The following is a 128,712-nucleotide window of genomic DNA, read 5'->3' on the forward strand; positions in this document are numbered from 1 at the left end:
TAGCCTATTTGTAGGGCTGAAAAAGTAGTTAGGTCAGTGAATCACTTTGAATTACTTGAATCTCCCTATTCCTCAAATTTCCTTTTGTGTAAAATGAAATGGATGAAATTCCATGTGCAAATCTCCTATTATACTTTAGTGATTAGAGCATATGTGCCTGTCTGTAATTCACATTTGAGTAAAGCCGTGAGGGTTTCAAATGTTTTAAATGCATGTGTCTTATTTGAACCTCTTAAAGATTCTGAGGGATAGATACTTTTAGCCTCGTTTTACCTAGGAAAGAATAGACTTGTCCATCATGGTCAAACTACTAATAAGTGTCAGAATTGCACTCATTCTACTCCTTAACATTCATTTTCTTTTTTGATAGATTTTTGAAGACTATGAAAAGTTGCTTCTGTCTGAGAATTATGTGACTAAGAGACAATCTTTAAAGGTAAAAACATTTTTTCACATGTCTCTGTATTTTGAGATTTTTCTACATTACTACTGTGTTTGGTATGTAGTTCAACAAAGAGGTCAAAGAAAATAACCTTGTCAAGTCTGTTCCTTTCATGAAAGTGTTAGGTATTGATCGGATTACATACAGGTACCATAAAGGTCAGATATACTGTGTTTTTAGTTTTTAAGGTAGCATATCTCCTGAATTTTTATGAAGTGCTTATCAGATCTTACCAGCTATCCAATCTCTAATTCAGATTCATACAAAATTCAAAAGTTTTTCCAGAAAATGGCTGTGGAATAATGGGCAAATACTTGAAAAGGTCCTTCACATGGTCATCACTTAGTCATTAAAAACCTGACAGTTGCCAAATGAAGAAAGGTAGCAGCCAGCTTTGAACTGACCAAGTTTGGTTTAAAATGCAGACCGATTTGCAAAATCTTAGAGAGAATGATGGTGGAAGATTATGGACAGTATTTTGTTCCATAAGACAGAGAAGCAGTGGAGGGAAACAAGAGTTTCAGGAAAGTTGATAAGAGACTCAGATGAGCAAAATCATCCCACAAGGATGGGGAGGAGAACAGAAGAGGTAATAAAAAAGGTCTAGAAAGGTTTGTATAGCAAACCTTCTTCACCGACGAGGAAAATGGAGCCAGTACACTTAAAGGATGATCTGTCTAGAGCTGAAAGGGACTCCATTGAGTCCTGCCCCCTCATCTTAGAGATTTAGAGAGAGAGGTTGCCATAGGTAGCAAGCATCAGGCAAGACTATATATAGAGTCCTCTCCAGTCAGCATTCTTAACCTGCCTTCCCTTGCAGTCTACCGTCACATGTCCAGTGGACATAGTGAAAAGCCATAAGGCACTAAAGAGAACACAGATGAGGACAGCAGACAAATCAGATGAAATTTACCTAGAGGAGATGGAGGTTGCAGGTGAGACAATTGTAAGAGCACTGAGAAGTCACTTCGTGAGCTATTTGGAGGAGAGAAAGATTTGAAAAGTGTGGGGAGGAATCTTGGACTTGACTGATACCCCCCAGAGAAGCAACCTGAGCAAGCACGAATGATTATTGACCTATGTGCTTGCTGTCCATCTGTATAAACTTTTATGAGAAGTATCTGCACAGACATTGGAGACATTAGCAAGAAACAATAGACTTTTATAAGCAATATTACATGGTGGACATCTTTAATAGCATACAACTGAATGAATGATGTAGAGCATGCAGTGTCCTACTGATAGTTTTCTGAATTTTTCCTGATTATAAAGTGTTTGATGCCTAAATCTAAAGCAGAAGGCCACCTTAAAATCTCTCTTCCAAAACATTGTCTCACATATATACATCAAAATGATGTAAGATTCTTTAAAAGACATTTTAGCAGAGACAGCCTTAAAGGGTAACCCTCTCATCATTAATATCAAGTGAGACACAGGACAGGGAGATACATTCTCACCAGAAGTGTTTGCTGTTCTCATGGAGGAAAGCCAGTGCAGAATTGAAAACATTTCCTATAGATGGTGAAGCCCTCCAGCTGCTTCTGTTGGCCAGTGATATTACGCTGGTTGCATTAAATGTTGGAACACTACAGAGCCACTTGGATGAGATTCATGACCTCTCAAAAACAGTTTGGCCTAACCCAGGAAAAGCGGAGTGAAGAATGCCTTTTGTCCAGATTATGATATTCATCTAAAAAGATGGCTTGTAAAACTGATCATTGTGTGCAAGCATACGTGAGTGCATTGTGAACATATGTGTGTGTGTATCATACATTGAAAATCAACAGCAAGTTGTCCCATAAATAGGAAGAAGAGAAGTTTTGGATTACATTTTGGAAATTGAAAAGTTCCTTCAATAACCACAAACCTCCCAGAAACAAAGACCCATATTTTCAGTACTAATATTTTACCAGTGTTGCTGTATGGCTATAAGTCAAGGAACCAACAGTCTCTGAAAAGTTTTAAATGAGTATCATTCACAGTTCACGGGTGCACATGGTGACCATGAGCAGACTACCTCTCAGAAAAGTCAGGAATTGAGAAAAGGTCCTAGAGTAGAGGCTATCATCAGAGAAATATATGAATGAAAAAGAAGATGGTTTAGTTATATGGAGAGAGTGAGGGTTACCCAGTGCCTCACCCATTGACATCCTCAAAAGGTCAGAAAAACTCAAGAAAAGAGTCTAACAACACATTGGGTAAATCCTTTGAAGTTTACTTGTGGGAGGGCGTGGACAAGAGCCACAGAGGGTGGGTAGGCATGGATGGATTGGGATCTATATCATTGTAGGACACATTCACACAGATGAGACCACAGATCCATTTGAAATATTTGAAAATAAAGATTATGTTTATTGTTAAAATTACTTTAATTTTGAAGTGAGAATTGATGAAATTTTTCTATAATGCTACTGTGTTCATTCAAGGTGTCTTGGAACAGAACTGACAAAAGGAAATAATTTTCAATATGTACCTTTTTATTTCCATATTTTATCATTCAGTATTTTATTTCAATTATGCACTCCTTTGTTGATCTCAAAAACAAATTTTTACTATCAGTAAATCAGACCTGTGGAGGAGAAGGACTTTTTGGGAGGGGTGGAGTCTGACAAAATTTGATTTATAAGGTACTAGAAATCCTGTCTTAGGGTTATAAATTCAGACATCTCTATAATTCTCACCTTTCTTATTTTCAACTAAAGGAAAAAATAAAACGCTACTTGGGAAAGGCATATGGAGTAAAAACAGTGTGTAGATCTCATTTTTTAACTTGAAAAGTTCATGTTAGCAAATGAGAGATTTATAGGACATTGTTTCTAAAGATCATTTTTCATTGTGTTCAGTAACTATAAACTTTTCAGTTAACCAGATAATTTTAGTAGCCAGAACATTACATTCCCTGAATATTGTACTTGAGCAAATGTCTTTTAACACCATCTCCATTCTGACATCGTTTATTAGGATTAGTAGAAGCCATATGTTGGATATCCTGAAGAAACGTCAGGCTTTTGAGTGGGCAAAGTACTGCCTCGGTGCACCCTAAGTCTGTAATTATGGTTAAGTGTTAAGGGAATGAGGATCTGAAGATCTTCCCTGCCCCTTGGCCCTTTGAGAGGCTTAAGTGACTCTGAGAACCTTCCCAGATTTGAAAATATACTCTGTCCCCTGATAGGCTGAATGTGGTCACATGGAGTCTGTGGTGGGAGGCTTGTTTTTCTGGAATGCCCACACCTTGTTACTTTGTGATAGGGCAGTGGGTCAAGAGGGTTGTGACATTCTCTGAGCCAGGAGAAAGCTATGTAATCCCTGATGTGAGATTTTGCTTTGGGGCTCACTTTGAGAAGAGTTGTGTGATTTGCCCAGATGAGACTCTAGGCAGCCGTTGAGCCCCTGGCTTTGAAAACCCGGATGTTGGTGCTTCCCTCTCTGGTAACTGACTAGGTATGGATGTAATGGTCAGATAGCTGGAAGCCCTATCTGCTATGTTTCTCTGTCTGTATTTGTTGTCTACTTGTAACCTCAGTTTGTGTTCTCTGAAGTTCAGGTGCTGACCTTTTTTCCCCTGAACTAGGTAAATGACATATGTTTGATTAAAGCAAGATTGTTAATCCATTTTGGGTTGCTTTCCTTTAGAAAAGCAGATCTAGGAACCTGTACAAGCAGCCATCCTGGGTATGCTAGGGTGCTCGCTGCTACAGCAAGCCACATATCTTTACAGGGTCCCAGATTACAGACAAAAATGTGGTCTTCTACTTCTAATAGTTCACATTCTAATGGGAGGAGATGATAGGCAAATAATAATATACAAAAAAGACATAGATAGCATAAAATGTGCCAGTCAAAAAGAGAAGGCATGAAGGTTAAGGAGAAATGTGAAAAAGGCTTCCTGTGCAGAAGGTGTGCCTTAGCTGAAACTTGAAGGAAGCCAGGGAATCTTAGAAGGTGGATATAAGGAGTTAAAGAGTTTAAGCATAGGAGACAGCCAGTGAAGATGCTTGGAGTTAGGAGATGGAATATTGTGTCTTCCTGTACCTGGAAAGGATTACTTTTGTTTGGGAGGGCAAAGAAAGAGAGGTGGGAGTTTGTACCCTAGAGTGGAAAGTTCATAGAACAAGGAACCTCCCTCTGGGAAGCTATTAACCATTGAAAGAAGGGTATCTGTATATTTGGGAGTAATCCCATTACAAGCGGGCTGTGCCTAGCAACATGGAAGATAGATTTTGATAGCTTACATAAAGAAATTCTATGAATAGAGAACCGTTTGGGAGTGGAAAATGTGGTGCTATTGGAACTTTATTAAGAGATTGCAAACAAAAATAAAGAATAAAAGAAAGAAAAAGGAAGGAAGGAGGGAGGGAGGAAGGAAGGAAGGAAGGAAGGAACGTTGTTTCTGAAACATGATCAGTCCTTAAGTGTTAAAGAGCTCCTTATCTGGAAAATGAAGAAAGTTAGACTGCAGGTGCTTGTTATGGAATCAGAGGTCCTGGGTTCAAATCCCATCTCTTATGCTTATCATTATGGCCTCAGGGAAGTCCCCTAACCTCTTTGGGCCTCTGTTCCCTCATGTGTAAAATGAGGAGGCTATACTAGATAGCCTCTGAGGTCTCTTGCACACGTAAACCTATGATCCTTTCTCTAGATAACCTGACCTCAAAGATTTCAGCCCAGAGTCAGGAGGACCTGAGTTCAAATCTGGCCTCAGACACTTAACACTTACTAGCTGTCTGATCTTGGGCAAGTCACTTAACCCCAATTGCCCTGTCTTCCCCCCTCCAAGAAGACCAAAAAAAAAAAGCAAACAAACCAATTTCAGCGCTAAAGTTCTGTGAATTCTATGAATTCTGAGTAACTTTCCTAGAAAATTAGCTCTGCCTTGTAAACAGATCTGTAAAAATACCTGGTAACCCCCCCCCCCAAAAAAAACTATTTTTCAGTGACCCAAATAAAACTAGGCTCTTTCCTCTTTGCCTCACCAGTGCCATGTACCTAACAGACACTTAGCGAATAGTCAGTTGGATTGAATTTCAGGACACACAGAAAGAGACCACGAGACAAAGTAAGGAGGTTAGAGCCAACAGGAGAACAAGCCTTGTTTCTCAGTCAGTCATTCAGCAACATTTATTGAACTCCCTTATGTGCTGGGCACAATAAAGGGCTATAATTGGTTCCCTGTGTCATAAAGAATGTGAAAGGTAGAACTACATAGAGAAACAGTCTTCCTACAGAGCGCGTGGGAGAATTTGGCCCGGTGGCATAGTCACTGTGGTTGAGAACAGGTGATTGAGCTGCTTGGCTCTTGTTGCCCTAGGGAATAAACTCTCAGGCCTTCCGGTACTACCACTATTCTCTACCACTGTCTCCAAAATGGGGAATTAATGTAACCATGAAGATAATAGCTGTTTACCAAAGGAAAAGTCATTCTCCAAACTTGTTGAATAAGAGATGACTTGTTAAAGGCCAAAGAGTAATTAATTAGGATGATGACAATTTACATCCATAGCACTTTCATTTAGCGCTTTAAAAAAGGCTTCCAGAACAGATTCTTACCAACAATCCTGTGAGGCAGGTAGTATAAATATAATTACCCCCATTTTACAGATGAGGAAATTAAGGCTTTGGGTTGTTAAGTGACTTGCCCACGGTCCATATGATCAGGCATAGGAGCAAGGATTCAAACCCACATCACCCCGACTCAGAGTTCAGTGCTCTTCCCGCTATACCACAGTACCAAAGATCATCACAATACTCTTGCCACTCACAAAGGATGTGTTCTCTATGTAACCCCCATCCCAAAGCCCTCATCAAGCTCCAGCCTTCTCTGGGGCTCCTCAAGTATGGAGTCACCTCAGGTTCTCCTGGCTTCCAGCTTCGAGAGAGAAGGTGAAAGAGGTCAGCCCCTCTTCAGGCTCCATCCTGTCCTTTCCAGAGCCTTTCCCTTCAGCGCACCAAACTGGGGCTGGCCTCTTCCATCTTCTCTCTTGAGCTGGAAGCCAGGACCTCCGGAAGCAGCTCTACACTTGGAGACCTGAAGTTTGATGAGTCCTGAAGGGAGAATGGTGCTCCAAGAGTCCAGAGGAGGCTGAAGGAGGCTGGAGCTGTTCCATTCTCACCAGCTTGGCTCAGCCCCTCACACAGGGCAAGTCATTCAGATCTACCAATGAGGAGAGAGTCCCGTGCTAATGGACTTTGGGGCAAGGTTGACATATAGGTCAGACTGGCAATTAACTTTCCCCAATATCACTTTTTCCTGGTAGATGAGGAGACAGGGAATGAGGTAGACTTATCTCAGCAGACTAAGGAGATTGGGCTAAATGGGAACTGGGGAAAGTTTAAAATTTCAGTCCTACAAACTCCTCCTGATGTCTTAACTCAGATGGTGGTCACCTCTAGCCTTGATTTTCATTAGCATGCTGACTGCTCCCAGGGTCTTAATTTTTTTTAAAAGAAGTCAAAGTCTGTTTTTGTGATTTCCCCCCCCCCCCAGTTCCCATCCTGACACTTCATATATGGGGCAGAACTAAGCACGTAGGTCTCTTACAATTTTAGGATTAGGTGGAGAGAGGGAGAAACAGAGTCAGAGTATCATGATTCCTTGATTCCTTCTGCATTATCCTTATTCCCTCTCTTGAAAACCTAGCTTTGATTCCTTACCTCTTAATATTCCCAGTGACAAATTCCTAGTCAAACCTTTAATTATAACAGAATTTTTCCTTTTTAAATCTTTCTTCTAAGGCTTTCACAAATGTCCGTAGCTCCAAAATTATCTTTACTTTTGTATACCTTGATGGTACTTACTCCTTACTGGATATATTTGCTTCGTTAAGGATATTTAACCCATAGCTAGAGACTAATTAGGGTTAAGACATCAGGAAGAGTCTGTAAGGCTGTGAAGTTTTAAATTTTCCCCAATTCTGATTTAGCTCAGTTTCTTTGGTCCAGTGAGATAAGTCCACCCAATCACCTGTCTCCTCATCCACCAAGCAGAAGTGATATTGGGGAAATCCTTTCAGTGTTAACTATTGATTAGAACTATATGTAACTCTGTATATTAGAATAGGTAACAAGGAAAGGAAATCTAAGAATTCAGAATTTTTTAACCTAAAAGGTTTTAAAAAAAAATAACCCTTATTCATGCCAGATCATATTGTAAGCCATTCAAAATTATTTTATTTCCAGCAGAGATTTCTACTGCCACTATATTTAATTAGTTAAAAGAAAAATGAATGTATGCATTTATAAAAATAGAATCTACTCATTCACTAAGTTCTTTTGAGTAAAAAATTCTTTTGGGGAGCTTTCCTTTTTAAAATGAGGGCTAATCATATCTGTTTTGATAAGATGACTGATTTTATATTTGGTTTCCATGGTATCCTACTTTACATGAAGATATTCCAAAGTTTTAGGAAATAAGAAAGATTAGCCTGTTAAAGCTGTGAAAATGTCCACAATTGCGTGTAAATTACATATTACCTTAAGAGTGGGGTAGTTTTCTTTTTCTTTTTTTTTTTTATTCATTTTTGTCTCTTTTTGGAGGAGGGAAGGCAGGGCAATTGAGGTTAAGTGACTTGCCCAAGGTCACACGGCTAGTTAAGGTGTCTGAGGCCAGAACTCAGGTCCTCCTGACTCCAGGGCTAGTGCTCTGTTCACTGCACCACCTAACCGCCCCCATATCTTGTCCTTTCTGTAACGCATCTCTTCAACTTGTCCCCTACTCGCTACTCACCCAGCTATCACCTCCATTCAGACCCTCATCACCCTTCACCTGGACTTTTTCAATAGCCTCCAGTAGTCCTCCCATGTTCTGCCTCTCCTTCTAATCTCTACATAGTTGACATACTGGTATTCCTTTTAAAGCCCAGGTCTGACCATTTTACTCCCTCCTATAAAAGCTTCAGGGACTCCCCCATTGTCTCTAAAATAAAATACAAACTCCTCTGTTTGGCATTGAAAGTCCTTTACCATCTGGTTCCAGCCAGTCTTTCTAGTCAGACTGATTACACATTATTCCTTCCCATATACTCTGTATTCCAGTCAAAATGGCTTACTTATGGATGTCTTTCCCTAACCTTCCATTCCTACCTGTGTACACACACTGTCCTCCATGCTTGGATGATGCTCCGTTTTTACCTCCATTTCCTGTAACCCCTATGTCCCTTCAGAGCCCTGAGCAAATGCCATCTCTTTGGGGAGTTTTTTTCACGATTGACTTAGTTGTTAATACAAATCCTCCCACACTTGCCTCCTCACATCACTTTGTACTTATATTGTACATAGTCTGTATTTACTTACCTGTGAACTCATTGTGTCCCCCTGTAGAAAGTAAGCTGCTTTTGGTCAGGAACTTCCTTGTTCCCTAATTCCCCAGCACCTGGCATAGTGCCTAGAGTAACATCAGAAATGAAAAGAAGAAACAAAGCCTATAGAGTAAATGCTTTTTTTTAAATGCCCACGAAACAAAATCTGAAAAAATAAACTGAAAATATTGCTATAACTTCAAAATTACAAGAGGATTAAAGATGAAGGCTTTTGAATGAACAAACCTGCAAGGGGAGCTTCTACATGGAAAGCAAACTCCAAGGTGCTAAAGATACAAAAGTAGAAAACTCAGTCCTTGCCTTGGAGGTTCTGGTAATCTAAAGGAGGGACAATAAGACATATTGATATCTGAGAGATGGAGGGAACTCACACACACACACACACACATATATATGTATATAATTTTTATATCTGCAGATTTGCAGACTATCAACAACCACATCAAAGATTGCTCCAAATCATTTATAAGGCCAGTCATTACAGTTCTGAGGTATCACCTCTGGACTACTCAAATGGATCTGTGATTTCTTTTATTTGGGAGCTTGTGCCAACAGTACAGATTTTAGGCTTTTCACTCCTACTCATTCTCTCCTTTCCTCCCTTCCATTCACTATAAAGCAGTATACCCAGCGTGCTGGAGACCTACCCCAATGTGGCTGACATCATGAGTGTACCGTTGGAGCATTCTAGCTACTTATTTGTCATCCCTCTCTCTGAACCCAATCAGTCCACTTTCACTTTCTAGTAGTTTCTATTACTGTTCTTTCTTAAAATTCCTTATCGATTGTGTAGCCTGTTCACACCAACTGTGTACCTCTCCACTGTCCTCTATGTGGTATTCATTTCCCAGTTCTTTGGAGACTTGTATTCCATGTCTTGCTGTCATACAGCAACATCAGTAGAATTTGTATATGAAAATTATTAGCCTTTGCTTCCTTAGGAAACCTGGGATCGTTAAAGGAGCTTTGCAATTTTGTGAAGGTAATCAGATTTACTCTCTTCCTCTTATTCAACTCTAAGTTCATTTCATTGTTATTCTGTTAACTGTCCCAAATTTGCTTACTGATAGACGGATTCTACAGATTATTCATTCAAATGCATGTTATAATCTGGAAAATAGACATTCTTTATCTACTTAATCTTTCTTGTGTGGATAGTCAGGCCAAACATTTGAGTGGTTGCAGGTACCTTCCAGGAGACTCTAAATGATTACAAAGCTTAATGCAACCGTCACAGTGCCATCCACAAGCAGGAGCATCTGGAAGACCTCATCATACACGGAGAAATTGTCTTTGACTTGGACCTCCATCACAGTGACGAATACCTTGACAAGCATATATCTTTCTCATTTATTCCTCACCTGATGTTTGTGATCAGTGAATCACTGAACAAAGTTATTTCTATTGTTAAGTCTTTGAAGGATTATTGAATGATTTTGCTATGTGAATGGGAGATATCTTGTTGGAAAAGAGCCTTTAAAGGGATATTTTGTTTTACCAAATCAATTGGAGTATATGTTTTCTCCCTCAAGGAGCCTTATTTATCTGTAACAATTAAGTCTCAAATATGATTTCATTTCCTTTTTAGGGACAAACTATCCTAGTTTATGTGAAGTAGATGTCACTGCTACCACATGAGAGAAATAACATATACATGTATATACAAAGTAATTTTGAGGTAGAAATACTGGTAATTGGACAGATTAAGAAAGGCCCCGTGTAGGAGGTTGTACTTGAGCAGGGCTCCGAAGAATGCTGGGGACTTTTAAGGGGCATAGATAATAAGGGAGTACATTCCAGGGATGAGTAATGTCAAGTAAAAGGGACTGCAAGTAGACCAATTTGACTAGAATATAGGATGTGTGAATGGGAGTAATGTATAAATATGGAAAGATAGGCAGCCTACCAGGTGTGGTGGTACAGGCCTGTAATCTCAGCTGAGGGGTCTGAAGCTAGTGGTTCACTTAAGCTCAGGAATTCCAAGTGGCAATAGGGCTAGAACTGATTGGGTGTCCAAACTAGGTCCAGAACCAACATGGTGGGCCACTGGAAGCAAGGGGCCACCAGCTGCTACCTCAAAAGGGGTCAGAACTGTGCCAATCAGCAGGAGGATCGAACCATGAATGGATGCTGCATTTCTAGCCCAGAAGAGATAGGGAGATCCATTCTCAAAAAAAGAAAAATGGCCTGGAAAAAGAATGTCAAGGACATTGGTAGCCAAATGAGTTTGCATTTTCTCCTTGAGTCCGGAGAGGGCCACTGGAGTGAGTGCAGCAGTGTTTTAGAAATTACAGTTGAGTAGCTGTGTAGAGAGTGGAATGGAGAAGGGAGAGATTGGATGAACGGAAAAAAAAATTAGGATTTTGCAGTAGTCCCAGTGAGAAAGTACAATGATTCGAACTAATGTGGTGTCTGTGTCAAAAGGAACAATGGGATGGATGCTAGAGATGTTAAGGAAGTACAGTCAACAAGACATGTAAACTGATTGGATGTTCCAGCTTGAGGGAAAGGGAAGAGTCACATGTAACTCCTCAGTTATGAAACTGGGTAACTAGAAAGTTAGTGGTACTCTGGACAAGACTTGGGAAGTTAGGAAGAGGGGTGAAGTTGAGGAGAAAGCTAATCTCCCTTTGGGACATGTCAAGTTCAGGATGCCTTTGAGACATTCAGATGGAAACATCCATTGAATAGTTGTTGATGCAGGGCTGCAACTCAGGAGAGAAGCTGAGGCTGCTCTATTGATCTGGGCATTATCTACATGGGGACCATAATCTAAACCTTAGGGCACAGAAGAAATGACCCAGAAAGAATAGAGAGAAAAGAAGGCCTAGGGCAGAGCCTTGGGGCAATATCCATAGTTAGGGGACAGAAGATATGGCTAATGATCCAGGAAGGAAACTTAGAAGGAGTGACAGCAATGTTGATGGCCTGAAAGAAAGTGAAATAAAAAAAAATTATAGCCAAATTGTGGAAGGACTTCAAACAACTACGGAGTTTGCATTTTATCCTTTGAAGGTTTTTCAGCAGAAGGGACATGTTTAGACCTCTGTTCAAAGAAATATATTTTGATTGTGGTATGAAGGATGGACCAGAGAGGGGTGAGACTGGAGACAGGGAAAAACCAGTTAACATGCTGTTGCAATACTGCAGATTGTGAGAGCCTGAAGGAGGAGGCAAAAATGTGAGTGGAGGGGGCAACATAGATGTGAGAGATGCAGAAGAAATGTGTGCTGATGGCATACCACAGAAACTCTGAGAATTGCTTAAAAAAACAACTAGGATGCCTAATAGATATTCAGAAAAAAATTGAAAGAAGACACAAACTCTTCTGTCGCCATCATACATCCCCCCCAAATATTGGAGACTACTGGAGAAGATTAAGAAACATATATAACACTGATGAGCAACAGGGAAGAAATAAAATCATTTTTGGAAACAATAAAGAACAGAAGATAATTGACAATGAGTGTAACATTTCATTATCAGACTATAATAAATCAAGCAAACAAAGCCCACTTAAGAAATTACAAGCCTGAACAATTTGGAGTTAGATAACTGGGGAAGATTAAATGGAATAAACAGGGAATATCCATTTTCTTAAGTGCATATGAATTATTCAGAAATATCTTTAACATATCAGGAAGAAATAACAATTAGGAAGATAAAATAATAGAAATTTTACATGTATTGTAGAACTATGATGAAATGGAAGCATAATTTAAAAGTATCTATCTGCACAGACACTAAAAATTCTCTCTTTAAAAAACAATTGAGTGAGAGTGGAAATCAGAAAAATAACATACTGTTCAAAACATGACAAAATTAACCCATGTCAGAATACTAAGGAAACAGCCAAAGCTCTTCTCAGAGGTCATTTGATACCACTAACAGCAAAGAAGAGAATGAAGTGAATTAAATTTGTATCTAAAGATATTATAAAAGGAATAAGGTAATAGTATAGAGGGGGAAAGAAGTTATCAAAATAAGAGGAGAAACTTGAAAAATTGAAAATGAAAAAATTGAACTTTAAGATTTTGACTAGAGTCAAGATGGCAGGACCTCCCCGCAGCTCTGGCTTCCACCTTCCCCAATCAATGTAAAAAGGGGACTCTGAACAAACTTTGGAGCTGCAGAACCCACAAAATGACCACAGAAAAGCTAACCTCCCACTGTGGACAGTCCAGCAGGCCGGCAGCAAGCGTCCAGCACAGCATTCTGGGAGCCAAGCCCAGGCCCGCAGTGAGCCAAAGGTCTTAGCTCCAGGGTGGGTCTGACCAGCCACCGACTGGAGGGACTCGAGATCACCAGCAGCTGTGGCCATTTCCAGAATTATCAACACAGAGATGCAAAGGAAAAAGTGATAGGTCAGTGCAGTCTGGACTTTGGGACCCAGTAAGTGGGAGTACCTCGGCTTATGCCCCCAAGGTGATGGCCAGCACAGCCAGCCAGCGCTGCATGGCAGCTTCAGCTCCTGGCCTATAGAGTGTAGGGGGACCAAGTGACCAGTCTGAGGGGTAATCGCTTTGCTTTAACCTGCTTGGATCTGGATTGCAGTCTGTGGTGGAGGTCCTGGGGTGTGTGTCCAGCTTGCCAGAGTGTGTGGAGACCTCAGAGAGGGCACCCATCTAATACCTCTGTCAGCTGAGAAAACCCCAGCATTTGGAACGAAAGCTCCCCTGTCTGGTGGCAAAGTCCTACTGTGGCAAAAAGCCCAGGGGTCAAGTGACTGAGGGGTGACATGACCAGGCAAAGGAAACAAAGCAGACAGAAGATTCCAACATTAGACTCCTATTTTGGGGACAAAAAGGAGCAAAGCATGGAACAGGAGGAACACAGTGAAGTCAGAACTCCTGCACCAAAGCTTCAAAGGAAAATATGAGCTGGTTACAGGCCGTAGAGGATCTTAAGAAGCAGATAAGAGAAGTGGAGGAAAAATTGGGAAGAGAAAGAGAACGATGCAAGAAAATTACAAAATGAGAGTCAACAGCCTGACTGAGGAAAATCACAGCTTAAAAACCAGACTAACTCAAATGGCAAAGGAGACTCAAAAAGGCAATGAGGAGAAGAATGCCTTAAAAAGTCGAATTTGCCAGATGGAAAAAGAATCCCAAAAGCTCACTGAGGAGAATCATTGCTTCAGAATTAGATTGAAGCAAATGGAAGCTAATGACTTTATGAGAAATCAAGATGCTGTTAAACAGATCCAAACAAATGAAAGAATAGAAGGCAATGTGAAATATCTCATGGGAAAAACCTGGAAAATAGATCCAGGAGAGATAATTTAAAAATTATTGGACTACCTGAAAGCCATGATCAAAGTAAGAACTTAGAAATCATCCTCCAGGAACTTCTCAAAGAAAACTGCCCTGATGTTTTAGAACCAGAGGGCCAAATAGAGGTTGAAAGAATCCACCGATCACCTCCTGAAAAAGATCCCAAAAAGAAAACTCCTAGGAATATTATAGCCAGGCTCTGGAATTCCCCGATTAAGGAGAAAATATTAGAAGCAGCAAGGAAGAAACAATTTGAATATTGTGGAAACACAATCAGGATAACCCAGGATCTGGCAGCTTCTACACTGAGAGATTGAAGGGCTTGGAATATTATTCCAGAGGTCAAAGGAGCTGGGATTAAAACCAAGAATCACCTACCCAGTAAAAATGAGTATCATGTTTCAGGGGAAAATATGGTTATTCAGTGGAATAGAGGACTTTCAAACATTCTTGATGAAAAAACCAGAGTTGAATAGAAAATTTGACATTCAGATACAAGAAGCAAAAGAAGCATGAGAAGGTAAACAGGGAAAAGAAATCATAAGGAAATTATCAAAGTTGAACTATTAACATTCCTACATGGAAAAACAATAATTGTAACTGATGAAACTTTTCTCAGTATGAAAATAGTTGAAGGGAATAGAAATATATATATATATATATATATATATATATATATATATATAAGCGTATATGGGCATCTGAATACATATGTGAATGTGTGTATATATGTTTACAGGTATACATAGAGGGCACATGACCAATTTAACAGGAAGGGATGATACTTAAGAGGTGAGAGAGGAATATAATGAGAGGAGAAGGGGAGAGAGAGAATGGGGTAAACTATCTCATATAGAAGAGGCAAGGGAAAATGGTTACAATGGAGGGGAAGAATAGGAAGGCAAAAGGGAATGGGTCAACCTTATTCCCATTGAATTTGGCTTGAGGGGGGAATGAAATACACACTAAATAGGGTATCTCACCCCACAGGAGAGTAGGGGGAAGGGAATGAGAGGGGGGATGATGGAAGGGAGGGCAGGCTGGGAGGAGAGGGAAGTTGGAAGCACCCACTTTTGAAAAGGGAAGGGATCAAAGTAGAGAATAGAGTAAGTGGGAGGTGGGATAGGAGGGAAGGAAATATAGTCAGTCTTTTACAATATATCTACTATGTTATTGTTTTGCATTAGCCACATATGTACAATCTATACTGAACTGCTTATCTTCCCAGTAAGTGTGGGTGACAAGGGAGGAAGGGAATGAATATGGAATTCAAAGTTTTAAAATCAAATGTTTAAATATATATATATATATATATATATATATATATATATATACTATTATTAATACTATTTTACAAGTAATTGGGAAATAAGATATACAGGCACTGGGGCATAGAGGTCCACCATGCCCTACTGGAAAAGTCGAAAGGGGTATGGGAGAAAATAGGGGAGAGAGCAGATTGGAGGAGGGAATATCTTGTGGGACTGCTATTTTGGGGCGGTGGGTAGGGAAAAAACAGGGAGAAAATTTGTAACTCAAAATCTGGCAGAAATGAATGATATAAATCAGAAGTTAATAAAGCATTTGAAGATGAAAAGAAAAAAAAAGATTTTAACTATACTAAACTTGATAAACCATTGAGATCTAATTTTGAAAAGGAGATGAACAAGTTAATGAAAATTATAAAAGAGAATTAAGAAAACAAATGCAAAATAAAATAATTTAAATTTGGGAAAATTAATTTGTGTTTCCACTATTTTAGTGGAAGAAATAAGGCTAATAATGAATTTTAAAATTATTAGTAAAGCAGTGAGAAAAAATATCTCTTAAAGGAAGCATAAAAGTCATTGATAAATTTAAATTGATTAAAAATAAAATTAAAAATAAAAACTATGAAAAGAAGAATTTTCCCTGACTATGGGAGGAAAAAAGATCTACTTAAAATTCAGAACTAACATTGAATACAATAGAGAAACATTAGAAATGTTGCCCTTAAAAAAGAAGCAAAACAAGCATGGTTGACCATTAGCCACTTTTATTTGATTGCTATAGTTTAGCAGTGTTAGCAACTGAAAGACATTAAACAGAAATTTGAAGGGTGACCTGAGATTATAAACAGAAATTAAAATATTTATACATGTTTTGCCAAGAGAATAGAAGACATTTGATAGGAAATTTAGTAGAAATGAGTTAGCAAAGAAGCATAGCCTATATTGGGGCATTTCCTTCCAAGCCACACATAAGATCTTTATTGAATACATCTTGCAGATTTACATTATTTGCAAAAATAAAGGAAGGCCTACATAACTGGAGAGAATGTTTCATGCCATGCCTTCGAGAAGCCAAGAACATTCTGATGATAACATTTAATTTAGGAACTCTAAATAGAGGAGGCTCTAGGCCTTACAAGTGAAGTATAAGGTTTGGAATCTACTGGGTGAATGTAATTCCTTGTTGTTTAGGGTGTAGATTCTTTGTGATATTAATTTTTCATCAAAAAGGTTTTGTTTTCCTTTAAGTGTATACTTTTGAAAGACTTGCAGAATTATTAGGTATATTAGGTATGATTTTATTATATCCAGGGCCAATTTTTTTTTGGCAGCTCCATACATTTCTGATTTTATAATGAAAATCATCAGGGAAGTAGGATTCATTTAATTTGAATTAATTTCATAGCAAATGTTGATGGAGAATGTTTGTTCTAGTTGATGAGGCATGCTTCTTGTTATCATTACCCAGTCTGAAAGGCCAGACTAGATAAATGTATTTGGGAAAGCAGCAAAGAAATAAAATAATTAAGATAAAGGATAAAGGCATTAATTCATTACTGGATGCCATCATGCCTCTTGGCAAGCTACAGGGAGAACAAAAACTAGTCAGTGCATTGAAATTACACACAAAGATACTCTCCACAGCCTAACTCTGTGTTTTATTTGAGTCAATATATCACTATTAGTTCTTCACCTTCAAGAATACTAATGTTACATTCAATTTTAAAGTGTCTTTTTTTTTTCAAGAAAAAAGATAAGAGTAAGTACCTCTGATACATTTTTGTTTTTGTTTTTAATGCAGCTGTTAGGTGAACTGATTCTAGATCGACACAATTTTGCTATTATGACAAAGTACATCAGCAAGCCAGAGAATCTAAAGTTAATGATGAATCTTCTCCGAGATAAAAGTCCAAACATTCAGTTTGAGGCATTTCACGTCTTTAAGGTAAAGTACAGTGCAGAGAAATATTCCATTTGGGGGGCAGGTGGAAAATGGGAATGTTTTGTTGAATGGTTTAAAGGAAGTCTTGAAACGGAACCAGATCTTCTTCGGGTCTTTTCTGTTTCTATGATTTCATTTCATTCTGTGATTTAACATTTAATAAATGCATAATATTTTCTAAATGCTCTATGTGTACTAATTAGCTTATTTTCACAGCATCTTCAGCAGATTGGTTTCTGCTTTTCTAGTCAAGAAAATAAGTTGGGTCATGTATAACAGTGTCTGGTATTTAAGAATTACTTACATTTTAAAATTAAATTCCGTTATTTTCCCCCAAATTACAAAGTCATTCATTTGTCAATGGAGCTAGGACCAAAATTCTGAGCTCCTTTTTATTATTCTTATCCTTTGCTTTCTGCTAGGTCACGTTTGAGGTTTAAACACAACACACACTGGATGCTCACAGTCTACATTTGAGAACTGGCCTTTAAAAAAAATTTATTTAGAAACATTGTTTTTGAGAAGTTACTCTTCTGTGATGGCAACTTTTCCCTGACCCTTTTGTCCGCATCTTTCTAACTTGAGTGGGTGGTATTATAATTTATGAAGAACATGACTGTGTCCTTGTTAGCCAAAAAAGATTTTTCCTAGCAGGCCTTTTAACTGCCTTATCCTTATTGTCCAGAAAACCTTTCAAATATTTGAAGTCTTGAGTCTGTGGCACAAAACCTGTTTTCATCCATCAGTAACAGTAATACATAATAAGCAAAGTGCTACATTGCCTGATGTTGACAATTATGGCTTAGGTTGTCTCTTTTTGTCATATTATTGTGATATGAATACACCCAAGTAGATTTTCTTTGTTATGCTGTAATACTTTTAGCTGCCCGCCTATAGATTTATTAAAGAAATACTTGAGAATTTTTCATTTTTTTCTTCCATCTTTCAGATTGGCCTCTTTTAGTTTCTGGTTTGTTTTCTTGGTTAAGGCAAGACTTGGTTTCTATTATTTTATAAACTTTAATTTGAATAGCATATGATGCTTTTCAAAGTACTTGTCCATCCATCCCCTCTGTGATTCTTACAGTATTCCTTTACCTCAGTAGTAGTAATGACAACTGCCTTTTCTGGTCTATCTAAAACCCTTCCCTGATTCCTCCCCATGACATGAGGGAGGCCCTGGGCCATTCAAGGCTACATGAACAGAGCACAAATTATGGCAACCTTTCCGACTAAAACAGTGTTGAGAACATGCCTGGTGGTGAACTGTGTATTCTCTCACCTGAAGACTTTTTTCTTCCTGCCTTTGGGAAGGATCATTACCAGGCCACATCCTGAAGAATTTTTCAGTTCATAGCAACTCTTTATTCTGATTGGTTAAAAGTTATAGAAGGGTTGTTATCTGTCTCAGTAGAGAGAACGTGGACACCAATGAAATTATAGCTCCTTGAAGTAACCCATCAATCACTTCTACTTGCACCATATAAGCATTCAACAGAATTGGGAGAATCTGCTTCTCAAAGATTGTTTCAAGAGGTAATGATGAGATCAGAAAGCACACATTCCATTGCCAAATGGGACAGACTTACCTGTATTTTCTGGTCAATAAAGGATCCATAGTATATCCCTTACCATCCAGCTTATAGAGGATTTTAGCTCTCCACAAAATTCTGCTCTGATCTCTCATGACATGACTCTGGGTTCTCCCTAATATAAGGATGATAGGTCTGGCAGTTTATCCCATCTGGGAAAGGCTTTGCACATAGTCCCAATCAGTCTACAAGCATTTATTAAGTAAGCACTATGTGCTATGCCAGATACTGTGCTAGGGTCCAAGAAAGAAATAAAACAATCCCTACTCTTAAGGAGCTTCATTAAGATAGGGAGACATGTATGTGAGTGTGTGTATTCATAAATTTATACAGAAAAAATGTAATGAGAACAAATACAAATAAATGCAAGGTAGTTTGGGAGGGAGGGTGATAGCAATTAAGGGGATCAGGAAAGGCTTCATGCAGAAGATGGTACTTGAGCTGTGTCTTAAAGGAAGAAAGAGGGTCTCCATGAGGCTGAGGTAGGGAGAAAGTGTATTCCTGGTGTGGGGAACAGCCAGTGCAAAGGCCTGGAGACAGGAAATGGGGTGTGTGAAGAACAGAGGAATAGATGCAGTTTGACTGGATCACAGAGAGGGTAGGAAGGAAAGTAATTTTCAGTGGCTGTGTGGATATTTTGGGGCCAGGTTGGGTAGAGTTTTCAATATTAAATGAAGGAGTTTATATTTTATCCTAGAGCAAATAAGAAGTCCCTGGAGTTGATTAATTAAAGAAGACACTGTCATATCTGTGCTTAAGAAATATTACTTTAGTAGCAGTGCATAGATTAATTAGGGTGGGGAGAGACTTGAGGCAGGAAGACCAAATAGGAGGATGTTGCAATAATCTAGGCAAGGGGTGAGGAGTGCCTGGACTGAGGAGGGGTTGGATGTAAAAGATTTTGTAGATTTAAAAATGCCAGATTAGGCAACTGATTGAGTATTTTAAATGAGGGAGAGTGAGGAGACTAAGACAAATGCCAAGATGACAATTCTAATGATAATCTGCTATCTGAGAAACAACCCAAGGACAGAGAATTTCTTTACTGATAAGATTGGCCATGAGGGGTTGAATTCTTTGGCCATCGTAACATAAGAAACAGAATAGAATGATCTTCAGTCCCAGATGGCACCCTTCCACTTTTATAGTGACAGTGATATCATATCAGGAAAAGGTGCAAAAGGATGTTAAAAATCACAACAGCAACAATAACAAAAAGAATCACAACATTTATAGATGGTCTAAAATATTCAGCATTAGTATTCTAAATGTGAGATCTTTGTCCAGCAGTCCAGCAAATTGTCATCACAAAAAAAACTGAACTTTATCAATATTGACATTCACACTGTAAATTAAAGCAGAAGACAAAGGGAAGTCACAACTAAATGGAAAGGTGGCTCGGAGCTTCTCCTTACAGACACAAACAAAGGAGTCGGCATTGCTAGCTTCATCATAAGACCAAACGTTGTGAGAATGGACAAGTTGTAATCTGTACCAGTGGATGAAATACCTACATTGATGAAATCGTGAATCCTTTGAAGCATTGAAACAATAGCGGTACTAATAATAGCTCATATTTATTTATTCATTCATCTACCCACCCATTCATTTATTTATTTTGAAATTGTTTTAATTTCCAAGACTGAGTCTCCCTTTCTTGCTCAGACTAGAAGTGCAGTTGGCTACTCATGGCCAAGTCCCACTGCTGATCAGCACAGAAGCTTTGGCCTATTCTGTGTTTCCAATCTGGGCCAGTTCCCCTCCTCCTTAGGCAGCCCTGTTGGCCTTCCTGTCCTGGCACCTCACCATGTTGGCACATTGGTGTTTGATTGAGTACAGTCAACTTTAGCCCTATTGCAGCTCAGAACTCCAAAACTCAAGTGATCTGCTGGCTTCAGCCTTCCCAAGAGCAGGAAATACAATGTGCAACCCCACCCCACACCTCCCTAGCAATAGCTCGTATTTATACACTTTAGGATTTACAAAATGCTTTCCTCATAATAAACCCACAAAGTAAGCAATATCAGCATTCCTATTCCCATTTTACAGATTAGGAAATGGAGGCTGGGAGATTGCTTGCTCAGAGTCACGTAACTATTTGGTGTCAGAGTTGGGAGTTAAACTCTTTCTCTTGACTTCAATGTTCCTTCCACTAAGCAGTATCCAAATGCTAAATGTCCTTTTGGTGAAGCAATGCAAAATTACAGACTGATTTGATGAGTGGCTAAATATGGACTCCCCACTTCCTATGTCTTGAGAAGATCTGGGTTTAGGTGTATAGTTGACCATTTGTTTACTGTTATGGCTTTGTAAATTTGGCCTTACCTGAACCCGAAATATTAGTTACTGAAGTATATAATAAATGGTTTTCACCTCTCGATATAGTATTTGGTTATTTAGGAATGGCCAGACCTAGAGGTACAGAATTTTCACCTACTTTTAATATCTTTGTTGTTATCTCCCTCATCAATGCTCTCCCCCACAAATGCACCTCCCATAAGCTACAGATGCAAAGCCAACGTCCCTAGCCCAGGTCACTGAATACACAGTTGGCAGCTTGTTGGTGTTATCTATATTTTTCATCCTGGTTTACATGATGGAGCTAGGAATTCATTCCTATGCGTAATACTGTGTGGGAACCATATGATGGAATGAAAAATATAATGGCCCAAGAGTCAGGAGGCTGTGAGAGCTGGCAGACAGCACCTCATCCAACTCCAGCCTCTGTATTCTAGAGACAGGAAACTTCACAGGTAGCTCTGTGACATCATGTGGCCGAGGTCCCAGAGCTGGGCTTCAGGTACAGGCCTTCTGACTCCCAGTTCAGTGCTTCCCAGTGATATCACACAGACTCCTCTACTTCAGGGGCATTTCTCTCCCTTCTAGAAACTTCTGAGATGATAGTGCTTGACAGAAAGTATTTGAAAAACCCCATTTCCATTCTATCCTATTGACGGGGTAAGCTGTTGATATGAGGCTGTGGTGAGGCTAGAGAAAATTGCTTGGAAGAGATTCCAAGATACTAGGTACTAGGTAAGAGTTGTCTGAAGCAGGGGTGTCCAACTCAAACAGAAGCAGGTACCTGCAGGCTACATAGTGACTTGGAAAACCGCAAATTAACATGACTTGTGGTGTGTTGTATTTTTATTTATTTTGCTAAATATTTGTCAATTACATTTTAATCTCCTTCCTGCCTTACCTGGAGAGTTTTGCTGGAAGTTTGACACCTCTGGAAAGGATTTCTAAATGACTACCACCTACCTTTAGTATCAATAACTATTTATGAATTTGTAAATTCGAAATATTTATCAAAATTTGTCAAAAAGGTTTGTAAATTCAAACTTTTTTTAAAAAATTCTGCAACAACTCCATCTACCTACAGAGAAAAGTTGTCTAGATTCTTCTCCAAAGCTAGTTTGACAGTATAGGCTAAAAAAAAATGTAGAAAAAAAATTAGTCTAAAGTGAGAATTCCAACTGACCAATTACCCATTCTCTGACAGGTCTAAGACTCCAACTGTTTTCTTTCTAGTTTATCAACTTCAAGCCTCCTGAGGGTAAGAATGAGAAAAAGACACACATTTGTTGAGTATTTTATTAAGAAATGAGTAGAATGATTGTCCCTTTCCCTTCTTTTTCACTCTTCTTAGTAATTTTCCCAAAAAAATTTCTTTAGAAATATAACAAGAAATATTTCTATCAACTAACCTGAATATGAGTCTTCAAGTGTGTGACTGTTCTATTTTAGTATGTCCTTGGTTGATCCTTCCATAATCCTTATGTATCATTTAAACATAGAAGTCAGGCAGAAAATGTGAAAAGCTATAATTAGGACCTCTGCTCTCATTTCTATTTTTTAAAGAACTTTAATTTTTTTCTAAAAGAATTCATTTGTTTATAAGGCAGTTTATTTGTACATAAGGAGATTTGCAGTGGGTGTTTCCAACCCACTTTTTTAATAGCAGCAGACAAGAATGCAAGTAAAACCCACTTTCTGGAGCTCAGTTTGGTATTCCTTTTAGATTTTTTTCTTCTTCTGAACTTAAACACACAGAAAATGAACATTTCTACACACACATAGCAAAACACAGAGAAGATGAGATTTGAAACTATGAATTTTATCTTATACCATTTGTCTTTTGAAAGAAAAAAAGTAATAAATTCCACATATTACTTTCAAAATTGTCCTCCTTGTCTCTTTCCTTCCGATTCTGTTACGTCTTCAAAAAGATCTCAATGCCTTCTTTTCTTAAGCATCATTATTGCTTCTCCCCAAACTAAGAAACTGAGAGGAAAAGCAATTAACCTTCCTTTTAACAAATAAACATAATCAAGAAAACAATTCCACACAATTGCCATGCCCAGAATGTCTGTCTCCTCTGTCTTTTTCCTCCCCTTGAGCTCATTACCTCTCAGGTAGGAGATGAGTAACACACTTCATCCTGGGCCGGTTGATCCACGGCTAGCCATTGCATTGGTGAGTGTTTCTAAGGCTTTTAAAGTTGTTTTCCTTTCTAGTATTTCTGTTCTTGTATAACTGGTTCTCCTGGTTCTGCTCATTTCATTCTGCATTAATTCACAGTACCCAGTACTCTCTGAAATCATCTCTTCAATCATTTCTTAGGGCACCATAATACTTCATTACATTCATATAACACAGGCTGTTCAGTCATTCCCTGGTCTATGAGGACTTCCTTAGTTTCCGATTCTTTTCTTTTTTGTTCCTTTTTAATCTCCCTTGCAGGATCAAGAAGTTTGGTTTGCTTGCAACTGTCCCCTGACTTTGTATTTAACTACTCTCACTTGTTATTCTGATATCTTTCTAGTAATGTACTTGAAAGGTAAAAGGTTGAATATTCCTGAAAATTCCTGCCTACTTCACATCTTATTTTCAAATGAAAAATGAGTAGTACCCTTTAGCATGAATTTAAAAGCTGTTTTTCTGTAAGACTGTGTAATGGAAGTTAACAGTTAATTTCATTGACATCTATCATTAAATGAAATCTTCAGGCCCTATTGTCTTAGATTCCAAGTTACTGGAATAATTGGCCCTACTCACTGTAAGGCTGCTACCAACCTTTTTTAGTTCTTGTGGAGAGTAGAACCTTGGAATTAGTAATGGCTCTGTGTGCCTAGCCTTTATTTTTGTTCTGTTTTTAAAGAATTTGGGAGTGAGAGGGTGAGGAAGATAAGCCTGTAAGTTTAACTTGTATATCCGGGAAAATACTGATAAATTTTTTCACTAAATCAATTCACAGATACCTGGAAGAGAACAGAGTACAAGGTAATAATTAATCAGAATGACTAATCAGAATAAATGTGATCTTTTACATTATCTAATTTGTTATAACTTGACAAATGAAGAAGACCATGTAAATTATCAATTACCTTCAATTTAGGGTAGAATTTAATTCTTTCCTATATGGCCTACTCATCAGTAAACTAGGAAATTCTGGTTTAACCTACCCAGCAATTTCTGTGTGAGAAGAACTAGCTGTTATCTTATTTGGGAATCATTTTTAGATTGTTTTTAAGAAATCAGTCACAGACATAATGCTGCTTAGCATTTTCATTGTTGTTCAATCATTTCAGTGTTGGCAAAGATACTGGAGGGATTTGCTGTTTCTTTCTCCAACTCATTTAACAGATGAGGAAATGGAGGCACACAGGGTTAAGTGACTTGCCCAGGGTCACACAGCTATATCTGAATCCATATTTGAACTCAGGAAGATGAGTCTTACTAACTTCAGGCCTGGCACTCCATCCATTTCGCCACCTAGCTGCCCTCAGCATTTTCATTAGCAACCTACATAATGAAGCAAATAGTATACACATTAAATGTGCTGATCAGATGTACTCTGTGGAGAGAAGAAAATACCAAAGTCTATCACTATAGAGGCTCCAGCTAGATGGCATAATGAATAGAGCTCTAGGCCTGCAGTAAGGAAGATCCATCTGCATGAGTTCAAATCTGGCCTCAGACACTTATTAGTTGTGTGACCCTGGGCAAGTCACTTAACCCTGTTTACCTCAGTTTCTTCATGTATAAAATGGACTGGAGAAGAAAACAGTAAACCACTCCAGTTATCTTTGCCAAGAAAACTCCAAATGGGGTCATGAAGAGTTGGACATGATTGAAACGACCAAACAACAACAACAAAACTAGAAAAAATGGTGGAATTAGCTGGATGAAGTTTGTTCAGAACAAATATAAGGTCATTGCTCCTAGGGAGGAAAAATATACTGTGCTGTATAAGATGAAGAAAACATTGCTAGAATAACAATGATAAGAATGACTGGAATGGATGGTGAGGATAGTAAAATTAATGCTGTTAAACATAACACATTTTTTTAAATTAGTTTATTTTTAGTTTTCAACATTCACTTCTGTAAGTTTTAAATTTTCCCCCTCCCTCCCCAATATGGCATACAATCTGATATAGGCTCTACACATACATTCCTATTAAATCTATTTTCATATTAGTCAAAACATAACACATTTTTTAAAAGCCAGTGAGATATTAATTAGTATGTGTAAATGTTATGGCATGATATTTAGCCTTAGTTGGATTTTTACTAAACTCAAATCAAAGAAGTATAGAGTTGGGAGGGACCTTGAGAGATCACCTTAATCAAAAATCTGCTTTCTAACATGTATATGACTACGTCACCTTGAACAGGTCATTTATTTCATCTTTTCTCACGTCTCCCAGAAAAGAAACTCTAGGACTTTTTAAAAAGAATTTGATAGTCTCTATGAACATGATGGAGAGATGTGAGTTAGACAATATTTCTAGGTAAGTGAATTCAGAGTGAGTTAAATGGCCAGGCCCAAAGTTATCATTAATGTACCAGGTCTATAGTGGAGTACTGCAAGGATCTGTCTTTGGCCCTCCTCTGTTCACTATTTTTGCTAAAGATTTGAATAAAGGAATAAACATTAAGCTTATCAGATATATAGGTGGGGTGGCTAGGTGACGCAGTGAATAGAGGACCGGCCCAGGAGTCAGGAGGACTTGAGTTCAAATTCAGCTTCAGACACTTGACACACACTTACTAGCTGTGTGACCTTGGGAAAGTCACTTAACCCCAATTGCCCTGCCCTTTCCCCTCCAAAAAGCAAAAAAAAAAAAAGATTTATAGGTGAAATAAAGTCATTGGGATGATAGAGGATTAAAAAGAAAACCTTGACAAACTAAAATAATGGGTAAGATCTCAAAAGATGAAATTTAATAGAGGTAATAAGTAAATTCTTAAACCTGTAAAATACTTGTTGTACCTACCTCATAAAATTATTGTAAGAGCCAAATGAAATAATATATACAAAACACTTTAGAAATCCTAATGTTGTTATTTAGATAAATTCAATTCTGTGACCCCATGCACCATAGGATGCCAACACTGTCCATGGAGTTTTGTTAGTAAAAATACTAGAGCATTTGTTATTTCCTTCTCCAGTGAATTAAGGCAATCACAGGTTAAGTAACTTGCCCAGGGTCACACAGCTAGTATCTGATGTAGGATTTTAACCGAGGTCTTTCTGACTCCAGGCCTGACACTCTAGCCACTGAACTGAACCACCCAACTCCCCTGTTAGAAATCCCAAAGTACTGTATAAAGTCTGCTATCATCATAGTCAGTATTATTATCTCTACTCTAGACTAAAAGAATGAGGCCTTAATTTGTAGGATTTAGGTTAGAGATGAGGAGGAGTTTTTAAAGAATGGGATGGATAGTTCATTCCAGTTAATCTAATGAGAAGAATTCTTTTCAGTTAAGGTGAAAGGATAGGTAAATAGCCTCCAAAGATTCCTCTCAACCTTGAGGACCTTCTTTCTTTCTCTGATTGCTTTTGGAAAACAGACTTACAATATGACTTGATTTTCTCAACAAATCTACTCCATAACGCTAGCAATACCACCCTTTCTCCAGCAGGATTTAAATAATTCACTGTTATATTTTATTTGTTCACATTGTCTAAGGTGGAACCAGTTTCTCTAGCATAGAAGAATTGTAATAGAAGAGTAATTATTTTCCTGAAAGAATAGTACGTCAAATTATAGTTGACAGGTAAAAAATGCTTTTGAAGCAGAGTAGTTTCAGAATTTAAGTGAGCTAGTGAATTTAAACCATCATCATAACAATCTGACCCTATGTGGGCAGCAAGCTTAGGTTGGGAAAGAAATTAAATGTTATATGTAGTCATGAGTGATATAGCATTTCTCATTAGGGATACCAGGTCCGTCTTAGAAAATTTGTGAAATGTTTTTAAAATTAGTGTATACTGCCATATTGAAAGGAATTTCTCAAAGTACCTTGTCATTGAGAAGGACAGTATATAAAGGTGAATAAAGTTACAGACAAAAGAAAATGGTGCCCATTCCTTTTATCCTTCTGGGTTATTCAAAATAATGATTTTAAACCAGGTTAGTATGACCATCCCTCATTCCTGATCCCCTTCCATACTCTTCCAAATGTTTATCCTGTCTTACTGTTAGACTAGCAATAAAATAATGTTTTGGGCTAAACAGTGGAATACTTCTATGCTTAATTTACATAGAAGTGGCCTTAGATTTGTATCTGAAGGAAAAAAAAGAGTGCTCAGAATTGGTGATCTTTTTAATTCTCTTTCATATACGTCATAAAGTGACTGCCTGCTGTGTTTTTATGGTAGAAATAGTTCAGTATAATTAGACTCTAATAACAGTTTCCAAGAGTATGCTGGTAAATGTTAACAACCAGCTGGGAGGAGGGGAGGATGAGGGTGCAGGGAAGGAGGAAGAAGACATAGATATACATGTGGCAGTCATTTAATGTTCATCTGCATCATGAAGATTTTCTCCATCGCTTTCTCAAGTCTAGACAACCAACAAAACAACCAAGCAAGTCCCAGTTTCACAGCATTTGCTGATTTCCAAGATGTAAGTGCTCACCATGAAAACGCCACAATCTCTGAGCTCTCCTGATCAGGTTTGAGCTGGCTCCAGCAAACCCAGGCAGCTGAGCATGGCTCTGAGAATTTAACCTCTACTGTATTTTTAACCTTAATCATCAGGAACCCCTAAGTGATGTTATTTGTGGGTCCCCAAATAGTTAGATTCTCCTGAATTTTTAAGCCCTAAAAAACAAAATCTCCTATATAATGGAAACATTGAGATGCGAGTTAAAAGAGATAATCGTGACATGTAGTGATTGGAACCATCATTCCAAGAAAGCAAGAAAATTAGAATTTAAAAATGTCTAATACGATTCAAGTCAACCGTCATTTATTAACTATCTACTATGCCCAAAACATTGTGCTAGGTGCCAGGAATACCAATACAAAAATGAAACAGTCCCTTCTTTCAGGGAACTTATGTTCTACTGAGGAGGAAAAGAAAATATATGCAATATATTATTTATATGAATATTATTATATTTCTATGAAAAATAATTTTATAAAGGAAAGAGCACAATTTGGGGACATCAGAAAAGCCCCTGTGTAAAGGATAGAAGCTGGGCTGTGCTCTGAAGGAGGTTGGTTGAGCTGCTGCCGGTGGAGTTAAGAAGAAAGCTCACTCTAGGCATGGGGGCTGGAGGGAAGAAGTAGGATACTGCACACAGAAAACAGCTTTCGAGATGGTTTGACCAGGATAGAGAGTGTGTGAGGGCAGTGAAGTGAGAAAAGCCTGGGAAGGTAGGGAGGAGTCAGATTGTAGAGGCCCCTAAAGGTCAGACTGAGAATTAGTATGTTAACCTAGTAACCCCTGATGGCTTTGGCTCAGATCTGTGTTTTAGAAATGCCTTGTACGTGCTAGGCACTGTATAAATGATTCCTCCCTTCCCTCCTTGTACACAAGATGGACTGTAGAAGGGACAGGCTGGGTTTAGGGAGATCAATTTGGAGGTGACTCCAATAATCCTGGCAGGAAGTGATGAGGCCCTGAACTTTGGTGAGGGCTGCACACACAAGTGGGGAGAAAGGGACAGCTGCTACAGATACAGAAGGAGAGTAGGCAAGTCATGCCAACCGATAGGATGAGAGAAAGTAGAGTCAGTGATGACTCCTCAGTTACAGACTTGGATGACTAAAAGAATAGGGGAGCCCTCAACAGAAATGGGGAAGTGTAGATGAGAAATGGACTTGGGAGGAAATATAATGAGTTCCAGTTTTGGATGTGTTAGAGATGACTAGCTAGTACTTGGATCTGGAGTCCAGGAGAGAGATTGGGACTGGCTTTGTAGATCTGGGAGTCATCTCCACATAGAGGTGATCATTTAACCAATAGTAACTGACAAGATCACTGGAGGGAGATTGTGGAAAGAAAAGAAAGCCTGAGCCAGAGCTTTGGGGGATTCTCACACTTAGTGAACAGGAGGAAGAGGAAAGGAAGAAGAAGGAGCAAGCATTTAGGAGGCAAAGAAACAGAGAAGGGAAAAGAGAATGTTCAGGAGGAGATGCAGAACTACCAAGAGGCCAAGTAAAATCAGAACTGAGAGAAGACCACTGGATTTAGCAGTTAAGAAATCATCATTAAGGGGGCGGCTAGGAGTCAGGACAACCTGAGTTCAAATCTGGCCTCAGATACTTAATACAAAAACTAGCTGTGTGACCTTGGGCAAGTCACTTAACCCCAATTGCCCTCCAAAAAGCAAAAAAAACCAAAAACAAAAGAAATCATCATTAATCTTGTAGAGAACCGGTTCAGCCACACAGTGAGCTCAGAAGCCAAGCTGAAAATGTTAGAGAAGAGAATGGGAGGCAGGATGCTGGGGGGCAATGAACATCAATGTCTTTTTCTCAGATTCTATTAAATAATGAAAGAATTGAAAGAAATTGAAAGAATTATTTCACAGCTTTCAGAAATTTCTCTTTGTTAAGGTTTCAGAGAAGTCTTGAGGGAGAAAGAGAGGATGATAAGCTTTTGGGAATAAAATGAAATAAAACCAGATTTTTCCAGTTTTCCTCTAGTAGTTAACAAAGGGGAAATGAATTTTGCTTTTAGCAAACCCCACTTACCCAGAGCAGACTCTCAATTCAAAGTTGAGCTTGAAGCATTCTCTACTCTTCTGACAAATGCAACATTCAATTTAAGGGATTCAAATGATTTCTTGATGGCACCTCTTTTATAACTAATTGCTCTTGGTGAGACCAATAAGACCACAGTCTTAAATGGAGAGATCACAAACCATTTATTTTCAAATTAATATAGCAAAAAATAAGTGTGTTTAATGAAATTGGGGTAGTTTGATTTATTTTTTTTTAATGGGAACATTCATGACTGAACAAGGTAACTTTCTGTCCTGCACATGATGTCCAGCATCAAAAATATCTCCTAATAATAAATATGGCATTTCAGGTACTTGACATGGCACTAAGGACTATTCAGAGTAATTGCTGCCTCAAGCATGTCTTCACGGCTCTGAATCACTTGCCTCTAGTCAGTTACTATATTTAAGGAGATCCCAGGGTTAAGGAACCATTTAAAAAAACGTTTCAAAACATAAAGACAAACTTAACAGTTACCTCAGCTTTATGGTAGGGTGTGTTGATGTTCCGGAGTGGGTCCAATGGAATGTGTGTGTGTGTGTGTGTGTGTGTGTGTGTGTGTGTGTGTGTGTGTATTCAACTGTGTTTGACATTTATTTTGGATTAGGACATAGAAGCTGAACTTTTTCCAATTTTATTTAACCTTCTTTTTTTCCATTAGAAAGACTGGTTCCATGAGTTATTTATGTAGTTGCCACAAAATACCAGCCAATATTTAGCTAAAACTCCCCAGCAACCCCATTGTAAACAGTGGTAACTAGATGTGGTAATTTACCTTCACACCAGCATGGGATTTCCAGGCATCCTTGGAGATGCTACTTGAGTTTCAGGGAGTTTCTCTGAGAATTTAAAAATTAAGGCTATTTCATGAGTGACCGTGGTGCTTTCAAGCTAGACATCTTTGAAATGTGTAAATCTCTTCACAGCACTATCTTGCCTGCCCTCAAGTTTCATTTCACCAAAACCAGTGCAGGCTGATGTGTTTCTAAGAACTCTATTAAATTGACAGAGGCAGGGAAGGTGAGATGTTAACTGGATTTCATTTACTCAAGAACCAAATGTGACTTCAGTAAAGTAAATCCTCTCTGAAGGATAAATGAATGACTGGGATGTCTTAGTTTCCTTATCTGTGAAATAAGGACAATAATAGCCCCTAAATCCTAGGGTTCTTGTGAGGAACAAATGAGATAGTAATTGTAAAGCACTTAGCACAGTGTCTGGTACATCAAAAGCACTATATAAATATTAGCTATTATTATGACATAGATGTGAGTGGGGAAGAGGAAGAGGATGGTGAGGTGCCAGGGAAGCTTGTGGAAAGAGAACTGAACCAGAATTAAGAAGGTCTGGGCTGTGCCAGCTTGCCCATTCTAGTCATATCTGTGGACCTTGGACTAGTGTGAGCCTCAGTTTCCTTCATAAAAATGAAAATAATAGCTGCCCTATATACCTTAAGGGGTTGGAGTAAAGATCAGATAGAATCAGGGGTGGGAAGTGGTATTACTATAATTGATGCAAATAACAAAAACACGAAACAAATGGGCTCTGATAGTAATAAGAAATGCAGTATGATTTAATTGATATGAAAAAGGACTTTTGTGAGTTTTAGTCCCTAATTTTGTGACTAACAATATGACTTTAGATAAAAAAAATTATATGCAATCACCAATAATAATGAATGACCTCTATTTTTTTTGGAGGGCAATTGGGGTTAAGTGACTTGCCCAAGGTCACACAGCTAGTTTTCTTGTTAAGTGTCTGAGGCCAGATTTGAACTCAGGTACTCCTGACTCCAGGCCAGTGCTCTATTCACTGTGCCACCTAGCCACCCATGAATGACCTCTCTTGAGCAAGAAATTACCCGGACCAGGCACAATTCAGATAATCTAGAAAGGTGTCTTAAACATCCCCCTCTTTTGATGGGCTGTTTTTCTATGTCATGGCACACTGGGACATCACCAGCATGGATACAGTTTCAGAATGACCAAAGATATGAATTAAAATAATAATAATAATAATAAATAATAATAATCCCCTCAAGATTTCTCTACAAAAGAGAGATCCTTTTAGAGGCTTGGAGAGACCTTGCAGAAATTTTGCCCAGAAAAATAAACTAGAGATGTACCAAGTAGAGATCAGATAAGTAAGATCCTGCTGTTATAAAATACTCAAGGGGCAACTAGGTGGCACAGGGAATAGAGCACCAGCCCTGGAATCAGGAGGACCTGAGTTCAAATCCAGTCTCAGACACTTAACACTTAAGTAGCCGTATAACTTTGGGCAAGTCACTTAACCCCAATTGCCCCTCCAAAAAAGCAAAAAAAAAAAAAAATTCTATGTTAAGAATTGTACAACTTTACCCAATACTTGCTTCTTTGACCCTTTTGTCATTCTTGTTCTTCCCCTTCCTCTCCATCTTTTAGCTGTGACCTTGCTTTTTATATGTTGCATTTGGGGACTAAAAAGTGCAGACATTTGCCATGAGGTCACTCTGAGCTTCTAAAAGGATCTCTCTTTTGGAGAGAGATCTAGAAGGGAACATAGATCCTTCGATGTCCCAGTGTGCCATGACATATAGAAAAATAGCCCATCTCCTCAGAAGGGGATGATTAATACATCTTTCTGGATTATCCGAATTGTGCCTGGTCCTGGTCATTTCTTGTTCAAGAAAGGTAATTGATTCTATCTTTAGAAACCTTACCACTTTTGGCATATTGATCTCAAAGCTCATATATTTCAAATTTTTGTTATCTGTATCAGTAATAATACCACCTTACATTTGTATAGTATCTGGTTTCCAAGGACTTTTGACATCCATTATTTCATCTGAAATCCTATCTACTAGTTTTCAGAAGTCTTTTTAAAGATATCTGGTAGACAGCACTAGTGTCAAACCCAAGTATAAACAGGGGCCATTAATGGAACATAAGGATCCCTGGGAACCATATATTGACTTAGTTTTAAAATGCAATGTTATCAGATACAGTGTGTATGCTTTATTGTATTTTTATTTATTTTGTTAACTATTTCCCAATTACATTTTAATCTGGTTCAGGCTGCATTTGGCTGTGTTGCAGGCCACATAATTAACACCTAAGGTATCCTGTATCTGTGTGTCACACTCTATAATTCCGTCAGCCTCAATTTCCCAAATACCCTTTCTTTGCTTAAGAATGTTGTTTTTTTCTGGCTCCTTGGCTTCTCCTTGACTACGGGTGTCAGAATAAATGAGTATCAGAATTATGGTTTTGTGAAGTGCTCTCCACTATATTGTGAATTTGCGTATTTATGTAATCGTGTCCATTGATGAACCATATGGATGGTGTCTGCAGACCAGCCTACCTAGATCTGGAAAGGATCAGCACCCGGCTGACTGAAGGGTGATGGCCCCTCCCAAATTCCCTCTGAGCTGCATCAGGGGAGGGAGCACTTAGCCAACAAAACACTGAATCCTGGAAGTACTGAAGCCATCTGCACGGCCACAAAACACAGTCTTCCGGGTCTTATTTTATTTAGGACATAAACATAAATTGTGGCCACCACAAAATGTACTACCTCCTCCACTGTTCTCTTGCCAAGAGTTTATGGGCTGTTGCATTGTTGGTCTGATGCTCTTTTTTTTTTTTAAGTAGATCTCAGCTGTTGTTATCTAAGAAATAGGATATTAAAGTTGAGTTTGGATTTCCATCTATGTGAAAGAAGAGCCAGAAGCTTTCCTGGGGAGCAGGCACACAAATGGGGCCCAGCAGTTTGAAGCACTGCTTAGTAAATGGCCCTGGGGGAGGACCAGAACCTCACTTTCTGACCTCTATGTTTCTTTGTCTTTTAGGTATTTGTGGCTAGCCCTCACAAAACCCAGCCAATTGTGGAGATTCTGCTAAAAAATCAACCAAAGCTAATTGAGTTTCTGAGCACCTTCCAAAAAGAAAGAACAGATGATGAACAATTCACCGATGAGAAGAATTATTTGATTAAACAAATCCGAGACTTGAAAAAAACGGCCCCTTGAAGATTTTACCTAATTTTCTGCCATAGGCATTAATCCTGTTTGTTCAGTTTATATGTGTCATTTAAAAAAAAAAATAGTGCTAGGGAAGGCATGCACAGGTGCCTATTTTAATTCATTGTTTCAGATAAATGGAATATAAAACTTTTAAAATGGGAAAGTTTAAAAAACCTAGAATAATATATTATTTTTAATCAAGTCTGTGATTATTTATGTCAAATTAGCAAACCTTTGCATTAGAAACTGACCAGTTTTTATCCACGTATTTGCATCAACTTGTTCTTGCCTTTCCTCCCCACGGCCTTGAGCTGTCGTTTACTGTAACTGCACCAAGTAGGAGCTTGGATGATTGCCATCATCTTTTTCTTTGTACTTCTAGACCTGACTGATTGAGTGCTGTGCACATGGACACTGTGAAAGGGCCGGGTTTGCTTAGGTCAAAAGAATTTCTCAAGTCACTAGAGGGCAAATTCAAAAAGATGATCACCTTAAGTATTTTTGTTATTCATATTTTGTTTCTTTCCTGGTGTCCTTTGGTTGATTTTAAATAAGTTGCTCCTAACCTTTTAGGGAAATTAATATTCTTTTGGCTTAGTTGAGGCTTTGTTCAGGACTCTCTTTTAACCTCCAGCACTAGGTTGAACTGCTTCTGACTCTAGTCTAATGATTGCCAGAGCAACCCAACCTCTACTGGGGAGTCTGATGGGACCAACCACAGAGAAAGGTGGGCTTCCACCTTTTGTGGTCCAGATGAACCGCCAGGGAAGCCTGAAATCTAAGGCGTTATGTCTTGGCTGGTACATCAAGCAGATGCTTGAGCAATGAATCTAGAGTCAGAAGAGGTATCAGTGCTGCTCTATCCCATTGACTTATGCTGGGGACACGTTTTTTGTATGTCATGTTTTGTGGCTGCTGTTCTCATGGGCCTTGGAAATAGGAGTCATTGCCCAGTGGCACCAGATGCAAAGGCTTGGGGCCAGAGGTTGTATGGGTGTTTTGGTCACTCGTTTTCATAGAGAAATGTAAAGGTAGAAAGGGGGAAAATAAAAGATATGAAAAGATATATGGCAGGTGGCTATAGGCAATCTTTCCCCAGTACAACAGAAAGCCGTTACTCTATAACTCTACAGCAAATTCTTTAGCAAAAGGCTAGAAAACCTGTGAGATTCTGTGGTCCAATATATTGTTGCATATTAGAGTTATTAAGGATTTAATTTATGCTCTTAGAAAAGGCATGGACCCTAACAGGTCATGGTTTATTTTCAGATGTCAGTTGTATAAAAATTATGTATATCTTAGCACTCTTGAATTTTAAAGCTCTATTTACAAGCTATTAAAGGCATGGTTACTACTCTGCATTGTTTTTCCTGATTTCATTTCTAAAACGTGTTACTCCTCCCTGAGAACGTACATATTTTATAGTTGCTGGGTTGTGTGTTCTTTGCCTCCCTCCCAACAATCACCATCCCTCTGGATTAGAAAGGGACCGATGAACTTGTTCGTTCTCAAGGACCCTTGGGCCTTTGGAGACATCATCCTGAAGCCCAGTCAGGCAAGACTTGTCACTTGCTGCCGGAGACCTGGGTTTTTGTTTGGGCCACATCCAGCATGGAGCTGCAAGGTTGTCCATGCCAACCCTTGCTTGGGGGACGCCTCATGCTGCAGCAGCTTCGGTAAGTGCCATCATAGAAAAGTCCAGATACTGGTCAGTAGAACTGACAGCTTGCACCCTTTCATTCTTCCATCAACAAAGGCTGGATTCTTTTCTGGCCCTTCTATACCTGCTCAGAATTCTGATGCACAGGTTTTACTTCTTTAATATCAGGGATAAGTAAATGCTAAAACACATGAAGGCCAAGCAAGTTTTGTGGAAGCCCATTGGACTGCTTCTGGCTGTTCCATGGCATCAGAGGACACCGAGTTCCAATTAATTAGAAAGCAAGACCTTGTTATCATTCTTTGGGTAAAGATAGATTTTTCGATTTCCTGTGGCCTAGAATCAGACCTCCTGTAGCCAGCTTAGCACCAGCTACAACAGGAAATCAACCTCTGAGATGCAGTAAATGAGTAGCTGGAACTTCATTATGTTCTGAAGACATGAATTATCAATGTGTAAGTAGATCAGAAAGCACAACCTTGACACAGGTTTGTGCGGACATAATCCCACTAAATTTGTTCAGAGTTTTCAATTTATAGAAAGGTCAGACTTAAGAAGCTACTTTTTTTTTTCATTTTTCAAATGCTTTATTAACTTCTGATGTACATCATTCATTTCTGTCAGATTTTGAGTAAAAAAATTTTTCCCTGTTTTTCCCCTACCCACCGCCCCAAAATACTAGTCCCACAGGATATCCCCTCCTCCAATCTGCTCTCTCCCATATCTTCTCCCACTCCCATACCCCCTTTGACTTTTCCAGTAGGGCATGGTGGATCTCTGTGCTCCAGTGCCTGTATATCTTATTTCCCAATTACATGTAAAATAGTACTAATAATAGTATATATACATATTTTTAAACATTTGATTTTAAAACTTTGAATTCCAGATTCATTCCCTTCCTCCCTTGTCACCCACCCTTACTGGGAAGATAAGCAGTTCAGTATAGGTTGTATATGTGTGGCTAATGGAAAACAATAACGTAGTAGATATATTGTAAAAGATTGACTATATTTCCCTCCCTCCTATCCCACCTCCCACTTGTTCTGTTCTCTACTTTGATCCCTTCCCTTTTCAAAAGTGGGTGCTTCCAACTTTCCTCCCCCCCCAGCCTGCCCTCCCTTCCATCATCCCCCCTCTCATCCCCTTCCCCTCTACTTCTTCCCCTCCATTGAACCATTTTCCCTTGTCTCTTCTATGAGATAGTTTACCCCATTCTGTCTCTCCCCATCTCCTCTCATTATATTCCTCTCTCGCCTCTTAATTTCACCTTTTAAGTATCATCCCTTCCTATTGGTCCTGTGCCCTCTATCTATGTATACCTGTAAACATATATACACACATTCACATATGTATTCGTACGTCCATATATCCTCCAATATAGACATACATATATATATATATTTATATTCCCTTCAACTATTTTCATACTGAGAAAAGTTTCATCAGTTACAATTATTGTTTTTCCATGTAGTAATATTAATAGCTCAACTTGGATAAGTTCCTTATGATTTCTTTTCCCTGTTTACCTTCTCTTGCTTCTTGTATCTGAATGTCAAATTTTCTATTCAACTCTGGTTTTTTCATTAAGAATGCTTGAAAGTCCTCTATTCCACTGAATGACCATATGTTCCCTTGAAACATGATACTCAGTTTTGCTGGGTAGGTGATTCTTGGTTTTAATCCCAGCTCCTTTGATCTCTGGAATATCATATTCCAAGCCCTTCAATCCCTCAGTATAAAAGCTGCCAGATCCTGGGTTATCCCGATTGTGTTTCCACAATATTCAAATTGTTTCTTCCTGGCTGCTTGTAATATTCTCTCCCTAATCTGGGAATTCTGGAACCTGGCTATAATGTTCCTAGGAGTTTTCTTTTTGGGATCTTTTTCAGCAGGTGATCAGTGGATTCTTTCAACCTCTATTTTGCCCTCTGGTTCTAAAACATTAGGGAAGTTTTCCTTGAGAATTCCTTGGAGGATGATTTCTAGGTTCTTTCTTTGATCATGGCTTTCAAATAATTTTTGAATTATCTCTCCTGGATCTATTTTCCAGGTCAATGGTTTTTCCCATGAGATATTTCACATTGCCTTCTATTCTTTCATTTGTTTGGATCTGTTTAACAGCATCTTGATTTCTCATAAAGTCATTAGCTTCCATTTGCTCCAATCTAATTCTGAAGCAATGATTCTCCTCACTGAGCTTTTGAGATTCTTTTTTCCATCTGGCAAATTCGGCTTTTTAAGGCATTCTTCTCCTCATTGCCTTTTTGAGCCTCTTTTGCCATTTGAGTTAGTCTATTTTTTAAGGTGTTATTTTCCTCAGTCAGGCTGTTGACTCTCATTTCGTAATCTTGCATCATTCTCATTTCTCTTCCCAATTTTTCCTCCACTTCTCTTATCTGCTTCTTAAGGTCCTCTATGGCCTGTAACCAGCTTGTATTTTCCTTTGAAGCTTTTGGTGCAGGAGTTCTGACTTCATTGTGTTCCTCCTGTTCCATGTTTTGATCCTTTTTGTCCCCAAAATAGCAGTCTAATGTTGGATTCTTCTGTTTGCTTTGTTTCCTTTGCCTGGTCATGTTGCCACTCAATTACTTGACTTTTGGGCTTTTTGCTACAGTAGGACTCTGCCACCAGACAGGGGAGCTTCTGGGGTTTTCTCAGCTCCTGGAGGTATTAGTTGGGTGCCATCTCTGAAGCCTCCACATGCTCTAGCAAGCTGGACACACACCCCAGGACCTCCACCGCAGACTGCAATCCAGATCCAAGCAGGTTTAAGCAAGAGTGATTACCCCTCAGACTGGTTGCTTAGTCCCCCTACACTCTGCATGCCGGGAGCTGAAGCTGCCACGTGGGGGCAGCTGCACAGCCCTGGCTTCTCACCCTGGGGGCAAAAGCCTACACACTCTCAAACTACTGGGTCCCAAAGTCCATACTGCACTGACCTCTCGCTTTGTCCTTAGCATCTATGTGTTGATAATTCTGGAAACGGACACAGCTGCTGCTGATCTAAAGTCCCTCCAGCCAGCACCTCTGGCTCACACGGGCCTGGGTTCTGGCCAGCCTGCCAGGCTGTCCTCAGTGGGGGGTTAGCCTCTCTGTGTCATTTTGTGGGTTCTGTAGCTCCAAAGTTTGTTCAGAGACCCCTTTTACATGAATTGGGGAAGGTGGAAGCTAGAGCCATGGGGAGGTCCTATTTCTACTCTGCCCTTAAAGAGCTATTTCAAAAGCTCACATTTAAGTAAAAACTGGCTAAATAAAAGGCATCATACATTCTTTGGCCATCTTCATTCCTCTGTTGTCTTCAGGTTATATGGCCATATTATTGTTACAGCTTCAAATGAGGGCAAAACTGAATGCTCTTATGGTAGCAGTCTTCTTAAGAGTAACTAAATTATAGATGTTAGATTGATCACACCATTGGGCACTCAAGTCAGTGTCTATGTCTATCACTCTCTAAACAAACTTGTTAATTAACAAGATTGAAGACTTTAAAAAAAAATTATCACTAGGGGTGGCTAGATGGTGCAGTGAATAGAGCACTGGTCCTGGAATCAGGAGGACCTGAATTCAAATCCAGCCTCAGACACTTAACATGTACTAGCCATGTGACCTTGGGCAAGTCACTTAACCCCAATTGTCCTACCTTCCCCCCTCCAAAAAAAAAGCAAAAAAACATTTATCACTTATTGAAGGTTTATTTGGGGGAAAAAAAGAAAGTACTGCTTAACTAAACTTGAACTAACTTGATAAGGGAAAATAACTTTCAAAACTCTCATATATGCATCTATTTTAAAACCCTCTAGCCTCTCTCTGAAAGCTTTAGCCTGATGTAATGTAATGCCAAAAGAAAGGCAACTTCCCAGGTTCAAAATACCAGCATAGGTGCTCTCTATTTTATTCAGTGACCAACCAAGAACAGAGAAGATTAAAACATGACATCATTCCAAATACAGCATTTACTAAGTGTGATTAAATAATCTCCAAGGACTACCCCACCCCAGGATCTTCCAATCATTCAATCAATTACAAAGTCCCTGTTCTAAATACTACTCCACCCCTAGGCTATACCTTCATTAAGTCCACCACAAAAGCCCTCTTCTCAAATGGAGATTAGTTTCCAAACATAGGTAAAGTACCTTCATTTGTCAATCACAGAGCACAATAAGGTCAAAAGTTCCCCACCCCTGGATCACAATTGAATCTACCCCAGAGTTACATCAAGTTTAAACACAGCACTTAATACCCAAATGGAGGTCTTTTCTTCATCTTGACACGAGGCAAGTTCTCAGCAATCTTAGTTCCTGGGGAGACAAGGCTTAGCAAGGCCATAAGATACATTGCCAGTCCCTTCATGAATTTATCCTCTGTCTGTAGAACAGTCCTAGAACCCCTGAACACATTAGCAAAGCCCTCTCCCAGGATTTCTGTAAACATACAACAAGAAAATCCTTCTTCAGGGCTTCTGAACCAACAGAAAGGCTCCCAGACCCCTGCAACAACAGCACTGTCCTTCACCAGTGGACAGTATTCACTCTGTCTGCAGGACAGTCTCCAGACCCCTGCAACAACAGCACTGTCCCTCACCAGTGGACAGTATTCACTCTCTGTCTGCAGGACAGTCTCAGGGCTTCTTAACCAAATGCCAGGTTCCAGGACTTCTTCAACAGGACAGTCTTTCACCAGTGGACAAATCTGGCAAAACAACATCAAAACAGACAGACAAAGTACCAGCAAAACAGCCATGTCTCCTCAGTCCTTGGCAGCTCAGGGGGCAGGTCTCAAAAGTCCAGGGCAATTCAAAGCGGCCACCAGCAATTCTCTTAGCCCCTCTCTCTCCACGAGGTGCTGCTTCCAAAAAGATCTTCCGCCTCTCTCTAGTGTCTCTCCAAATCTACCTCACCAGCTCCTCCCAGTTCAGGACTTTCTTTTCACATCAACAAGCCCATCCCACAGGTGGGATTAACAAACTCTGGGTTTTAACACAATCAATTTGAAAACCAAGCCAATACAGGGGAATCTTTAATTGCCATTACTATCACACCTGAAAATGAGTAAAATTACACAAAATCTTATTGCAATTATACAAAGGGTAGGTCAGATCAAATACAACAAATAGTGTGATGCAATTTTCTTTTATTAAAACTAGAGTTTGAAGCATAAATGCAGTGATTTCAAATACACCTAAACAAAGTCACATTGGTCTCCTACTGACATTTAAAGTAGCTGAGCCTTCTCTCTTGATTATCTATCATTGTTGAGAATGGGGTATGGAAGACCCAATGATCTCAGAATCTTTTTCTAACTCATCCCATAGCTTTAAAATGAAATTGGCAAGGATTGTTTTTAACTGACCAAAGCATAATAGCTACCAAGGAGAGGTGGGGGAAATCATAAACTGAAAGGAAAAAAATAATTTGAGAGATAGATGGAGGAAAATATAAACCCAATTCTTACAGCTTTAAATGTGAATGAATTCTCTAAAATGAAAAAATATCAGTTTGGTTAAGAAAACAAAACCCTCAGTCTCTTGCTTATATAAAAAAAAACTCATTTGAAAAAAACAAAGAGAAACTAGAAATAAATAAATACATTTTGAAAAAGAAAAAAGGAAGGAAAAAAAACCAAAGACAAAGTGTTACCACTGCTACCAGAGCTCTGCCTAAAATCTGATTGATAGAAATTACAGTAAACTTGTCTCTTAGTGCAAGGACTCTATCAATCCTCGCCCTTGCCATCCTTCCAAATGTTATTGTAATTCTTCATTCTAAGGTCTTTCCAAAAAAAAAAAAAGATCTACCAAAAAAATAGCATCCTTCACTAATGTAAGTTGTTAACCTTATAAGTTGTATCTATATAGTCACCAACAACAACATTCTTCATCAAGTTAAGCTGCTCTGAGACACATTGTAGTTTGGAAATCTGGATTAGGCTCCAAAAGCACTTTGATGAATTAAAGGAATTTTCAGTCAGGGGTGGGGGAACCTGCAGCCTAGGCTACATGTGACTCTCTAGGTCCTCAAGAGTGGTCCTTTGACTGAATCCAAACTTCACAAATTGTTCTGTGTTTGGATTCTGTGTTCTGAAGTTTGGATTCAGTCAAAGGGCCACCCTTGGGCACCTAGAGGGCAGCATGTGGCCTCGAGGCCATAGGTTCCCCAACCTTATCTAAATGCTAGAAATTTTAAACCAGGGAAAAATAAAGATCACAATCTACTACCAAAAATATCCTCAGCATGGAATTTTTTTAAAACTTGGTTTTCATGTTTATCCAAAGGAATGTTTTATTTATGGTATACAAAATATATTTATTTTTCTACTTGTTCCTTCAAAAAAGATTTTGATATTAAGAGGGCTTGAGACCAAAATCACATAAGAGTAGCCACTGATTTGCTCATGCTAAGCAGGCTGGAGGTATGCATGGATGAGGGGACAACTTTATTATAGAAAGATGGTAGAGGCGTTAAAGAAAAATAATGACTCTTATTCATCACAGTAATTCAGGAAAGAATGACTAGAAGATTCCAAAACCAAGACTGGCTTTTCATTTCAAGAATTACGTCAAAAGAATTACAAAAGTCATATAAATTTAATATGGAAAAAATTGACTTGAGATTGTAAAATCTTAAGAGCTTTACAGGAACAGGGAGTACTCAACTGAAAAGAATTTGCTCCGTAGATAGAAGGCTGGCAAAAAGATAAACCCCTTCCTAATTTTTGGTATTTTGTAATTCAAGTTCAGTGATTCTTCCTCTTTTTTGTGTCATGGACCCTTTTGGTGATCTGTTAAAATAACATTTTTAAATGCATTAAATAAGACATAAAATTATAAAGGAAAGCAATTATATTGAATAGTTATCAAATATATATATATATATATTTTTTTTTAATTTGCTGTTTTTGCTTTTTTTGGAGGGGGGAGGGCAGGGCAATTGGGGTTAAGTGACTTGCCCAAGGTCACACAGCTAATAAGTGTCAAGTGCCTGAGGCTGCATTTGAACTCAGGTCCTCCTGACTCCAGGGCCAGTGCTCTATTCACTGCACCACCTAGCCACCCCTCAAATATAAGTTTTTAAAGACACAAGTTCACTGACCCAGGTATATATTTTAAATCCATATGTATATATACTTGTTCTAGAGGAGACTTCACTTTGCTAACTCTGAAATTCTGTACTGTTTTCTTTATGGCTTCTTTTTATTAGATGTGATTAATCCTCATTTTCTAACACCAATGTAGCTGGCAGCCCCTCCATTTTCACATTGAAAACACCCTGAAATCTTTGGTGGCAACTTTTTCATCATAGATAAACCAATGAGCTAATATTGACATGTTAAAAGGTCCAACCCCTTTACACATTTGTCAGTAAATATACTGCCATAAAGTCAATACATAATTTGTTGGGGGGCATTTAAGGGAAGGGGCAGGCCCTCTGTAGGAAAATACTGCCGTGGTGCTATTAGTAATTATTACTATCTTTCCTTCACAATAGAAGTTATGAGACATTTTTGGTGAGTTTTTCCTCTTTTTGAACTTGAAAGGCCTGAGACTTGGCAGAGTGGATTGAATTAGGAAGAGAGTCAGGAAGACTCTCCTGTGTGAATTCTTCCTCCAGCACTTCCTAGCTGTGTGACCACAGGGAAATCGTTTAACTTCTCTGACCTTCAGATTCTGTGTGAAATGGGGATGATGGTAGTTGATATTTCAGAGGTTGGTTATGAAATTCAGATAAGTTATGTGTAAAGTGTTATGCAAATATCAGATAATAATAACTAGCATTTATATGGCATCTATATAAGGATCAAATGTGGAATACAGTTATCCTTTCCACATTGTGGGTGAGGGCAAAGGGTGTGGCACTCCCACGATCTGGAAAATCCACATAAAATTTTATTTCCTCCCTTTGTACCAGAAAAGAAGGCTGGATTTTTTTCTTTTTCTTTTATGGGGTGTTTACAGTACCTTATTGTAAAATTTGGATTAAGTATTTTTCTATGTCACGTGCTGGGCCTTTGCATGTTGCCTGCAGCTTCTGCCAAACTCTTGAAAAATTTCCATTTAATTGCTTATGCAGACCCACAACATATCAAAACTGTGATGGATAGGGGCAGCTAGGTGATACAAATGAATTAGAGCACTGGCCCTGGAGTCAGAAGAACCTGAGTTCAAATACGGCCTCAGACACTTAACACAAAAACCTAGCTGTGTGACCTTGGGCAAGTCACTTAACTCCTGCCTTCACCCCTCCAAAAAGCAAAAAACCCAAAAAACTGATGGGTAGAGTCACAATGTGGAAAGGGATAGCCATGTCACATTTGTGAGTATCTAATGTAAAACACTTAGCACAGGCTGGGTATCTGTAAAGCACTGTGGGACATAGAAGGCTCTTAATAAATACTTATGCATTCTTTTCCCCTGCCTTATGTGTATCAGGCACTGTGCTAAGTGCTTTACAAACATTACCTCATTTGATCCTCATAGTAACACTGGGAGGTAGGTGCTACTATTATACCCATTTTACAGATAAGGAAACTGAGGCAGACAGAGGTTAATGACTCACCCAGGGTCACACAGGTAGTAAGTGTCTGAGGCTGAATCTGAAATCAGGTCTTCCTGACTCCAGACCCAGCTCTCCATCCATGTGGCCATCTAGCTGCCTTTATTACTATTACTGTTATTAGCTGCTAAACAAGTCTATTCCTTTCTCTACCTCCAAGAAAAGCTCAAGCTCTTAACTATTTTGCACTTTGTCAGTTTTATGCATTTATCTTTCCATATCATTCCTACTTTGATCACACTTGCAAATTTTTCTTCCCACCTTTGATGAGTTCACCAGTTATCCACCTATCACAATATGCATCCCTTGTTTTTCTCCCTCCCAGTGGCTTTGATGATAAAATCAAATGCTTATGTGTTTCTTGTTAAAGGAAATAGGAGAGAAGATTTGTGATCAACTGATGGGGAGCCAATCACACAATGGAGAGTCATAGGTCTGCTATGCAGAGCAGTGGAGATATATGTATGTGTGCACGTATGTATATGTGTGTATATATGCATATATATATGTAAATCTGCCTATTTTTCTCTCCACTCCCAAATTATTCAATTCCACCAACATTTATTAAGTACCCACTGAGTGCAACCACTGTTGGGTACAGAGGGCAGTCTAATGTTTCTAAATGACAGATGATCACAAATACCCAAGAACACAGGATAAGTGAGTTACAGAAGTATTATGTGAGCCCAAGCTGGGGAACTGTTTACCAACAAGAGGCATCAGGAAAATCTCAGTGAAGGAGTTTCTGAGTTGGGCTTTAAAGGATGGGAGGGGGGAGGCTAGGTGGAGCAGTGAATAGAGCTCCGGCCCTGGAATCAGGAGGACCTGAGTTCAAATCCAGCCTCAGACACTTAATACAAAACTAGCTGTGTGACCTTGGGCTTAACAACAATTGCCATACCTTCCCCTCTCCAAAAAAAAAGGAAGCAAAAAAAAAAAAAAAAAGATGGGAGGTGAGGGGGATGATTCAGTCGGCAAAATGATTGACTGTTCTACCCAATAAAAAGCTGAAGTCCTATGGACTAGTTTTCTATCTCACCAAAATCTCACCACTGGGCTTCTGACATTTTATTTTTTTCTTATTGTCTGTAAAACCATGATAGTTTGTTCATCAACAATTATGAAAACGACTGCGTTGACACTGACAGTCCTATTAGATTGCTCTCGGGAAAAGGCAAAGGGTTAACTCCCTGCCAGCCTTATTGGATTCACACCAATGGCATTTCCCACAGCAGCCCTGGCCATGGTGAGTAGGTCTCTTGGGCGGGCATAGAATAGAATGGAGGCTCTGTAATCTAAGGAGGCCTTGGGGGAAGGAGGCAAGGCAAGGACTGTATACTGTTCTATTGGGGGAAAAAAAACTACACTTTTCTGGGCATGGAGTGTGACTTTCACATGGCAATGACCTTCCTCAGCTTTTATGAATGAGACTCTGTCCTGTCAAAGGGGCGTGGAAAGGGAGGGGCGAACCTCATCTGTGGCTTTGTCCTTCACCTCCCACAGAATCCCATTTGCTCTCAGCTAAGATTCACTTTATTCTTCTTTCATATTGGTCAAATTGCTATGTCAGTTCGAATCCCTGCTTGGAAGTTACCTACAAAATCAGAAAGCTGACACCCAAAGGGACACAGGGACATGTGATGGCCAAGAGACCCATCCAAGAGCCCTAAAAACTCCCGATTCCATTACTAGAAAAATTCAAGATCCCGATCGTCATCTAGTGGTCACCTAGTCAGTCTCTTGGCCAAGTAATTTGTGAAGACATGTCGATGGGTTAGGTTTGATCTCATCTGGAAATAGTTCAATCGATATTCGCAGGACTGTTACCTGTTAGAGTCATAAATTCTTTGTTGTTGTTGCAAGGCAATGGGGTTAAGTGACTTGCCCAAGGTCACACAGCTATTAAGTGTCTAGTGTCTGAGGCTGGATACTCTAGGGCTGGTGTGCTATCTACTGTGCTGCCTAGCTGCCCCAGAGTCATAGACTCTTAAGAGTTGGAAGACACCTTAGAGGTCATTCTAGCCCAAATCCTATCTGAAATATGAATCTTTTATACAAACAGGTGTTTAGCCTCCCCTTTCCTAGACATAGGAAACTCACTTCTCTAGGGGGCAACCCATTCCATTTTTGAACAACTCTGACTTTTAGGGAAGTTTTCATCCTGGCAAGCCAAAGTCATCCTCCTTTACTTCCATCCACTGGTTCTAATTCTTGCTTTCTGCACAAATTAAAGAAAAACGAATGCCTCTTCATGTGTATGAACACTTTGGGAAGCTAGGCTGACTTGGTTTAAATATTTTTATTTGATATAAGGAAAGGTTCAGTGGTGCGGGTAAAAGAGATAAAGGGGAAAAAACTGTAGGGTAAAAGCATAAAGCAGCAATAACTTTGGGGGGGGGGCAGCTAGGTGGCCCAGTGAATAGAGCACTGGCCCTGGAGTCAAGAGGACCTGAGTTCAAATCCGACCTCAGACACTGGACACAATTACTAGCCGTGTGACTTTGGGCAAGTCACTTAACCCCAATTTTCCTCCAAAAAGCAAAAGAAAGAAGAAAGAAAGAAACCAATAGAAAAATTTAATTCTTTCAACATGACAATCCTTTAAATAGCAGAAGATGGCCTCCTACTCTACTGTGGAAATCAGTGAACAGGCACAAGCTTCCTTACTTCCTCTCCTCTCCCCCTCAACATATGTGCCCCTTCACCTGGGCTCCTAGTGCCAGGAGGTCCCCATTCACTTTACCAAGTATTGGAGAGCCCCTTACCTTGTATCTATCTGTTAATAAAACTACTTTATAACAAAGACTCATCTTATCTTCCTTTCTTCAATCTTTCATGTTCCAGGTCAACCTATTTCTGTCCCCTGACTTCATTTCCAAGTTCCTCTTCATCAGCTAATGGCCTCTTCAATTATCACTTCCTACTCCATCTTTTGTCTTTGTCCCAGGAAGCTCACCTGTTTACTGCCAAACATGAACAGCTCTTTCATATCTTGAAAAAAAAGTCACTTTGTCCTTCTATCTTGCCTGGATAATTACCACTCTATTTCTCTCTTTTTCCCAGAGAAATTTTTTTTTCAACAAGTTGCCTATACCAATTGTATAATCTTCATAAGCATCCGTTATCTCCAGAGCTTGTCATTTGACTTCTGCTTCCACGCCACCATTAAAACAGTGCCCTGGATTTCAGAAAAAACTGGAAATACTTACATGAACTGATGCAAAGTGAAATTAGGAAAACCAGAACATTGCACAAGTAACAGTAACATTGTAAAATGATTAACTATGCATGATTTAGCTGTTCTCAGGAATACAATCATCCAAGATAATTCCAAAGGACTCATGATGAAAAAATGCCACCCACCTCCAGAGAAAGAACTGATGGAGTCTGAATGCAGATTGAGGCATACTTTTTTTCACTTTATTTTTTCCATGTTTTTTTTCTTTTGGTCTGTGTCTTCTTTCACACCATGATTAATACGGAAATATGTTTTACATGATTGCACATCTATAACCTACATCAATTGCTTACTGTCTCAGGGAAGGGGAGATTGAAGAGGGAGGGAGAAAATTTGAAACTCAAAACTTTTTTTTAAATGAATGTTAAAATTTGCTTTTACATGTGATTGGACAAAAATGACATTTTAAAAATAGTCTTGGAGAGGGTACAAATGACATCCAAATCGCTGAATTTAATAGCATTTTCCCAGGCCTCATTCTCTGACTTTCTTTTGATATTTAACATTATTAGACTCTCTTGCCTTTTTTGAAACTAACTTACTTCTCCCTTGACTACCATGACATGTAGTCTCTTGGGTCTTTTCCTACCTTTCTGACGATTCTTCCTCCAACTCATATGTGGGTGACTTTTGCTTGTTATGCTCCTGGGTCTGGCTATTTCGACAGTGTTCTTTCCTTTAGCCCTTTTTCCTTCACTTCCTACATCCTCTCCACTAGGGGTGTCTTTCGCCAATGAAATGTGTGACACCAATCATGTGTCAAGCAAATCTATGTTCAAAGCCTCCCTTATATACTTACTAATTGTGTGACCCTGAGCAAGTCACTTAACTTCTTTCTGCCTCAGTTTCCTTACCTGCAAAATGAAGATGATAATAGTGCCTACCTTCCAGGATTGTGGTGAGAATCAGATAAGATAATATTTATAAAGCACTTTGCAAAACTTAAAGCTCTACATAAGTGGTAGTTACTGTTATGATAATAATGATGGCGGTGGTAATCACCGTGATGATGATTGATGTGTTATCAGTCATGGTCATTTTTGTTAAAATATTGTCACTTTAAGAAGATATGTATATTTTTACACATAGAGAACTATCCATATATCTAGTTAGCTGATAGTGGAGAGGTAAGAATGCCCGTGTCCAAAGGGGCAATCATAGTTTGTGCAAAATCATGGTTTGAAGAAGCCAAAGAAGAGGCAAATTGTCTAGACCAGCAACTTTATCCATTTAGGAATGATGCTGCCCTCTAGTGACTAAAATAAATATGGCCCTACGTTATTTGCTGTCTGTCAAACTTTTTTAAATTTATTTTTTTAATCACATTTATTTTATTTTTGCCAATCATATGTAAAGACAACTTTTAACATTCATTTTAAAAAATTTTTTCGAGTTACAAATTTTTTCCCTCCGTTCTTCCTGTCCTCCCTCCCAGAGATGGTAAGCAATTGGATATAAAGTATACATGTGCAATACAAAACATATTTCCATCCTATTCATAAGATCCAACACTTTAAACCAATAAATTGTCCCTAAATTTTGCCATGGTGCATTCCAATCTTAGGCTGGATCAAAGCAGATCATATTTTCCAACAGAATAAGAGTTATATCCCTAGCCAAGAAATGAATGATTCACCATCTTACCTATCCATAATCTTGTAAATCCACTATATCTAAAGGAAGCCTGTGTAAAATCACAGGGCATTCGTATATATATGCTGTTCTATTGCTTTTATGATACTATCATCCAGACTGAAATGCCATGGGACAGATAGCTCACACAGAACAGATCCATTGGCACATATTTCTTGAACACAGGCCGCATACAGACAATGAACTGGGTTGCTCTTGGGAAATTGTGCTGCACTCACCATGGCCCCAGGCTTCTCTCTGAAATAAATCTTTTGAATACAAGTGTTCTCCAGTGATATCATAAGGATGCAAAGCATGGAATACCACAGCCTCTTGATAATTAAAATTCCAGGTCACCTACAGGGCAGTGCACAGTGGGTAGAATCAGACTGCAGTACATTGTGCGGGAGAAGCCATGTAAAAAATACGAACCAGAGAAGGAGGTAATCATGGGCCAGCCAAGTAGCCAGAGGAAAAGATAACTGAACGGAGGATATGTGTGTTCATTTTGTGGCCAAGCAATGGAAATATATCGAGAGGAAGGCCCTCAGATTGTTGGGTGGGCTCCCTGTAGAGGACTGAAAGAATGAATTAGAGTCACACAGAATGGAAAGGTTCTCCATCAGCACCTACATCTACATCATTGTAGAGGGTGCCCACCTCGGTGAGATTACCAGCAGGCTGAAGAATGATGCAATTATGTAGGTTCACAGAGGAAGTAGTGGTAGGCAGATTGCCAGGGGGTAAGAGATAATGAGCAAGTGGGACTGGAGACTTCTTCAAAAAGTTTCGCAGTTAAAGGGAGTAGAAAAATGAAAGTGTAATTGGGTATATAGGACGAGAGAAGATCTTATAGGTATTTGGAAAAGCTTAAACATGGCTTTAGGTAAATGGAAAAAGAGTCCTTTTGGAGGAAGAAACTGAAGAAATTGAAAATTCACTCATAAGGTCTTCCTCTTGATGTGGTATTGAAAGTTCTTATGAATGGGGGGCTGAATTATAGGTAGTGTTAAAGATGCAAAAGAGAGTATCAATAAAAACACTTTTTAAAATGCAAAAAAATTTTCAAAAGGAGACACAAAAAGGTGATTTTTTTTACTACCATGTAAAATGTTAATAAACCAAACTATATATAATTAAAATTCATAGTTTCATATATAATTCACTCTTTTGGTCTTTGTATAGTGAAAAGTTTATGTATGATAATATCAAGTTCATGAAAAAAATTTAAAAGGAAAATTCATCGAGGGATGATGGTAGAGGAATGGCCTGGAGGTAGTATTGAAAGACAAGGAGTACTGCTTGTGGAAGTGGAGTGTTTTCAGCTCAGTCCTTTTGCACTGATGTCTTAGCTTTGAGTTCTCAAATCCAATGGATTCTGCCCAGTAGCCCAGAAGGACCACCTTGTAAAAAGAAAAAAAAAATACAAAAAAAAAAAAGTACTGCTTGTCAATTGGTTTTTTTGGCCTCTGAGAATTGAGGTGACTTGGCAGTGGGCCTCTAGGAGATGGTTATAAGGAATGTGCTCTACTGACAGATGGCCTAGGACAGCATTTATTAAATGCCTACTATGTAACAGTCACTGTTTTGGAAATACAAAGAAATGCAAAAACAAAACAAACAAAAAGATCAGTCCCAGTTCTCAAGGAGCTTGCATTCTAATGGGAGTATCAATTGATTAAGAAATATAGAATGAGGGGGCGGCTAGGTGGTGCAGTGAGTAAAGTGCCAGCCCGGGAGTCAGGAGGACCCAAGTTCGGTTCAGGACTCAGACACTTAATACCCACACAAAGAAACTAGCCGTGTAACCTTGGGCAAGTTACTTAACCCCAATTGCCCTCCAAAAGGCAAAGAAAAAAAAAGACATATAGAATGAATATTATTAAAGTCTTTTAAATATAATTAAAATAAAGGGCTATTATGAATCTGTTAATAACTTTTACAAAGCACTTAAAGAAAATAATAATGATAGTTAGCATTTATAGAGAACCTACTATGCATTAGCCATTATTCAAGTGTTCACAAATACTATTTCATTTATTCCTCAGGACAACTCTGGGAGGGAGGTGCTATTATTATCCTTATTTTACATATGAGGAAACAGAGGCAGACACGTTAAATGACTTGCCCAGGGTCACACAGCTAGTGAGTATCTGATGACAGATTTGAACTTAGATGTGCAAGTACTTTTCTTGTAATAACTCTGTAAGGTAGGTGAGATGTGGATTTTCCTTCTAATTGGGTATGTCTATCATGTTGTAGATGAGAAAACAGAGACTCCACTAAGTTACTCATGATCAGGACAAGTCACATGTTCATGATCTCATACCTAGTAAGTATCTAGGTTGGGTATTAAACTATATCTCCCCTCTCCAAGACCAATGCTCTATATACTCTTCCACTGCATTGATCACAACTGCATTTACTTACATTTGAAAAATATATCCTCCACCCACACTATTCATTCCATCTTTAGGTCTAGTTGCTTATTTGTGGATTTGTGAATCCCTTGCAAAAACTCCTTGACTTCAGGGCTCTGTGTCTTGGGAATAGAGCTCTGTCTGGGAGACAGGACACCTGTGTCTGTTTTTTTTAATCCACTCTGGCATTGACTTTTGTCCCTGAGGGATTAGTCCCCTCAACCCTCAGATTCTGTTTTGGTTTCTGTAACACAAAGATATTTCTTTCTTCTTAATACCCCAGTAGGTATTTTGAGCCTTCATGATATCTTTTAAAAGCACACTGAATTCAGCAGAAGCCAAAAATCAGGGTGCCAAATGCCACTCTAGTTGGACCTGTATTCATCCTATTCCCCATGGGCCTCAATTTTCACCTCAGCAGTAGTGTCCCATTGGGTGGAAATGAAAGGAAAAGAACCGTCATTTACTTGCTTCCAAGGTTATCACTTGAGAAATTATTTTTCAGCCCCCAGCTGAAAATGATATCTCCTGCCTTGAATTTCTTACAGCACTTTGTCTAAATCCCTTCTTAATTCTTGTCATATCCTACCTCAAACCATACTTATCTGTGTAGATATATTAAGCACCTTCTCACTGTCACAAAATACAAAGCAGTCCCTTAACATTTACCAATAAACCATAAATAAAAACAACTTTCAATGACAACAAAATTCAGTTCACATATAATGGACGGTAGTGGTAATAACTTCTTAGAGATCTTATAAAGTTTGAGAGGGTCTGGTGTACCCTCAATGCCAACCACTTTATAAAGTTCTATTCATGTTCAACTATTTGGGGAGACTGAGCTTGGGTTTGGAACGAAGCTTGAATTTGTTGGTACCTGTCTCTTTCTAAGAGGAATCAATTTTTTAAAAATGGGAAAGCAGAACAGGAAAAACATGCATTTCTATTTGCTAAAAGCTCAGTTCTAGTTTGGAAAAGCTTTCTCTGTGGCTTGCATGGTGGATTCTGGGAACATGGCATCAGCAACAGGAAAACTGTAGCCCATTGTCCTTATCCAAACAGAAAATTTGCCAGCAGCTAAAATATGAATAGTAACCACCTCACCACCTGGGTAAACGATGAAATCGTGTTAAGGGCCAATGTGGTCTTGGCTCTGCAGCCCCTGTGCGTTATAATGAGGCGCATGCTCCCAGGTCTCCTCAGGTATAGCTTTGTTTCTTGAGTTAGGGGGTTGGGCAGCTGCTCCATCCATTCAGTCTGAGAAAAAAAAAAAAGGTCATCAGGCAGTTCCTGGTTCCCCTCTAATCAAGCCAGTTTGGTGTTCTTGTGTCCTTGAAGTACTCATTGATGCCAGCCTTTCATGGGTAGTAGGGTATGTAGTGTGAAAATAACCGGCTAGCCAACTTTTCTTTGGTTTCACCCAATGCGGTCGGGGATAGACGCCAGTTGCTCGAGCAGGCTTATGTCCTTCTGGAAAGAACTGTGTTTTCCCTAGCAAATGGTTTAATGTTATTCCCTTCAGGCTTCCAAAACTTTCCTCTCCTTTCCAGGGCTCCCTTTTTCCCCCCTCAACATCCAGTGGATTTTGGGGATAAACATATTGACAACTGAGAAACACTATTATTAACTCACCAAATATATTAGCTATGTCAGTATACTTTTCCTGGGTCTGTAATGGTTCAATAGCTCAAAACAGAAGAACATTTCTGGTTCTGCTGGACATGGTGAGTTACCATTCACAAAGACAATGGGCTTCTGGAGGAAGTCGATCACTGCCAAGGCCACCTTATTTGGGATTTGTGGCTCACTGGTTAACTCAGAGGGAAACTTAAAACAGATGAGATTCTGTGAGCAAGTGCCTGACACAGACATGCACTAATGGTTTTAACATTAGTTTGTTGGGTCAAAAAGAAAACATAATGAGAAAAAGAGCTTTGGGAAAGCCAAGGATGATCTGGGGGAATCATATTCTTGACTGGTAATGTTAAGTAGGGCAGAGTGGATAGTATTGGACTTGGAATCAGAAACACCATTCTGTGACCCTGGACAAGTCAATTAGCCTGAGTCTTAGTTGACTCATTTGTAAAATGGAGATTATGGTACATAGCATCTATATATCTGAGAGTTGGGAGGATATAATGAGCTAATGCGCATAAGCTTTGCAGACCTTGAAGTGTAATACAAATGTGGAATTTTAACAGCAGTGAGAAAAGTGCTAGATTGGAGGAGAGTGCTACCTCTTGGGATCTCAGCTCTTCCCTTTACTATCCTAGTACAAGCATTTCTCTGAACTTGTTTCCTCACTAGTAAAATGAGAAAGGTAGATGGTGACCTCTAAAGTCCCTTCCAGAACTAAATCTATGATTCCATTATTGGTTTATACTTTGGGGAAAGAATTTTCATCATGAAAGAAAAGGCACAATGACTTGAGACCTCAAACTGTCATAAATGATCATTTATTAGCAGAAAATTGCAACTCTCAACCTTTTACTAACCACCATTATCACAAGACAGACAAGATGGATATCAATTTAAATACAGATAGAAGCTGAAATTCTTTTTCCTTACATGAACATTATGTGACCATGTTTTTATATAAACACTGAAGTTTGTTATTTCCCTTCAGAATTAAAATTATACTAGATTGAACCTTCAGAAAAGATAAAACAATTCCATCTCCCATACATGATGAGATTCAATGTAAAAGCAAAGTTTGCTATTTGTCTCTTAGCATTTTATGATCTAGTTAAAAATACCTGTAAGGAAAGCAACCTCGACATGAGCTGTTTTTCAGCCAAGGCTAGAGAACAGCCAATGTCAACACTTTGGAATGTTGCTAAAGAATTAAACTAATTCTAGTGGCAATGGTCACACAACACACACACACACACACACACACACACACACACAGGAACAGCAGGGAAACACATGAATTTTAAAGCCCTTTAAAAAAAAAAGCCACAATTGTAAAGAGTCAGAATTAGGAATAGTCACTTTGGTGTAAATTTATTCCAAATAGTCATTTTTTAAAAAGGACGCATCAGCTATAATTTAACAAGTGTTCATAATTTCATCCTCATCCCATTTGGAAGACATATGTGCACCTCTATAACATTATATGCTCCCCAGGGAGCACACAAATATTATAGCAGAATGGTTGCCTAGTCAAAAATATGGTAGTTTGCTTCAAAAAAAAAGAAAAAGAAATTATGATGGTGATAGAAAATAATCCCCACTTTAGATAAAATTTACATAAGAACTAAAAAATAGGTCTTTAATATATCTAATATTACCAAAAAGCGTTTATTGAGTGTCCATTGTGTGCAAGGGATAGAGTAAGAGCAACCTGAAGGCTGGGGCTGATTCACTTTCAATGGGATTTCTGCAAAAACCTCAGACAACCTTGGTGACCAGCAACTGAAGTGTGACTGAATACATTTATCTCTATTTAATGATACTATTGTTCCACAAACAATGGGACACCATTGTCCCATTAAAAAAAAGCCTGAGGAGTATAAAAAAAAAAGAAGACATACAAAGTGTGGAAAGTAGAAATAGTAGTCACATGAATTCTGGCTGAATAGAAAAAAAACAAGGGCAAGTAACTTTTTTTAAGTTCACATATGGAAAAGAAATCTCAGGTCAGATCAAAGTATTATTTTGTTTAAATTCATATGAAGAATTTTTCAATTTTTCAACCAAAGTATTTGGATTTCATGATTTTATTCTTTCTGCTTCTAGTTTATGTTGTTGAGAGTCCTAAGTTTGTAATAAAGTTATTTTAGAAAAAAAAAAGGATATAAGAAATTCTTTATCAGGAACTCAGCACCAGCTCTCTATTCCCCAGAGATTTCTGTGCATAAGTTAGATACTTAGTTTTGATTTTAAAAATACTCTTTCATTGGATGGACATTTGAAAAGTTGATTGATTTAGAAAAAAATCTGAAAATGGTTTATAAAAATGTTCATAAAAAACTAGGTTTGAATGGAGAGTGAGGTATTGGTTTGCAAGTGTGCAAATCAAGTAAGTGTCTGGCAGCATTAATTTTGCCCCCTTTCAAAAATGATAATATGACTAGCCCATTAAAAATGTTAGTGATTCCCTCCATTTTGAAAAGTTGAAGCACAACCACATGTTGCTTTTTTGGTCCCCTTCACCAAAATAGGCAGGGAGATGACCATCATCCTCACATAAAATTCTTTTTTTTTTCTCCAAAGGCATTTTAAAAGGAAAAAAAAATTACAGGAATTATTTTAGGATGATACTTTATTTTGGCCCTTTTACTTTCTGGGACTGAACAAGATGTTACCCCAAAATGTAGCCCTTAACGCTAACATCTTTTCTTTTTCAGAAAATAGAGCAGCTATGAACAACCAAAGTGTGTATACATTATGAGGGAACACTATGTATTTGACATGGAAGTATTACCTGAACATGATGACAATCATTTTATGAAACTGGATATTGAAATTCCAGTTTAAAGCAGACCCCTTTAAACCTGAACTTGCTGGTGATGCTTAAATGGGACACAATGGGGGAAAAAGTACATAGGAACAATGCCACAATTCCAAAGAATTTCAACATATCAAGAGTATGCATTCCCCTCAAAGTTTACATCAGGACTTTAAAAAGAAAACACCTGCCAGAGATCCATGTGTACATAAGCAAATCCAAGGCTTACACCAAGTAAGCTGCTGGACAGTGGTCATTCTGAAGGATAGAATCTCTCTGTGCTTCTGGCAAACTGAAGTTTGTCTGGCACCGAAAGTTTAATAACACTCATTTTCATGTTTTAAGCACCTTATTACAGCTTAATAGAGTAGGAACAGCTACCATATGTATACTGGTTAGGTAGGATGTCTGCCCATAGGGCCCAGGAACTATTTATTCAGGAGACAGCAGGAAAGGTTAGTCATCTTAGTAGTAAAAATGTTTGCTCTAAGATGCAAGGCAGATTCTTGCACTTACCAACATTTCTACATACCTCCTGAGGTTAGAAATGTGACTTCAAAACAGTGTCTAATTGTGACCCCAACCCAATCTGAATACACTAATAGGTATAAAATACTGTGGCTCTAGACATCACCAGCCTCAAAGCTAGTTTTTAAAAGTTCATTGCCTAAAAATTCTTTAGTAGTCCTTCCTATGGTTAATGGATATGTTAAAGTGTCAGTAGCCTAAAGAATTTACTGCAACTGTGGGATTGAATTTCCATGTTGATTAAAATATGTATTTGCTTGTACCTAGATTTCTTTTAGGCCCATACCCTTTAAGGATGATGTCCTGGAAATCATTTACTGTGCTCTGTCTGCAAGACTGAGCTGGACTGATTAATGCACAATTATTCCTGATAGCCTTATATGCCTTTGGTCTGGGAGTCTTGAGCTGATTTCCCTGGCATTTATAATCCAAAATTAAAACTGATGTAAATCAAGTGCAACCACCCTAGGACAAGAATGACTGGACTTCTGATGCCACATCCAGATGGAATTTTGAGCAGTTCTTAGCTTAAAACTCATGCTCATTTTACAATATATAGGCAACTCTGAACACAGACTAAATTCTACCTACTAGGATTCTATTTCTCAATATGAAACAAGGAAAGATAACAGACATCCTATATTCTCCAGTGAAAAAAAATCATCTGAGAAAGAAAGCCTCCCAACTGAGGCAGAAGTTCCAGAAGGCCTACAATTGGGGGTGGGAGGGGTGGGGTGGGAGGGGGGCGGAGTCAAGATGGCAGAGTAGAAGCAGGACCTCCCCGAGGCTCTGCCTTCCACCTTCCCCAATCCATGTAAAAAGGGGACTCTAAACAAACTTTGGAGGTGCAGAACCCACAAAATGACACAGAGAAGCTAACCTCTTGCCGAGGACAGAGAATCGGCCAGCTCAGCGCTCTGGGAGCTGAGCCCAGCCCCAGGCTGAGGCTTTAGCCCCAGGGTGGGCCTGACCAGCCACCGGCCAGAGGGACTCCAGATCAGCAGCAGCTGTGGCCGTTTCCAGATTTATCAACACATAGATGTGAAGGACAAAGTGAGAGGTCAATGCAGTCTGGACTTTAGGGCCCAGAAAGTGGGAGCGTGTAGGCTTTTGCCCCCAGGGTGAGAAGCCACTGAGCCACTCACACAGCCAGCCAGCACCACGTGGCAGCTTTAGCTCCTGGCCTGCAGAGTGTAGGGGGACCAAGCACCAGTCTGAAGGGTAATCGCTCTTGCTTTAACCTGCTTGGATGTGGATTGTAGTCTAGGGTGGAGGTCCTGGGGTGTATGTCCAGTTTGCCAGAGCATGTGGAGACCTCAGAGAGGGCACCCATCTAATACCTCCGGCAGCTGACAAAACCCCAGCATTTGGGACAAAAGCTCCCCTGTCTGGTGGCAGAGTACTGCTGTGGCAAAAAGCCCAGAGGTCAGGTGACTGAGGGGCGACATGACCAGGCAAAGGAAACAAAGCAGACAGAAGAACCCAACATTAGATTGCTATTTTGGGGACAAAAAGGAGCAAAGCATGGAACAGGAGGAAGACAGTGAAGTCAGAACTCTTGCACTAAAAGCTTCAAACGAAAATATGAGCTGATTACAGGCCACAGAGGACCTTAAGAGGCAGATAAGAGAAGTGGAGGAAAAATTGGAAAGGCAAATGAGAACGATGCAAGAAAATTATGAAATGAGAGTCAACAGCCTGACTGAGGAAAATAACACCTGGAAAAACAGACTAACTCAGAGGCTCAAAAAGGCAATGAGGAGAAGAATGCCTTAAAAAGCTGAATTTGCCAGATGGAAAAAGAATCCCAAAAGCTCACTGAGGAGAATCATTGCTTCAGACTTAGACTGGAGCAAATGGAAGCTAATGACTTTACGAGAAATCAAGATGCTGTTAAACAGATCCAAACAAATGAAAGAATAGAAAGCAATGTGAAACATCTCATGGGAAAAACCACTGACCTGGAAAATAGATCCAGGAGAGATAATTTAAAAATTATTGGACTACCTGAAAGCCATGATCAAAGTAAGAACTTAGAAATCATCCTCCAGGAAATTCTCAAAGAAAACTGCCCTGATGTTTTAGAACCAGAGGGCCAAACAGAGGTTGAAAGAATCCACTGATCACCTCCTGAAGAAGATCCCAAAAAGAAAACTTCTAGGAATATTATAGCCATGTTCCAGAATTCCCAGATTAAGGAGGGAATATTACAAGCAGCCAGGAAGAAACAATTTGAATATTGTGGAAACACAATCAGGATAACCCAGGATCTGGCAGCTTCTACACTGAGGGATCGAAGGGCTTGGAATATGATATTCCGGAGGGCAAAAGAGCTGGGATTAAAACCAAGAGTCACCTACCCAGCAAAACTTAATATCATGTTTCAGGGGAAAATATGGTCATTTAGTGGAATGGAGGACTTTCAAGCATTCTTGCTGAGAAAAACAGAATTGAATAGAAAATTTGACATTCAGATAAAAGAAGCAAGAGAAGCATGAGAAGGTAAACAGGGAAAAGAAACCATAAGGAACTTATCAAAGTTGAACTATTAACATTCCTACATGGAAAAACAATAATTGTAACTGATGAAACTTCTGAGTAGTTGAAGGGAATAGAAATATATATATGGGCTTATGAATACATATGTGAATGTGTGTATATATATGTTTACAGGTATACATAGATAGAGGGCACAGGACCAACTTAACAGGAAGGGATGATACTTAAAAGGTGAAATTAATAGGTGAGAGAGTGATATAATGAGAGGAGATTAGGAGAGACAGAATCGGGTAAACTATCTTACATAGAAGAGGCAAGGGAAAATGGTTACAATGGAGGGGAAGAATAGGAAGGCAAAAGGGAATGGGTCAAACTTATTCCCATTGAATTTGGCTTGAGGAGGGAATGAAATACACACTAAATAGGGTTCTCACCCTCCAGGAGAGTAGGGGGCGGGGAAGGGGACGAGAGGGGGGATAATGGAAGGGAGGGCAGCCTGGGGGGGAGGAAAATTGGAAGCACCCACTTTTGAAAAGGGACAGGATCAAAGTAGAGAATAGAACAAGTGGGAGGTGGGATAGGAGGGAGAGAAATATAGTCAGTCTTTTACAATATATCTACTATGTTATTGTTTTGCATTAGCCACACATGTACAACCTATACTGAACTGCTTATCTTCCCAGTAAGGGTGGGTGTCAAGGGAGGAAGGGAATGAATTTAGAATTCAAAGTTTTAAAATAAAATATTCAAATATAGATAGATATACACACACACACACATATATATATATATACTATTATTAATACTATTTTATATGTAATTGGGAAATAAGATATACAGGCACTAGGGCATAGAGATCTACTGGAAAAGTCGAAAGGGGTATGGGAGAGAACAGACTGGAGGAGGGGATATCCTGTGGGACTGCTATATTGGGGAGGTGGGTAGGGGAAAAAACGGGGAGAAAATCTGTAACAGAAGGCCTACAATGAAATTATGTATATAATCCAATTTACTCAACAGTGTCAAGGTGGTAGGAAAAAACCATGGAACCTGGGTCTTTGGCATTTGGCTGAAGGGGGGTGAGGAGCAAACAGGAAAAAGATTCCTCAAGTATTATGTGTCCTCATTTTAGTCATTACAGACAACAGTGGATTTAAAAGAATAAAATCAAAATTCTCATCTCCTACTATGTTGCAGAGAAGAAAATCTCCAGCCAAGTCTGTTGGCTAAATAAATCTCCACTGCTGCTAGTACACAAAGCTGCTGTTTCCATTTCTATCACCAATTAGAACATAGCTTAGTTCTGTCTCATTCATTTTCTAAAAGTCTGCTTAAAGCTTCAATGAAATTAATTTACCAAATAATTTATTTCCTATGTAAGCCTTTTTTTCCTGGATAAAACAACTTTCAAGAAAGTAATATTGAACCTGAAAGCCTACCAGATAGGGAAAGCAAAAGAGAAACCTTTTAAGCCATCTTTCACCGGCAACTACCTCTTTAAACTGTAAGTTAAACTTAATAATGGTGACAGCAAACACCATTTAGGTGCTATGGCAATCAATTAGCCCTTTCTAATTAAGGCTCCAAGGAAATTTCACATAGAACTTTTACCACTTTAGCCTAAGTTTTTGCATCTGAAGCAAATCTGCCCCTTGCAGGGTCTGGGACAAAGCTGGGCATACAAATACATATTCAACCCATAAATGCTGGCTGATAAAATATTCTTGTTGGAAGATTCAATGGTACAAAATAACTCAAGTCCAGTCCCACATGGATGCATATGAAAAATAGAGACTGAACAAGTTCAAGCGACTTTTGTGTATACTGAACATTTTAGCAAGTATGAATCTCGCTCAGAAAAGAGCTTAGTTTAAAAAAAAAATCCCTCTTGAAAGACTGGATAATTAGTGTAATGTTTCATGTGTGTGTGCTGTTTCGTCCACTATATCCTCTTTCTTCTCCATCTCTGTATTTGCCTGAATATATTAGCTCCAACCAAATAGCAGAGGTTAAGTGGAAAACTGGGCAGGCAGAAGGGCAAGCCTAGGAAAGTCATGTGCTAGTGTGGAAAGAAAGTGGACAGAGCTGGAGGTGAACAACTCTGATGGCAAAAGGCAGCAGGCAGCCCTTCAGAATATCAGTTATGTGCCCTCCTCACTCCTGGGAAAATACAGAAAAGGGACCAGGTAGTTCCACCATTATTCATAAGTGTGGGTCAGCACTAAGGCTGATCATTCTTTCTCTCAAAAGGAAATTTTCCAGAAATTCTTCAATAAACAAAAATGGGAAGGAGAGCAGTCAGACATGGAACTTAAATCCCATGTAGTGTTTGCTGTTAAGATTGTTCTAGCAAGCTCAATGTCAGTGAATGTTTCTTTTCTAATGTCTTCTTTTTTCACTTCAAAGCCATGAGATACTCAACATCATTTATAAGGAACAATAAAGGACAGGATAAGTAATTCTAAAGTGCTCATTAGAATTTACCACACTAAAATATTTTATTGTTAAAATTATCCTCAAATTTGAGGAACATTTTCCATTGAGTGTTCTTTTAAGAGATAATGTCAATGAACAAGAATGTTGTTATGGAATAATATTTTCTTCCTGCTGCCATCATAATTCAGTGATAATTCATTTGAGTCAATCTGACTTGTATTTAATTCAAAGGATTTGGGGATAATTAATGGCCATTTTAGAAACTTTCAAAATGGAGATCATGGTCTATCAGAAATTACCTTACTTTCTAAGAATCAATTAAAATGGAGCAGATACTATTGATTAGTAAACCTGGCCTTTAGGGACTCTTAGAGGTCATGAGGTTGCCAGTTATTTCTTTATGGCAGTTAACTACAAAACAATCTCATGCCTGAACAAAAATAGCTACCCTTCAAATGGGTAGCTTACTCACTTACAGGATCTGGCCCAGGATAACTAGCTGACCTAAACTCCACATCAACAGAAATCTGCCACCCAACAGTCTTATTCATTGTGATACCTCATTTAGTGTAATAAAAAAAAGTATTGTACTCTAGAAAACACACAAGGAAATCTAAAATGAAAATGTGCTCATTGACATTATTCATATCCCAGTAATAAATTAACTTCCTTAAAAATACTTGTCAATTATTCCCTAAATCCCATCCTTATTTGCAGAGGCAACAAGGATGAATTTTAAAAGTGCAATAAAAATCCTCTCGGCCTCCTCTGATTCAGGCAGGACTTTCTTTTCTTTTAGTGGTTTCCAAGACATAACTTCTTGTTTTGGTGACGTTCTTCATCCATTAATTTAGGCTTCAAGACACCATCTGAAGCACAGGGAGAAAAGTTTTATAAACACAGCAATTGGATTAAAACAGTAATATTGGAAGACCAAGGTATTGTTGAGTAAAAATACATCTAAAAAAATTCTGTTTACACTTTGAGCTATTGAAGTAGAAATCCCAGTGACCAGTCAGTTTGTATGGCAGCAGGAGTAAGCTTGTTAAAACAAACCCACTTTGACCTTTCTACATCAGGATTAACATTCAGACTTAATAGATGGCCAAACCTTCAAGCACGAGTCAGTGAAAAATGCAACTGATCTCAGGGAACCTGAACTTGCAACTTTGTGAGTTATGGTTTCTATTTTAACTAAAACATGTATTTATCTAAAACTTGATAAATATTCAAAGGCTAGAATGCCATTTTTAGTCAAGTTTACTCTTTATATAAAGTAGATTTTACCTAATTCCTCTCAAATGCATTATCAATGGCAGGATGAGTTTGATTTATAGTTACTAATTACCAAATAAACATTGCTTTGTTGCAACATAAGCTTATACTTAATTACATCAAAGGTTTTTAACCCCTTTTGACAGTTTGGGGGATCCTACCTCTAGAGCCCTTCTCACAATAATGGTTTCCAATTCTTAATTGAAGGAAATGTTAAATTTCAATGAAGAGTTTAGTGAAAGCAAAGACATAATTTTTTCCCCATTCAAGTATAGAGATCCCCTCAAATCTATCCACTGACCCTGAGGGTTAAGAATCCTTGATCTAGAATGTGGCCAACCGAAAGGCTCACATAACTCAAATTCTTGTAGAATTATATAATAAAGGCTCTCATTAGGAGCTCAGAAAGCGACAGAATGTCAGAACTGTAAGGGACTGTGGAGATTCTCTTTCTCACTGTATAGATGAGTAAATGGTCTAGTAAGTTTGGGTGAATTGACCAAAGTCACATGGGCATCCACTTGGGGTGTGAACTCAAGTTTTTAAACTCTTTTTTAAATTATTCTTTTCCCACTATATAAGGATGTCTTCTTAAGCCCTGACGTACCTTTTGAATCCAAGATTAAATTAATTTCAGTATAGCTATAGTGTTAGTTGTACTGAATCATATTTGAATTCTTTGAAAATTGCAAACCTAGGTATGAGACACAGAATAACTCTCAGTTAATCAGAATCTTTCTCTCCCTCCCCCCATTATTCTGGATAAATGAAACTTATTCTGTTAACAATGCATATATTTCCATCATCTGGTTTGATGAAGTAACTTTCTTATCCTCCTTGTTAACTTAAAAAGCTGATTTTGCTACTGGATACTACTTTGTTTGTGTTATAATAATTGATTGGACCTAAAAGTATAGATTTGACTCATAAATCTGGATCACCTAATTCCACACACAAAACTTTCTCCATCAAATCAATCATTTATATGGCAAATATCTACTTAGTAAAGAGAAAATATTCTATAATATCCCTAAGATAATTTGGCTCCCAAATTTATGCATAATTGAACTTAACGACAGGGTATTTGCCAGTACGACACTTATACTTACTCTCTATGGTTTCAGACTCATTTAGTCCCAGAATATGAGTTTCTGTGGGATTCTGTTGCCACTGTAAAAGGCACAAACATTTCGCTGATATAAAAAAATACAAAAGTACTGCAAACTCCATATTTTCAAAACGGTGAAAAAACAAGAAAAGAGTGCTTTATTATTGTCTCCTAGGAACAACTAAAAGGGCCCCTAGAGATCATCTAATAAGCTTGCTTATTTTACAGGTAAGGAAACAGGCCCAGAGAAGTGAAAGGACTTGCCCAGAGAAAAGAAAAAGGGCTCTGAGTAGTTCCTGGGCAGAGCAGGAGGCTGGACAAAGGGGAAAGGAGACAACTCCCTTTCCAAGAAATAGCTGTACCCACTAGGCTGTCTCAGAACTGGCCTCCCCTCCTACCTGGCTGGAAATTTCCATCTTTAGAGTCACTAAGGGGCCAGATAAAGACCCAAGAACCAAATTTAGAAAACGACAGTTCAAATGCACATTTCCTGGGAGTCTGTCTCCATGGGCACATACTCATTAGTTTATCACATAAGCTAGCTTGGTATCTTGGGCCCTGAGGGGACAAGACACAAGGTAGATCAATTTCAATGAAGGGCACAGCACGGCACAGGGGAGCAATAAGCCCAGAGTGGAGGGCAGGCTTGGGGGATCAGGTGCCTGGGGGGAACAGCAGGGAGAACAGGGACGTCTCCAAGGCCAAGGGAAAGGTCAAATAGAAACTTCACCTACTTTATAATTTGTGCCCAGGGCTTGCACTGGGGCAGAACTTTTTCTTGGTGGGAAAAGGCACCATCTCGTCTCACCTCCCTGACTCTTTCACTACTCAAAACAAAGAAAGCCATCAAGTTTTCAGGGATCCCACATAAAAAAATACAGCAATGCCCAGGAAGAGAATCCCCTCAGGGCAAAGTGAGAGGCAGTCCACTGACCTCTCAGCGTCTTCTGAAAACATTTACAGGGGGATGTTCCTTCACTGCTTTCCCATTTTATAGTAATTTAATAAACAAACAACAGACTCCTTATCTAATTTAGTTTCAGAGTCAATCTTAACTTCCAGTTCTTTAATGAAAAGGGAAGGGAACAAACATTTATATAAGTGCCTATTATGTACCAGGAGCTTTCTTACAATTATTATTTCATTGGATCCTCACAACAGCCCTGGGAGGTAAGTGCTATTATGCCTATTTTGTAGATGAGAAAAATGGAGTAAAGGTGAAGTGACTTGCCCAAAGTCAGACAACTAGTCAATGTCTAAGGCTGGATTTGAACTCAGGTCTTCCTGATTCCAGGCTCAGCTCTTCGTGCCCTTTAGTTTTGTGCTTTAGTTTTCTAATGACAATGGAATTAGTTAAGATGAAAATCTGTTGATGTGGGTCACTTAAAAGCAGTCTGGGAAATGGCCACCAATTTACTTTATAAAATCAATGTTTAAGACAGTGCTTCCCAATCCTTAGTTTGGCAATATTCCAGAGCAGAACCAATTATCTCCTAATGATATGGTGAAAAATAATCAAAATACAAGTAATGTCAATTCATTTTAATGTTTAAAAGCATTCAACTATCATGTATCTTTGTAATAAGTTTTTGCTGAACGGAATTCAAACAAAGAGCCCTAGCATGACTGCTCCACGGATATGTGGCCTCTCTGAGGACTGGCACACAGTACCTGGCCAGAGTCCTGGAAAGCACAGGCTGGGCAGATGGGAACGCAAGAGGGTGAGCTAAACATGTACACCCATAAATCCACTGAGAAGGGCTCACTATAGGCCAGCAAACCAAATGATTTGACACAAATTACCACTAGAGATAAAAAGGTAAACAATGACAAACTTTGAAGGAGTATAAGATGGTCACTTTTGGCCCACAGAGGTTCTGAACTCTGCTCCTGACAACAGCTGTCAATGAAATGACATCACACAGTCTGTACTGGCCCAAGGAGCCTGAGTCAAATTCTGGGAGTGGAAGTTAAGTGGAAGTTCACTAGCAGCAGCAGCTACAGCTGCCCTTGGTGTCTAAGGATACTGAGTAGGTACTGAGTGAAAGGCCAAGAGGCTGCCTGTGGCTGTCAGGCATTTGGCCTAGCCAAGTTTACAGGTGCTGGCAAGTGGAAGCTCTGTTATATTCCCCAAAAGGGCAGAGGAAAAGTTGAGGCCAGTATCTGTTTAGAGGAGGAGGGAGAACGTTAACCAAAGTTCTAGTTCCAGTCATTTGACCCTCCTACATTTTTATGATCATTGTTCTGCCATAGGAACAAGGATTTTTAGGCACCCAGACAATCTTAAATAAATCTATCTGACCCATAATGATGCTGAAAAATCGTTACAATTAAAACAGAAAAACATTTAATAAGAAAGTTGGCTTTTCAGGGAAGCAGTTTTATGAGGCAGATGATACGGTAAATGAGAATTCTCAAGAAGAATTTTTGGAGCTTTTGATATAACTGCATTGATTCTTTGCTGGAATTTTTTATTAAAACAACAACAAAACCCCCAAACCTCAAGGTGTCTAGATAACTACATTTTCTTTTTGCCTTTTTTTTTTGCTTTTTTGGAGGGGGGAGGGTAGGGCAATTGGGGTTAAGTGACTTGCCTAAGGTCACACAGTTAGTTTGTGTGTGTGTATGTGTGTGTGTGTGTGTGTGTGTGTGTGTGTGTGTGTGAAGTGTCTGAGGCCAGATCCAAACCCAGGTTCTCCTGACTGCAGGGCCGGTGATCTACTCAATGTGCCACCTAGCCACCCTGATAACTACATTTTCTTAAAGTAAATTTCCTTTTTTAGCATTTGAGAAAGAAATGAAATGTTTCTGAAATACTTAGTTTAGAGTTTGGAAGAAAAAAAGAATAAAGGATTAAAAACAATGATGTCTGTGCATACACAAGAAAGAAATTTGCTTGAAGTAGAATTATCCCCAGACAAAAGGTCTAATTGAGGCACAGGGAATGTGTCTGGGGGGGAAGGGGGGAGCGGGAATGAATAAGGCAGCACAGTACATTCTATATGGACAGATAGGGTCTCTATAGGAAATCAAACCAATCACTATAGTTTCCATAAATGCTAAAATAGGTGGGAAGTCATGTTTTAAAATACGCAGGGGATATCTTAACCACACAAAGGGAAAGACACTGCTGAAAAAACACTTTCATCTACTTACTGTAAATTTGCTAACACCCTCAAGTTCCTCAAACCTCATGTAAGAGATGTCTGCCTTCTTTTTTCCAACATCTACATCTCCTGCATAGATCTGTTTGATGCCTGCACCTTTAATTAAAGGCACACACTCATCACATGGGCACTTAGTCACAAAAATCATGCTTCTTTCTTCTGGTTTTATTTCTTGACACCTAGAAATAATAAGAAAAACTTAGGGAGGTGTTAAGCTACTGTTTTTAAAGAAAACTAAAGCTTACTACTGGTGAAAAAGCACATTTGATTTAAGCACATTCACAAAAATTAGTTTTTAAGAGGCAGTAAGGTTTGGTACAAATTCTGATTATGCTAGACAAAAAAAAATGGCAGATGTAAAAAGAAATGAAAAGGGAAAAGAGTGAATCATAAGCACAGTGGGGTTATCATTTTACAATAACACTGATCTGGGAGTTCAATTCCAACATTTATTTAGTACCTATACTATATAAAGAGTACTATGCTAGGTTTTATGGAAGAAACATAGATTAAGATTTCATCTGTGCCTTTGTGGAGTTTAGAGAGTTTATAGTCTAACAAAGGACTCCTACCCTCTTGAAAAGCTAAGTAAGTACCTTTAATCATGCTTTTTACATTTATATTTTGAGCTGCATTTACTATAATCTGATTCTAACATATTATCCTTGTCCTAACAATTTACTTCACAAAAATTAAATATGACAAAACAATGCTCCCACCAAATGCAGCAAATGTCACAGTAATGAAATGTAAGCAAAAGAACAGATTTCACAGGTCAAGTTCTTACAAATTTTTGCACATAAACTATGGATTAGGAAGTAAGAACACTGAAAGGAGGCCACTCACACCTTGTTCTCCCGGAAGCATCACTGAAGATGATAAGGATTTCAGCTCCAAATCCTCTTTGTTTTAAGCTACACTATTAGTACTGACAAGGAATGACAAGCCTTAGCACACTGTCCTGAAATTATTGAAAAGTATCTTATCCAGTATTGTACCTGTTAATGGTGTTAACACCATCATACCAGATTTCAGTATGTCTGTCAGTCAGTCAGTCAGTGGATAAGCACTTATTAAAGACCTAATATGTGGCAGGCACTGTGCTAGGCCTTGAAGAGCTCACCATCTGATGGTACATGCCTAGTTTTCTGAACAAGACAACAGAAAACAAGATCAGCTGGTTCAATTTTAAGCACTAAAGCAACAAGCCCTCTGCTGCCTGTGCACCAGCCTTGATACATCTGGAAAGGTAATGAATCACCAGGTAATGAGACCTTCAGCCAAAGCCACTAGTGGAGACCAAATACTAAGCTGCAGGGGATCTGTGATCTGCACTGGTGGAGAGAGTACCCATGATGGAAGGGATCCTTTAAGGATTAAAACAAACTCTTTCATTTTGTGAAATAGCCTGCTACAGATATAGGAAACAAAGGAGATTCAATATTTAGAGACAGTGTAGAGTGAACTAAAAGCAAAACTTTAAGTACTTCCAGGGTAGAGGGAAAGGGAAGGAAAGAATATTCATTTGGGCAAGGGGAGGAGATGGGAAACAGGAAATGGGAGAAATATGGCTCAGATTCATCATACTTCGCATTGCCAGGAGAAAAAAAATCAGAAAACCTCTGGAAAACAAAATGCCTTAGCCAAGGAGCCCAAGATGCAGGTCATTCATGAACAGCCAACTTTAGCAAAAATAATTCTAACTTTTTCCTGAAATAATGATTGTCCAGTATTTAAAAAATAAAAGCTATTCAAAAATGTTTGAAAGCCACCCTCTACACCAGACTCCCACTCTTATTAAGAAATATACCCACATGCAAAAACATCCCCATACCTAAATGTCAAAGCATTCTGTTCAGCATGGACAATGTATCTAAACTTTCTTATCTCTCGGTCTTTCTGTTTGTCATCCATGTGTGGGAAGTCAGCATATTCAGATCCAACAGGAAAGGCATTATAACCACATCCTATGAAATACATGGCCCCTGTTCCATCACAGGTTTTCTGCAAATATAAGCAAACAACTAATATGTTTAAACTCATTAAGGTGTTCCAAAATAATTCAACATGCATACATTACACTCTCCAAGCCATCATGTACTTCACTTGAAAATCTAGTACAATGCTTTGCATATACTGGGTCTGCATACATTTCCTCTGACTAAATCACTAAGAAATAAATATGAAGCCCAATTCTTTTTGTTGAAATGCGGCCCTGCCAAAGTTATGTTCTATGGGGAAAAAAAAAATCACCACCCAATAATCTCATATAGTTGGTGGATTTTACAATTCATTATCTTATGTTTGGGATTGTTCCCTGTTTAAGGTGTTAGTGTTGTTTATCTAAATAGATCTGTAAACTCTTGAAGTTCATAAACTACCTATTATACTTCTTGGTTACTCCCATATCTAGTAGTATTTGCAATAAAAAGAAGGAACTCTAAAAAATGTCTTTTTTTTTTGCTTTTTTGGAGGGCAGTTGGGGTTAAGTGACTTGCCCAGGGTCACACAGCTGGTTTTGGGGTTTTTTTGGTGTGTTAAGTTTCTGAGGCTGGATCCGAACTCAGGTCCTCCTGACTCCAGGGCCAGTGCTCTATTCACTGCACCACCTAGCCTCCCTTCTAAAAATGTCTTGATTGAATGATATGCTGCAAGAGATATTTTATGCCAGTATTAATTAGTAGGCTAACAAGTTAAAAAATAACTTGAACAAGAGCCCCTGTCATGAGATGTGGAAAGAGGAGTGGTGGCAAGGCACCTTTGTTTAAAACAGTAAGCACATCATTGTGATTTGGAGATGCTGGCCTCAGAAAGAATGACTAGAGAAAATGGGCCACATGGACGGGAGTCTTTACTGAGCACCTACTACATATTTGCAAAGCTTTTCCTTTCCACGAGCTTCTGTTTGCTTCTTCAGGGTTCTAGTAGTCACTACAGGAAATTATCTACCAGTTGTCAAAGCTGGTGCTTTAGTACTAGCTTATTAAGGTTTAGAAACAGGCTACTATATTCACAAATATAATGCAGAGACAGCAATAATTCATTATGCAAAAGTCCAATCAAATGCCATCCATTCAGCAAACATCTACTAAAAGCTCAATGAGAAGACGGCTCTATGCTAGAATGCTAGACAACATACAGAGCTTAGATAGGATGTACAGCTGGACAGTGCAGCAGACCCAGTGTTGGGCCTGATTTCAGCTCTGGCTTCAGACACTTAATAGCTGTGTGATCCTGGGCAGGTCACTGTTTGCCTCAGTTTCTTCATCTGTAAAATAAGGTGGAGAAGGGAATGGCAAACCGCTCCAGTATCTCTGCCAAGACCCCAAAGGGGTCACAAAGATTCGGACACAACTGACAAACAACTAAACAACAGCGCTTACTCTGTGCCAAGCATTGTGCTGAGCACCGTATAATTATTACCTCATTTGATCCTCACAAAAACCCTAGGAAGTGGGTGTTATTATTATCCCCAACTTACAGATGAGGGAACTGAGGCAAACAGAGGTTAAGTGACTTGCCCAGGGTCACTCAGTTAATAAAGGTCTCAGGCCAGATTTGAACTCTGGTTTTCGTGACTCCAGGCCCAGTGCTCTAATCACTGCATCATCTCAAATCTGACTACAACAGAGAAGCATAAAACAAGCTACTACTTTGAGGTCTGGAATAGGAAGTTAATTTTGGTAGATATACAAGGAAAGCTTCATGGTTTAAGTAATATTTGAGTTAAGCTTTAAAAATTTTAACAGATAAAGAGGAAGGCAACATCTCCGACATGGGGAACAGCAGGAGCAAAGTCATGGTGGCAATAAAGGGCAGGGTATGTTTAGAAGTTACTGAGAAAGCCAGTCTGGATGAGGCAAGTATGTAGAGGAGAGTAATATTCCCTAAGGCCTTGAATGACAGGGCTTTAAGGAGTTTGCTCCTTACTCAGAGGACCACAGGGGAGTGGCAAGATTGTAAGTGTCTGTTGAAATAGTTTTTCTGGCAGAAGCATGAAAGAAGTGGGGAGAGACTGGAGGAAGAAAAACATGGTAGGAGGCTATTACTATTCAATAGTTAGAGGGAAAGGGGCAGTAATAAGAGCCTGTGGTGATGTAACTGGCAAAAGAAGGTCAGACACTGGGATATGACATTTGAGACTGGGTAAGGCCAATTAAATTTAGTAAGCATTTATTAATCAGTTAATGCAATATATGCAGGGCACTAACCTGTTAGGGAGACAAAAGACCAAAATGAAAAACGAAAAATGTTACATCATCAAGGAATGTACATTCTACTAAGGGATATCAAATAAAACCAAGAAATAAAAGAGCATTTGATGAAGGAGAGGAGCCTAACAACAAGGAAGATCAAGAAAGGCCCCATAGGCCGAGTCTTTAAAGAAACTGATGATCTTAAGGCTCAGAGATGAAGAGGGAATGTATTCTAGGCATGAGGCACAGTCTATGCATAAGCAGGGAACTCAGAGACATAGCTAAGTTTGGAAAACGGTGAGTTGAAATACTGTGTTCGTAAAGGGGAGTAGTGGGTTATATCTCTGGAGCAGGTGACAATCCTACATTTTTAGAAATGAGGGAGCTGGGGCCTAAATCCTGGCCTTCCACTTCTCACTTCCTTGCCTTTGCACGGGCTACCTGGGCCTCCACGCCTGGAAGGTATTCCCTTTCCTCCCCTCCTTCTCTTAGAATCTCGAGTTTCTTTCAAGGTTCAGTGTGTATAACATTTCCTTTGTGAAACCTTTCTAGAGCCCCCAAGTTGTTGGTACTTTCTCCCTCCTCAAATTATCATGTACTATAGACACTTATCCATTTATACGTCTCCCCCCACTCCCTCCAAGTAAAAGGCAAGTTCTTGAGGTCATGACCTCAAGTACCCCTACCTAATGCCTAATTAGTATCCCTAATGCCTAGCTCCCTACCTGGTATAAAGTAGATACTCAATGTCAGCTGGATGGGAAATTAGAGGCTAAATAATCTGCCTTACATGTGATGGGGAGAAGGACAGTGGTTGGGGACCTCAGGACATATGGAAAATGTTGAGACCAATCATTAGGGAAAATGAGACAGCGAGTTAATGAGAGCTGAATATAAACATGAGTTGACCAATGGGAGCATCTGACACACATTATTAACACTTCATTTACGTAATGACTACTTTACCTGACAATTTTAACTCTCCAGAACATAGTCACAGCCCAGAAAGGCAAGAAGGGTTTCTGAGCAACCAAGATAAATGTGACCCCAAGTCTCTGCCCAGAAGTCCATGCTCTTAACTCAAAGGAGTTCACTTCAGGCCCTGATGTACTGTGTGCATCTACTCTGTTCTAGACCCAATCCTCTTAAAGGTGGTTATCTACTTTCTTAGTTCAATGTAGTCCGGAAGGGACTGCTAACTTAACAAAGGGAAAGAAAGAAAAGAAGTAACAAGTTTTCTCAAAAAGCCTGACAGCCGAGAACCATTGGTGTAGGGAAACCAATCCCTTTATACCTCAAAAGCTCCTCATTATATGACAATTATCACAGCACAACAGAATACTGATGCCCATAATGATGCCCCTGTGTCATCAAGAAAAAGTCAAATTATGCCCTGTAAGAAGTAAATACACAATCCATTTCATACAGTTAAAAAAATTTTTTTTCTTCAACAAGACCAAATAAATACATTCTGAGTATAATCTGCTTTAGAAAGAGATGTTTCCATAGAATAATGGCCAAAATAAAAGTCTTTGGCACATAAAAGGGTAAGGATTAGTTCAGGATAGCTATACCCAATGATACTAAGGTATTTCTCTAGAAGGGAGGTCAATGACTCCCTTGCCAAGATAACAAAGATCAGAAGCAAACCAACCTACCACAGTGAACTGAAGACTCAATTAAATTTAATAAACACCTTTTGTTGTGTGCAAGACATATGCTAGATGTTAGAGATAAAATAGGGAAATAAGAGCCTTGACTCTTAAGGACTATAAAATATAGCAGGGCCCAAACTGATACCAGCCCAGTAATCGTAGTGCAGTTCAACCTGTCATGCCTAAATGGCTGACATGCCAGATGGACAACAATACTGAGATGGGACTGAGACAAGTTCAGGGACCTACTAGATCCCTACTTACTAAGCCCACCCCTAAACAATCGAACACACCAAAATTCCAAATCAGCGCAAGCTCTACCCACAGTGTATTAAGATTAGAATGAGGCAACAAAATAGAGTAAATGGAAACAGAATTGCTAAGAGTTCTTTCATACTTACAGATTTCCCTTCTGCCCAAATCACGGCTCCAACTCCTGTTTTATGATCCTCTGGAAAAAAATCAACCAAAAAAAAAAAAAAAGTAGGTTTAATTTAGTAAGAAATTTGAGCCACCTAGTGTTTGGAGGAAAAAGTGCTTCCTTATCAGAAAAAACTAAAATCATAATATAGCTCACACATAGTGCTTTAAGTAAGAAGAACAAGTGTTATGCCCACTTTACAGATGAGGGAACTGACTTGGAAATATTAAATTACTTTCCCATCAACATATAGCTAAGAAATGTCAGATCTATGAATATTTTTTACAAAGGCTTTTTTTTCTTTTACTTCAATGGGGGTGGGGCAGAAATATTTATGTTAATTGAACTAAAACATAATTTAAAGCAATTCCAAAGCCAGGATTTGGTCATAGGTTTTCTAACTCCTAAGTCCAGGGCTCTTCCCCCAAAATGCTGTATGGTTGCTTTGGCCACAGATCCCTTCATTGTTCCCAGAAAGGTACTGAATTGGAACTGGAAAGCTTCCAGTATAGAAAGTCAGGCGCTGCATGCCAGTGCTTGGCTGGGATGGCTGAGCAGACCATAAATGCCATCTCCGTGACCCACGCCCTGCTGCTGCCAGAGTGAATCTGCCTGACAGCCAGAGACTAGTTAGGCCACTGAGTTAGAAGAGTCTGCTTTCAAGGTCCAGCTCTGCCACTTACTAGCTCTGAAACCTTAAGCCTTAATTTCTGCAGCTTTAAAATCAGGGCATGTTTGCTCACAGGATTGCTGTGAGGAACTTTAAAGGGCTCTATAACTGTGAAGGGCAGCTAGATGCTACAGTGGAAAAATGATTTAGAATCAGAGACTCCTCTTCCTAAGTTCAAATCTGGCCTCTGACACTCACTAGCTATGTGACCCTGGGCAAGTCACTTAACCATGTTTGCCTCAGTTTCCTTATCTGTAAAATGAACTGGAGAAAGGAATGGCAAACCACTCTAGTATCTCTGACAAGAAAACCCCAAATGGAGTCAAAGGGCTAAAATGACACAACAACTACATAACTATCATTGCTATGAACTATTTAAGATGAGTGAGATGAGCTCAGTAGTGGTTGCAGGTAGACCATTTCATAAGCACAACCAGGGCTAAGTGGTAAGTGTAACTTTTCAAATCTTTCTCTAAACTAACATGTCACAGTTGCTAATCTTTTCCCCCAAAGTGAGAGGATTAAATTACGTAAAAGTTTCTAAAATAGTGGGTTTAAGATTCTCATTGCTCACAAAAATATTCAGGTTTCACCTCCTGTCATTTTGGCATAGCGTAGTCATAGAAAAGACATAAAAATCTTACAGGAATAGTCTTGTGGGAAAAGCACAAGCATGTGAGAAACAAATACATTTTAAAAGTGATTTAAACAGTTGCTACAAGATTTATCAAGATTTTGTTTAAAACACATTTTGCTCCTTCCCTGCCTTTCTCAGCTTACCTCAAGAAGGAACAAAAAGTTCAATTTGTGACCCCATGTTCATTTCTGAAGCAAGTGACAGAAGTCATAAACATAAAATATACTAAGATTTAAACCTCTGTTCTAAGAAATGTTGCATTATGTAATAAACAAAAATCTGAAATAAAAAAATTCAAGTCCAAGTTTTATGAGTCTGCTTCTCCTCCCACTAATATAAAGGTTAGTTTATAAAGGTTAGTTTTAAGATAGGCAAGTTTAACTGTTACTTATAACAAAAAATCATTTAATATTTATGTCAGTCATTAGTGTAAGACTATTAATGAAGCTTAAAAGCTTGAAAAACATAGGCCCACTCAAAAGTTCCCACAGCTGTGCAACCATCCTGAGGTCTTTTTCAGCAGAATTTGGGGTTCTCCTCTCCCAGTGGATTAAATAAATAGCATGTTGAAAGATCAATTTCTTCAGTATAAATACAAAGAAACCTCAGGTCATTGAGATTTAACCATGGGAGTAGCTGATAATAGAACTAATTCTTTAGATCTAAGAGAAAAAAATCACTGTAAGGACTCAATCTATAGTTTACATATCCATCCCATAGCACACAAAGCAAGCCAATTATCAACATATAGCAGTGAAAACATCTGCCTAATACTTCACTTTCATCAAAGTAACATTTTTCACTCAAATTAAGAAATTTAGGCTAGTAGAGCTGTCATGCAATATTTGTTTCTTTTTTGCTTTCAAAAGCAATTGTCAACTTACATTTTACTTTTCCTCTCAAATTCCTTGTGATGCAGATTTCATCATCTAAATACTAGCTAACTAGCATTTATATATAGCTCTTTATGTTCTGCAAAATGTCTTACAACATCATCTCATTTTAGCCTCAAGACAACCTTGTGTTGTATTACTATCCCCATTGTACACATGAGGACACAGAGGGAGACAGAGGTTATGTGAAATGCCCAAGGTCATGTAGCTACATTTTGAGTCTAATTGGAAATCAAGTCTTCCTGACTTCCAGACTCAGAGCTTGGTGCACTTTGGTGCCACCTTGCTGTTACAGATCAACAAAATGGGTACAGAAAAGCTGTGGCTAGAACTCAGCTCTAGACTTCCAGCTTACAGGCACAAAGTACTGAGTTATTCATAACCAAGATTTCCCAAACAAGATCATACTGATATGTGGTGTCCTGGGCTTAAGCAAGCAATATAATTACCGATTTCTCATTTGGGGATCAACCCCTTTAATTTCAATCTGATAATTGTCAGAAAGAATAAGAAAAATGTCTGTCAGTTCTGGTTAAGAAGAGAATGAATTACAAAAATCTGCATTACAGGTTTTTAATAGGTATGGTGTCTATAACCAGTATATGGAATTTCCAGGGTCAGGAAACTCTTCATCTTCTCTGCAAGGTCAATGCAGAAATAAATTCTCATTTACCCAAAATTTAGTGCCTGTTTTGGAAGCCTCAAAGCTATGGAAGAAATGTCTAAATAAACTTTCATCTAATTCTATAATTTTATTGAAACTGTTCCTGCTATTTTCGTCATTCTCATTATTTTCTCAGCTGACAACAGTGAGAAGTTCAAATTTATAGCAACTGAGGAAAATTCTGAGGTTGCTCCAATAGGATTCTGAAGCATACTCTCACAGAAGCTAGAAGAAACCTTAAAGATTATTCAGTCCAACCCCTTTGTTTTTCAGACTGTTTCTCTTAAGATCACAGAATGTTGGCAGGGATATTTTATACTATGATTGTGGTTTCAAACAATTTATAGAAGTCTCATCATATAAGTTTCTGACATTAAAAAGAGTAAGCAGAAAGCACCTTGAATATAAGCTTAATATATGGTAGAAATAAAGGAACTAACAGATAGCAAATCAACAATTTCTAATCAAAAACAACAGATCAAATTTGCTTTAAAATGGAGTAATTTTTGCTTGAGTAACATGAGGCAAAAAAAGCCCAAAGAAAATGACACACATTTTGTTTTTACTTTCTCTAACCAAAATTGGGATAAATTATATCATCTGTATCACTCACAATCAATTTGAAATAAACTGGTCATACTGACATTTTGGAAAATAATATTCAAATTTATTTTTAAATCTGTGTTTTCAATAACAACTCACATATATAGATGCATACATATGTATGAAGAGAGGAGAGAGTGCTTTAAGGTTTGCAAAGTGCCTTTCTCCTACCCACTCTAAAAGACAGGTAACACAAGTATTACTATTTCCATTTTTTTTTTAGGGCAATTGGGGTTAAATGACTTGCCCAAAGTCATATGACTAGTAAGTGTGTCAAGTGTCTGAGGTCGAATTTGAACTCAGGTCCTCCTGACTCCAAGACCGGTGCTCTATTCACTGCGCCACCTAGCTACCCCTGCTATTTCCATTTTACAAATGGCGAAACTGAGGGTCTGACAGATGAAGTCTGGTCCATGACCACACAACTATAGTATCTAAGGGAGAATTTGCAAGTCTAGCACACTTTCCACCAGGTAGACCAGGCTGATCTTCAGAGTCTACCTTTATGTGTTACGAAAGTAGTTGTTAGATACACCATCTTCAACCAGCACTTTCATGAACTAAACACATGTTTTTGTGAAGCTCAGAAAAGGACAAATGACTCTGATATTATCCTATAACTTGTTATCTTTGGACTTTCAAAGGAAGATTATTTTGATATGTACTAATTAGAATGGCATTCAACTAATTAGGTAAAGGGAAATCTATGTGGATCACAGGCACCTTTCCATGACCTATATACAGTTCAAAGATGGAGGGGGAGGGGGAATAACAGCAATGGATAGTTAAGTAAGTTTAACACAAAACTCTCATCCTACCTGATCATCAGTTTCCTCACCTATAAAATGACAAGGTTGGACTAGATAGCTTTCAAGGTCCCTTTTAGCTCTAGTCCCACAATTCTTCCCTAATGGAACCTTTCTCCAGAGCTGCTAAAATACCAAAACGAACCACTGAATTTTGCTAATTTCTCTTTTCTGCCTTCCCTCTGGTGGAGGGGCTCATAAGCAATGAGAGGGATCACAGACAGACAAAAGAAAGAAATCACACCCTAAGTAATCACAACTTGACTACAAAAATGTGGCAAATTGACCACAAGGAATAGTAACACTATCCTAATACTACTGCTGCCTAGCCAAGTGTCCTACTCATCTACGCTGTAATGAGGCAACTATGAATGCTTAAAAGCAGATGAAATGCTAACATGAATTAGCTGAATTGTAGCGAAGTTTGATACAAATATACTACCAGCAAGCCCCAATTTACAAACTAAGAGCAACTCACCGGTCCGGTAGGCCAATAACCTGGCCTGTACCATGCAGTGCCTTGCAATTTCTTGTGGTAAGCTTTGATTGTGAATTTCATTAATCTGCTCTGGATTGCTACAATAAAATCCGAAGTGTTTAAAGTTGGGCACACTGGAAGCTACTGTGGCCAAAAGCAGAATAAGGTCTTTCATGTTTTGCCTTAGATTGCTAAAGTATGGATTTTCACATAGGTTTTCCAAGCCTATAGTCATCAATATTTGCTTATGCATTTCTTCATTTGAAACCAGAAATAACATTTCATATTCCTTTATTCTTTCTTGTTTACATTCAAAATAAAAGTCAGAGTTAAAGCCAGGCTGTGTTTTTGCAATTCTTTGAATAAAATCACATTTGTAGGAGGTTTCCTCTACAAACTGCACCATATAACACACCAAAGGTTGAAGCAAGACACACACATGGGCCCGACTGTTTGACTTCAATCTTTCCACCGCTTTGGCATCTAGTTTTGCATCTCCAGTACTCAGTGGATTGGAAGTTTCATTAAGCAAGCTCATTTCTGGATCAGCAGGCCAATAGGAAATTCGGTTTACTCCAGCTGGAACACAAGACGTAAGAGATCTGAAACATCTTGAACAAATCTGAACATCATCTGAAACACCCTGATACATGGGATGTATGTGATAAGCCCACCATCAACAAGGGCTGGATAGCTTGAGATGATAGAGGTCCATCAGTGATCTGCCAGTGATGCAGACTCAGAGAAAGGAGCTACTAGAAGTGGGGGTTTTCAAAGCATGATCCCAGGACTACTGGTGGGAAGAGAGAGAGCTCTGAAGTCCATGAGTTGTAGTACTGTTTACAGGACAGAAATTTCTGAAATTTGGTTTCTGGAATAGTTTACAAGATAGTTAATAAAACTCTTTGTCATCTCATTAACCTTTTGGTTATCTCATGAATAGTAATATCTTCTAATCTTGGATGGGGAGGAATCCTACAACTAAGAAGATGTGGGTGGGCTCAGTAATCTCCAATGTATTTTGCCCCACCAAAATAACTTATTTACTCAAACATTTATTAAACACTGTATGGAAAACACTATACGGGGGATAGGAGGATGGGGAAGACAAATTTTAGAAGAGTCAGATCATAGATTTAGTGCTGACAACAGATTATAGTGCCTGACCTTATGGAGGTTAAAGTCTACAAGACTCAAAAAGCTGGCTAAGAGGCAGTGTTCTGCCTATCTCTGCTTCTTCTTACTCTTGACTTCTTGAACTGCAAAGGAATTATGGTGGTTTCTTCAAAGCCACTAAGGGAAATCATTCCTTTGCCTTTTACAGTAACAGCCCCATTCCCAAATCAGTTCTGCTGGTAAAACCTCCAAATTAGTACCACTGCTGATGAAAACTTATGCCCATGTATTTCTTGCAACAATTACTCAAGAAAAGAAAGAAGGAAAAATCCTTATAAAAGGCTCTTGTGCCAGTGCCAGATGCTGCAAAAATGTTTACTTCATTATCTTAACAATAGCTAAAGATAGGGAAGCACAATAAAACCTGTAGAAACCCAATTCATTATTTAAGGATTTGACCAGCTGAGAGGATCAAACCATATCTCCCAACAGACAGAGTAAACATGATTATATATAATATGTAAAAGTATGTACACAGCTTTCTTATATCAGGATATATATGTCTTTCCCCGCCAACAACATTCTAAAAGAGTTTGACTGAAGACTGCTTCTAGCTTCCTCCATTTCATTATCTCACTTAACAAAATCCAGACATCTTTTAATTGAAGGAAAATTGAGCATACCTTTATTTTCCCCTCCATATAAGATTATTTTTCATTCCTAATTTCTAACACAATAAACCTTAATTCTTAACAAGTCTAAGGAGACTTTCAGTGTGTTCTCCTATTAGAAGCAACACTGTCTATGTACAATATTTGGGCCTACCCATAAATATTTATTGAGCTCAAGAGTGCAATCTTCACATGTAACTTTCTGATGAATAACAAAATAAGGATGGATAAAACTAGAAGAAATGAAGATGTAAACAGGAAAACTTTTCTAGATACCAGTGGTACCAAACTCCCCTATTCATATCTCTAAGGTCCAACTTCTGAAGTACTTATAGTGCTTCTAAATTCTGAGCTGGCAAACATGCTAGCATTTGAAGTTAACCAATTAGAGAAATTCTTCAAAGCACTTTTCATCTGTAGTCCACTGCTTCTCTTTGACTAATTGATATTTTAATTTTGCCCCCATTCCTAAGCTATTATCAAGTGCTCTAAATTCTTCTTTTATGGTCTGCATTTATATCTTGCTTTCTATTACCACCCTATTCCAGGCACTTATCTCACACCTAGATCACTGTAATAGTATCCATTTGGAGAACATAAACAACCCCTCGCCTTCCCTCATCTAGTAACCATCTTGTACAATACCATCAGATCAATCTTTCTTAAAACATTGCTCTCATCAATTTCAATGGCTCCCAATTACCAAAAGCATGAATCCCTTTTCCCTCCAAGTGGTAGACCACAAGTAGTGAATCAATTACAGAAACTAACCATGCAGACGGAAAGGCATTAGCTGTCACCTTGTTAGAACCATAACTAGGAATTCTGGAACTCAGAACAAGTAACATTTAAGATGCCCTAAGATAGGACACAAGATCCCATGAGAGAAGAATTACCAGGGACTTTGCTCTATGGGGGATGTAGGAGGAAGAACACAGCCAGGTCACAGACCAGAGAGGAGTTAACCCAGGAAGTAAGGAGTAGTTATAATTATTTTTATTAATTAGATATTAAACTTAGTTGTTTCCACCAGCTCAAAGTGAGCAAGTATTGTCAGCATTCTCAAAATTGCCATACTCTGGTCAACCTGCCCTAGTACAGCTCTGTACTTTACCTCCCTTCTCTGCCAGCATTTTCAGTGGGAAAGGAAATTGGGCCAAAATTCATTATCATAGTTTTCCCCCTCAGTAGAAATACACCTGAAAGTATCAAGGAGGAAGCCCTGTCCATGGCTTCTCACCATATACTCCTCCACCCTGGAAATGCCCCATGGTTTTCAATCACTGGTTCTTCCACCACTCCCAACCTCCTTCCCATGGGCCAAAATATAACTGCTCCCCACAAAAAGGGGACTTCTAAGATGGAGAATAAAAATCCAAATGTGACTGGCATTCAAGCCCCTCAACAATTTGTCCTTTTTAATCTAATTCTTAATATTCAACAACACAAACACTCTAGGTCTACTCACTGACCCTTGAACACTACTTGGTTCTTACTACCTCTATGACTTTCCTCATGATATTCTGTCCTACCAAATAGTATCTATCCTTCAAGATCTACTCCCTCCATGAAGCTCTGTCCAACCATATCAACTTACAATGACCTTTCTCTCCCTTGAAATCCTTTATTTACTATATTACTCATCTGATTTTTGTAAATACTGCCTTGAACTTTTGCTTTACGTGTCACGTATGTTTTATCTGCCTGCTAAAGTCTTCTTGAGAACAAGAACAATTGTGTAACTCCCCAGAATCTACATATATGGTAGTCTTCTTAGTTATCGATTTTTAGAAGAGATTCAGATTTTTTTCAGAGATTAGGACTGCATAGTATATTTCCTTCAATTTAATGCTTCAGAGGTTAAAGTGGCCTACCCAAGTTAAGACTACTAGTCAATCAGTGGCATACTAGCACACAGGTTTTAACATGCCGTCTCCTCTGTAGCTAATTACTACAGACTGTTCTCAGCTAAACTTTAGTTAATCTACAGTGACACCTGTTTCCAAAATGCATTTCTACACTTACCATTTACAATCATTTTCAAACAAGCTGAACATGGTTTTCTGGAAAAATAAAGATCACAGTTTTTCATCTTTGACCCATGTCTAATAAGAGCGATTTGCCCAGCATGTAAATCTTCACTAGAACAGTGGAGACCAACAATTTTCATGTTTTTCACCACCACAAGACCAGTTTTCTTCACCTGTATCAAAATACAAAATATTATTTCATTAGAGATGACACCTTTAGCAAGCATACCATAGATAACACTTGGCTTACTCTAATAAAAGGATTTGCTTCCTCATCTGAAAATGAAATGAGCAGAAACATCTTAAGGGCAAATACTATATCATATTTATTTTTGAAACCCCAAGGCCTTGCATAGTCCCTTGCACACAGTAGGCATTCAATAAATGTTAAACTGAGTTTGGTGAATTTATTCTAAATAAACACTGTAAAAGTTTAATGCTCACTTGACCATGTTGAAGAGTTCCCACCCTATATTCTATTATCTAAATTATTCACAAAGTTTGTAGATGTCCTTAGTTTGTTCTGATGATATGTAGTAATATAATGTACAAATAAGCTAATTGATTTTTAGTTCTGAAAACGATAACAACCATGTTTTACAGAGTACCCTGCGCAGGATCACAAAGTAATAGTATTTCAGAGGGATGACAGCTATTATTATTTTTAAAAAGAGAGAGAGAGAGGGACACTGCCTAAATTATTACTAAAAAGTTGGAGTACCAATCAGGGGATGACAAAAAAAATAGGATTACTAAGCATATTCAATAAATTTATCAAATATACATCAATCTCTGACCTACCATCTACTAAAAAGATTAAAGTATAAAACTGTCAGTGATGGGTTCAATGTTTTTGCTAACTAGGGGAGAGGGAATCTTCTGGGGTAATAAATTTTTACTACCTTTTTTTACATGCTAACTGCTGTTACATTGACATGTTTTTATTCATTCCTGACTGAAAATTTACCTATCAATATCTCATGAGATACAGCTAGACATATGCCACTTAGAGTTTTTAGAAGGCTGGAAGTGTCAAGGGTAATGAATAAAACAGAGCAGTAAAATGGAAAAGGGCTCAGGTTTGGGAGTCATAATTCCAATCCTGGGCCTGTGTCTTCCCTTTTCTGGGCCTCAGTTCCCTCACCTGCCTGTACAATGAAGGGGTTGAACTATGCTGAGATTTAAGGTTCTCTTCCATTTCCGCAGTCTATGACAGTAATGTCATAATAAGTTTAGTTTCATAACACAATACTGAAGCAGAGAAGGAAAATCTCAAGTTAATGAATCAGCTATCACATAGACACCAACTATTATAAGAGAGACTAAGATCTTAAAGAAACACAAAATTAGAATAAAAACAAATCATTCTTTAGGGAATAATCTATCACAATCCCAAGCATTGATCTATTAATGATAATGATGTTATTGGAACTCAAAAGTTTTAAAAACAAACATTAAAAATCGTTTTTACATGCAACTGGGAAATAAGACATACAGGCAATGGGGAACAAAGGGATAATCAGAATGCATGCCGTCTTGGGGTGGAGGGCGGGGAGAAATGGGAAGAAAATTTGGAACTCAAAATCTTGTGGAAGTGAATGTTGAAAATCAAAAACAAATTCATAAAAAAAAATATTAGAAAAAAAGATAATGATGTTAGACATTGCACCAAACAATTAAGCAAACACGGTTCTTACAACCCCACCCCCCTTTCCCCGGCCCCATCCAATAAACTTCGTGGTTCCCTATTACCTATAAACTCCTCTGTTTGGCTTTTAAAACCCTTCATAACCTGCCCCCCTCTTTCCTTTCCAGGCTTCTTACATCTTACTCTGTGATCCAGTGACACTGGCCTCTTTGCTGTTCCTTGGACACATCACTACATCTCCCAACTCCAAGCATTATCACTGGCTGTACACCATGCCTGGAATGCTCTCCTCCCTCATTTCCACCTCTCTCCTGGCTCCCCTAGCTGCCTTTAGTTCTCAGGTAATGACTCTTCTTCAAGAAGCCTATCCCAGACCTCCTTAATCTTAGTGCCTGCCCTCTGGATTTGCATACTGTCCCTCCTTTAGACTGAGCTCTTTGAGAGTAAGGACTGTTTGGGTTTTTTTTTACCTCTCTTCCTATTACCAGAGCTCAGTACACAGCAGGCACTTAAATGCTAGATAACTGACAATAATGAGGATAAAAGATGCACAGGACACAGGAAGTGTGATTATAAAGCATTAACCTGACTTTCCTTTGTGGTAGTGGAACCTGTCTTTAACTTCACTCCTTATATATCACTTTATAACTTTAGCATTATACCTTATGTATTAATTATGCAGTAAATTAGGAAAATTAGGATTTGACAATAAGCAGAACCCAAAGTGAAAAGGAGAAATACAGCAGGGTACAGATCACCAGTTTTGTCATCAGGCAAAAGCTACTTGGATGACATGGAGTTTAAGAAGTTATTTAAATTCCAAGAGACAGAGATAATGAGGCAAGTACAAGGTGTAAAACAAATAATGTCTTGGAGGGAGAAGTAAGATGGATGAAGGGAGACGGGTAAATCTGTCTACATTAGACGAGACAGAGGGGGACAAAAGCAGCAGTCAAAATGCCACACTTAAGGATTTATAAGGCTACAGGTTCGCCACCCCTGGACAAAAGGAAAAAGCAAGAGAATAAATTATTTTAAGGGGAGGTAAAGGTGCCTTGTTGTCTGTCTCAATCCTTAGGTGTGAAAGTTACTGTCAGGGTCAGATATGCATGTATGGCTACTGTGGGCTTAGAATATGCTCTTTAGTTAAAGGGGAAAAAAAGGATTTCACTGTAAAGTCACAGTCTTTACTTTAAAGTTCCCTTAAGATAAAAAAAATGACATAAAATTAATTTCTTCCCTAAACATACAGTTCTAAGTTTTTTAAATTGCTTTCAATTTTATGATCAGTATATAGATTGCTTTTACACAAAATGCGCTAACTTTTGTATAAATCTAAACCCCACTTTAAGGTTTCCTTAAAACAAAACCAAAAAACCTTTTGAGAAAGTTCCACATACAGAGAACTCTACTGTTTTAAAAATATGAACTGCATCCCAATTGTGGGCATGCATACTTGATTTGAGAACAAAGCCTGTTTTGGGGAGTTGTTTTTGGCTTTTCTTTGTATTCCTATTGCTTAATACAGCATCAGCTACATGGTAGGCACTTAATAAATGCCAGCCGAGTTACTCACTGAAACATGATACTCTTTGGAATGCCTCAAGGTAATTTCTAGATGGAACAGTTTGATAGAAAGTTTATTCCTTGAGTCAACGAACTAAAAAATAGGGAAAGTCACTAATTACTTTATTTAAAATAAAATCAGGAAACTTAAATATATACAAAGTACAAAGGGTTGTTGCCAAATTGCAATCTTGCATGGTCCAAGCACATGGATAGCACCCTTTAAAAAAAATCTATTCTGTGTAATGGAGATGATGAGGAGGCAGGCTTTAGAAAAACCTGGGAAGGCCAAGATGGCGGAATAGAAGCAGGACCTCCCAGCTGCTCCGGCTTCCACCTTCCCCAATCCAGGTAAAAGGGGACTCTAAACAAACTTTAGAGCTACAGAACCCACAAAATGACACAGAGAAGCTAACCTCCCGCTGAGGACGGCCTGGTAGGCCTGCAGGAATCGGCCAGCACCGAGCTCTGGGAGCTGAGCCCAGCCCCCCACTCCCCCAACCCAAGGCTTTAGCCCCAGGGCAGGCCTGACCAGTCACCAGCCAAAGGGACTCCAGATCAGCAGGAGCTGTGGCCATTTCCAGATTTATCAACACATAGATGCAAACAATAAAGTGAGAGGTCAGTGCAGTCTGGACTTTGGGACCAGTAAGTGGGAGTGCATGCAGAAGCCACTGAGCCACTCACACAGCCAGCCAGGCACCACGTGGCAGCTTCAGCTCCTGGCCTGCAGAGTGTAGGGGGACCAAGTACCAGTCTGAGGGATAATTGCTCTTGCTTTAACCTGCTTGGATCTGGATTGCAGTCTAGGGTGGAGGTCCTGGGGTGTATGTCCAGTTTGCCAGAGAGTGAGGAGGCTTCAGAGAAGGCACCCATCTAATACCTCCAGCAACGAAAGCTCCCCTGTCTGGCAGCAGAGTCCTACTGTGGCAAAAAGCCCAGGGGTCAAGTGACTGAGGGGCGACATGACCAGGCAAAGGAAACAAAGCAGACAGAAGATTCCAACATTAGACTTCTATTTTAGGGACAAAAAGGAGCAAAGCATGGAACAGGAGGAAGACAGTGAAGTCAGAACTCTTGCACCAAAAGCTTCAAAGGAAAATACAAGCTGGTTACAGGCCATAGAGGACCTTAAGAAGCAGATAAGAGAAGTGGAGGAAAAACTGGGAAGAGAAATGAGAACGATGCAAGAAAATTATGAAATGAGAGTCAACAGACTGACTGAGGAAAATAACACTTTAAAAAACAGACTGACTCAAATGGCAAAAGAGGCTCAAAAAGGCAATGAGGAGAATGCCTTAAAAAGCTGAATTTTCCAGATGGAAAAAGAATCTCAAAAGCTCAATGAGGAGAATCATTGCTTCAGAATTAGACTGGAGCAAATGGAAGCTAATGACTTTATGAGAAATCAAGATGCTGTTAAACAGATCCAAACAAATGAAAGAATAGAAGGCAATATAAAATATCTCATGGGAAAAACCACTGACCTGGAAAATAGATACAGGAGAGATAATTTAAAAATTATTGGACTACCTGAAAGCCATGATCAAAGTAAGAACCTAGAAATCATCCTCCAGGAAGTTCTCAAAGAAAACTGCCCTGATGTTTTAGAACCAGAGGGCCAAACAGAGGTTGAAAGAATCCACTGATCACCTCCTGAAAAAGATCCCAAAAAGAAAACTCCTAGGAATATTATAGCCAGGTTCTAGAAATCCCAGATCAAGGAGAGAATATTACAAGCAGCCAGGAAGAAACAATTTGAATGTTGTGGAAACACAACCATGATAACCCAGGATCTGGTAGCTTCTACACTGAGGGATCAAAGGGCTTGGAATATGATATTCTGGAGGGCAAAGGAGCTGGGATTAAAACCAAGAGTCACCTACCCAGCAAAACTGAGTATCATGTTTCAGGGGACAATATGGTCATTCAGTGGAATAGAGGACTTTCAAGCATTCTTGATGAAAAAAACCAGAGTTGAACAGAAAATTTGACATTCAGATTCAAGAAGCAAGAGAAGCATGAGAAGGTAAACAGGGAAAAGAAATCATAAGGAACTTATCAAAGTTGAATTATTAACCTTCCTACATGGAAAAACAATAATGGCAACTTATGTAACTTTTCTTGGTAGTTGAAGGGAATAGAAATACACACACACACACACACACATACACACACACATATGTGTCTATATATGAGGGTATATGGGCATATGAATACACATGTGAATGTGTGTATATATACTTACAGGTCTACATAGATAGAGGGCACAAGACCAATTTAACAGGAAGGGATGATACTTAAAAGGTGAAACTGAGAGATGACAAAGGAATATAATGAGAGGAGATGGGGAGAGACAGAATGGGGTAAACTATCTCATACAGAAGAGGCAAAGGAAAATGGTTACAATGGAGGGGAAGAATAGGAAGGTAAAAGGGAATGGGTCAACCTTATTCCCGTTGAATTTTGCTTGGGGAGGGAATGAAATACACACTAAATAGGGTATCTCACCTTCCAGGAGAGTAGGGGGGAAGGGGATGAGAGGGGGGATGATAGAAGGGAGGGCAGGCTGGGGGGGGGAGGGAAGTTGGAAGCACCCACTTTTGAAAAGGGACAGGATCAAAGTAGAGAATAGAACAAGTGGGAGGTGGGATAGGAGGGAAGGAAATATAGTCAGTCTTTTACACTATATCTACTATGTTATTGTTTTGCATTAGCCACACATGTACAACCTATACTGAACTGCTTATCTTCCCAGTAAGTGTGGGTGACAAGGGAGGAAGGGAATGAATCTGGAATTCAAAGTTTTAAAATCAAATATTCAAATATATACATATTATTATTAATACAATTTTACATGTAATTGGGAAATAAGATCTACAGGCACTGGGGCACAGAGATCCACTGGAAATGTCGAAAGGGGTATGGGAGAAAATACGGGAGAGAGCAGATTGGAGGAGGAGATATCCTGTGGGACTGCTGTTTTGGGTCGGTGGGTAGGGGAAAAACGGGGAGAAAATTTGTAACTCAAAATCTGGCGGAAATGAATGATGTAAATCAGAAGTTAATAAAGCATATATATAAAAAAAAAAAGAAAAACCTGGGAAGACTTATATGAACTTATGCTGAGTGAGAGGAGAAGATCCAGGAGAACACTGTACACAGTTACAGCCACACTTTGTGATGACTAATTTTGATAAACTTGGCTCTTCTCAGCAATGCAAGGTTCTAAAACAACTCCAAAAGGCTCATGATGGAAAATGTTATCCACATCCAGAGAAAGAATTAGAGTCTGAATGCAGATCAAAGCATACTATTTGCTCTCTTTTTTCTGTTTTGTTTCTTCTTTTTTATGGCTCATTCCATCAGTTATAATTCTTCTTTACAAAATGACTAATGTGAAAATAATATTTAATATGAATGTATATGTAGAGTCTCTGTCAGAGTACACGCCATCTGGGGGCGGTGGAGAAAATTTAAAACTTAAAAGCTTGTGGAACTGTATATTGTATACTAAAAATAAATAAATTTAAATTTTAAAAATCTATTCAGGAAACTGTAATGGTAAGGGAATTTGAAGATCTTCCCTGCCCCTTAACAGGCCTGAAGTAGAACCCAAAAGGAGGGTCTTGATTGGGGAAGGCTTTCTTTTCAGGAAGGCACACACCTTTTGTTACACTGTAATTAGGCAGTGGGTCACAAAGGTAGTGATATCCTATGATCCTGAAGAAGAGTATATATATTCTGGGGTGAGGTTTTGCTTTGGAGCTTACTTATGGTAAGAGTTATATTATTTGGCCAGAAGAGACTTTAGGTAGCTGTTGCACCCCTCAGCTTTGAAAACCCAGATGTTGGTATTTCTCTCTCTGGTAACTAACTATGAATGTATGTAATGGTCAGACAGCTAGAAACCCTGTCTGTTGGTCTGTTGAATTGTATTATTTTCTCTATATTTTTTTGTCTGCTTATAATTTCTGGTTGTATTTTCTGAAGTTCAGGGTGCTGACTTTTCCCCCTGAACTAAGTGAATATATGTGTGTGTGTGTTTAATTAAAGATTGTCTACCCCTTTAAAGTTGCTTTACTTTAGTAAGGCAGATCAAAAAACCTGTGCTAGCAGCCATCCTGGGTATGCTAACGTGCTTGCTGTTACATAAGGCTAATTAAAACTGAGTGATTTCTAAAATTTCTACTGGCAGAGTGCAAATTAGAGGCTCCTTGATCTTCTTTCTGAAACAACGTCATTTAGGAATGTTCACATTGGACTTACCACGATGACATTTCTATAAAGTGAACAGTTACAAAAATGGCAAGGATCTAAAGAAATAGATCCTGACAAAAATGCAATTTTTTTCCAACCAAGAAAAAGGTATTAGAATCTCTTTGTTATCAATCAGATGTACTAAGGACAATAAATACTGACTGATAAATAACATCTACTAAAAAGGTCTCCTTTCTTGTTAAGTTAAAATCAATAATAACAGTTTTTACATGACAGAACAATCTTTAATAGATTCAGCTAGACCTAGGATTATAGATTTAGAAATGGAAGAGACCACAGAAACCATTTACTCCAACTCTCTTGTTTTAAAGATGAAGAAACTGAAGACTATAGGTCAAGTAACTTCTTGCTCAAGACATATTGCTAAATATAGTAATGAAATAGCTTTATATAGGCTACTTAAACATTCAAGTCCAATGAAATCACAAGAACTCCCACTGAAAAAGGAACTGTATTTTTTATTATGTGTGCTTTTAAAAAATGGCTCAAATTCATATTTACCAGAATGCTTACCAAGCACTTTCCAAGAACCCTGTGAGGCAGGTTTCAGAGCTAAGGAAAGTGAAGGCTTGATGTACTTGACCAGGTCAGGCAAGTTACTGATATCAGGACTCAAATTCAAGTCTTCTGATTCCCTGGCCAGTACTCCTCCCATTACGACACAGACATCACTTTCCATCACATCCTCCTAAGTGTGCTTTAAATCAGTGCACAGCATTTGGAAGGACCTGACTTTCTGCAAAGGTTGTGTGGAAGATTTAAATGTACTAATTAAACAATTAATCAATTGCACTAAGGTTGTATGCTAACAAGTTCAGACTGTTCCCAGAAGTGAAAAACAGGATTAAGTGTGATATTATGTAAGATTCCTTTTTTCCTCAGAAACACAGGTTATTTTTGTATTTCCTTTATAATTCAGTATACAGATTTTTTATACAAAATGCTCTAGCTTTTGTATAATCTAGAAGAATGCAGTTAATATACCCCAAAAGGGCAATGTGTACTGAATTTTAAAGTAAAACACTAAACTTATCTTGAAATTGGAGACCTAAGAATTCCACTTTTTTTCCTCTCATATTTAATCTAAGTGCCAAGGTTCTGAATGCAAACTCCCTTTATTAGCCTACTTCTGGCTCGTCTTAGTAAGATGGAAAATAAATAAAAACCTTGCTTTCAGAAATGACTCACTGATGTGACATATCCAAAAATCTCCCTATTAAAATTCATTTCACTAAATTAAGCCAACCAAAGTGATCAGGACAACTGGTTTTCTGATCTGGTACACTGATTTCCCCATGATACTTCCTTAATTGCTGGTAATAGATGGTAGTTAAGATAGAAATCTTGGCTATGTAAGAATTTTTCAGTTACTCTAATAAATAAGAATTGCAAGCTTAAATCAGGCTCAGGCAACTTAATTTTAATTAGGTAAGTTTTTGAACCAATTTTGTATATATTTTTTTCCTTAGATTCCTAGGAATACTATTTACTTTATAACATGTTACCTTTTTTATACTTTATGATGGTATAGTCAAAATATTAGAATTTTGGACAAAGATTTTCTATTCCAAAGTTTAAGAAATTCTGAAAATTCCAAAGTTGCATTCCGGTGTAATTTATTAAGATTCTCAAAAGGATTTAGGAAAACTAAATCCTTTCAGTGAATCATTGTTTTGGATCTCGATTTTGTTTATTCCACTGACAATTATGAAAGGGGATCCACATGATCTTGCTCACTAAGTAATCTACAATTAAACACAGGCAACTAAGAATAGACTGCTATAGATAAGAATCAATGTATTTACCATTTATTTTCAGGGATTCAGCATTTATTATTACTGTTGTCAACAACAACTAACATACTCTTTGATCCAGTGATACAGGTCTCTTGGCTATTTCACAAATAAGATACTCCATCTCTTGGCCCAGGCTTGTTCTGGCTGTTCTCCATGCCTAGGAGATGTTCCTCATCTCTGCCTACAGGCTTCCCTGGCTTTTTTTAAGTCCTAACTAAAATCCTATTTTACAGGAAGTCTTTCCCAAACCCTTTTAATTCTAGTGTATTTCCTCTGTTAACTATCTTTTCTCCCCCCATTAGATTGTGAGCTTCTTGAGAGCAAAGCCTGCTTTTTACCTTTTTTTTTTTTTTAACCTCCAGTTTTTAGCACAAGGCCTGGTACATAGTAAGTGCTTAATAAATGTTAAATGTTAAGTAAGTACTTAATAAATGACCACATCCATATAGCTTTTTCTTCATAACAACCTTATGAGACAATTAGTATAAGTATTATTATCATCATTTTACTTGTGGGGAAACTGAGGCTCAGAAAGTTAAAGTGATAAGAATTATTAAGTATCTGAGAACGAATTCAAGCCCAAATTACCTGCTCCAGGTAGTGTTCATCCAGCACTCAAAACACTATATAATGATGCCTCATTCCCCATTTCCTTCTCACCATCTTCCTGCCTAATTGTACAAGTAGCTCATTTTCCTAAGTTTTACTTTCTGTCCTCTAGAAGAACCACATACATTCAAAGAACCAGAAATAACATGAGACATCTACACTAATATGTACTCCTATTTTAAAAAAAAATCTTTAAAATGAGCACAAAGGCAAAATAAACACAGAACATAACGAATTATTTATTTATACTTCAACCCTTCAAGGATCTGTGATTTTATCAATATGGGACTCTTGCAGACAGTCTTCAAAAAAAGTGGCTGAATTCCTCACCAACCAGCTAGCCTTGTGGTAATGCTTCTCTTCAAATTTAAGGCAGGCAAGTGCATAGGCCACATATAAAAAAACACAGTCCTCTACCCAAGTCATACTCAAAGCCCTGCCAGCTTGTTAAGATCTTTCAGACCCTGTGGTCCCTCTTCACTGGAGGCCAGATCTAGCTTAGATGGAATACTATTTAGACATAATATATGTATTTTAGAAGAGTAGAGCAAATTTCAAATCACAGCAAGGCTAAATGCCAAATATGTCAGAGGCACCAAAAGAAGGAAAAGATAATCTCTAAGGTGACTTCCAGTTCTAAGAGTTTATTATCTAAGTCACAAGAAAAAGATACAAAATCCTTTACAAAAATTAATGACAGGGGAGGCTAGGTGGTGCAGTGAATAGAGCACCAGCTCTGGAGTCAGGAGAACCTGAATTCAAATCCAGCTTCAGACGTTTAACACTTACTAGCTGTGTGACCTTGGGAAAGTCACTTAACCCCAACTGTCCTGTCTTCCCCCCTCCAAAAAGCAAAAAAAAAAAAAAAAAAAATTAATGACATCTCGTTTTACTATGTCCAAATGAAAAGGAATCTGTTACTTACTTTGATTACTTAATCTCACATTTCTTACTATTAGGAATATTTTATGATGTTAGTCAACACTTCCCTCTTCTTAGTGCCATCACAATAGTGCTATTTAAAATTCTCTGTATACTCAATTTTCACTCTAGATACTTAGAATATGATATACATATATAAATACATTTGGACCCTTTTAGAGGATACTATTTTAGTTAACGTGGCTTAATTGTCTGTGTAAGTCCTGAATACTAATTCAAATATTAGTTCATTTAAAATAGGTATGTAATCAAGATTTCTTTTTTATAATCAACTAGAAACTTAGGTTCATTATTTATAATTCCTTTCTTTAAAGAGCAGAGTCTTTCAATCATTAATGTAAGCATTCAATTTATAGTACACTGATTTCAGATTTTGTTTGAAAAAAGATTTTAACTATGCAATGATACTTATGATTTTTTGGTTATTGCTGAGTGGCTTGATCAAGAGCAACAAGAACTCCCTCAGTAAGAAGCTGGAGAAGGAGGGGCCAAAAAGGAATGCTAGAAGGCCTTAAGAGGGATGCCTGAATACTTCTCAAAACACCAAAGGCACTGACAGAGATCACTCTAGTTAAGGAGCAAACTTAAGTTGTACTGATTTTCAATATTGCATTTTTAACAAAGAAACTCCAACTGCCATCTTAGTTCATAGAGTCAATTCATGGATCTGGTGCTGGAAGAGACCTCAGAGGCAATCCAGTCCAACCCTTCACTCTAACATGAGAACTCAATGGCTATTGCAGATAAGTCAGGTCAACAGATTGGGTAGATATGCAGGTAGGCAGATAACACAGACAGAGGTATGTTGCAATTTTTAAAATTCATTCACCTGTTTTTTGTCATTTGATACTTTGGCCACATCTGCATTATCTCCCAAAGGTCCAAGTTCGTCCTCTTCCTTTCTCTAATAAACAACAAAATTTTTAAAAGGTTAACATATAGTCTGTTAATACCAGGTCTAAATTTTCTTTAGCAATATTCTTTTTTCCTTTTATTTTTAAGAAATAACAAGAACTTTCATTTATTTTCTGCTGAGGCCTCACTGTGAAAATATTTATATACAATAATTCCTTTGTGCTTATTTTCTTTCAGTACAGATTTTAGACAAGTTTTTTTTATGTCACCAATGTTGTCTTTTTCCCTAGGTATCTATATCTTCTATTAAGACAAAATTTTCTTCAGGAAAATAACTTCAAAGTTCATTACCATGAAGCCTTCTACTTTGAAAAGTAAGTTTTTAGAGTCATTTTCTTATACTTATACTAAATTTACTAATTACAAATGAAGGGCCTACCAAATTTTCACTTTCAATCAATTCTTAATTCTTCTTTGACACAGTGACTAGATTCCCTGGAGTCAGGAGGACCTGAGTTCAAATCCAGCCTCAGACACTTAACACTTACCAGCTGTGTAACCTTGGGGAAGTCACTTAACTCCAACTGCCCTGCCTTCCCCCCTCCAAAAAAAGAAGGGGGGTGGAGGAATAGGGAGAGGAGGAGGAGGAAGAAAAAGCAGTAAATCAAGTATAATTTCCCCTCTAGGTAGTCTTCCAACTTTATAATTAAAATTACTCTCTATAGCCTTTAGAAAAAGTTATGAAATATAATCAGTAAGAACTGAAACAACATAAGCTCTTTTTATTAAAGATAATACCTAGGGAAATATAATTAACTCAGAGTATAAAGGAAATCATAAGATGTATAACTAAAAGTTTTTGAAGCGCGAAAGTTAGGCATATGGATGTACCTAGAAGCCAGAAAGATTAAATTAAATAAAGTCTCAAAGTTATTTCCGCTTCAATGATATTCTAATTCTTAAACACTGATAACTAACTTACATATTTGTGTTAAGATTTACAAAGTACCATACAGACATTATCAGTCAGTAAGTTTTTATTAAGCATCTACTGTGCTAGGTGTTAGGGATATAAATACAAAAGTGAAATGGAGGGTGACACTATATATTCACAAATGTGTAAAAACAAGATATATAGATACACACACACACACACACACTATCTATAGATTTAGACAGAAGGCACCATCTGTGGTGAGCCATGAAAGGTCTCTTGAAGGAGGTGGAACTTAAATTCTGCCTTGAAGGGAAATTCTGGGTTCCAAGAGACAGAAGAAAGAGAGGATATTCAATATGTAGGGGAGAGCCTATGTTAAAGTATGGAGGCGAGAGATGCAATGCCATATAAAGGAAACAGCAAGTTTAACTCCAGTTTGATTAGAACATGTGAAGGAAAGTAATGTTTAATTATCCTAGAAAAATTGAAACTTAAAGCCCTATACCACAATAGCCCGAGTGAAACTTTCATCTTACAGTCATCAGGGAGCCATTAAAAGTTCTTGAGATAGAAGAACAGTCACAAGATCAAATCCGTGCTTTGTGGGAAAAAAAAGTTTGGCAGCCATGTGGATTGTGGATGATGGACTGGAGAGGGGGAGACCTGAGGCTAGGAGACCAATTAGAAGGTTATTCCAATAATCTAGATGAACAGTATTGAGGACTTAAACTATGGTAGAGGATTTATGAAATGAGTGATGAGAAAAAGGTATATGCAAGAGATATTTTAGCAGAATCAAAAAGATTTGGCAACTAATTTCCTATAGGAGTTCTGGAAGGAGTTAAATCGAAAGAATTTGAAGATATTTGCCATATTAGGAGGAGACTTCTATCCCAAGAACAGATTATTGCACTCTAATTGACTAATAGAGATTATGATGTTTATGACAATTTATTCCAGAATCATTGGGAGTATTCAAATGAAAATACTCATTTTTCAGGCTGGCTGTCCAATTTCTCACTAATGTGGTATAACAACAAATGAAAACCTTATGAAATACATACTTTATCATCCTGAAATGTTTAGCGAGTAAACAAATTAGAATTCATCCTTCAAATATGTTTAAAAGTCAGTTGTCTGGAATTTGAAATGCATTTTCTTACAGAATAAATAGTGGTTAAATTCCTTAATCCATCTTACAAAAAACTATTTAACCATATGTAGCTAAAATAGAAGCCACTAATTATTATGAGCTCAAAGCCCATGGTGGGGTGGGACGGGATAGAGGCAGGACTAAGGAGAAGCTCCAATAGGTGGTCGACTCCCACAACAATTTCAGAAGGGGGCTCTTACAACTCTGGCACTGACAGTTCTAGTGGTAGCTGGGGAATGGGCGGCTGCAGGAGTAAAATGATTTAGGTGTAAAAATCTTTCTTATGCCATGCATTTGTGATGAGGGACATCACACAACTGTAATGCTGCGCCAGGTGTTGGTCAACTCATCTAATTCATACCTAAACAAGAATCTCCTCTACCATATCCTGTTTAAGAGGTCATCCAAGCTCTAGAGGCCTGAGAACCACTAGTGAAAAAACAAAATATCCTTAAACAACTTATTCTACACTTTCAGGAAATTTTTCTCGAAGAGGAAACTTTCTGAGACAAACTAATTACCTATAATTCCTACCCATTTTTCCTTCTAAGTTCAAACAGGATAAATCTAATTAATTACTCTTTTTTCCAAGACAGTCCTTCATACATTTGAAGACAGATAACACATTCTCTGAAAGTCTTTTCCTTCCTATGCTAATCATTCCTAACCTCAACCAATCCCTCAGATTACATACTCTAGTCTGCTCACCATACACTGACCCTACTATAAGCATATTCTATCCTCCTTAAAATATGGCAATTTGAACTAAACACAACACTTCACTTGTGGTCGTGCCAAGGCAGAATACAGTGAGACAATCACTTTCCTCATTCTGAACAACATCAGAATGATATCAGTGCAGACTGAGTGAGATGGCATTAGCTTTTGGGAGGCTGCCAGGTCATATTGTTGCCCGGTAGCCATAGAGTTCCTTTTGGTATTTGTGCAACTAATTTGTTTAACGTTTGTTCCTTTTAATTTCATCTTATTAGATTTGACCCATCATGCTAGCCCAGCGAGATCTTTTTGGATGCTGACTGCATGATTCAATTCAACAAGTATTTATCAAGTTCTTACTAAATGCTAAGCACTGAAGATTTAAAAACAAAAACAAAAAGTTAGGATGCTAGGGAGCATAAGAGGGGAATGTAAATCCCAGCTTTTTCATATTCATATTTTGATAAGTATATTGCACATGTCTTTCTTCAAATACTGAAAAATAAACAAACAGCTTTATGTTGTTCAACAATAGGGCAATATATCTACTATTTTAAATTCTTAAGAATACAATGTTAAAGCAATATTGTGCAATGATCAACTATGATAGACCTAGCTATTCTCACAAATATAATTATCCAAGACAATTCCAAAAGACTCATGATGGAAAATGATATCCATATCCAGAGAAAGAACTTATGGGAGTCTGAATGTAGATCAAAGCATACTATTTTCACCTTCTTTGTTTTTTTGTGTGTGGTTCCTTTCCTTTTGTTCTGTTTCTTCTTTTACAATACAACTAGAGAGGAAATATGTTTAACATTACTGCACAAGTATAACCTCTATCAGATTGCTCATGGTCTTTGGGAGGGAAGTGGCGAGGGAGGAAGGGAATGAGGGAAAACATCTGGAACTCAAATTCTTTTTTTCTTTTTTTTTTGCCTTTTGGAGGGCAACTGGGGTTAAGTAACTTGCCCAATGTTACACGGCTAGTTTTTTTGTGTAGGTGTTAAGTGTCTGAGGCCGGAACCGAACTCGGGCCCTCCTGACTCCAGGGCCAGCGCTTTACTCACTGCACAACCTAGCCGCCCCTGGAACTCAAATTCTTAATGAATACTGATAACTAGTTTTACATGTAATTGAAAAAATAAAATACTATTTACATTTTAAAATGTTTAAGTTATTAAAAATAAAAAATATGTATAATGTTAAATTTTTAAAGTTCCACATGCTACTAATTTCAAACAGGTAATGGTTATAGAGTGAAGCCTAAGGATTTAAAATAAAGGTTTCAGATAGGTTATTTACAATTTTTTTTTTTAAGCAATCGGGGTTAAGTAACTTGCTCAAGGTTACACGGATAGTTATTATTTCTGGGTGTGGTGCTGAGTATCTGAGCCCGGATTTGATCCAGGTCATCCCGACACTGGAGCTGGTGCTCTTACTAGCTGAGCCACCTGGCCACCCCTACAATTTTTTTTAAGTACTTATTTCTTTATTATGGAATCTGCCAAATTAGAAAATATACTGCCAGGAAATCTGTCAATCTAAGAAAGTTTAAGGTACATAAAAATAATTTTTAAAAAAATATAATTCAACTTAGAAAGTCTCGGAGAGGAGCCAAGACGGCAACATAGAAGCAGGAAAACTTCATGCGCTGACCCCATAACCACCTCAAATAACTATAAAATATGACTCTACACAAATTTTAGAGCTACAGAACCAACAAAGTGAGAGAGAGAAACAAACCTCCCACTGAAGGCAGTCCAGAAGATGGACAGGAAGAGTCCAGCACAGCATGCTGGGAGCAGAGCCCAGCCCATCTGGGAGCCCGCAATTTTAGCCTCAGGGTGGCCCTGACCAGCCACAGGCTGGAGGGACTTCAGGAGAGTGGATCACCAGCAGCTATGGCAGTTTCCAGGATTGTCAACCCACAGATGCCAAAGGAAAAGTAAAAGGTCAGTGTGGACTTTGGGAAGAGGGGGTCCAGGAATACAGGCACCCAACTAATAGCTCTGGCAGCTGTGAAAACCCCAGTGAATTGGGACAAAGCTCTCCTCTCTAGAAGCAGAGTTCTACTGTCGCAAAGAACTCAAAAGTCAAGTAATTGAGTGGCAACATGAGCAAGCAAAGGAAGCAAAGCAAGCACAGCAGTCAAACCTTAGATTCCTATGCGGGGGACAAAAAGGATCAAAGCATGGAACAGGAGGAAGACAAGGAAGTCAGAACTCCTGTACCAAAAGCTTCCAAGAAAAATATGAACTGGTTACAGGCCATAGAGGAGCTTAAGAAGGATTTTGAAAACCAAATAAGAGAAGTGGAGGAAAAATTCGGAAGAGAAATGAGAGCGATGCAAGAAAATCATGAAAAGAGAGTCAACAACCTGACTGAAGAAAATAACACCTTAAAAAATAGACCAACTCAAATGGCAAAAGAGGCTCAAAAAGCCAATGAGGAGAAGAATGCCTTAAAAAGCCGAATTTGTCAGATGGAAAAAGAATTTCAAAAACTCACTAAAGAGAATACTTCCTTCAGAATTAGATTGGAGCAAATAGAAGCTAATGACTTTATGAGAAATCAAGATGCTGTTAAACAGATCCAAACAAATTAAAGAATAGAAGGCAATGTGAAATATCTCACTGGAAAAACCACTGACCTGGAAAATAGATCCAGGAGAGATAATTCAAAAATTACTGGACTACCTGAAAGCCATGATCAAAAAAAGAACCTAGAAATCATCCTTCAAGAAATTCTCAAGGAAAACTGTCCTGATGCTTTAGAACCAGAGGGCAAAATAAAGGTTGAAAGAATCACTGATCACCCCCTAACAAAGATCCCAAATATTATAGCCAGGTTCCAGAGTTCCCAGATCAAGGAGAAAATATTACAAGCAACCAGGAAGAAACAATTTTAATAGTGTGGAAACACAATCAGGAGGTCAAAGGAGCTGGGATTATAATCAAGAATCACCTACCCAGCAAAACTGAGTATCATGTTGCAGAGGAAAATATGGTCATTTAATGAAATAGAGGACTTTCAAGCATTCTTGATAAAAAAACCATAGTTGAATAGAAAATATGACATTCAGATACAAGAAGCAAGAGAAGCATGAGAAGGTAAACAGGGAAAAGAAATCATAAAGAACTTATCAAAGTTGAACTATTTACATTCTTACATCGAAAAATGCTAATTGTAACTTATGAAACTTTTCTCAGTATGAGGATAAAGGGAATATAAATGTATATATATGTATACATACATATATATGTCTATACAGGCGGGTATGTGGGCGTATGAATACATATGTGAATGTGTGTATATATCTGTACAGGTATACATAGAGGGCACAGGAACAATTGAATAGGAAGGGATGATACTTAAAAGGTGAAACTGAGAGATGAGAGAGGAATATAATGAGAGGAGATGGGGAGAGACAGAATGGAGTAAATTATCTCATATAGAAGAGGTAAGGGAAAACTGTTACAATGGAGGGGAAGAACAGGAAGGCAAAAGGGAATGGGTCAACCTTACTCTCACTGAATTTGGCTTAGGGAGAGAATGACATACACACTTGTAATGTAATGCCAAGGAAAGGCAACTTCCCAAGGTTCAAAATATCAGCATAGGTGCTCTCCATTTTATTCAGTGACAAATTAAGAACAGAGAAGATCAAAACATGACATCATTCAAAATACAGCATTTACTAAGTGTGATTAAATCTCCAAGTACGACCCCACCCCAGGAATTGATTCATTCAATCAATTACAAAGTCCCTGTTCTAAATACCGTGTTTCCCCGATAATAAGACCTATCCTGAAAATAAGCCCTCCCCTTACTGTGTAAGATTCCTCTAAAATAAGCCCTCCCCCGAAAATAAGCCCTATTGAGATTGCTACTGTAGTGAAGGTGATCCCCTGCGCTACACGCTACATTACGGTACCCTCTGTATGCACCATCCCCCCCTGTGAAACGCATGCCGCGCTCCGAGCTGCATCCAATCAGAGCTGCAGCAGTGAGCGTGTCATCCTGTTCTTCCCCAGTGATTTGCTTGCTGGCGCCATTGAGAGCAGTGCCACGGAGGAGAGCTGAGGCAGGACAACATAAGCCCTCCCCTGAAAATAAGCCCTCTGGTGTTTTTCTTTCCAAAAAAAATAAGACAGTGTCTTATTATCGGGAAAACACGGTACTACTCCACCCCTAGGCTGTACCTTCATTTAGTCCACCACAAAGCTCCTCTTCTCAAATGGAGATTAGTTTCCAATCTAAGTAAAGTACATTCATTTGTTCAACCATAGAACACAAAAAGGTCAAAAGTTCCCCACCCCTGGATCACAATTGAATCTACCCCAGAGTTACAAGTTTAAGCACAGCACTTAATACCCAAATGGAGGTCTTTTCTTCATCTTGACAGGAGGCAAGTTCTCAGCAATCTTAGTTCCTGGGGAGACAAGGCTTAGCAAGGCCACAAGATATATTGCCAGTCTCTTCATTAATTCATCCTCTGTCTGCAGAACAGTCCTAGAACCCCTGAAAACATTAGCAAAACCCTCTCCCAGGATTTCTGTAAACATACAACAAGAAAATCCTTCTTCAGGGCTTCTGAACCAACAGAAAGGTTCCCAGACCCCTGCAACAACAGCACTGTCCTTCACCAGTGGACAGTATTCACTCTCTGTCTGCAGGACAGTCTCAGTAGCTCTTAGCCAACAGCCAGGTTCCAGGACTTCTTCAACAACAGGACTGTCTTTCACCAGTGGACAAATCTGGCAAAACAACATCAAAACAGACAGACAAAGTACCAGCAAAACAGCCATGTCTCCTCAGTCCTTGGCAGCTCTGGGGGCAGGTCTCAAAAGTCCAGGGCAATTCAAGGTGGCCCTCCGCAATCCTCTCAGTCTCTCTCTCTCTGCCTCCACGAGGGTGCTGCTTCCAAAAATGTTCTTCTTCCTCTCTCCTGTGTCTCTCCAAATCTAAGTCACCAGCTCCTCCCAGTCCGTGTCTCTCTTTTCAAGTCAACAAGTCCATCCCACAGGTGGGATTAACAAGCTCTGGGTTTTAACACAATCAATTTGAAAACCAAGCCAATACAGGGGAATCTTTATATTCCATTACTATCACAACACTAAATAGGGTATCTCACCCTACAGGAGAGTAGTGGGGAAGGGGATGAAAGGGAGGATGATGGAGGAGAGGGCAGGTTGGGGGGAGGGAAGTTAGAAGCACACACTTTTTAAAAGGGACAGGGTCAAAGCAGAGAACAGAACAAGTCGGGGGCAGGATAGGAGGGAGGGAAATATAGTCAGTCTTTCACAATATATCCACCATGGAAATGTTTTGTATAGCTACACATGTACAACCTCTACTGAATTGCTTATCTTCCCAGTAAGGGTGATGACGAGGGAGGAAGAGAAAGAATCTGGAATTCATGAGTTTTAAAATCAAATGTTTAAAAAAAATGTATTATTATTTTTTTTTACATGCAACTAGGAAATAAGATATACAGGCACTGGGAGATGGCAATCCATCTTGTCCTACCGGAAAGTAAGAGGGGGATGGAGGAGGAAATAGGAGAGAGCAGATTGGGGGAGGGGGTATACAGTGGGATCGCTGTTTTGGGGTGGTGGGTAGGGGGAAGATGGGGAGAAAAATTGTAACTCAAAATCTTGTGGAAATGAATAATTCAAACTAAAAATAAATATAAAATTTAATTTAAAAAAATATATAGTTCAAATCACGTTAATAATGTGTCTGTATAATCATATAACTGGTTTGGAGTTATTTTTATCAAGATGTTAACAATAAGCCTAAATAGTATTATTAGTTTGTTTCATTTTTCTTCCTCAAGTGAACTAATTTTTCTTTATAAATTTTTACACATTAAGGTAACTAATTATTGTGGTTATTACTGATAACATTCTGTGAAATTGAAAAGAGCTACATTGATTTCATTACTAATAGTTATTAGTATATAATTATTCATCACACACAATTCTACACTTTTTACTATTTCTCATTCATTTGGAGAAATTAATGAAGTCTAAAGTGATTTCATTAAATTGTATCATGAATTTCTTCATTTTAGAATAGGTTCTATCCTTGTCCTTCTCTAATTGGTACAGTGGAAAGATCTCTGAAGTTAGAGACACAGAAACTGAGTCTGCATACCAGCTCTGTTATTTATTTTAATAAAAGTTGGTTTAGGCATTTCAGCTCTCTGGGACTCAGTTTCTTTATTCAGTAAAATGAGGGAATTAGATTACATGACCTTTAAGGTTCCTTTTTATTTTACATCTATGATCCTATAATATGTCTTACACATTTTCTGTCAAAGCTTAAATGTGATTACCCTTTTAATCTAGTTTTTTAAAGTCCCAAAGCTCTCAAGAATCTTTATCTCAAAATGTCTCATTGATGTTTAATCATAAGAATGATTCTTAGGAACTTTATATTTTAATGAGAGAAGTAGTAAGAGATAAGCAGTAAGAACTAGCATTAAAGTTCATAGGACAAATGATAGAATTCATTTAATGAGATCAGTTAGATTGTAGGAAAAAAAAACAGAAGATAAGAAAAGCAAAGGTTTGAGGAATAAGGGAGAGACTTAGATATGAAGATATGAAAAGATACGAAAAAAGAAATCATAATAGAATTTTATAGGTAATGTTTTGAAAACACAGAGATTTAATTTAATTTTTAATTTAAATTTTTAATCCAATTCAACAAACATTAACTAAATACTTCCTCTGTACAGGGCATTGTATTTAAAGGGGAAAAACAATCTTTTATTGAAAATCATGGGGAGGCTAGGTGGTGCAGTGAATAGAGTACTGGCCCTGAAGTCAGTAGGACCTGAGTTCAAATCCTTAACACTTACTAGCCATGTGACCTTGGCAAGTCACTTAACCCCAACTGTCCTGGATTCCCCCCTCCAAAAAGTTAAAAAAAAAAAAAAATCAAGGATTTCTCTATTAAGAGTCTGCTGTCCAAGATGTACAGGAAGCTAAGAGAAATATTTAAGACCAACAACTGTTCACAATGATAAGTGGTCAAAGTATATGAACAGAAAAGATGAATTAAAAGAGGTGCAGCTTCTAAGAATAAGGAAACAATCAAGTTAAACACTCACCTAATATTTATTAAGTTCCTACTACATGCCAGGCACTGTGCTATGCTCCAATGATAAAAAGACATTAAAAAAAAAAACCCAAACCAGCCCCTGCTTCAGTCTATTGGGGGAGATAACATGAAAACAGTTATGCACAAACGAGACATAGACAGGATAAACTGGGGCTAGTCTCAAAGGGGAGGCACAAAGATTATGGAGGACTAGGAAAAGCTTCTTGTAGGAGGGGGGACATTAGCTGAAACTTGAAAGAAGCTAAGAGGCAAAAAAGGGGAAGGCAAGTGTACTAGGCATTGGAAAGAACCAGTGAAAATGCTCAGAGCTGGAAGAGATATTCTGCCTTTATCAGACTTAATTTAGAATAGTGTTCAGTTCTGGACACCACAGATTAACACCACCTCTACTTAGCTGGAGAATATCCAGGAAGAAGACAATTAGGATGATAAAGCACCTTGAGTGTATGTCATGAGGTACTAAGGAAGTTAATAATGGAAAAGACTCAGAAGGTAAGAGACAACTAATGGTCTTCATGTATTTGAGGGGTTGTTTCATGGAAAGGGATTAGATTAGTTCTCTGGTCCCAGAGGGCAGAACCAGGGGCAATGAGTATAAATTGCAAAGAGTTAAAAGTGAGGCTTGATAACAGGAAAGGTGTCCTAACAATTAGCTCTCCCAGTCAGTGGAAGGAGCTGTTTTTAGTGGCAGTGAGCTTGTCTTCAAGAAAGGGGCCAGATGATTGGTTGTCTGTTATGTTATAGTAAATATGCTTTTCGTATATGAGTTGGCCTAAATGGCAAATAGGTCCCTTCCAACTCTCAAATTCCATGAATTATAGATTATTAACAACCATATACTTCAAATCATCAATAATAAGACACACAGAGAGTTCATCTTCACACCCAACAACTTAACAAAGTCTACCAACTAGTACTTACTAATTTAAAGAAAGTATAGTCAATGTCGGAAGAAGGGTTGTGCTAAAACAGGCACACTAATACACAGATGGTAGAACTGTGACATGCTCCAAACATTATGGAAAACTGTTTGGAATTATGTGAAGAAAATAAACAAAATGTCTACATGTTTTGACCCAGAAACCTCACTGCAAGGGATATATCCTAAGCAGGTCAAAGACAGAAAGGTCTCACACACCAAAATACCCACAATGGGTATTGTTTGTTTGTTTGTTTTTGTAGTAGCAAAGAACTGAAAACAAAATAATACCACAGACTTAAAACTCATTTTACAGATGAGGGTCAGGAGAGTTTAGTGACTTGCCTAGGGTCACACAGCTAGGAAGTATAAGAAGGGGATGTAAATAAGTCTTCCTGACATGGTTTCCCACCCAGCTGATTGCCTAGACTTCATCATTGTCTCCAGTAACTCATCTTCCAGCAAGACTGAATTAATTCTGAAACTCAACACCTCCTCAGTACCCCCTGGCCCTGGCAACCCCTCCCTCCCTCTGATTGGAGAGCGTGGGAGGTAGACATGAAGACTCCTTCCTGATCCTCCCTTTAATGAGGGGGCCCAGTACAGCCATTTCATCATTCCCTACTGGGTTACAGGTCTTTGTCATGCCCCTCTGAAGGGTATTCTCCCTACTCTTTGCTTTTTTGTGTCATCTTCCTCCATTACATTGTAAACTCCCTGAGGTTAGGGACTTTCTTTTTTCCTTTCTTTATATCCATAGCACTTAGCACAGTGACTGGAATATAGCAGGTTATTTACTAACTGACTTCAAGTCCAGAGCTCTATCCTCTATCCTTTTATTAAGGAGATTTGTTCTGTGAAGTTTGGATTTAGTCAAAGGACTACACTTGAGGCCCTAGCAGGCCACATGTGGCCTTGAGGCTGCAGGTTCCCCACCCCTGCCCTACTCTATCAGCTAGGTAGATGATAATGATAATGGTTAATGATAACTAGCATTTATGTAGTGCTTTAAGGTTTGCAAAGCACTTTACAAACTATCTCATTTTTACCCTCACAACCACCCTGAGACATGGGTGCTATTATTACCTCCTTTCTCCACATAAAGTAACTATGACAGAGAGGTTAAGTGTGTTGCCCAGGGTCATACAGCTAGTAAGTATCTGAAGCTCAATTTGGACTCAGGACTTCCTGACTTCCAACTCCAACCCTCTACCTACTGTACCTTCTAGCTGCTAGTCCAGATACTGGGAACAGCTAAACAAACTGTGGTACATGAACATAAATGAACATTTATGTGTCATAAGAAACAATAAATACAAAGAATTCAGAGAAGGCTGAGAAAACTTCTATGAACTGATGCAGGATGAAGTAAGCAGACCCAGGGGGAAAAATATATGCCTAATGACTACAACAATACAAATGTAAATAAAAACGATCAAAAGTTAAAATGAATATTATATAATGATGAAGCTTGGTTTTGTATAAGAGTGGTAAAATAAACCTTTCCTTTGCATCTCTTCAGAAGTTAAGGAACTGTAGGTATAGTATGCTGCTCTATGTTGTCAGATGAAGTATATGCCAATATCATATTATATAGTGGTACCACTCTGTACCCAGGTATTGCTGACAGGAAGCAGAGGGGGATTACAACTCTAATGCCCAATACAATGAAAATCAAAGTCATTGCTCCACTTGAGGACAAATCATCTCTCTTGATTAAAAATTCCAGCCTGGCTTCCTTTGTCCCCTTTCTGGCACATGTGGTTCAACAAGCAGGTATGTGAATAATCTGGACTCTGCATCATCCACTGTCCACTGCAAATCCTTCTAGCATTCTAGTGAGGTAACCATGCAGTGGATAAAGTACCAGACCCGGAATCAGGAAGATCTGAGTTCAAATCCAACTTCAGACTGTCTAGCTGTGTGACAATAGGCAAGTCACTTAACTTGTCTACCTCAGCTTCCTCATCTGTAAAATGGGGATAATAAAAGTACCTACCTCCCAGGATTGTTATGAGGATAAAATGAACAGTGCCTGGCACATAGTAAGTGTTCTATAAAAGTGCTATTATTATTATTCTAAATGGGTTGGTTTTTGAAATTTTTATTTTTGTTAAAAGTTATGGTATCATAAATACTCAAAAGAGATGAGATTGGCATGGCTTTATTTAGTTTTGGAAGACACTGGACTCAGGATTTTAAAATAGAACAGTGAAAGTTATGAACAGTCTAAGTATGTTAGAGGCAAACATCCCCAAAGTTCTACAATGTAATGCATTGTTACAGAGAGTTACTTGCCTCAGTGAAGGCAGCTCTGCTCTACCAAAGGAGATAATTACATAAATCTAGACAAGGGAAGGAGAGGTAGGAAGGAAATATTACTTACATGTATATTATGTAATCTTAAAAAAAAAGTTTTGTTATCTGTCACCTTAATATTTGTTCCTTTAAAAAAGAACCTCAGAGCCATAATGGTGTTCCTCCTTTCCCACTCAGCCCTCCCAATACAGAAGTGAAAGGCTTTTTACAGTCTTCCTAGGATTTCAATGAAGTAGCTCAAAAGAAGTGAGATGAGCAAATTTAGAGAATCTACCCCAAATGTGTGAACTACTTGTGGACTACACGGACTACTTGTGTCTGACCTGTGGTAGAACATTCTGAGCTCACACTGGTCTGATCAGCCTCAGTGGGACGCACTGTAATTTGACTCTAACATAGTGATGTCATTTTGGTCCTCTTCAAGAATGAAGGACAACAATCAACCAATCAACCAGGAGTTCAATGAGATTGGTGCCAGTTCTTGAAAGGGGAGAAACTTTACTTGTACATTTATTTAAGACTAGTTCAAATAAAACTGCATGTTAAAGAAGAAAATAATAGTCAAGGAAAAAAAAACAGGCAATAGTATATATTTGTGTGGATTGAATATATCTTTTCACTGTACTGGCTTTTTGCTTGTAAAAAGTAAGCATTATTATACATTTCTAACCTATTTTAAGTCTATCTAACCAGATCCAAGGAAGAAAGTGGGTATTAAACAAATATTTATAGATTGTATACTATAAGAATGATACCTTGCACATTTTCAGGGAATCAAAAGTAATATAACACATCAACCTTGCCCAGAAGGGGTTTACAATCCAATGAAAGTAAAATTGATTCATATTAAACAACAGCAACCAATACAAGATAAAAGACAAGTAAGAATTAAATTATGGGGTGGGTAGGTGGCGCAGTGAGTAGAGCACCGGCCCTGGAGTCAGGAGAACCTGAGTTTCAAATCCGGCTTCAGACACTGAACACAAAAACTAGCCATGTGACCTTGGGCAAATCACTTAACCCCAATTGCCCTCCAAAAAGCAAAAAAATAAACCAAAATAAGAATTAAATTATGTTAGACTTAAATCAAAGCTCAGACCCAACTCCTGAATACCAACTCTAACTGAAATGTGGCCCAATCTGAAAAATTACCTACTTGTAAAAAAGTTTTTCATCAAAATTCAGAATTGTATTTATGAGTAACAAACATCAGAATGCATCTCAGAGGGTGGCCAGGTAGCACAGCCTGGAAGAGCACTGGCCCCAGTGTCAGGATGACCTGGGGATCAAATCCAGGCTCAGACACTTAGCACCCACCCAGAAACACCTGGCCGTGTAACCTTGAGCAAGTTACTTAACCCAATTGCTTAGGGGTGACCAAGTGGCTCAGTGAGTAAGGGCACCAGCTCCAGTGTTGGGATGACCTGGGGATAGAATCCAGGCTACTTAGCACCACACCCAGAAATAACTGGCCATGCAACCTTGAGCAAGTTACTTAACCCCAATTGCTTAAAAAAAAAAAAAAAAGAATGCATTTCAGAGGTGCTTTTCAATTTTCAAACCTTAAGGCTAAGTTCTTTCTTTCTTCCTTTTTTATGTTACAAAGTTTGGAGGCCTTGACTGAAATTCTAGACCAGTTTGGGCAATGCTGGGGGGGAGAGAGGGGTAAGCAGCATAAAGAGAAAAGTTAACTCTACCTGTACTTTTTGCCTTTTCTCCACTGTTGGGAAGAGTTCCATCCAGAGACTGAGCAGAGTGAAAAGGTTGACTTTGGAAAGCCTTGGCATTTGGCCTATAATAACAGAAAACATACTTTAAAATATTACCACTGCTTATGAAATCAAGCATTCTTTGGCTTGTCAAAACTTTAGTGCTGCTTTGCTATACCTGTATCCTTACTATTCAGAGAAAACGCAACCAGGAAGAGGTTAGAAAGAGAAGGTGGTGTTTCAGGATCATTAATTGCTACTAAGGTGGGTTGGCTCTCGGTGCCAGCTCGTAGAGAGCCAGAAGACCAGAGCTCAGGATAAAATGAAGTCATAAAAAGGAGCGCTTTGCAGACGTTTCAGTGCTAGTTAGCTGTTAGCACTAGGAAGACACAGAGGTACAGCCTAGAGTTAGCCCTAGGAGCACAGACCAGGGGCGCGGTGCAAGGTCTGAAGCCTGCAGCGCTTGCAGTCAGAGCCTGCCTGGGGAGGAATCCGGGCCCGACTGCAGCATCCCGCTGCCAAGCTAATTAAAAGCGACTGGGCTGCATTTATCACAGGACGCAGAACCAAAAAAATCCTTCGAAAGCGGATTCGAAGACGGGGTCAGGGGTTGGGGCGAAGTGAGGGTCAGGAAGTCAATGCACAAGCCTGGTCTGAGGAGTAGGCGGGACCAAGGTCAGAGGCTCCCCTGCCTCCTTTCAGGCCAGTCCCGGCTTGGGGAGAGGACGGAACGCAAGCTCCGGGAGGAAGCGAGGGAGCGCCCTGCAGGACAGTGGAGCCCGGGGCTCTGGGACGGCGCCAAGGAGAGCTACTGGAGGAAGCCAGAAGGGCAAGACGAAGCTCCGGGGCTCGAGGTCAGGGTCACGGTCAAGGCGCCCGGGCACTCACCGGTCATACTGCCAGTCTGCGTGCTCACTGACCGCCCGGCCCCCGCACTCTCCAGATTTTGCATCTGCTCTGCTTCTTTCATCCCGACCCTGGAGGTCTCTGCTGCCCGCGGGACTCCCCAGCGTCAGGCATGATCCCGGCCCCCCTACAGGGTGCCCCTTCCGCCCTCTCCCGGCAACGGTAAAGCAACGGCCACTACGGCGCACAGAGATGACGTCACGGCCCTCGCCACGCTGCTGGCGCGTTTCTGTGACTCGAAGGTGCCAGCGGGCGGGGGCGGGGTGAAGACGGAGGAAGGGGTGACTGGAGCATGAGAGGGGAAGGAGCAGGTCTTGCCCAATTTAGCCTCCTGCCTGGTCCGTGCTCTAGACTCAGACGTGAAAAGAATATCTTGTTCAGTGTCTATAAGGGCATCGTATCTGCATCTGTAACCCCCTTATGTTGTACGCGAGGGTCGCACGGGTGTTGTGTAGAGGGGACCCTCTGACTCACAACGGTGAGTCAAATGATAACATCTTCAAGGTTTACAAAGTGCTTTTGTCACAGACTACATGGGACGGTGGGAGAAGGGGGAGTCAGCACCGGCGTTGACCCTGAAGGATGGGGATGGGGTTCCCTCTGGAATTTGGGGGAAAGGACGAAAACGGGCGGGGAGAGTGTTACCAAAAGACTCCTGGGGAGGCGTGAACAGATCGCTGTAAACAGTGGATGTGCTTGGATTTTAAGGGTCATGGATCTGGGTGTCTTTTCCGATTGCACCGAACCTTTTAAACTTTTTCAGAAAGCCAAAGCCCACGCAAACATAACCAGCTGTTGGGGTAGCTAGGTGGTGCAGTGAGTAAAGCACCGGCCCGGAGTCAGGAGGTCTGGAGTTCGGTTCAGGCCACAGACACTTAACGCCCACATAAAAAACCAAACTAGCCGTGTAACCTTGGGCAAGTTACTTAACCCCAATTGCCCTCCAAAAAGCAAACAAAACATAACCAGCTGCTTTAGTATTTCTAAAAAAGTGACTCACAAAGACGTCAGTGCAAAGGAATAATAACTGCATTTTTCACTCCTGAAGTGCCTAAGATGCTGTTCAGTCAAGATTTAAATCGTGACTGACCCTTAGGGCCCAGACAGGTCCGAAGAGGGACAGAGGAGTTCTGAGCAAAATCGTCTTTGTCTTCATCACGTGAAATTATGTCATATCCTGTAGGCTGTGGTCTAAGCACATTCCCCAGTGTCCCACAGCTCTTCACTTATCTGTCTCCACGGCCGCTCCCTCATGTGGGTGCCCAAGATTCCGTCCTTGGCTCTCTTCTTTTTTTTTTTTTTTACATTCTTTCCCTTGGTAATATCATTCACTTCATCCACACATCTATACAGATGTCTCCTGAATCCAGGGGTGGAACCTGCTGTCTCTAGGCCACATGTGGCCTTCTAGGCCCTTGGGTGCAGTCTGTGGACTGAGTCCAAGATTTACAGAACAAATTCTTTTATTTAGGGGATTTGTTCTGTGAAGTTTGGATGCAGTCACAGGGCCGCACTTGAGGACCTAGAGGGCTATATGTGGCCTGGAGGCTGCAGGTTCCCCACCCCTGTGGGAATCTATACTTCCAGCCCTGCCCTCTCTTCTGAGCACCCCAATCCCTATGTTTACCTGGCTGTAGAGCATTTCCACCTGAGTGTTCCACTGCAACTTCAAATTCAACTTGTCCAAAGTTGAACTCGATATCTCTCTAAATGTACTCCTCCTGACTTCACTCTATTGGTGGCTTCACAAACCAACTAATGTCCAATGTTCAGATCTTTAACTCTTCCCACTTCCTCATCTCTTGTACCAAATCAGTTAACTAGTCCTATAAATTTCACTTTTGCAAGATCTTTTACAAAATCTTTGTCCTCCCTTCTCCCATTGACACTGTTCTTATATAGGTTTCTACCTTACCACCTACCTGGACTATTGCAGTAGCCTTTTTTTTTTTGGAGGGGGAAGGCAAGGAAGCTGGGGTTAAGTGACTTGCCCAAGGTCACACAGCCAGTAAGTAGTGTGTCAAGTGTATGAGGCTGGATTTGAACTCAGGTCCTCCTGACTTTAGGACCTGTGTTCTGTTCACTGTGCCATCTAGCTGCCTCTGCAGTAGCCTTTTCTTACAAGTATTCCTTCTTCTAATTCATCTCTCCAATCCATCCTTCTTACTACTGCCTAGCTACTCTTACATAGGATCAGGTTATTTTGTGTTTCTCCTAAAAAGAAAATCTTCAGTGACTCTGTTTTTCAGTAAAGAGGCCCTTCATAATATAGTGTCAATCTACCTTTCACAACCATATTTTATATTATGACCCTCCAAATGCCCCTCCACACATCCTCTAGTGACACTAAATTACTCTTTGTTCCCAAAACCTGCCCTGAGCTCTGCTTAGGATGGCCTTCCCCTCATTATTTTTCATACCTGAAATGTCTTTACTTTTTTTTTTTCACTCATGAAATTTCTACCCATCCTTGAAGGCCCAACTCAAACAGCACATCCTCTCTAATCTCCCACTTGTTATTAATGACCTTCTCTCTCAACTAAGCACAGCAATTTATTTTGTACTTTTTAAAGGTGTATTATGCTTTTGTATTAATTTTGACATATAGATAAATAATAAGATCTTAGTTATAGATTTGGTGGGCAGTAAGGTGGTGAAGTGGATAGAGCACTGGGCTTGGAATCAGGAAGACTCATCTTCCATGAGTTCAAATCTGTCCTCAGACACTTACTAGCTGCCCTGGGCAAATCACTTAACCCTGTTTGACTCAGTTTCCTCATATGTAAAAATGAGCTGGAGTGGGGCAGCTAGGTGGCAAAGTGAATAGAACACCAGCCCTGGAGTCAGGAGGACCTGAGTTCAAGTACAGCCTCAGACACTTAACACTTACTAGCCATGTGACCTTGGGCAAGTCACTTAATCCCAATCGCCCTGCATTCCCCACTCCAAAAAAGCCAAAAAAAAAAAATGAGCCGGAGGAAATGGCAAACCACTCTAGTATCTTTGCCAAGAAAACTCCAGTTGGGGTTACAAAGAGTTGGATACAACTGAAACAATTAAACAGATAGATTTGAAAGGGACATCAAAATCCAACCCCTTATTTGATAGATGAGAAATTGGTTCAGTGAAAAGATGAAGACTGATGCTGTATAATTTTATTAATGATTGTATTTATAATTAATTGCTTTTGTCCCATAACTATAAAGTCATGGTTCTTTGTTTCTGAATTTGGCTCAGAAGTCAGCAGGTCTATAATAGGTTAATTTCAGAAATCCACCTCTCCTGAAAATCATTGATCTTTTATTGCCTCAAGTAATTTAACTGTCCTTGGGGGATGCATGTCAACACAAGGAAGTCAGGAGCAGTATCTTTACACCACTAAGGCATCCTTCAGGGAATTCTAGTTTGCTGTTCAAAAGGGGCTTGTCTGTTGTCTTTTGATCTTGTACCTAGACTCAAAGAATGAGAGACTTCTCCGCCCGTTGCCCCAGAAGGATGATGTGGCTGGGGGTACCGAAGCTCTCACTATGTCTGCCATTTTCAACTTTCAGAGCCTACTGACAGTAATCTTGCTGCTTATATGTACCTGTGCCTATATCTGGTCCTTGACTCGTATAATCTTGGACAAAAATAAAACTGAACTGTTGGGTATTTTTTGGAAGTTTGCCAGAATCGGTGAATGAAAGAGTCCCTATGTAGCAGTATGCTGGATAGTAATGGCTTTCAGCATCTTGTTCATCCAGTAGCTGGAAAATGCCAGAATTTAATTGGTGTCAGATTTCTATAGATAAAGGACTATATATATACACATATGTGTATATATCTACAGAAAACAATGGGAAGAGTGATTATTGGCCCTTATTAAGCTGTGTACCTTGACTGAAAGACTCTTGGCTGCTGTTCTCAATTATATGTTAATGGACCAAGGTTGTTCTCTATAAATAACTAAGATGCAGCTGTAAATGCCAGAATGGATTGATATCTGCTTAATGAGCGACCTTATTTATAATTCTGCCACTGCAATGGCATTCTGTAAATGTCATTCTTTTATGTCACCTGTTGATCTACAGGAGGTATTTCTGTTGCATACAATAGAAAGCAATCTTGGTAAATGATTGCTCAAGTTCCTTTCTATATGATTCAGGGGGAAAAATTATATCCTTATATAATTTCTATTTAAACATTTCTATAACAAACATTTTTTATTTGAGAAAAATGGTTGGATATTACACAAGGCTTCATAAAAATTGCATTTGTAGGGGCAGCCAGGTGGTTCAGTGAGTAAGCATGTCGGCCCTGGCATCAGGAGACCCGGGATCGGTTCCGGCCTCAGATACTCAGCACCCACACAAAAATAACTGGCTGTGTAACCTTGAACAGGTTACTTAACCCCAATTGCTTTAAAAAAAAAATGCATTTGTATATAAAAATGCTTTAAACATGCTTTCCCTGGCCAACTCAATTTGTACTGAGTTTTATCTGTGTCTTACTATATTTTCCAGCTTTATGAAGTCAGTCTATACAGTACACATACAGAAAAATTACTAAGATTGTATGTAAGAGTGTTACAAGAAAAGTATTGTTTTCAGATCCCATTCCAAAAAAACATGAATTCTTATAGATTTTTCTCAGTTACAGCAAAGAACTATAAGGAAAGTTTACTAGGTCATTTCCCTTTGAAATTTGGATCTACATATGTATTAAGCTTCTATTCAAATACCTGCTGCTAAACAAAAAAAAAACATTTTAAAGATGAAGTGAACTAATTACAACAATTGTGAAATCATGGTTCCTATGTTTCATTGATTTGGATCTCAAGTCTTTAATAATGAAACAGTTATTTTCTTTGCCAGTATTTCAAACTGGTTGTTTTTTTTTAACAAGACCTTGAAAATAGATTAATTGATCTATACAAATGTTTGGTTTTTTGTTGATTTTTGGTTTTGGTTTTATATTTTTGGCAGCTTGATCTGGTGTCTTTTAGATGTCTAAAAATATGTAACTGGTATATGCAGGTACTGAGCTATATCAAATCCACTAATTTAGTAGTCTCTATTCTTAAAAATATTTGATACAAATCAACCTCAGATTGAACAAAAAAGAATAACATCAGTAACTTCTAAAACTTTTAAAATTTTAAAAGTGCATTTTATATACTATTCAAGAGTATGTATGTACAATTTTTTAATGAGTCTTTAAGGAGAAAGCAGAAAAGTAAATTTTCATGATGGGGTATACTTAATTTCTTTGTTTCAGCTGAAATTCAATCAGTTTCAAAGTAGAGTTCAAAATGTGAAATATTTAATTATTTTAAGTGGGTTCCTTGTGTTGGCAGGTTGTAGACCAAATTAATAAAATTCTTGCTCAAATCTTGGTGTGAAGATATGTATAAATGGATTCATTGGGAATTAATTAGCTTCCATTGTTTGAGACCTTTGTTGCCCAGTTATTTGGTCTAGATCTGTACTGTATGTCCAGTGAAATAAATCTCAAGTCTGAGAAGGGCCATAGAAAACATTTAAAGTACTTCCTTTCTTAATTTTACTTTGAGAATTGTGTCAGAATAATTCTATTAAATTAAAAATTGTCCTCTGAAGCAAATTTTAGTCACTTCTTCCTTCAGCCATTCTACTCAACAAAAGGTGAAAAAACTTGTATGTTTTTTTTATACATCCAGAAAAAGTCTGAAGAGTTAGCATTTATGGAACATTATTTTCTTTTGTTTTCCATTTTTTAAGTTAATTTTCAAGGGGGAAGAAAGTAATGGAAATAAAATCTTTTACAAAAAAATTAAAAAAAAAAAAGAATGAGCACTTCTTAGGCACAAGGGGGTTATTTCTAGTCCCCATTACCAAACTTCCAACCAATCATGTTGCTTCCTGTGCCTCACCTTTGTAACCAGTCATGTTGTCCTCAATCTTATGATGCCATCTACCCTATTCTGTTCTTTGTTCTATATTCCCCCAAACCTATAAAAGAGCAACTGTTCTTTTACTTGGGTTCTTTAACATAAATGGAGGCAAACCATTGACCCTTTTACTGACAGGCAGCATGCCCCTGTTAATGTTATCTTGAGTGAAGAATTGCCTCAGTTTACCCATTTGTTAAATTATGCCCTTGATATCAGAGAGGATGAGTAATTTGCCTAAAAATCACACAAGGGGCAGATGTCATGACTCAAGGTCCTTTACTCCAAATCTAGTAGTTTTCCCATTATACAACTCTGCTTCTACAAAGCAAAAAATAGGGGGAAAAAATGAGAAAAAGATATAGGTGTGCAATTGAAACAACTACAGATAGACCCAAGTTATTGGTGCCATTTTACTTTGTGCATGTTTGTGTTGTTTCCACCAAGGATGATGGTAATTATGACATAATAATTGCAATTATATTGTACTTTAAGGTTTGCAAAGCACTTTACAAATATCTAATTGTATCCTCACAGCAAACCTGTATGGTAGGTTTAATTATTATCCCCATTTTACAGATGAAGAAACTGAAGCAAATAGAAGTTAAGTGACTTACCCAGGTTCACATACTTATTAAGGTGTCAGAGCACATTTGAAGTGAGGACTTCTGACTCCATTTCTAGTGCACAATCCACTTAGGCACCTAGTTGCCAAAAGGTTGTAAGGGACATAAGGGAAGTACTGTCTCATTTTTGCCTTACCTCAAGCACATAGCATGGTATCTGGGACATAGTTGGTGTTTAATAAGTGCTTGATGCATGTTGTTGAATGAGGAAAAGAAATCTAGGTTGATTATAATTTCTCACAGAAATGTAACCAGTATAAAATAATTGCTATAATTAGGAGCCCCCAAAAAACTTAAAAGCTCTCTTAGAAAACACTCGTTTTTCTTTTCAAGCAGAAAAACATGGTAGCCAAGGGCAATATAAACTTAGAATATGTGCTGAATATAAACTCAGAAGGATAATAGAATATTACAAGCAATATTATATCATGAAACAGAGTGAAGCAGTGGAAAGTAGAACCAGTTAAAAAAAATCTTGGCAAAAGACAATTAAGCAACCATCTTGATGACTTTTAAGAATGAAACTGAAAGGAGGACTTCAGGCAAGCAAAAAATGGAAGAAAAAAGATATCCATGTAGGGAAAACAAGTAGATAACACTTGGTGTCTGCATTATGGTATGTTGTAGGTGAAGAAGCAAAAGAGAAAAAATAAAATAAAATCAATGTATTGGGCATGCTATTAAAAAATTTGAGCAACACCTTTTAAAATCCCCAACTAAATAATAACAAAGTAAGAATTCTGAAAATTGAAGATGGGATTAATAAAACTGTAAGCAAAAAGACCATTTAACTAATAAATAAAACTAAGAGCTGAGTTTTTAAAAATATAAAATAGATAAACTGCTAACTGACTTGATTTTTAAAAGAAACAAAAATTGTATTGAAAGTGAAAAAAAAGTTTCAACATTTGAAGAGAAAATAATGGAAATTATTAGAAACCATTTTGTCTAAACATTATAACTTAAAATAAAGAGATAAATAATTAGGAAAATTGTAAAATGTCCTGATTAGCAAAAGAAAAAATAGACTATTTAAATAACCCAAATATCAGAAAAAGAAATTGAATAAGCCATAGTGAACTCTCAAATAAGCCAAGTGAGCTCTCAATCAAAATACAAATTCCAGAAGATGGATCCACAAGTAAATTCTATCAAACATTCAAAGAACAATTAATTCTAGCATTATATAAATTGTTTGCATAATAAGAAAAGAAGGCACTTTTCTTAAACTCTTTATATAATATAAATGTAGTTTGATACCTACACCCAGGAGAAACAAAGCAGAGAAAGAAAGCAAGACCAATATCCTTAATGAACATTGATGCAGAAATTTTAAATAAAATGTTATCAAAAAGTCTACAGTGATATAGTAGATAGATTACATACACTATGACCAGATTGAGTTTATACCATGATTGGTTCAACATAAGGAAGACTATAAATATACCAAGTTAACAATAGAAATAACAAAAGTGATATGATTACATCAATAGATGCTCCAAAAAGGCCTTTGACAAAATCCAACACACAGTTCAGTAGAAAACTCTTATAAATCATAGGAATAAATGAACCTTTTCTTAATAAAATACATAATTTTTATCTAAATCTAAGAGCAAACCTTATATGTAGTGGAGAAGTTAATGATCTTTCCAATAAGATCAGGAGTAAATCAGGGGTGCCCATTATCACAACTACTATTTAATATAATTCTGGAAATGTGAGAAAAGAAAAAGAAATCAAGGGAATAAGCATCAGGAAAGAAGTAACAGATTTTGCATATGATGGTAAACTTAGAAGCAACTAGCAAATTACAGGATATAAGATTAATCCATATAAAGCAATATTCCTACATATAAAAGCAACAAAATCCAAAAAGAACTAGATTGAAAAAATCCTTTCAAAATACCTACAAATGCTATGAAACACTCTCAAGTGTTTCTACCAATATTCAACCAAGGACTATGTGAATCTAACTATAAAACACTTTTTGTAGAAATGCAGATCTAAAAAGTTAGAAAAACAATTGCTCTGGGGAGGCTAGGTGACTCAGTGAGTAGAGAGCCAACCCTGGAGTCAGGAGGACTTGAATTCGGATCCAGACTCAGATACTCACACACACACACACACACACAAAATAGCTGTGTGACCTTGGGCAAGTTACTTAACCCCAACTGCCCTCCAAAAAAGCAAAAAAGAAAGAAAATCAATTGCTTATAGACATGTTGAACAGTACAATAAAAATGACAATTATGCCTAAATTAATTTACTTATTCAGTGCTGTGCCAAACTTCCAAAAGAATATTTTATAGAACTAGAAAAAAATAACAAAATTCACACGGAGTAATTCATATGGTCCAGAATCTTTGAAGTAATACTGATAGGAGAAGGCCTCTTTCTTCATGAGAGATTTGAGCAAAAGAGACAAAAATGGAGGGGATGATGAAGAGGGCGTTTGAGGTATGGAATGGAAGAAAGGAGCAAGCTTGAAATATATGGCTTCTATTTTCACAACAAAGTAGGAGATGAGTTTCTGAGTTGAGAGAGGAGGCTTCAAAGTGGTAAGGGAGTATGAGGAAAAGTAGAATAGTTTATGTGGATGGTATGATAGTCAGCCAGAAAAAAGAAAAAAAGAAGACCATGCAACAATGAGGCCTCTGTTGAAGTTAGGTGACATAAATTTGTAGTGAACTCAGTCAGCATGATTGTATGTATGGTCATATACTTCTGTAGAAGTGCAAAGGAGCAAGTGAGTAGCAAGAGAGAAGGTAAATGTTAGGGCAAACCCAGAATTAGGGTTTGGTGAGGTATGACCAGCAGTTAGGCAAAAAGGTAGCTAAGTGTTCTTTCTGACTCCAGGCTCAGTGCTCTAGAAACTGGTCACCTACCTGACCAGAGAAGGAGGTAGAATATTGTATAACACCAAATAGTTAAACAATTCAATCCCAGAAAAGGAAAGAGAACTAGATGTAACTGAATTATACTAAAGAGGGGAAAAAACCTCCTGGTCCTGATGGATTTACAGGAAAATTCTGTCAAACTTTTGAAGAACAGTTAATACCAATACTACACAAATTATTCTCAAAAATTAAGACAGAAAGCCTCTGCCAAACTCCTTTTTATAAGATGTAATCCTAATACCTAAACCAAAAAGGATAAAGTAAAGAGAACTATAGACCAGTAACATTAATGAATATTGATTGATTCGAAAATCCTGTCAAATGGTCCACATTAATTTAACCAAGAAATTATTCATTGTGGCCAGGCTATGTATATTTATATGTACTTGTCTAAACCATTTGGATGTAAGTTCTTTGTGAGCAGGGATTTGTATCTCCAGTAGGTAGCACTGTGCCAGTTACATAATAGGTGTCGAGTGAATTGATTAATTAAAGTAAAATTTTGAAATGAGTTATTATGACCAGTTTTTATCTATCCCAGAGCCAGAGACCTTTGTGATGACATGCATTTCTGGGGAGTACAATCAAAGGTAGGATTCAGTTGGAAGGTCCTGGTGACCAGCATAACTCCTATGGATATGCTAGATCCTTATTAGTCAAGCAAACATATGTCTTTAAACACAACTCTGTATCAAGAATTAAGATTTCCCAAACTTAATTCTCAGAGGGCAAACTCCTGGCACCTGTTAAAACCCTGGAAAGTAAAAGAGAAGTCTGAAACAAACTCCATATTCCCCTAATTGGACCAGTCACTTTGTTAATGGTAGTGCTGCCAACATGAATTTATCTTCCAGGGTTTTCCACACATTGTCCTTGAAACTATCTTTAGAAAAGTAAATTTGGTGTCACATTGATTAATAAGCTGTAGGATAAGAGTATCTAAAAGAAGCTAGGAACATTTTTGCTGTACGTGAAAGGTGATGGTGAAAACCATTGCCAGAGACATTTGGGAATCATAGAATTGGAGAATTTACAGTTGGAAGGAAACTGAGAGATTATCCAACTGAATTTCCCAGGGAGAATCTTTAATCCAAGTACCTCAGAGCACCTAAACCATCTTATAAAATGACCAGAGATCATTTGCTCACTGCCAAGCTGTGATTCCAGAGACAGAAGGGAAAGCCACATGAAGCAATAGACTGTTGTCATAGACTTCCGGCCTCATTGAATAGATATCTATAGCCAAAGAAAAGAATATTTATGTAGCTGAAACCATCCATTGCTTAATGAAAGCCAAAAATTAACTTTCAATTTTCCAGATGCTTCAAATGAAAAGAATAGAAAAAATGCTGTATTGTTCATCTAAAGTGAATAATTATATCAGTGGCCAGATGGCCATTTCTGAAGGAAAGCAACCCTTATCAGTCACCACGCACTCTCCTCCCTTTTTCTTCATCACACTCCTGCCTGAGAACCTTCAATTAAATTCTGGATATGTTAGCTGGATGATTGTTATATGCCTCTGAAAGAAGATTCAGTGTACCATGTATCAGAATAATGTTCGCTGGGGAAAAAATGATTTAAACCTCCCTAAAGCAGACTAATATAGGTAAATTGAATCTGCCTTAAATGAAAGCTCTGAAAAAGCAAGAAGAAATAAAAGGGAAAACTAGAAATCTTAGTGTGAGACCCCAGATTTATTGGTCATATTGAATCAATATCATCATTTAAATAAGAAACTAGAAGGACAACAAACACACAAAAATGACAAAGATCTATCAAGTTTTCTGAAATAAACTATATTCTGCACTAATGACATTGGAAACTCTACATTGGAGCACTGTCTCTGATGTCATATAGGAGGTAGTAGACATGGCATGAAAGAAAAAAAAGGAAAAGAAGATAGACTAGACCAAGTATACACAAAAGAAGTTTATATTCGAATATGTGTGTGTGTACTTATATATAGACCAAGTATAGTCAAAAGAAGTGTGGAGGGGCGGCCAGGTAGCACAGCGAGTAAGAGCACCGGCTCGAGTGTTGAGAAGACCTGGAGATCGAATCCCGGGCTCAGACACTTAAGCACCCACCCAGAAACACCTGACCGTGTAACCTTGAGCAAGTTACTTAACCCCAATTGCTTTAAAAAAAAAAAAAGTGTGGAGGCAACACAATTTTGAGGGCTCACTTCTCAAGTGTACTGCAGTGCCTGGTACACAGAAGGCACTTAATAAATGCTTCTTGACTTACTGATAAAGTTTCAGAATTAAGATATCGTATATTTAAGGGGGGAAAAATCACGCAACAAAAGAAGGTGACAGAGAAGATCTCAATAAATACTGACTCACATGCCTATTTTCTCGTCTCTACAAAATCTTTATGAAAATAATTTCTATATGTATGCAGGTCACCCTTAATGAAAATATAAGAAGGGAGTTAGAATAGATCACATCTTACATAACTGATGGAAAGATACAGAGAATACAAGATTCCACTCTGCTTATTGACTTAAAAATCTGATTCCATAGAGCAAAATAGAGCTTTAAAAATGTCTCCCCTCTGCACATGTTCATAGGAGGTTCCTTGATAAATGCAGCAACATAAATCACTTAGATAATTTTCTGATTATTAATATCAGACATAGCATCAAGGAAGACGTATGATTAATGAAGGTATTTGCCATCTATTGTAGAGAATGTCCAGAACAGAATCCAAATGAAAAAGGTATTCCCTGTAGAGAGTGAGATCTTACAGTTACTGTCTGCAGATGTCATTTTGCTGATCACAGCAAGCCTTGAAACATTTCAGAACCTTCTAAATGAGACATGTCATTGAAAAAGAATTCAGCCTATCTACTCATGAAAAAAATCAAGGGGGTGAAGAGTGCCTACTTTCAGACTATGATATGAAGTTAGACAGCCCAAACATCTAGTACACAAGTGCGTGTCTTTCACAGATACTGCAAAAGGACAGTGAACTGGATCCATAATTGAACAGGAGGAAGAAATGGTGTAGATATAACTAATAACGAATTATGAGCATAAAACTGTGAAAATGATATCTTTAAAGAGTAGAATGACTGGAAAAGGGAGGCTTCTCATGTAGCAAAAAGAAGGGATAACAGATGAACAACACACATGCTACACTGGTACCATATGATGTTAGGATATCTAAACACAGCATTGGGTAGAATCCCTGAGCTAGAATTACAGAATTAAATATTCAAGAGTCACATGGGATTGCAGGCTGTATCAATGAAGGAAGTACCTACCATCCTTTAAAGCCCAGTTTAAGTTCTATCCCTTCCATAAATTCTTCTCAGCCCAACCAACTTACAACAATCATTTACTCTTTTGAATTTTAGTACCTATTGTCTGCACTTATATTTTCCCCAAAACTCACTTTTCTTTCATACTTCTTTATCTCTGTTGAAGGCACTACCATCTTAGTTACACAGGTTCACAACCTTCATGTCATCTTCAACTTCTCACTCTTACCCCACATATCCAATGGCCAAATCTTGACATTTCAACACATACAACATCTCTCACATATATCCCATTCTTTCCCCTCAAACAACCATCATCTTAGTTCAGGCTGTCATCACCTCTCACTTAGACCATGGCAGTAGCCTACTAATTGGTTTTCCTGTCTCCATTCTTTCCCCACATAAGTCCATCTCCATCTGCCAAAGTGATATTCCCAAAGTATGGGTCTGAGTCCAGATCATCTATTACCTCTCAGCTGGGCTAATTATAATAATAATTATTATAATTATATAGTTATAATAATTTCCATGTTCTTGGCTTTTTTTTTTGGAGGGGCAATGGAGGTTAAGTGACTTGCCCAAGGTCACATGGCTAGTTTTTGTGTGTATGTTAAGTGTCTGAGTCCAGATTTGAACTCAGGTCCTCCTGACTCCAGGGCTGGTGCTCTATTCACTGCGCCACCTAGCCACCCTATATTCTTGGCTTTCTTGATCAGACTTCTGCCTGTATGTTTTTTCTAGATCTTTGTGGAGGAGATTTTTTGGGAGGGACTACCTCAGCTTTCAGTTTTTCCTCCTCTCCAATCCATCTTGAAATGTCTTAGATGATATAGTCACAGAATTGGTCAATTGATAGGCCTAGAATATAATCACAATGTGAAGAGTAAGTATAGAAGGAATTTTCCTACACCCCTGCACTGTGTGAATAATACCTCATTCAACTCCAGAGTATTCTAGGGTTTTGGTTATTTTGTGAAAGATATCTGACTTTGAAAAAGAAAGAAATACTGCTGAATATTTACAAAAGCAACAACAACCAAAATATTGGTGATGCCACACAGGACCATCTTGAGCAGATGACCTTGCCTCTCCCAGACCATTCAGCAGTTTGACAGTCTGGTAGTGGAGAGCACAAGTTTGACAGTCGGAGCCAGAAGTGGAAGAAGAACCAGATGCTTGACAGGCAATCACTCTTGGTGGGAGGGGACTTTTTCCTCTCCTCACCTCATTGGCTGTGTTATCCATGTCGATGAAGAGATTGAACCAGTAGGAGGGGCATACTAAGGACAGATAGATATAAACACTTCTTATACTGATTATATTTTGGACTTTCTATATTTATATTAATTGAAGTGGTAAGGTGGAAACTCCTTGTTTTATACTAGACAATTTATATGGAAAAAGTGGATTATGTATGAAACTGAGAATCTCTATTATGTATAGCTTGCTTTTTTAAAAAAAAGTCTGATTAATTCAACGAGTCAAACAAAAATTTATTAAATGCTTATTATATGCTAGGCATGGTTACAAATGTTGGAGACACAAAGACAAGCAAAAAGACTGTCCTTTCCCTTAAGGAACTTAAGGATAGAAGACAATATATAAAAGGGGACTAAAAGACAGGGGTGGGGAGGGAGATAGGAAGGTGCCCTCACAGGGCCATGGTGGCCAAAAAGAATAAAAGATAGTTGGTGTGGCGTCTTCCTCAAAATGGAAGTTTCAGGAAGAACTCACCAATGGGAGATCACCAGAATAGAGGGAGAAAGCAGCTGAGACATGATGGCAAAGATTCCATGGTATATTGATTCCATGTCATTGCCATATTGTTAAAATGATTAGTCTGTACTCACGGTATAAATGAATTAACAAATCAACAAACATTTATTAAGCACCTACTATGTGCCAGGCACTGATAATGAGGGATGAGTAGCAGGTTCACAAGAGAATGAAAATACTTCCTTTAAGGAAGACAGCTACAGCAAATGTCAGCATTAGTTGGTTAGGGAGTTGAATGCTTAGTAATTAGAAGTAGCTGTTTGGTGGGAGTTGAAACCATCACAAGTATTATAACCAGAATGCCTCTCTAAGCAGACATTAGGGAATGTTCCCTCTTAGGATATGTAAGAGATTTTTATCCCTTTTTGTATAAGGGATTTTCCTTTGTTACTTCATGATAGACTGAGCATGCCATCTTGCCTTCTTACCTCCAGCTTTGCCCCTGGGCCCTTTCCAGTTGGACCATCCATCAAGACTGAACCAGTCCACCCATCTACTCCAGGCCATCTTCAGGAACAGATCTTAGCCACTAGTTTCTTGCATTCCATTTTTGCCTCTTAGGACTTCTTCAGATGGCTGTCTTGCACTGAAACCTCCTTCTTCCCTACCAGACTCCCTTGCACACATGCAATCTGTTTCTGCCAGCTGTGAGGTGGGCTTCTCAGGACATGACATCACAAATCACCATGAAGTTGGACCTTGATGGAAGGCTTTGAACAGTCTAATCACCTGCCTCTCTCAATGGACTTCTCTTCAACTACTGATAGTATGCCTGGAGTTACTCTTCCATGGTTAGCATGCTCCTACCCACATATTCTCCCAACCCAATGACACTGAATCTCCAGCTGGTGGCGTATAACCCCACTTCCCTCCCCAACTACTGACTCTGTTCTCCCTATCCCCCTTGACCTAGCCCCAGCCCCCAATGTCTCACTCTGGCCACCACTTCTACTATTTTCTCTGGAGTATCTATTTCATGAAGGTTGCAATAACTCTTGCTATGCACGCTGGGTAATTTGGCTAAAAGGCAGTCTTTTAATTTTACTGCGTTGGGCAAGTTGTTGTTTGTCCTTCGTTCCTGAAGAGGACCGTCACATCAGGAGGGCTGATGCCGTGAATTGCAAGTGAATTGGATTTAAGTGAAGGGGGGCTGTGTAAAGTCACCAGCCTCACTCTCTTTTCTGGAGCCATCGAAGTTCAGTGGCCAGATATAGATCAGGACAACTGGAGATGGCTCCCGTTGGGTAAGGGAAGAGGGTGGGGGAGATGACTCCTGATTGGTCTAGAACACAGCCATGACCCTGCAAACCTGAGTGGAAATTTCTTCGGAGATAATTGGAGGACTGATATAGGTAGTTAATAGAAGAAAGCTCACACTTTTGAATGGCAGATGGAAAATCTTCCTGGAGTTGCAAATATAAGGGAAATTGGTCTTCAACATGTTCCTTGACTTTGAACACTTGTAACCCTGGAGACTACTAAGAGTGGACTTCCTTTGGTGAGATTGTTCTCTCTTCTTGATTAAGAAGAGATCTTATCTCATTCCCAATTGAAGAGCTTCTATACTCTTGTATACTTTTTGGTTAATTCTAATCTGTATAATTTCCCCAATTTCTGTTTACTTTGATAAAGAGGTATAAAAGCTATTCAGGGTGGTCTTTTGTGCAACCAGTGTTTGGTGAGAGGGAACTAAGCTGGCTACAATAGTAAGCTGAGTGTTATCTGCATTTCAGTGAGGGAAAGCAGTGTTTATCTGGACCTCCTCGTATCTTACCTTTAGATGACCAATATTTGAGTTGTACTAGATAGATAGAATTCTAGTCTAGGCAAATCCTATTTCTCCCTACCTACAGGCTCCTTCCCTGCTGCCTACAAACATGCCCATATCTTCCCTATCTTTAAACAATCCTTATCTGATCTGACCATTCTTGCTATTTTTCTGCCCTGTGTCTTAATTCCTAGAAAAAGCCATCTATACTTAGTATCTCCACTTTTTCTCCTCTCATTCACTTCTAAACCTTCTGAAATCTGGCTTCTGACCTGATCACTTAACAGAAACCCCTCACTCCAAAAATTACAAGTGATCTCTTAATGGCGTCATCTAATGTCCTTTTCTCAGTCTTCATCCTTCTTGACTTCTCAACAGCCAAAGCTATTGTGGATCACCATCTCCTCCTGAACACTTTCTCAAGGTTATAGTGACAGTGTTCTTTCCTGGTTTTTCTCCAATCTATCTGACTTTTCCTTCTCACTGTCTTTGTAGAATCTTCATATGGAGTCACACTCTCTAACTGTTGGTGTTCCCTAAGGTTCTGTCTCTCCTCTCTCTGTACTATCAAGCTAGGTGATCTTATCATATCTTTCATATATATCCTTTTCTCTCCAGTCACACAGCCATCACCCAAGTACAGGCCCTCATCTCCTCTTGTTTAGACTATTGCAATAATCTTCTAATTATTCTCTCTGCCTCAAGTCTCTCCCCACTCCCGTTCATCCGCCACTCAACTGTCCAAGTGATTTTCCTCAAGTGTAGGTCTGACTATGTCACCTATCCTCACTTAATACATATTAGTCACTCCCTATTACCTCCAGTTTCAAGTATAAATTCCTGTTAAGCATTTAAAGTTCTTCATAACCTCACATCATCCCATCTTCCAAGTCTTCTTATATATTACTCCCCTCCAAGAACTCCACAATCTAGATATACTGCCCTTTTTGCTATTCTTCAAATATTGATGAGGGATGGCTCCCAATAAGTTCAGCAGGAACTCTGATCTTATCTAAGACCAGAGAGCCTGCTATTCAGTCTGGAAAGAATTCAACTCAAGCCTAATTGGAGTCAGAGTTGTAAAAGTTTATTTTACACCTTACAGCGGGCAAGGATCCTTAGGGGACCTGCAACCTCAAAGGGGTAGAATTAAGATTTATATATAATCATCCATAGTAGAACCCGTGCCAATTATGCTAACTAGGTGGGTCAAGGGCTGATGGAGAAGTGCCCAGTCTGCCACTCATCAGTGTCATGTTTGACAAGATTGATGTCTGGAAACCAAGGCTAACTGAGACTCGGTGGATAATAAGCTAAGGAGTTAACCTGGAGATAGGGTCCTCCTGAAGGATTCATTGAGGCAGCCAAGGAGTCAACCTAGAGATAAGGTATGGAAGGATTCACAGGGGGGAGATAATAGTTGCCTAAGCTGGAATGTTTATAGATACTTTAGTGAAGGATTCATAAGAATAGCTTGTTATTGTTCCAAGCTGAGATAGTTGTTGCTGGGCAGAGTTATTGCTCTGAAGCTAGGGGGAAAGGGGGGGCAGAAGGGATAGAGTTAATGCTCTGAGACTGGGGGGGAGGGGATAGTGTGATTTTACAAACTGGTTTTACAAACTGATGTTACAAAGTGGTATTGCAAATTGATGTTAAAACATAGATCCCAAGCACCCCATCAATATGACCTTTCATCTTCCTACTCACTCACTTTGCCTTTGTACTCCCTCTCTCCCTGGTCTGGAATGCTCTCCCTCCTCATCTGCAGCCTCTGGCTTCCCTGGATTCTTTCAAGACTCAGTTCAAATCCTCCTTTTTTCAAATCCAGCCTTTTCTGATCTCTCTCATTGCTAGTACCTTGGCTCTGAGGTTACCTTTCCTCCACCCTAGTATATTTTGTGCATAATTATTTGTATGTTGTATTGCTTGCCTTCTCAATGGATGGGGGAGGGGCTGGAGGAAAAGAGAATTTGAAAGTCAAATTTTTAAAAATTTTTAAAAATTGTTAAAAATAAAGTTTTAAAAATGATTTGTTTACACATTCTCTCTGTTAGAATATGAGCTCCTTAAGGGCAGATGTTTTTTGTATTCTCTAGCACTTATCACAGGGTCTCAAACATGGAAACACTTAATAAATGCTTATTGACTGACTAACTGATCAAAGAGGTAGCCTTGGGAGTCAGGAAGATCTGGGTTTAATGCCATCTCAGACACATACTGGCTATGTGACCCTGGGCAAGTCACTTATGCTCTCAGGATTCCAAGCAACTCTCTAAGACTATTATAAGCTGTCTAGCAATTCTTATCAACATTGATTGAGTTTATTCATTAGTTGTATAGTTCCTTTCACCATGTAAGTCATAGGTCAAGTAGAAAAAAAATTACTATTACATGCTAAATAAAAGGTTTGCAGTTTGATTCATGGTGTGCAGGTAGAGAATGCATTGAATGATGGTGGGACAGAGCCATGCATTCCTGCCACTAAATGCAGATCCTTTACATTCAGTCTGAAGGCAAAGCAATCCAATTTGCAATGGAGAAGTTAAACAATCAAGAAATAGAACAGAGAAAAGAATGCTTTTGTTATTCCATGAGACCTTTGTAAAAAGATGTCTGGAATAATTCAAAGTTTTGTTTACTCTTTTGTAAGAATAATATCTCATAATTTTGATTATGTTAAATTAAAAAGGTTTTACATAAACAAAACTAATGCAACCAAGATTAGAAGGAAAGCAGAAAGCTGGGAAAATAATTTTTACAGCAAGCACCTCTGATAAGGGCCTCATTTCTCAAATATACAGGGAACAGGGTCAAATTTATAAAAATACAAGCCATTCCCCAATTGATAAATGTTCAAAGGATATGAACAGGCAGTTTTCAGACAAATCAAAACTATCTATAGTCATGTGAGAAAATGCTCTAGCTCACTATCAATTAGATTATGGATCAATTAGATTATAGATTATACCTAGAGGCCCCTGGATTAGCAATTCCCCACCCCCAGATGAGAGAAATGCAAATTAAAACAAGTTTGCTCAGACCTATCAGACTGGCTAAAATGACAGAAAAGATAAATGTTGGAGAGGGTGTGGGGAAACTGGGATACATGCTCTGTTGGTGGAGTTGTGAACTGATCCAATCATTCTGAAAAGAACAGGAATTTATTCTCTTCCCGTCTCATCCCCCTCCCCCCCTTCCCGGGGAAGAGGGTGGTCTTCCCTAAGACTGGTTATGAGGAAGAGGCACAGAATGTGGGGTGAACAGAGTTTTTAAACCCTAATGAAGTCAAGTCCCCTTCCCC

The 128,712-nt window shown here is 38.6% G+C and overlaps 2 protein-coding genes, 1 long non-coding RNA gene and 1 pseudogene across 5 annotated transcripts in view; 2 read left to right on the forward strand and 2 right to left on the reverse strand.

Moving 5' to 3' along the window:
* The window catches only part of CAB39L (calcium binding protein 39 like), a 93,994-nt gene extending 58,769 nt beyond the window's left edge, over positions 1 to 35,225 (forward strand). Inside the window, exons 7-10 of one of the 2 annotated variants that reach the window (XM_069063632.1) lie at positions 371 to 436; positions 17,103 to 17,246; positions 24,093 to 24,118; positions 33,693 to 35,225. In XM_069063632.1, coding sequence (XP_068919733.1) covers positions 371 to 436; positions 17,103 to 17,246; positions 24,093 to 24,118; positions 33,693 to 33,744 — 288 coding nt within the window. In that variant the 3' untranslated portion in view covers positions 33,745 to 35,225. The remainder of the gene's footprint in view (positions 1 to 370; positions 437 to 17,102; positions 17,247 to 24,092; positions 24,119 to 33,692) is intronic. The other variant, XM_069063631.1, reaches the window with a different exon arrangement.
* On the reverse strand, positions 22,700 to 23,369 carry LOC138142575 (uncharacterized). Its single transcript, XR_011163475.1, has 2 exons — positions 23,244 to 23,369; positions 22,700 to 23,119 (listed from the first exon to the last, which is right to left on the reverse strand). It is a non-coding gene; the product is annotated as an uncharacterized lncRNA (long non-coding RNA).
* A 25,575-nt stretch (positions 35,226 to 60,800) lies between the features above and the next one.
* Positions 60,801 to 109,374, reverse strand: CDADC1 (cytidine and dCMP deaminase domain containing 1). 2 transcript variants are annotated; one of them, XM_069063633.1, is made up of 10 exons: positions 109,151 to 109,374; positions 108,251 to 108,345; positions 93,346 to 93,420; positions 81,670 to 81,847; positions 77,858 to 78,436; positions 73,087 to 73,136; positions 68,669 to 68,838; positions 66,824 to 67,013; positions 63,669 to 63,729; positions 60,801 to 62,153 (listed from the first exon to the last, which is right to left on the reverse strand). In XM_069063633.1, exons 1-10 carry the CDS (start codon positions 109,230 to 109,232, stop codon positions 62,080 to 62,082), a joined length of 1,554 nt encoding a protein of 517 aa, XP_068919734.1. In that variant the 5' UTR covers positions 109,233 to 109,374; the 3' UTR covers positions 60,801 to 62,079. The 2 variants fall into 2 exon arrangements, with proteins under 2 accessions (XP_068919734.1, XP_068919735.1); XM_069063634.1 differs by lacking the exon at positions 93,346 to 93,420.
* Positions 109,375 to 112,695: 3,321 nt separating this feature from the next.
* On the forward strand, positions 112,696 to 114,975 carry LOC138142544 (protein kish-A pseudogene; annotated as a pseudogene).
* The last annotated feature ends 13,737 nt before the right edge of the window (positions 114,976 to 128,712 follow it).

The sequence above is a fragment of the Petaurus breviceps genome, unplaced genomic scaffold, assembly GCF_028583685.1.
Source record: "Petaurus breviceps papuanus isolate PSGF00001 unplaced genomic scaffold, PetGlider_PUasm1.0 90594, whole genome shotgun sequence".
In the NCBI taxonomy this organism is placed as follows: Eukaryota; Metazoa; Chordata; class Mammalia; order Diprotodontia; family Petauridae; genus Petaurus; species Petaurus breviceps.

What these genes read in the sequence shown, in the direction of transcription:
- CDADC1 (XM_069063633.1), bottom strand. Translation starts at nt 109,232, where the DNA reads ATGAAAGAAGCAGAGCAGATGCAAAATCTGGAGAGTGCGGGGGCCGGG. An exon ending in AGAAAAGGCAAAAAGTACAG is followed by an intron (nt 93,421 to 108,250) that starts GTAGAGTTAACT and finishes GTTGTTTATTAG; the next exon opens with AGAAAGGAAGAGGACGAACT. An exon ending in TATCAAATGACAAAAAACAG is followed by an intron (nt 81,848 to 93,345) that starts GTGAATGAATTT and finishes ATTTTGATACAG; the next exon opens with GTGAAGAAAACTGGTCTTGT.